Source organism: Dermacentor silvarum, chromosome 7, assembly GCF_013339745.2.
Source record: "Dermacentor silvarum isolate Dsil-2018 chromosome 7, BIME_Dsil_1.4, whole genome shotgun sequence".
Taxonomy (NCBI): domain Eukaryota; kingdom Metazoa; phylum Arthropoda; class Arachnida; order Ixodida; family Ixodidae; genus Dermacentor; species Dermacentor silvarum.
Genome location: NC_051160.1, coordinates 33,818,327 through 33,946,586, shown reverse-complemented (window position 1 = coordinate 33,946,586; position 128,260 = coordinate 33,818,327). Strand labels below are relative to the sequence as shown.

Below are 128,260 nucleotides of genomic sequence, written 5' to 3'. Positions count from 1 at the left end.
GAAAGAGGTTTGAAACGTACCGATACGGGGAATTGGTGGTAAAGTGGCTGAGAAAGACGTTGGCCTTAATTATTAAGCATAAATGACATTGTATAATAGCAGGATTCAAACAGAGAATCCCTAGCACAACAGCTCGTTTTTACTTAGCTTACGTTTACTTCAATACATGTCGTACATGTATTGCTTGGTCATTAACGTGATGAGCGTTCTTTGTATCTGTACATATTTGTATATGTAGTGCCCAGCTGCAATGGTCTCACTACAGACTGGCAGTATTGTAAATAAATAAATAAATAATCGTGTAATCGATTTTGCCTGACAAATACACGATTTTTCCGTTGCACGATTTATCCGTGACAAATCGTGTAATATACTAACATGTTGCTATCGCATGCATTGCTTTGGCCTTATGGCGAAACTGTGATAATGTTTATTGCGATAGCAATTATATGGATACTCTAGGCGAATTTCTGCCATCGTCGCCGTCGCCGTGAGGTTCCGTAAAAATTCCACGGGTGATAAAATCGTCGCCGCGCACCGTACGCTATATGTACGAGTGAAAGCATGCAACGGTGAGCCGGCAATCGCGGCTCGCTGTCGTGTTTTTTTTTTTTTTTTTTTGGGGGGGGGGGGTGGCTGATCCGCGTTTTTCGTGCATATATTGTTATTTTATTGCCCATCACGCGCGATTGTCGTTAAATATACGCGATACCAACAGGAGTCACAAAGTACGAAACTGTCCCTATCCATTCATCAATGTTTTGACGCCTTGCCAGTAGTCGTGGTCGTCGTAGTGTGTTGCCAGTGTTCTTTGTGCAAAATGGCTTCGAAGTAGTCGGATTATGGCAAAAGATATTGTAAAGATTGGAGAAAGGAAACGCGGCTTACGCACTGGTTACGCCCAGTCACCGGATACGATAAAAAAACAGCATTCAAGTATTTCAAGTGTGATATTCATGTACTGGCAAACGCGCAATGAACAGGGAGCAGACTACCCTGGAAACTATTTTAAAAAGTATATGAGTGCTCTCGTTCATTCTTGCGCATATTTTCGTTGTACAAAATAATTAACGTTATTTGTTTACTAAAGTCGCGCCGCTTTTTGGGGGGCTTCTATTGGGATGATTATTAGCTTGTTTGCTCGGCGGCATCTGGCAACTCTGATGCAGGTCGAGTAATCTCTGGTATTGAGCGTTCGAACCTAACGGAGAGGGCTATAAGAAACACGTAACTGGACCGCTGTGGGTTAATTTTGACCACCTGGGGTTCCTTAAGGTCCCAAGTCGCAGTGTAAGTGGGGCCAAATGTCGGGCCAATGTTGTTTCGATACAGGAAAATTCTTGTACGTTCTTTTTAAGGTACCTCCAAAAAAAATGCACGGTATTAAAGCGTTATTTCACGCCCACCCCCAACTCCTACTTGTTAATGCTGGCGAGGCCTCGACTGGGAATCAAAACCGCGACCTCGCGTTCAACAGCAGGGGGCCACCGGCACCCCGCCATTTCTGCAGGTAATAGGATGCCGGCATACGGAAGACAAAAACGGAGAAGTACAAAAAAAAAAAGAAAGAAAACGGGATAAGAAGATCAGCTGGCGACGACAGGCGCAGCCTCTACGCCACTGCACAAATTTACCGGCCGCGCGATGTTGCGCCGGAGAGCGTGGAAAAGGGGGGGTGAAGCCGTGGTCAAGGAGCCGTATAATCGGGGGGGGGGGGGGGGGGGGGGGGCAAGAAAAAAGGAAGCAGCGAGGACGTGTAACCCAGAGAAAGAAAGAAAGAAATGATATGAAAGAAGAGAAAGACGGCGAGAAATGGGTATGAAGGTGGGGAGGGGGGGATGGACTCACGCGGCGGTCTGCTAAAAGGCCCCTGGCCGGCCGCCCGTTACCGCCGGGAGATCACGTTGGCAGCCCCACCTTGACACTGGCGGCGAGTGGCCGCCAGAGCGCCGCACGTTTTTTTGCCGGCCGGGGCCATCTCTCGATCGTGCCGCACGTCACCGCGCGCGCGCGCGCGCGCTCTTTGACGTCGGCATTTGAGCGTTGGCGGTGCCTTGCTGTGCGCGGCGTTGAGGGGGCCCCCGCACGTTTTGCGCGCTGGTGCGGCTGGTGCGGCCCCGGCATCTGACGACAAGCCGAGGAAGCGATGGGACGGCGTGGAACGCGCGTTGCGCGCCTTCTGTTCTGCGAAGCCAACTGTAAAGTTCTTAGACGCATGCTAGCCGACAAGCGGACTCCAAATACGGGGCTCAAAAAATGTGTCCACGAAATGCAGGCCGCTTTTCTATAGTTAACATCATTTATATATATATATATATATATATATATATATATATATATATATATATGTATATATATATATATATATATATATATATATATATACTTCGGAAACCGGTTAGCTGGCGGGGACTGCAGCGCTTTTCGCTGAGGACGTTTACGGATTAATTATCTCTGAAAACTCGCAAATCCGTGAAAATTGGAGCTCTTTATCTTTTTCCGGATCGGTCGGTTGGTCTGCAATACTGCTTACTGGCTTACCCGGTCTCAGGTGGCAGCTCGACAGACAATGGAGTGAGCTGAAGCGAGCGCCGACACGTCACGATTAGTCACGATGTTCGGCTCCCACGTCACCACCTCCTGCGTCATGACGTCACGGCACATACCCACCTCCAGGTAAACGAAACCGAAACTATTCGTGGGAAAGCTTTTGTATTGAATTATTCAAGGCGCTTGTGAGGCATGCGAGCATTTCTTCCGTGGTTTCGAAGTACAGGACATTCATTCAAATTCACTGGATAGTCGAAAATGTCACGGCAGGATGAACAGACACAAAAAAGAAAAAAACAAGAAACATACATCTACCTTTTCAGTACTTGTACCTGTAGCAAGCACTTATCTCGTGATTTGGTTTCTTGTTGTGCATGTAAATCTGTCACGCTATTTTCTCGCGCTCGTGATCTCCTTTTCGTTATTTTAAACCATTTACAATGCTGACCTCTTTATAATTTCCTGTTCCCTGACCGGAGCTAGCCTATATACCAATGGGTCCGATCAGTAGTTTGCAAGTTGTGTACTAACAAAGATAACAATACACGACAATGAATGAGTCAATCAGTATCCATTCGCACGCCGTCACAGCTCCATTGTTATCGGCGAGATCTGCTGCTGATCGCGACGGGTCATAATAATACAAGGGTAAGAACAATAACGGTACAGAACAGCGGGCCATACGCATCTACATTTTGTGCTCTACCGAGTACTTTACATAATCGTTCGGGGTTGATGATAGACAACGAGTGTTATAGAGGGCACCGATTGTGCAGCAATTCATCAGATCTAGACGTTTAGTTATGAAGCCTCGTTCAGATAAGGCGACAAAAAAAAAGATGTAGGCATCAAATGAGGCAGGTTAACATAGCAGGACGCTACGGCTCGTAACCTGGACCCTTTGTTCCTAGGTTAACGAGGGTATACTATTATACGAACGAGCGTATCGTGCGCACCACACCCACCTGGGCGCCGAAACGTCTCACTTTACTGATCGGTTGATCATTCGGCCAGTGGCCTGGTCATCTCTGTTGCGAAACCACGTTCCGGCATCGCAAGGGTATATGGGTGGTGCTGCACGATATGTGCTAAGATAGGGGGCGTTCTCACGATATGCACGGTAGGGAGCCTACATGCAAGTGCTGTTTTAAAACAGCGCTTGCATGTAGGCTCCCTAATGCATGGTGTACGTTTAAACCAGGCCAACGTCTTCATCAACAAGCTGCGGAGCGGGACGTGACGAAGATGCAGTGGCAATTCCGTCACGTTCTGTACTGGCAAAAAACAACAAAAAAGTAATAGGATTGAGAATTCTTTAAAAATTTTTGGGCGGACAAGATTATTAGACGTGGCCAGGTGTTCTGCTCTCACGTGACACAACTCTTGCAAGAAATCGTTCTTTGAGCATTCTCGGGTGTCTTCGTGCTCCTAAATGATATCTTGCAATCTTGGTGCCTAATTACCTCCGACTTCAGTTTCGGCCTCTGCTATTGTATAGTCATGAGGTAATAGTTCAGCGGAAACCCGCTAGGTGGAGAGAAGTAATGAAATGGAAAACGAGACATCCACCCAATCGTAGCAACTGCTACAAAGGAAACCCATACGGGCTCCTCGAAAGAAAAGCCTCGTAGTTGAATAAAAATTCGTGCTGGTCCGCGGACTTGAACCCGGGCCACTGCCTTTCCGATAGTAGAGCGGTAGAGATGGTATAGAGCGGCTATCCCAGAAAGGCGATGGCCCCTGGTTCGGGTCCCGGACCAGGACGAATTTTTCCTTAACTGCGAGGCTTTTCTTTCGAGGAACCCGTATGGGTTTCCCGTGTAGCAGTTGCTACGATTGGGTGGATGTCTCATTTTCCAATTTAATTGTTTCGTCATATCCATTGGTCTGTCTGACTGAACCTCGATGCATGCAGGTACCATAGACACAATGGCACCGGAGTTCCCTTTGGATTTCTTTTAATTTTTTTTTCTTCCGTGGAAGCTATTCACGAGGAAGCGTCGGCGCTCCGCGCCGTCTCAAATCTCTCCTCTCGTCTTCATAAACCTCTCCCCCGTGCCGCGCACTTTAAAAGGCGGAAATGAGCGGCGTGCGTCGTGCACGACGACCTTCTTCAGGTGCACGCCCGTCAAGTACGCCGCTGTCGAAGTCATCGACGCCACTGCCACGCCGGGCGAAGAGACAGAAGATGATGGCGCCAAGATACGCCGCGGCACACGGAGGGAGCCGCGATCGGTGCGCCCCCTACATAGCTTCACTTGCCGCTCGACTCTTCCGGCATGCGGCGTCGAGCTGAGCTAGCGAGCGACGAGCCGGAGAAGGTTTCGTTCATTCCGAACGAACGCCTCTCCCCCCTTTCCCCCTCTCGGACGACGACGCGTCTTTCTTGCTCACAGTCGGCGGATGTTGTTGTCTTTGTTGTCGTCTTGCTTAGGAGTCTTGCGGGATTGCGCGCGTGCGCGCGCGCGTGAGTGGCAGGAAGGCTTAAAGGGCGTTCGCCCGTTGATTAGACCGAGCGGTCGTGTACGAGGCGACCGCGGATGGCTTATATGCTTGGCGCGCTTGCGGCGCCGGGCAGGCAGGAAGGTCTGGCTGTCTTGCGTGGAGCGCGCGGGCGTCTCTTCGTTTTACTGGCATATGTATAGCTGTTACGGGTTCTCGACAGCGCGCGTTCGTCTGGAGTCGTCGACGTCGTTGCCACCGTCTGTTTCAACGTGAATGTTCAGGCGTACCGTACGTAAAATTCGAACGGAATTGTAGGGTTTAACGTCGTGAAAGTGCGCAGCGGTTTGTGACTCTTGAGGGATGCCGTATATAGCAGGGGCTTCGGATAATTTTGATTTAGCTGGGGGGTTCTTTAAGGTGCACGTAAAGCACGGTTCACGAGCGAGTTTCTTTTATTATTGTATTCCTGCCGCCCCCGTCGCAATGCGACCGCCGCAGACGGGATCTAAACCGCGACCACATGTTAATCAGCGCGACGCCGTAGCCTTAGCCAGGGGTTGCCAGACCAGGCGCTTGACCCCCCCCCCCTCCCCCACCTTGAAACTTCTCTGTTAGTATAGGGCCTGCCTATTTCTCTCTCCCTCTCCCCTGACCCTCCCCGACCCCTGTCAAATGCGTCCCCCCCCCCCCCTTTCCGTAAAAAGAATTCTGGCTAGCCCCTGTGCCAGCACGAGCATTCTGTATCGGGGAAACACAGGTAAATACAGGATGTTTAACGTAACCTGAACATCGTGGTAATTATCTTTTAATGTGGTACATCGTATAGAGGAATGACATCTACAGGACATAGTTGGTGGTCGCATCAAGTGGCTTAGAATAATTTTCGCAGCGCGCTCAATTCCCTGGTTGGTTAAATTGACAATAAAAAGCGATAATAAAGTGACATGCATTAGTAAATTACACCTCCGCGGTAGCAAAACGGGTGAACTTAAGCTGAGAAGAGTATCGGTAAACCAGAAAAGGACGCAAGAAGAAAATGCGGTAGCTACGCCACCCTCAAATTTCAGCACCACTCGTCGTGACGTCATAGACTCGCGTAACACGCTTACCGCTAACGAAAGGCGAGGGCCGCTGCAGAAACACGAACACGACACGGGCGGTATTTCGTGTTTCTTTCACTGGTTTCATCTTTCTTTAGCTGGAAAAACATTATGCATTAAATACCAACTGGGCCAAGTCCAAGCTCTTCTAAAGTTATGGACTCTAACGGCATCAACTTGAGTCTAGTTAAACACTTACCCGTAAAGGAAAATCACGTACATTGCGACGGAATCAAAGACTGGGCCTAGCAGGTTTGCATCACTTTTCCAGTGCTCCCAAACGGCCCAAATAGTAGCATGTATTTTGAAGTTCATGACGTCACAATGACGTTCCCGTGATTCCCGTGAATCCCGTGAATGGTGTTCCAGATCAATTGCTGGTTATGTCGCACATGGAAACCAAAGTATTCCGACATTTCCGAATGGAAGCGCCACGCTATATGTGAGACGTGAAATACCGCATTACGTTCTCCCAGTTCAAGACCTTTGCAGCAGTGCTTTGGAGGTCACTGCTGTACAAGTGCGGCTGGGAAACCGAAGCCTCAGCGTGGCCTCCGTATATGTGAGCTCTCGCCAGAAGGTCTCGATGGGATAAATCATAAGAGACCTCTGCAGCCGCTGCCCGGCTCCAAGGATTATATGTGGAGACTTTAACGCACACCATACTCTTTGGGGCGACAAGGTGACTGATGCACGTGGGAAGCAAATTGTTAGTGCTTTAGACACTGAGGGACTCTGCGTGGCGAATGACAAACAACCAACGTTTTTTCGACCACCGGCCTCTTACAGTGTCATTGACTTGTCATTATACTCAGCAGACATCCTCGCATCGTCAACGACGAGTAAAGACAGAATGGGTAGTGACCATTTTCCTATCTTCGTCAACATTGCTGGATATAGAACCAACGGCCGAAAATCCTGTCCTGTGACGCATTGGGATACATACAGGGACGGCCTAAGTGAATCATCTGGAGACTTGTTCGCGGACATGCTACGTAGCAAGAGATTAGCTACCGCTGAGCTGAAGCTACCCGACCACTTTCCCGCTCCGGATCTAAAGATAAAAAATCTATGCGCTGCTCGTAGAAGAGCAGAACGGAGGCTGATGAGGACGAAGGGCGACCCACCAATGAAGACAGTATACAACAGAATTAACGCGGTGATTCGACGTTACACGAAGAAGCTAAGAATAGATCAATGGGCAGCATTTTGTGCAAGCCTATCGGTCTTCACGCCAGTTCCAAGGATATGGTGGGTCGTTAATAACCTTGCTGGAAACTTTCGACCAAACAAGCCATTTGAATCCCTAGCATTGAAGTTAGGCAAGACGCTCGATTGTCTTGCGAATGCCTTTGCCCAAGTATACTCTTCTGGAAGGTCAGCCAGGCACAACCAACCCGCCTCCGCCGCTATCGTCGTCTCCGTAGGATGCTCCTTTTACACTGAGAGAGATGGAACTAGCTATGAGCAGCCTCCGACGTCGCTGTGCGGTGGGACCTGACCGCATCAGTAATCAGATGCTGACGAACCTACCGATTGAGCAACGACGTGACTTGCTGGCATTTTTTTAACAAAGTGTGGGCTAGAGGGGATATCCCACATTCATGGAAGGTAGCATAGATGGTAGCGAATCTGAAGCCTGGACAGAATCCTGCAGCTCTGGACTCATACAGACCGGTATCGCTGACCTCCTGTGCAGCGAAGCTAATGGAGAAGATGGCGTGCACAAGACTCACTTGGTTTGTCGAGTAGGGTCGAAAACTACCGCCGTGCATGACTGGATTTAGCGAGCGTCTAAGTGCTCAAGACAATTTGCTGGACCTGCTAAGCCACACAGAACATTACAGTGCGGATGGCCTGTCGACACTTGCTGTTTTTATGGATATTTCCAAGGCTCACGACTACGTGTCTCCAATAGCCATCATCAGCCAGTTACAAGTTATAGGCGTCACGGGTCATCTCTTGCACTTCATACATACGTTTCTCAATTATCGCCGCATCAGAGTCCGTCTTGGTAACACTTTGAGCGATGAAATATGTATATTTCGTGGCGTGCCACAGGGGAGTGTTTTATCTCCCTTATTGTTTAACATCGCCATGGCTAGCCTCCCAAGAGTACTAAACCATCGAACACCAGTGAAGATATCTATATATGCCGATGATATCTGCATATGGGTCTCCGGCTACCAGCATCGGCACCTCGCACGAATAGCCCAGGGAGCAGTAAATGCCATTCAGGGCCACTTGGAAACGCTTGGACTATCACTATCAGCAGAGAAATCATCATTCGTACTATTTCCTAGAGTTAAAAGAAAATCTACACGCTTGAAGCTGAATATGGATGGATACCACATTCGACATGTCACCAACGTCCGAATTCTTGGCGTTACCTTGGACCACAGGCTACTCTGGCGCCACGCTGTTGACCACGTTGTGGCGTCATCGTCACAGAGGCTACATGTGCTCAACCGAGTCACTGGCATATACGCTGGGGCAACCACCCGACGTCGATGCTACGGCTACATACAGCGTTGGTTACCAGTCGGATCCTATACCATCTACCCCTGATGTCACCCTCAGATAGCCAATTCGAGCGCTTAGAAGCCATCCACAGAAAAGGTATTCGACTTTGCCTTGGAGTCCCTCAGCCAGCGTCGAACAAGAAAGTGCTCTACGAATCTGAGTCACGCCCTCTGCGACTTCAGGCTTCCGAGAGTCTCATTATCCAGTTACTACGATTGAGTGAGTCTACGCCCGGCAAAGCCCTGTTAAGACGTATAAGTAACAGGCCGCGGTCACATTTTTATGCAGCACTGAACACACTTCGCGTCTTAGGATTGCGCTGCTCGAGACAGAGGGAAAAGATAGAACCACCCTGGACATTCGAGGACATCACATGCGACTTAAGTATACCACAATTGCAGTCAAAGAGCTGCATTCCATCTGCAGAAGCCAAGGCATTAGTCCTGGAACATTTGCACACAACTTACCCGAACCACCTACAAGTATACACAGATGGCTCTGTCAGAGTAGACGAAGACCGCTGTGCAGCTGCATTCTGGTCTGGCCGTCTGGACTGTGTGGCCTCGTCGACAGTTGTGGAAGGCGTAGCAATAGCTTCTGCCCTGCGCAAACTAAAGACTCTGCTTCGCAGAAGGTGGTTGTCCTTACGGACTCAAAGGCCGCGTTACAACAACTATACCGCGGTCTGCCATCCACCAAGTTCCCACGCAAATCACTAGCCCTTGTGAAAGAACTCAAGAACAAAGGCTTCACGGTAAAGTCTCAGTGGATTCCCTCCCACATTGGTATTACTGGCAACGAAAAAGCTGATGCGCTTGCATACGCAGCGCTCTCTCATCCTCCCAAAATCAAGGCTCCAAAGAGTAATCAAGTGAAAATATCGGACATTCGAAATCACATTGGGTCGCTTTGGGTTCCACCACATATGCCCTGCGCAACCGAGAGATTTCACCGAGAGGAAGCGTCATTTTTATATCGAATAAGGACAGGATCTGCTGGTACACCGGCCTGGTTATTTAAGACGGGACGAATCAATTCTCCGAACTGTACGGCATGTGACGAGACAGGAGATATTGAACTCTTTCTGTGGTCGTGCCAGCAATTCCAAGTTGAAAGGGACGCTCTCCTGGAGAATCTACAAAAGAAGGACCCTCCGCATGCGTGCCTGCAACACCTTGTATTTCCCGAGGGATCAGTTATAGCCGCACAGAAACTTCACGTCTCCTTATGGAATTCTTAAGAGAGACTGGTTTGATGGACATATGGTGACACCATTCAGCGATATTGTAAGAGACGCTCAGGCGGAGCAATTGCCGGCCTTGATCGCCAGGCTAAACCCGCCTGTTGCTACAATTCACCACCACCACCACCACCACCACGTTCCCGTGCTGAGGCTGTGGCTAGAAATCAAAAACGAAGAAAGTTTGAGCGTTACTTTCACGTACGAGAAGAACCACACGATCACACACACAAGATGATACAATTCTTGAGCGTCATCTTGTGTGTGTATGATCGTGTTTTACTATTTTGTGTTCCGTTAGAACTATGCAGCGCAACTCGGCATGTATGTTCAAGAAGCAGCCAGCCAACTGCACGACCGTTTATAGGCAAGCACCCCCGCCCCTCTCTCTCCAAAAAAATTGAACGAGACAGAATAATTTTGCCAACCCAAACCTGTTTCGCGTTTCTCTTTGTGTGTATCTAGCCAATTGTTTACCGGCGGTCCTAAACAAATGTCTTGGCCACCCTACGCCTGTTGCCGCCGCGTAACAGCTAGCCAATGGCGGCCTGGTGATAGGCTGGAATGTCAGCATGAACCATCAACGTTTGGGAACTACCACGCATCAAAAAAGAAGAAAAAAAACTAACACTTGTTTCCACCTCATACAGTTAGCGAAACGTGAGACATAATGTCCATTTTCAGTGATGTTTTGTAGGGAGCAATGGGCTAAGATAAATGTCGCAGACTTTCGATAGTCGTCTGACAGAGCAAATCCGAAAAATTTGTAGGACGTGTTCAATAACACCTAATATGTTTGTTGCATGAAGTTATGTCTGTTTGATACACGCTTTATCGAAGGACTTGGAAGGTATACCTGCCAAAAGCTAAGAAAAAAAAGTGCTGTTAAAAAGTAACCGGTAGGTAGTGTCGTTAAGAGCATACTGACATTCACAAAGTAATTTAGTTATTGCTGTTTTTATTTACTTAGTTATTTATAAGGGTTGGAAATGTCAGCAACAAGCTCAATATGTCGCCGGCGTTATGGCTACAATAAATTGTTGAATAATGAAGGATAATTATCGGTGAATTTAAACATTTCACCTGTGTATCAGCTCGCAACCAAAGCAGGTAGTGAATTATTACAATTCATAAAATAAATAAATAAATAAATAAATAAATAAATAAATAAATAAATAAATAAATAAATAAATAAATAAATAAATAAATAAATTCTAATAGGAGCATGAGGAATACATCGCATTCCTCATAGTCTGACTTGAAAACTGTAGGAAACCGTCTTCTAGTGTTCACAAGACACGTCACCGACGCGTAAAGTTATTGCTTTGACGCAATCCGTTAATACTGCGGATCCATCACGAGCGAGAAATCACTCAACGGTGCTTCACCGCCGACGAGGTCAAGCAAGAGGTCACACAGGAGGTGAAACAGGAGGTCGATCGGGCTATGTGACACCGCGCTTGAAGGTCGTGTCAGCATACGTCGGAACCAGTTCTCGAAATATGTAAACTTCGAATTGTGAGTGCAAGCTCGTTTTTTTTCCCCCTCTTTTTTCGTTTATTTACTTCGGAGAGACTTCGTGCTGCAGGGCGTGATCGCGATTGATGACACGGGTCGGTGGGTGCCCGTTCCGCAGGCGGTGTTTCGCATAGGACGCTCAGTTGACACACGGCGCCCTGCGTCAACTGCGTCAATGCACTTACCCCAGGGAAGTCGAAAAACCGGAAATGAATAAAGCGGACTTTCGGGGACTCCTTCCTTCCTTCCATCTTTCCTCGTCACTCTCTCGCCCATTCAACCGCCGTTGTTGCGTAGTGGCTATGGTGTTGTGCTGCTAAGCACGAGGTCGCGGGATCGAATCCCGGCCACGGCGGCCGCATTTCGATGGGGGCAAAATGCGAAAACACCGTGTGTTCTTAGAATTAGGTGCACGTTAAAGAAACCCAGGTGGTCCAGATTATCCCGAAGTCCCCCACTACGGCGTGCCTCATAATCAGATCGTGGTTTTGGCACGTAAAACCCCATAATTTTTTTTTATTGTTTGGGGTTCCGCAAAGCTGACACCAGGTGGACCTACGTGTTTGTGTAAATTGTGTATTTGTGTGTGTGTAGGTCGCGAGCGTTACGTGTCTGTGGCGACAGCGGCACGACGGCGACCACGTTGCCACATGACGTCATCCCTTGGTCATGTGACCTTGCAACTCAAGGTTCTTACTTGGTCTCGTGGCTATGTCACATGACGTGATCACTTGGTCATGTGCTCGAATTGGGCAAAGTAAATTTTGAGGGTGGGCCACCGAAATTTTGGGGATGGGCCAAGTTAATTGTGGGAGTGGGCCAGGTCGGTTTCGAACTTGGGTCAGCTGAATTTCCGAATTCAGCAGCGTCAATTATTTAGGTGTGGGTCACCCAAATTGTAGCGGGGGGGGGGGGGGGGGGGAAGGCAAAATCAATTTCGGGAGTGGGCCAGGTCGGTTTTGAACGTGGGTCAACTCAATTTTTGAATTGGGCAAAGTAGTTTTTTGGGTGTGGGCCAGGTCGGTTTTGCTTGACATTGACAAACGTGACGCCATCACTTGGTCACGTGGGTTTCGGTACCATCGGATGTCAACACCGGACGCTAGATTTTCCACTTCATGGGACATATAATGCTTTCGCATTAAAAAAAAAGGCCACAAACGCACAATAAAAGCAGTAGCTGGGACCTATTCCGAGTTCCCTATGGAAATATGTGTAAAACGCAGAAGTACTGTTATGCAACAACCGGCTGTACCAAGTTGGACAAAATTTGTTGTATTTAAGAGTTACTGGTTAGAACTGAGGTGTTATCGTGTTCAGGAAACACAATTTCAATTTATGACTTCACATGTGTTGGAGAAAAAAAAAATGCCGAAAACGGCGAAGTTAGAAAATTTAACACGCACAAAGTTTACAAACCTATAATTCTACGCCAATAACAGATAGCGCAGTTCTGTAAATTGTATCTGTTAGAGCTTGAAAGTGGGCACATTTGATATATGAAATCATTGTATACGTGAAACTGTTACAATGTTTACAAGCGTTGTGCGAAAGTCATGGTAAAAAAAATAGTGGTATAATTCAAAAAGGTGTATCATACATCACATTTGTCCACCTTAGATGTATTATTAGGTGTGGTTTAGAGATTTGGCACATTTGTTTTTTTTTCTGATTGCCAAATTACAGAGTTGTAAACTTGGCACTTCACTTCTTTTGTATTTAGATATTCTCAAGAAATATTACAAAAATACAAGCGGCATAAATGAGAAATGTAGTTACAATGTTTACTGGTGAGACTTATACAGTGCTGACAGACGGCCACGTCCTCTGCTAAAGAGGTCTTGCAGATAAGAGAGAATATGGGGTAGGATTGTGGTGCTCACAAACAAATATTATGCTTGAAAAGATTGCGGCCTTTATACGCTATGCTTCACGACTTAAGTGTACCAGAGAGTTGGAAGACCGCCAACATTAAATTAATCCGTAAGAAGGGAGACATTAAATAATTGAAGAATTAGAGGCCGATTAGTTTGCTTACAGAATTGTATAAAATAGTCACCAAGATGATGACTTCAATCAACCAAAAGAACAGGCTGGCTTCAGGAAGAGGATTTTCTACAATGGATCTCGTCCATGCCGTCAGTCAGGTAATTGAGAAATCCGCATATTAGAATCAGCCACTCTATATAACTTTCATAGATCATGAAAAGGCATTTCATTCAGTAGAGATGCTAGCAGCCGTGGAGGCATCGCGTAATCAAGGACTACAAATATCTACAAAGATTCCACAGCTATGATGGTTCTCCACAATAAAAGTTGAAAATTACCTATCGAGAAAGGGGTCAGACAAGGAGATACAATATCTTCAATGCTACTCACTGCATGCTTTGAAGAAGTATTAAAGCTATTTAACTAGTAATGCTTAGCAGTGAGTATCAACGGTGATTATCACAATAAGCTTCGGTTTGCAGGTGACATGGTCCTGTTCAGCAACCCTGGGGATGAATTGCAACCAATGATTGAGGACCTTAACCGAGAAATTGTAAGAGTGTGGTTGAAGATTAACATGCAGAAGACAAAGGTAATGTTCAATCGCCTTGCAAGGCAACAAGAATTCAGGATCGCCAGTCAGCCTCTAGAGTCTGTGCAGGAGTACGTTCATTGAGGTCAATAATTCCCAGAAGACGCTGATCATGAGAAGGAAATTTGCAGAAGAATTAAAACGGCCTGGAATGCATACGGCAGGCATTTAGAAATGCTTACGGGAGTTTGCTACCGTCGTTGAAAAGAAAACTGCACAATCACTGCATTCTACCGATGTTAATATATGGGACAGAAACTTGCAAAAAGAAGCTCGAGAACTAAGTTAAGGCTCGCGCAAAGAGCGATGGAACGAAAATCTTTAGGTAGAGACAGTTAAGAGACAGGTAGAGAGCGGTGTGGATCAGAGCGCAAACGGCGGTAGCCGATATTCTGTTGACATTAAGAGAGAGAAAAAAAAGGAACTGCATGGGCAGGCCCCTTAACGCGTAGGGCAGATAACCGGTGGACCATTAGAGTTACAGAATGGGTGCCAATGGAAGCGAAGAGCAGTCGGGGATTGCAGAAAATCAGGTGGGGCGATGAAATTGGTAAATTTGAAGCCGCAAGATGAAATCAGCTTGCGCTGGACAGGGGGTAATTGGAGATCGCAGGGAGAGGTCTTCGTCCTGCAGTGGGCATTAAAATAGGCTGACGATGATGTGTCCGAACAGAGGCAGTGTACAACACAGCGTATGTGATATTGATATGCGACCGTTCTTGGCCAATACTTTAGAATGCATTTGCCAAGGTGACACGAGGAGTATGTAACCTTAAGTATATTATACAGCGATAGCGCCCCATCCACAGCAGGCTTCACGTCGAGCGCGGCCTATTGATGGACAGCCGTTGCAACAAAGTTGAAGAAAGGGCACTAGGGATACTATACGGAGTTCCAACAGGGCTGATTTGATTACGAGAAGAGCTACCGTGTCGTGGCAACATTTTTCATTTTTGTTGCAGCGAGACTGCCACTTAGCGTATTTGCAGTGGCAAAACACTGTATGATAATCCCAATAATGTCGCCATTCATCGTGAGAAGTACTGTGTTTGAATTTTTTGACGATGATGCTGGTAATAAGTGGTGGCTTGTTTACGATTGTGTTGATGATGATCAAGATGACGGTGTCGTTGAATACGGTTGGTGGTAGTCGACTTGATTGCGATGGCATTGATGTCGATGGTGGTACTTCATGGCTGCGTTGCTGCCGATTGTCGTGTCGGGTTGGCGACTGTGGTGTTGTAGACTATACGGTGGCGCAGAACCGATGGTGTTCACCGTTGACGGTCGTGGTGGTGGTCATGTGAACGTGAAGGTAGGGGTGGGGTTGACGACGATGTTCTCAGTTATGTTGACGTTTATGATGACGATGGTCTCGGTGACGATAGCTGTGGACGATTATTACCCTAGCCAAAACCCGTTGTCTCGCGAATACCAAAGGGAAAAGAGCTACCCTCTACCGGCCGCCAGAGGGACTCTGTCGAGTACAAGCACAACGGGGAACTTATGAAACACGAATGGCTGCGCGGCGGTTTGTTCCGGCTCACGTTATCCCTGCGAACAACAACAACAATAACAACAAACGCGCGCACACTTATCGCACAAAACGAAGCACGTTTCGAGGATGTTCTCAAGGAGAAGTTGAAGAAGGAAAAAAAAAAAAAACATATAAGAAGACAGCGACGATTCTTGTTATTATTCGTTCTTCGCGCTTATAAAACTGCCGCAGAGACGACCACCTCGGTGGGCCCCTCGGCTATTACAGCACTTGGCGTTTGTGCGAGTGAAACGAGCGCGCACGTTTTCGAGAAGAAGCGAGACTTCGCGCGTGCGCCGACCGACTCGCTCGCCAGGCGTCGCTGCGGTGGCTGTACGGTATAATAACCTCGCACGGAGGTATATGGCGCTGAGATGGAAACAACGTGGTCGCCTTGTAGTAAACTCGCAGGCGTGCTCGGAGACACAAAAGAAACGGACGGGAATACGACGTAGACGGACGACTGAGGCGTGTGTAGCTGCGAGGTGTCGTTATTTATCTGCGCTTTCTTGGCGTTGAAATGAGCGAGTCCGTGGCCGGTAGTTGAGCGCGGAACGCGGAAATTGGGTGCGTAAAAGGAAGGCTGCACGGGCAGCTGAAATTTCGGAGGTTTTGGTAAATTCTTAGTGGAGGTGAGAATTGTAAGTTGTGGTTGTGTTTAGTTTATTGCAGAGCGAGAAATGAATGACAGTGGAGAATTATGGGTCTTTGCTGCTTCTCTCGTGGAATAAGTTTTTGTTACCGCCAGCAAGGTCAGTTTATGGATAATACTCGGTCCCCCTTTCGTCGGCATATTTCTGGAACTGATTGAACCACTAGCATCAAGCACTCGTGCACTACTGAATCATTTAAATACTAGAAGTTACGGTCTTTTGTTGTGCAGTCGCTTTTTGCGTTTTCTATCTTTTGCATATTGTCGTTTTCCTTTTTTGTCGTTGTTGTTGTTTGAAACAGTGTTATTGGGTTGGTGCCACTAGTAACAAGAGCTTCTGCTCCAGCTCTGACCGTGGGGCTGCATTTCATGCTTGTGGAAAATGTGTGAATTTTGTGTCTGTGTTTTATTTTTTTTTTTTTTGGGTGGGGCGTTGCTAAAACGAAAAATATGTACTCCACTGCGCGTTTTTTTTTCTTTATTTTTTTTCCTAATTAGTAAAATGAGGATTACTCCATCCTCGTCTCCACCCCTGTCAGAGTTTGCGTTATATGGAAATAAACCAGAAGGGAGCATCACCTCACGCCGTTGGCCTTGACAAGCCATTTTCTCCGTGAAACCATTACCTTCGCTCTTTCCCTCAAAAAGCAAAAAGTCAGCCCAACATTTGACCTCTGAGGTTCAGCGTTCAAAGTTTGGTTCCCGGTTGTTTTTTAATTTTTTTTTTCTTTTATCCTTCCTCCCTGACGATTAACTATTAGGCTAAGTGGGCAAAGATGTGACATTTTCTTCGCCATGTGGTATTGGAGAGCGCTGGGAGAGGCCTTCGTCCTGCAGTGGAGGCAGGACGGCCTTAAATAAGCCCTCGTGGTCTTGTGGTAGCCGAGGTCTCCTTCGGGGAACTTGTGGAAGTGTCAGTCCTCTGTCGGGTGGTCAAGTTGACGACCTCCTCCACCTCGGGTCCTTTCCTTTGGTTGCGCGCCTTTTGCGTCTGCTCAGGTCGTAGAGGTGTGACGCTTTCTCGGGGACGAAGGGGATTATCTCGTCACGGGTAAGGCGCTCGGGCTTGTTTCCCACATTTGAGAGGTACAGTTTGGAGGAAGATCATAAGCGCCTATTGGGGATGAAGATGATTGCCCCGACACGGGAACGTGCGCGGGTTTGGCTTCCCACAACTGAGATGCAGAGTTCCAAGCCGATCATAACAGCCTCCACTACGGCGTGCCTCATAATCAGATCGTGGATTTGGAACGTAAAAACCCCCGGAGTTGAACTAATTTAAATAAATTTTTCAAGCACTCATAGTTTTCTAAACACAGCGAGGTAATTAGTATCCAGGCGCATGAGCAATCATTGGGAATTATTTGCATACATAACGCAGATATATTTTTTTAATGATCAGTTCGCAAAGTCACACAGCACTTTGAAGCCAGAAGGACGGAGATCATCCAAATCTATGTACTGCTAACCATTCGCGTGTTGGCCTAAGTGCCATGCTTTGCAACTCTCGTAAACGCTATAGCGCCACGGTTCCCTGCATAGTGATTTATTGTTGAAAATGATGCGTCGATCGACAGGGGGGGGGTGGGTCGTATACACGTATCACAGTTTCGATCTTTCTTGTAACTGTAGTAGCGGTGAAATTGCAGAGAGTCACTCAAAAGAAAGCCGCGAAAGCCGAGAGTCACTCAAAAGATAACGCGTACGTTACTTAAACTAGTTCCAACTTGTTAAGGAAACAAAACAGCGTGAGTTCTTCGCTTCACTAGAGTGGAAATTCGGGGCTACTTGGTTATTTGCGGTCGGCCAATTACATTGCGCGAAACAATGGACGTCACGACGGAAACGCGTACAGAAGAGAGACAAATGGCATTCAACTTCATTCCTTTCTTTTCTCATTGACCTCCGCGCAGGAAATCAAAGTGGGAAGAAATTACAGCGGCCTACACTGCCCACGACGAAAGCGCTTTCAAGTGCGACTAATAACGACTTCCCGAATGCCAGACCACTCGCGGTGACGCGACGCTCCGGTGAATTCGAGAACACAACAACAAAGACTTCCTCCTAACATCTTAAACGCTCCTCTAGGAGCCAGTGCTTGTTGGGGGTAAGGCAAGTCGGAGGGGGAGGGGGAGGGCAATGTTGGATAAGGGAAGCTTTCGGTCCCAGAGGGAGCTTAAGAACCTGCTTACGTTTCTTCGTTCGTTCCCATTTGATAATTTTCTTTCTGCCGCCGCGCTCATTTACATGTACCGCTGGGCGCACGGGCGATATTCAGTGCGGACGGCAGCACCGTAAACAAAGCGTGTCCTCGGAAGCAGACCCCCCCTCCGCGCGTCTCTTTCGTGCCGACCACAACGAGCGCCTTCTCTCTCAGCACAGCCAAGAACAACGCCGCCCGGTACGCGCAGCCCAAAACGACACGACGCGAACAGCCACGTGCTCACCCACAGCTTGCTACAAAGGCAGCCGCCAGAGATGCAACTTCGGCTAAAAGACGGCGACACGACGTCGACGCGCGCCCGCACGCCCGCCTTTTTCTATCTTCCTCCTCCTCCTCCTCTAGTTTTTTTTTTTTTTTTTTCAGCGGGCAGCAGGCAGCACGAGATCCCAACCCTCCTTTCCTCCCACCCTGCACCGACGGCCGGCACGCCGGCTAAGCCTACCCTCTCCTTTCCGATTCCGACTCATCCTCACGCGAAAAGCAACAAACAACACCGCAACGGCGTGCGCGCTCACACAACGCAAAGCGGAGGAGGGCTGGCCGCCGCCGGCGGGCGCCCCCTCAAGTCAGTAAGCCAGTCAGTCAGTCGAGCGCTCAGCCTGCGGTTGTAGTGGTGGCGGCGGCGGAGTGTAGACCCTGTAGACGCTGGTGTGTGACGAACACGAACGCGGTGGCGGCGACGACTACGAGGACGTCGACGACGAACGCTTCGGTTCACAGGGCTGCACTCACAGACGCACGCCGGAACGTCGCAAGCCGGGACGACGTAGGGGAGGACCCCATTCTCCTCCCTCTCTCTCGCTACACGCTACGCTAACCGCGTCGGCGACTTCGTTGTGCTCGCGACGTCGTCTGGGAGCCAAGACGCGCTTCGCTCTCGAAGGACTGTCGTGCTGCGGCGGCGGCGGAAAGCTGCCGGCGTCCTCGACAAGGTGTTCCCGGGGCGTCGTTGCCGACAAGCTGTGCTCTGCGACAAGGCAAGGGGTTCTAGAAGGGCCGAGGACCCGAGCCTTGACGTTCGAGACCCCACTCGGAAGTGTTTCGTCACCGACTGGACATTCGCGGTGAAGACCACCTAAGTTTCTTCGAGACCTTCGAGAACGTCCCAAATCAGTGACGCTCGGTGACCTCGAAGGCTGTGCTCTTGCGGGAAAAGCACCAGCCTCAACGATACCTCTAGAGCACTGCGCCGCTAAGCTAACAGGGTGTTTTGGGTGGCAACTGCGCCGGTATCTTCACCAACGCCCGGCTGTGCTAAGTGATGAGACAGTTGAAATACACCAAGGAGAACTGTGTTTGAGGCTCCGGTTCTATCATTCCCGGATCGTCGATCAGTTCGGGACGTTGCGGTGAGTCGTACGGCGATCTACCGGCACCATCCAGCGTTACGCGAGGCACGCCGCCCTACACACCGACGCCGACAGGACCGTCAGAGAAGGACGAAAGCTGACCTTGACCTTCGCACCAACGCGGGTACCCGAGCGAAGTATGAGCGCCCGCAGTGAACGAGCTGAGATCTAGGACTGCGTGTTCGAGGTTGCGTAAAATGAGCGCGAAAGCAATTAGTCGCGCTTCGCCCGCATAGAAGCCAAGCCCAGTAGGAAAGAAAGAAGAAAACGGAGGGCCCTGTCAGTAAACTACACCGGAGGAAAAGAGCTCGCGCAGCTCTCTGCATATCTTGCTTCTGTACGAGGTTGGAGGGCAGCAGGTAGAAGTGAATAGGAGCTTGTCAGTTCCGCCAGGTGAAGAAGAATCAACTGGAGCAGAGAATCGCGTGCGGAGCGTAAGATTTCCCGCCTCGAAGAAAAAGCAAACTTGTACCTCGCTCGCACCTAGTGAATCTTATAGCGCCGAAAAAAAATCAGAGCGGGAAATCGCAGACGTTCTGTAAACTTCTAAACCGAAACATCTAAAGGTGTTACAGCTATACAACGTTTCGTATTACTTTGCGAAGCCGTCCATGCGCCGTCGACGGAGCCTTGCGAAGACTTGAAGAGAACAATCAGACATCTTCCTTGAGAAGATTCGTGCGTCAAGAAGCGAGAAGGCAAGCAGTTCACGAAGCACACTGGCGTGCTTCTTAGGTTGGCGAAATCACTGAAGTTGAACATAGCCCAGCCTGGAGGGTCTTCAGAAAATTGAACTGTGAAGGAAATCCCGACACCAACCTCAAGCGACACCCGAGTCCGGCATCTGATTGTTTTAGAGGTGCAGTGTGTCTGTCCCCCAAGTGGCAACCATTGGTAACTGGATCGCGATCTACCTTGACGACACACGCGACGTTACTGTGACGCAACCGTGCGCCGTCATGGCCTCCGTCAGAGTGTCCGAGGAAAGTGCCACGGTCGTTTCTTGAGCGACAGGGTTCAGCACGACCATCCTGTGCCAACGAAAGTCGTACCCAGCTACTAAACACTGTGAGGTGAGCCATTCTTTTTCATCTACAAACTCAACCCTCCTTTCCAGTGAAAGCGCTCGGTTCACATTTCGTACTCCGGTTTACGCTGCGTCGCCACATTTTTGCCACAGGTCATAAAAAAAAAATAGTAGTAGATGTTTTTCTTGAAAAATCAGCGGAAATCAGTAGATTCTTTATGGCTAGGGAAAGAGGTGATTTAAGCGGTTTTTGCTGTCACGGATTCATGGTGCAGTGTTAATTGTTACCTCTGCAATTTGCCACCTGCGGAGCAGTAATACAAATACGATGACCTCCGAAATTCTTGGTTCGGTGCGTGGTTTGAAAAGCCAAATGGTGCACAGGGAATCTGGAACACCGTAATCATTGAAAAGATGCTTATTTCCAACTTTCAGACTAGTTTTTGAAGGGCCTCACATAACATCTGGTATCTGAAGAGCTCAGTCTGTTGAATACTATGCTTAAGTTCAAGAATGTAAAAAGAAAAAAAGAAGCAAACATACATCGCGCGTTGATCGTGCGCAGTTAAAGTTGATTGCGCTTTAGCAGTTATCTACTGAGAAATTTGTATAACAAAGTTGCAGAACGAGTGTTAAATTAAAAAAAAAGAGGTAGATTTCGCTGTCGTTTTTCTGGAAGACGCTACAAATCAGTAGATTAGAAAGCTTTATCACTGAGGGATCAAAAATCCTACAACATCTGTAGACTTGACTGATAAATCCGTAGCCGTGGCAACATTTCGTCATCCGTGGTTGCTTAGCGGCTATAGTGTTGGGCTGTTAAGCACGAGGTCGCGGGATCAAATTCCGGCCACGGCGGCCACATTTCGATGGGGGCGAAATGCGAAAACACCCGTGTACTTAGATTGAGGTGCACGTTAAAGAACCCCAGGTGGTCCAAATTATTCCGGAGTCCTCCACTAAGGCGTGCCCATAATTCCCACAATTCTTTAACATTACGTCATCATTCTTCCTAACCGTCATTAGAAGTGACTATAACTAGCCCGCGCAAAGAGCTGTCATCAAAAGTCCTGCCGGTTTTGAAAGGAACTTTCCCATCTCTTTCGAGTGATGTCGTCACTCCTTGAAAGGCTACCGCGAGCCGTGATGCGATTTGTTTCTTGAGACTGCTGACAATTAACACTGCGACGAAAATATAAACGGCGTGTTATGACCTGAAAGGGGCGCGTCCGGTGCACTGTAGTCGCAAACGTTGTTTAGAAAAAAAAAAAAGATTGCTTCAGAGCTGATTAAGCGCGCAAAAGAATGGGGTATCAAATGTAAGGCGCAACAAAGATCTTTACGGTGCTACTATCTGCATCACACCACGTGTTGCCACCGTAGTTGCCCAAGTTTGCAGCGGGCATTTCCCTTAATCTTCATTTAAATCTTGCGACAACTGTAACGCACAAACATCACCAATAAAACGTGCCGCTAACTGCGTGTGTCTTTTAAATACCATCTTCAACGCAATCGGTCTTATAAGTGCAAAAAATTACACCATCTTCCCGTAGGGGAACCCTGAGTAGTATGCGAAGCAGCCATGGGGTCGACTCAAGGTAGTTTTATCAGCTGTATAAACTTGGACATGCAGCAGCACCAGCAACGCGCAGAACTGTTGTCGACGCCGTCGGCGTTTTGCCCGCGTTCGCACCGAACGCGCGCGGCGTTGGTGACTGTTGCCGGTGCCTCTGGGGCGCCTACCGTCGCGCCTCTAACCTAAGCTGCTTCGCATTATCGCGCGCGGAGCAGCAGGTGTTGCCATTCGTTGCGCCATCCGGGGAGGAGAGAAGGTGAAGGAGGATGCGCATGCTCAGTAGGGGTGTAGACGCCGTACGGTGGATGGATGGAGGGAGGGAGGGAGTGACATAGCCCCGACCATAAGATGCCTCGCATCTAAAAGAAAAGATTTTGTTCGGAACCCTCAGGAGGCATGCAGTTTTCGGAGAAATTGCTTAACGTCATCATGTTGTTGATTATGTGCAAGTACGGATGATTGAAGGAAGGAAAAACGAGGCCAGAAATTTGGTCCGCTAGCTCTCTAAGTATGCGATAGCACATCTGTTCCAATTTTGGTTAGTGGCCTAGTCTATAAAATCTGCCTATAAAGCAGTAAAGAAATGCGCCGCCAGTGGTGGGGAACTGGGGAACCAATCCTTTTGTCTTTCAGCATAGCAAGGCCATCCTCTAACGATTAGGCCACGATCGCTCGCATGCTGCTATCGTGTCAGAGTCTCTCTGTGAAACGTCTGGCGCGTACGTTTCACAGAGCGTGAGATACGTTTCACAGAGCGTGGAATAATGAGTTTCCCTCATTATTCCCTCGTGAGAGAGCGAGATAAACTTTATTGGTGTACTACGGCCGGTCCTGTACGCGCGCGCTTACTCCCTTCGACACTGGAAAGCGACGCCTCCCACTGTTGGGCGTTCGGGTTCCTCGCAGTCTTCTCTCGTGGCACCTATAGCGCTTCGAGACGCCGTGTTAGGCTGCACTTTCCTTCGGGATGGGCCCCGTTTTTAAGGCGAAAGGCTTATCTGCCCCGTGAAGCGAAAGATCCGGCAAGCGTCCGGCGTTAACATCCGGTGGCAAGAAAACCCACGTGACCAAGTGATGACGTCACGTTCCCGGCGCTGGACCTTCTGCGGCTCGCACTGCGAAATCCCACGGCGAACATCCACGGCATCGGACGGACGCCGTCGCCCACACCCCAAAATGTTGACTTTGCCCAATTCGAAAATTGAGTTGACCCACGTTCAAAACTGACCTGGCCCACTCCCCAAATTGACTTGGCCCACCCTCAGAAATTGAGTTTGCCCAATTCGAGAACATGACCAAGGGAAAAGCACCGCGCTAAAGAGTAACAATGCTTTCGCATTCAATGCACGTAAGGAGACTTAAGTGCCTGTGTGACGTTTTCGTCAGACAGATACCTACAAAGTGTGCGAGGTCCGCGTAGAATGTTATCGCGTTAAAAATATAGGGCTGTTGGATTTCTGAACCATACTAGGTGATCTCTGAGGCTACCTTTAGGGTGTGGCCTCATTCTTACGTTGTGTGGTATATGGTGAGGCGTAATCGCCACGGTGAGGAAATTTATATGAATACGGGGCGGCGTTTAGGAGTCAAGAAATGTGCGTGAAAATGTTCTGACGCATTATAGCGTTTGTGAACGCCAATGATCGTTTCAATATTCTCGAAAAGCGAACTTTCGTGGGCGAACGAAAGCCGAAGGGGTCAGAATTGTTTATCCACCTTTATAACGCTTTATAACGAAGTGTAGGGCCCTCCAAAATTCTTCGTTATACAGGTTACTTCGTTGTAAAGGTCGCGCACTGTACCGATCATAGAGCAGGCTAATCACATTCTGAAAAGAAAACATTTATTTACCGTGAATTCAGTATAGAGGGCGATCATTTCCAAGTTTCGTGGAATTAAAAAAAAAAGTATGTTGGGCGGATAACATAATTCTAGTCCTTCAGCTGGACCATTCAGAGAGGCGGATATAAGCTAGCCCGAGAACTCGAAACACGTATTCAACAAATTAGCAGAAATCTACTAATTACCCTTTGAATTAATTACTTTACGGCACATATTGCAATTTACGAATTGTAGCCGGTGATTTTAAGGCGTATCCACTTGGAATGAAGTTTCAGAATTATTTCGCCGTTTGCATCTTTTCTGAATGAAGTACTTGTAGTTGATTGGTTGTCTTTTGTGCGCAACCACCGCAGTAAATCGAATCATATCCTACGAACTAGTCCCAGTTGAAGGCTTCTTGCATAGAGTTTCATACAATTACTAGAGGGAACTGTGTCGGTATTGTCTTGCGGAGCTGCAAAAGCAGGGCAGTACATACATGCCAGCATGGGAATTATGAGTAGCACATGGATTTGCCCAAATATCGCCCTTCTGGCTTTAAATGGCTTCGTCGCTTTGCAGATTGATCGGATTTAAACAAGTACTGCGCTATGAATAACTAATTAGACTTACTAAAAATTGTCCGACGGCAGGATTCGAACACAGGACCGCTAGCACACAAGCTCGATGCTGAAACCACTACGCCATGGACGCGTGGACAAGTGGAACCACTGCAATTAGCGGCGATTCTGCGTGCTTGCAGAGTTTTATTGTCTTCTGCATTCAGATAAGTATAAATTGCTTAATGAGCCCAATTTAGGCCTAGATAAAGCGTATAATAAACGAAGTCACAGGAGCGTCTGAATCTACAAGCACGAAGATCAGACAAATCCATGTACTTCCCATCATTCCCATGGTGGCTGAACGATTGCAGCGCCAGGGTTCCCTCTAGTAGCTGTTGTAGGAAACTCTATGGCTTCTTGGACCTGGTTGAGTTCCTGTCTTTCATGACTCAGCTATGACGAATAGTCCACGCCGTCCACGACTTGACTTGTGGTTCTTCTCTTTTTTATTCGCATGGGTTGCGACGCAGCATAATGCGGAACTCAGATTACAAGTACGAAATCGATTGGTTCGACGATAATTCGTCTGGTCGGGAGGAGGCATAATGAAAGGATACAGTGAAACGCCGACAAAAAAATGAAAAGGTTTAAAAAACTTCAAGACATTTCGGCTTCCGTACGGAAGGAATCCTTGTTCACACACACAAAAGAAGTGGCTTGACGAGGCGGTCTTATGTCCGTTTTAGTGTATGACCGAGGCACCTAGCGTACGCAGGTGGATGATTGCCATCATTCCTGTTTAGCGTCTTTTTTTTTTTTTTCGTAGTCTGGGGGGATGAGAAGCGATGCCAGATACTGACGGGAACACCAGTTTCTTTCCTTCGCGATGATGCTTGCCTTCGCCCAGTCAACCTCATGATTAGAGGTTGCCGCGTGTTCCGCAAGTGCATTGGAGACAACGTTCTTCTCTCTGACGTCATTCATGGGTTCTTCCAGCCGTCGTTCAAGGAGGAGGAGATAGAAGTTATTAGAAAAGCAGATAGGTCCGCCTGAGCGAGCATACTCTGGCCTGCTACTCTGCACAGGGGGAAAAGGAAAGGGCACAAAAAAGAGAGATAAAAGATGATGATGATGATGATGAGGACAGGAAGAAGGGATGCATATATAATACACTAACACAGTGGTTTCCTTAAAGTCTTGCTTCTAGTCCGGTGATCTTCAGGTAGTCCAGAGCAGCCCTTGTAGCTATTCATGTTACTGTACGGTCACACGTTGCGGACAAATGTTACTTTCGTACAATGTTCGCCTGCCAATGCCTGCTAGGGTCGAAGCCAGCATCTTCCGCTGTGATGCGTAGAGGGGGCAGTCGCAAAACAGATGTTGGAGAGTCTCAGACACTTAGCAGCGTTCACAGTCTTTCAAAATTCGCCCTCTCGCCGATATAAACAAAGTCACAGTCTGCGCCAGCAACGCCCGGAAACTTTTCTTCCTTGAGCCGGTCTTTCACGTGCACCCGATCATGCTTCAGCTTATTGGGCGGGAACATGCCCCACGTGAACGTCGAATGACCGCAGAACCCGTGACAACGCCTCACTGACCCTGGCACATGGAGCTGCACCGTGCGCGACGAGCGCTGTTGCGTGCGCGCTGTTCTACGGAGTGAACAAATCTAACAGGGTACCCACAGTTCGCGGCGCACCTTGAAGAGCGTATCTAATTTTAGTAGAAGCACTTGCCCGTTTTATGTTGATACTGCAACAAATATTTGCGGGACGCGTTTTTCCTGAGCCATCGCTCGTAATGGTCACGTTGGCCAGTTTTTTTTTAATATAGCCCGAGTACATTTTTTCACGCTTTCGTCAACGCTCTGTCACAGTTTGTGACCGCGAAGGAAATAATACCACGGCTCCGACTTCGTATACAGGGAGGCCACGTGACCGAGCGCGCGCTAACCGGTGACGCAATAGATGGTATCCAAGCATCAACCAATCGGCTTACGTGTACCTGACGTGATGCAGATTTCTGGTGCGAAAATGAAGGAAAACAAATATCGGATACTTTGATTGCTTGATAGATGCATAGGCTGGCTTGACTGACTGATAGACACGTCGACTGATAGATTTATTTATTTATTTATTTATTTATTTATTTATTTATTTATTTATTTATTTATTTATTTATTTATTTATTTATTTATTTATTTATTGGGATAACTTCTCTCAGTAACACTAGGCCTATGGGCGACGTCGTAGTGCGTGGGTCCGGCTTAATTTTGACCTTCCTGGATTCTTCAACAGGCAGGTAAACTCAGCAAACAGGTGGTGTTGGAATTCGAGCCCCTACTAAGTGCGGCCGCCGTGGCCAGGAACCTAACCCCCGGCCTCACGCTCGGCAGCAGAAATCAAAGAATTCGGGCCATATATACCCAGTGAGCCACCACGGCTCATATTGGACGCTTCGATCAACCCTCTGGCGCACTCGACCATGTTGATACGCACAGGTGCGGACAAAAGTACTTAGAACACGGGAACTACGGCCCAACTGCTATCCCATTGCCCTTCAGCGGTCCCGGGGGGGGGGGGGGGGGTGGAAGGAAAGACAAGTGTGTAAAGCGCGCGCAGACCGGTGCTGAGATCCAGTTCACACCTCACAATCTGTTTCTTTACCTGTGGATCGGAGCGTCGATCGCACATTCTGCTAGCACAAAGGCGCTCACAGCATAGATACACTCGTATGTGTCACGTGGGCCTCTCGTGTCTATAGTGACGTGTCTATCAGCGCCTTTACGCTAGCGAATGTTTAGCAGGAGAAGGTGCGAGTGACATTCCTATATACACAGATAGAGAAAGAGATTGAGAGGTGTGAACTGGCTCTCAGCCGAACGACTTTTGAAAGTTGTATCGCGTTGCATCGCGTTATTGTGTTCATTTTTTTCTCTCTCTTTATTTTTAATCCTTCGATCACCTTTCATTCCCTTTACCCCCTTCTCCAGCACAGGGTAGCCAGCCGGTACTTACATTGGTTATAACCTCCCTGTCTTTCCCTCTCTTATTTGTCGCTCTTCTCAGCATACGTGACACAATCTTTCCGTTTCCTCCCATGCCCGCTAGAGGGCACTGGGATGTAGTTCGGCCGTGGCTCCCGTGTTCCAGTTACTTTTGTCCGCGCCTGTATATGTCGAGATGCGACGCAGAGGCCTTCTGCTCTCTCAGAGCTTTGTGCACCTTCTTGACGCTTCGTCGAAGCTCTGCAAGTATACGACCGCTTTGCGTGACATCCAAAACGGCGACCCGCTGTTGTACCCAGAAAGCTCGAGGAAACGTGATACCGCATATTTAGCGCGGGAGTTTATATACATTAACAGCGAGAAGAATGGAAGCAGAGGGGTCCGATTTTTGTTAATCCAGACCATGTGGAAAGCATAGGGGTAATTAGCTGTGCTTAAAATTGACAATGTAGAAAATAATGAAGAGAAGGGGAAATGAAAGTGGACGAAACGGTAACTTGTCGCCGGTGGGAGACGAACCCACGCATTAAGCTGAGAGGTCATTTGCACCGACGCTGCATCTGTGTACTTGTCTGCCAAAGAATGAGAATTTCTAGGTAGTAACGGACGTTCGAGATGAGATTCGGAATTATGAGTGTTATAATCAGTCTGCGCTGACGTATTTGTCTAAGTTTTTTGTTGTTGTTGCTGTTATTGCTTGGCACGCGCAGTGAACCCATTTGTCTGGTACAAAGAAGGTCCCCAGGTTCGAAGTAAACTGTCGTGAGTTAGCACGTAAGTGTGTCCTGCTATCTCATCGTTTGTTCGCTATCCGTGCATGACAGTATAGCCTACTGCAGTCGTCACCACTCGTCGTCCTAGAAGTCGAAGGTCTTGTTCATTACCAAGAATGCGTTTAGAAAAAGAGTTCCATCTGCTGTATATGCTTTTTCTCGTCAAAGTAGTTTCAAAACACTTGTAAGAACACCGAGAACACTTTAGCAATTCTACTGTATTCGAAGGCGACAGACTTGAGCGTCGGTCACGGAGTCGGTTGGAGCAAAGCTGCGCTTTGTCAGGTGCGTGTGACTGAGTGGAACTTTTGTCTCTTTCTTTTTCTCCCCCTCAGAATGCGTAGGGTAGCAAACTGGGCAGAGTGTTGTTAACCTCCTTACCTTTCCGTCCTTCTCTCTCTCGCTCTGCACACGGTGGCTGTGAAATCCGCAGGGGGTCGCTGGAAACTCTACAGAAGCCATCGGTGACGCATCTAGTGACGTCATGCGTGGACATCGACAATCAATGTAGTCCGCCGTCTGCCCGAAAGGGCCATGCCGTCTGCTGGAAAAAAGAGCTATGCCGTCTGTCCGAAAGATTCACGCCGTCTGCTTGAAACAGACATACCGTCCGCCTGAACCGGACATACAGTCCGCCGCCTTCTTCGTGGCGCGAAATATTCCTTTCCCACGGGCATGCTAAAGCACGTTTTACTGAAATTAGCCAATGATCATCATTATTTTTTGGCGCTAGTATAAACAGAATGTAGGCGGCGACATTCCGGATATTCCTCGTCTATTCCTCATCACGCATGAGTCACTCATTATGCCGTTATGCCGCGAAAGCGAGTAAACGCGAAGAGGAATCGCGCTCCGGCTTTTCTGCTGAAGGCAAGCGACATGAGAGACGACATTCACAGTTCAACGGTCCAGTGGTGGCGTAACGCAGTTAGCATTTCATTGCCCCACTTCCAGGAGTAGTACAGTAGACAGATGACAGGAGAACAGAGAGGGAGGAAGTAGCCAAGATGAAGCACCCTCCCCAGAGGGCGCCACAATACACTACTCGACGGCACAGCGGGACACACTGCCCTAGTGGGCGCCTGTCGCCGCCATTGTTGCTTCTTGCATTTTTGTGGTTTATGTTTGTTTCCGTCCGCCGGCAATCCCGATTGCCGCTTCTTGCGTTTCTTTTTTTCTTTCTTTCTTTTTCTGTCGTCTGTGCAAAGAGAAATATTCTCCTGCAGCCGTTATTTCCGAGGGAACGCGCCGCGTGCAATGCAAATGCAGCGAGGCGAGGCATAGCGACTCCATTGTGGGCTGCAGCGCACGGACAAGGCGTTTGAAGATGCGTGAGCAGCCCCCGTCTCGCGGGAACGGCAATAAAGAAGGAAATAACAACAAAAAAAGAAGGGTTTTTGTGGGGGAACGCACTGCCTAGATGCCTAAGCACTGGGCGTTGCATGTAGGCTCCCTACTAAGCACAAGATTGCACGACGACGAATCGCGCGACGCGGCCGGAGGTGAAGGCCACCGTACAGTTTCCTAGAAGAATGACTAAACAGAACGCTGGCTCTAGGGTGTATACGGAAGCTGCAGGTATGGCAATTCAGCCAGCAGGCTGTTGTTGCTGCTTAATACGTGCATACAAGTGAGAAAGTAGGCTATATAATAGAGCCGGATACTCCAATACAGAGCTCAGATATTGTAACTGCCCATTGCTCCATCAGTAATACGTAGACACATTTATCATAAACGCGCAAACGTAGTGTCTACGAAAAACGTAACTGTAAACAAGACAAAACTACATTCGGCAGAGACACTTAAAACTGCTTACGTGTGGGAGTGCGAAAGCATTCCCACACTGGTAAGCAGTTCCCACACGTAAATGGTATAATGCGAAGGCATTATACCATTTATGACGTCACGTGTGCAGTGACGCACGCACTAGGCACACCTTTAGTAAGCCAGAACCGTGGAGCCGCCGTGGCGTCAGGATAGCGTGCTCGTCTCGCACCGAGGCCCGGGTTTGATTCCCGCCCAAACCGAAATGTACAAAGTTTTCTTTTCAAAGCCATCAATTTACTTTGTTTACAGGAACCTCCCTGAGAAATGTGACGTGAATGCGAGCATTTTTTGACCTGCTTTTATTAATTGCGCCGTTGGCCATTTTTGGTGCCATCATTTGGTCACGCCGCCGATTACGACAGATTTTCGCGTAATGGGGCGTATAATGCTTTCTCGTTAAAAAGGATTAGTGAGTTTCGTCCGAAGGCGAAGTACTGAAAAAGATAAGGTTTAGCGTTGCGCGGAAGGCGTCTCAGAACGCTGACGTCATGAGAAGCGTTCCAGCGCATTGCCGGTGTTGCACCTCGATGGTTCGCGAGGTGAGATTGAAGGAAAACCGTCGTCGTTTGTCTGCATGCGCCCAAAGAAAGGATTACATAAATTTAGCTTACCTCTTAACCATCGATATCTACCCGTTTTTATTTTTCTATGATTTATTTTTAATTTCATCCCACCTCTGTGACAAACTGGAAGTCGGTCGCCAAACGGAAGTCGCTGGGCAAGAAACAAAGAGTGTCACTCGGTGCTCGTGCCACTGCAGGGGAAGTGATCGCGCGGATATGTGCCTGTATTGAGAAAAAAAGTTCACGTCCACTGTGTAATAAAAGCATTTAAACAATAAAATTACATCGCTTTCAGGTTTAAGCTCTGATATTGTATTTCACTTTGAATATTTAATATTATGAGAAGATTTAAGATAAGAGGCATGCGCTGTCAGTGGTATCTTTGATGACATTTGATTGTGGGCTGCCATTCTCAAAATTCTGAGGAATAATTTTCTCAAGAACGTAAGGCCTGGTTTGAGCAACTTTGGTGGTAGAGCAGTGTGGCAATATAACCCACATATACAGCATGTCATATTGATATAGCTGTGTACTTGAGTGGTTCAGTGGCGATCGGCAAATATCACGTTTTAAAAACATTTATATGCCCCATGAATCGAAAAATCTGGCGTCCAGCGTTGTCATGCAATGGTACCAAAGTGACCCAGTGATGACGTCACGTTCCCGGCGCTGGACCTGCTGCGACTCGCATTGCCAAATCCCATTGGGAAGTAAAGTGCATTAGGGTGGATTAAAGTGGATTAAGGTTGGTACAAATTCGAGCAAGGTGGGTTAAGGTAGAGTTTTAATTTAAGGTGATAACTTGGAGAAGCCATAGTGCTTTCGCATTCAAATCGCGTGGGGATACTTAAGTGACTACCAACTTTTTTTGCGCAGCTCCTAATAAACAGTTGTTTCCTTGAGAACATGCGTTAAAGTGGCGATGAGGAGTTGGAGAACCTACAAGATGGACCACGGAAACTTGGACCGCATACCGGAGGTTCTGCAACGGAGGAAACTGGAACACATGGTGGGAACTCCTGGATATTTTTATTCGAAGCTCACGACATAACTTGCCCCAAGAAGAAGCGCGCTCTACTCCTCACGTCCTACGGTGAGTCAACATTTGACATCATAAGAGCCGTGCTCGCAACACAGCTGCCTTCGGAGGTCGATCTCAACAAGCACTTTGACCCGAAACCCAACGAGCATGCTGAGTTGTTTCCATGAAAGAAACCAGGCACCGACAGAATCGATTGCCGAATATCTTGCTGCACTACTCAGCATCGCACGCGACTGCTACGTCGGAACAAGCCCGACATGGACGCTGCCAGCTTCCACGCATTCAGCAGCTGCAGTCGGCACGGCCGCAGCGCTCGGCATGTCCACGTCAGCGACAGCAGCTACACCTAGTGGGAGGTGCTCTACACTGCATCTGGACATCATGCTCCGAGATCGCTTCATGTGCGGAGTACGAGATAGTCACCTCCAACAATGCCTGCTGGCTGAATGTGACATCACATTCGATCGTGCTTTCACCCTCGCCTTGTCAGCAGAATCAGCGGCACAACAACAGATGCAGCGCCAAAAGCCTGCTAGCGAGAAGGCACAGTACAAAGCACACCAGATTTGTAACTCCGCGCGAGCCAAATGTGAGCAACAAACCGTGATTCCGATGCACCAGTATGCATTCGTCGGATGAATGCAAGGAAAAATCACCTAAGTGCGCGTATTGCTCCGAAAAGGGCCACGTCAACGTATAGCTTCCTTCCGTAGGAAGAAGTATATGAGGTCGACAACTCCGCAACAGCAAACGCACGCATCCACAGCACCTCAGCGACACGGGAGTCACCAACTGATGTCCCAGGCTCTACTCTGCATGTATATTTCCCGACCATACTCCGCACGTATGGTCGGGACATAAAAATGAAGCCGTTAGGACGCTGTTCTGTGGAAGCGTTGTTGAATCACAAAACCACACAACTCTACCTGCACGTCGTAAAGAGCATAGTAACTATATAGCCTCCTCGGATGAGAATGGTCCCAAGCTTTTGACAGTGGAATCGCCGGAATCAACGCCTTGACCACATCAAAACTGCTCGAACTTCTTGATCGATACAGCGACGTGTTCAACGAACAGCTGGACGGGCATATGGGTGAGCCATTACACAATGACTTGCAACCGGAGGCTACGCGAAAGTTTCCAAAATGGCGTTAAGTGCCGCTAGCTCTTCGGAGCTCAACCGACTAAAGGCGTAGGGAATCCTCAAACTCTTGAAATCATCAGTAGGTGCTACGCACCTGGTCACTGTTCGAAAGGAAAACTGCATACGCTATGCCTTTTTCTCATCTATTAATCAACCTCTTACGGAGAAATCAGCAAAATGATTGTTTTGAAGCAATGTTTGATAAGATTAAACTTAATTTAGTATTTCTCTTTAATGTTCATTTAATGCTACTATGCGACACTAGTATAAAGCCATTGTTATTTATTAATTATTTATTTTAATAATGCCCTACGGGACAAAGGCATTGTGGAGGCGAGTGGTTGCGTCACTTTAATAACATATACGCAATGTTAGTTAATACAATACTAAAAAAAAGATGAGGATCTATCTATACGAACAATACGTTGGATTACTTCATCATACAATGATAGTTGGTGCGCAACGAAAGTGCTGATGATCGGTGATGACCAGCTGCAGATCCGGCAAGATGGTTCCAGTCAAGCTATGTTCTTGAGATGAAGAGATTCACCGGGTGTTTTGGTTAGACATGACGTAACACCAACTTTATTTGAATGATCAATCCTTGCCGATACGTATGAAAGAGGAGGAATAACCGCGCGTCACGAAGAGTAGGAAAGCCATAATAGATTTTACTAAATAAGCACAGGTCGGAAAAAAAACTTAAGACGAGAAGCAAGAGGTGGCAGCTCGAACGAGTCTTTCATGGCGTTTATGCTAGCTTGGCGGCTGTATAGTTACGAAGAACGAATCCAACAGAATTATTTTGGATTAGCTCGGGAGGGTATGAATTAGATTCTCAGAGCTGGGATCCCACGCCGCTGCGGCGTGTTCTAGATTGCTGCGAATTCGGGGGATGCGCAGTGGAGAGACTTTGAAAAGGCCGAGGCGTAAATTACAGCACCTTGTTAACACGTGAAACAAGTGCGCTCAAAGCGTGCGCACTTTGTATCTCTCGCGCTCCCTATATGACCACACCGCGCGTCGGGCTCAGAAAAAAACCGTTACCTCCTAACCCGCCAGCAAGGTGCGTACATCGAGAAAAAGGAGCGAAGCAAAGGTCATCACGACATGACCGGTTGCAACACAGCCACGAAAAAGAAAAAAAAAAAAAGAGCTGAAAATAAGTCTCTTCTCTGACTACTCACCGCAACCACTCCGCGCGTTCAAAAAAAGAAAGAAAAAGAAAGAAAAGGAGGTACTGATGAGCAGCCGACGATAATTCTCCGAGTGAAGAGGGTCAAAAGACACGCAGAAAGATTAGAGAACGGGAAAGGCCAGAACCAGAACAAGGGGTCAACGATGTCCGGCGGTATATTCTTTATGTTTCCCTAACATCACGCTACCTCTCAACAACTCCCCCCCCCCTCCCCCCTCCCCCTTGTCGTATTCTTTTTTTTCCTTCCTCGTAGTACGCCAGTGTGCACTGTAATAAACATAAGCGGGGGAAAAAAGTAATAAAGACAAAAGGAATAACCAAAAGGGGTTTCCGGCTAGTGACACCTGTTGCGCCTGCCGACAGGAGGCGCCCCCGATGCTGCGTGAGAAACGGCGCGGAGCGGCGCAATGAACGAACGAACGAAGTGAAGGAGAAGAAGAAAAGAAAACAATGAAAAGCGGGCGCGCGCGCGCGCGCGCGCGCCTATTGCGTCATCCAAGTCACGTAACATCACCGGGCCGCGCGCAATTTCTTAAGAGGTGGTGGCAGCTATCCGCACGGCGGTGCGTTCATTTCAAGTTCACGTCTTCCGTCTGTAACGCATAAAAACGAGACAAGGCAGACACCGCGAAGAAAAAAAAAGGGGGGAATAAAGAAAAACCGCGTGGAGGCACGCTGTGTGACGCAGTAGATGTAGCGACGCGCGATGCGTAGCTGGTCTGGCTTTTTACGCTGGCGTTATCTGCATTAACGATCGCGCAGCAACCAGTCGCCTTATAGAGTCGTCGCTATCGTCTTGCTTGTACGGCAATTTCTATAGCGACTGCGTTCGCAACTCCACTGTATATAACCTCGGCGCTCAAAAAAAAAAAAAAAAAAAAGAGGACGCTTAAGCTTCGCCGTTAAGAGTGCAGCGCGATAACTTTTTATCTGGCCCCGTTCACATCGCATGTTTCTTTTTGTAGCGTTAGCTACACTGGCCTAGCCAAGCCCGTTTCGCGCGGCACATCAAGAGCCGTGCTGCGCATGCGCAAGGGTCAGTGATGTCACACGGCTTGCGCACCGGAGCCACCGGAGCCGGCACCTCTCGCGCACTCCGCCGCCGCCGGTCTGCGCATTCCAGAGGAGTGACGTCTAGCCGTGGTAGATGCACTGGCGCCGGCGCGCGCTCGCTGTGCAGTCGCCGTCTGACACTGCGCTGGAGCCGCTGCGCTTCTGACTGGCGTTTGCCAGTGTGGTATAGCCATGGAGAAGGAGAGCGCAAATGCTGCTCAACAGCGCAGAAGAATGGAGAAGCTTGACTCATCGGATCCCGAAGTAGTTGCCTGGCAATTAGCGGTTGAGCGTAGGAGGAATGAATACATGTACCACATAATACGTATACCGCGTGTGTGTCATTGGAGCAGCAGTAAGCATGACAATCAAGCTAATCCTTGACAATCTTGACAACCAGGAAAGCTAAGAATAATCAGCTGAACCTTTGCTAACGCTACATATATCCTGGCATAGCCGAGCTAAGCCACGGCAACTTTTTTTTGAGCAGACTTCACTGCAAGACAGAATATGGGAAAGCCAGCTTGCAAAGACCAAGCTTACACCGATCCCTTAAAGTCGGCTTCACCTTTAAACGCAGATGTATTGCTGGGAAGACATTTTTCCAGGGGCAATATAAGCCGTCGTATATCAAAAACACGAAGGCCCTAGGACCTTTTGTTTATTATTTTATTAATTGTTTGCTGTGGCCCTGAGGCGCGCGCATGTCCAAAACGCATTAGGCAGGCTAAATCCCAGTTTGACCTTGGCTGAGCTTGAAGGTCAGATTTACGGAACCAGGCGCTTTCTGGGTTTGTATCTGGAGTAGTAGAGCTATCGGCTCTAAACAAAATTCGTTGCAACTGTAAATTGGACAGGCCGCGGTATATCCCAGTGGCTATAGGGTATCCATCTCAAGGTCGCGGGTTTAACTTCAGCGGCTACGTCAGCACTCCTATAGGGTCAAAACGCAAAAAAATTGAAAAAAAAACCGCTTGTGTACTTAAATTTAGGTGAGCGTTAAAGTACCCCAGGTGCTCCAAATTATCCCGGAGTCCCTCACTACGGCGCGCCTCCCAATCAGATCGTGGTTTTGGCACGTGAAACAGCCGAATTTGATTTTTGTTTATGCTTGTGAAACTTGAGTTGTTTATTGCAACGCGTACATTTATCGACTTCGTTGCAAGTTGGGCGAGTGCCCGGATTCCTTGCTGCAGTACCTGTATCAAAGAGGTTTGCGTTCGACGCCTCTTGCTAAACGTTTTGGCACGTATGCCGTGCGGCAAGTTCACCGAATGATGATAGTGATGATGATGATAATCAATCAATCAATCAATCATGTTTATTTAACGAGCCCAGGAACAACCCTAAGGTCTGAGTGCTGGCGCACGCATAATAATAATAATAATAATATAATAATAATAATAATAATAATAATAATAATAATAATAATAATAATAATAATAATAATAATAATAATAATAATAATAATAATAATAATAATAATAATAATAATAATCATGTTTATTTAACGTGCCCAGGAACAACCCTAAGGTCTGAGTGCTGGCGCACGCATACATTACAAACCAAAAACAAAACACTCGGGGAAAAATCATTAAAAAATAAATGAATAAAAATAAAAATTGTGAAAACAAGAGAGTACCGACAAGAAAGCGTAAAGTAAATACAAAAGAAAAAAAATTGAAAATTAAATTATGGGGTTTTACGTGCCAAAACCAGTTCTGATTATGAGGCACGCCGTAGTGGGGGACTCCGGAAATTTGGACCACCTGGGGTTCTTTAACGTGCACCTAAATCTAAACACGGGTGTTTTCGCATTTCGCCCCCATCGAAATGCGGCCGCCGTGGCCGGGATTCGATCCCGCGACCTCGTGCTCAGTAGCTCAACACCATAGCCACTGAGCAACCACGGCGGGTTCACAAAAGAAAAAGGAGAAGGGCACTTGAACAATGCATGAAATTATAACACAAGGCAAAGCTCGGAAAAGAACGATGACAAGGAGTTATGAAAGATATCAAGTTCGCGAAAGTAAGCGTTATAAAGATTCTGTACTCTGTGGACAGTTGAGTTTTCGTGATGACAGGCAGGAACATGGAAAGGTCTATGTTCTCTGGTGATCTTTCGGGGGATACGGAGCATGACACAGCCGAGAAGTTCGGGACACGTGAGGTTACCGTGAAGGAGTTTAAAGAGAAACAGGAGGTCAGCGCGATTACGTCGGTCGCGAAGGGAGGGCAATGACAACAACCCAACAGTGCTAGTACAGGGTGCAATGTCCAGGTTTGCAAAGCGGTGATTATATATGCTTAGAAACTTTTTCTGGACATAATAATAATAATAATAATAATAATAATAATAATAATAATAATAATAATAATAATAATAATAATAATAATAATAATAATTCTGAGTGCGGCAGCCCCACGCACAAAAATAAATACAGGGTGTTCATTTCTAAGTTCCACAGAATGTTTAGAAAACGGCGGCGGCAGGTAGCATAATTCTTGTCATTTAGCTGGGTGTTTCGATGAGGCGTACATCAGTAGCACGAGAAATTGAAACACGTATTCAACTAATTAACCAGAATTCACCAATTAACTTCTTAGTTAATCACTTTACGACACATATTGCAATTTAAGAATTGTAGCCGGTGATCTTGTCAGGCGTATCCACTTGGAATGAGTTTCCAGAATGACACCAGTTTGGAGACATGCGCCATCAAACTCGCCGTAAAAATGCACTGTTGTTCCACTTAATTTTTTTCACCAAAATGCTGTTTTATACATTAAAGCACAAAAAGTAACTGAAACGCCCATGTATTTTGTCCCGCACTTTGGGAAATAATATCTCGAAACTGGTGTCATCCTGGAAATTCATTTCAAGTGGATGCGTCTTGCAAACTCACCGGATACAATTCGTAAATCGCAATATATGTCTTTATTTATATATAACGCAATTGCTATTTTTTTTAAATTTTGGTGCATGATAGTTGGGACACCCTGCATATATGAATGAGGAGAAAGGAAATTGAGGGGTTGGACTTTTGTTAATCACGACCATATTATAAAGCCACAGGCAGTGAAGCCAAGGAAAGATAAGCGTAGTTAGCTGTGGTTTAAATTGAAATGCAGAAAATAATGAAGGGGAAATAAAAGCGGGCGAATAGATAACTTGTCGGCGGTGGGGACCAAACCCACAATCTTCGCATTACGCGTTCGATCACCATATACCAAGGTAGCTTCAGCAAATCTTTGTGGCTTCTCTCGAACCTATCGCCGTCAGGTTTACATGATGATTTCTACGCCGAAGAAAACGCCGCAAGAAAGACTTTTTGCAGAAAAAAAAAAGAACGCATTGCTTAGCGCTCGTATTTTTATAAGCTCGTATGAATTCTATACGGTAACGAAAAGGTTAGTCTAAAGCGGACAAAAACCGTTTTTAAACCGCTAATAACAAACATATCGAAACCTGCATGGTAGCACCCGCCTCATTCTCTCCTCTCAGACGCCACCTGCATCCCAGTCCGAGAACAAAAAACACCGTGGCGTCCTAACTGCCCGCTCGCATTAAGAGCGGCTTATCGGTTCTACAACGTACAGAAGAAAGGCCAACACACGGACGAGAGCAAACACTGCTAAGCCGCTGGCAAACGCTCTGACGACGGCGGCACGCCTTGTCTTCACACTGAAGAACCTACATCGACGACAGAGAACAAACACATCATAACGTGCTTTTTTTGTTTCCCACACCCAGGGTGGGGCGGGGTGGGGGGGGCCTGCCTAACCTAGACGCCCTCATTCTAGCAGTCTCCTCTGTGCTGCTTCCCAACGACGTGTTTGACTTCTCTACTGAACGCCAGGAAGCCGCCGCGGATTTCCATTGTACTTCTGTTTTTCCCCATGTACCGTATTTCCTCGTGTATAAGCCGCATTCCTTTTTTTTTAAATCTGGGCAGGGAACTGCTCTTACACGAGTCAGTACGTTAGATGAGTCAGTAGAAGAGTACACTGCTCAGTTTTACACGAGTCAGTACTACCCGATAAAGCAAGGGATGACATCGCGAATGATGGCCATAATTTTTAATTTTTATTTTTTTTTTGGGGGGGGGGGGGTGGAGCCGATGAGACAGCGCTTCAAACGGGACAATTAGGAAGAGACGACAGAAACGTGCGCTAGTGTCTGTCTCGTGATCATCTTAATTGACTCGTCCAAAAGCGTGCGGCTTCTTCGCCAAGCAATGTTGAACAAAACGGCGCCCAAGTTGCATCACTGTTGATGTACAGAAAAGTACGATCGCTGGCTGGCTACACACTAAGCACACACTTAGTTCAAAATTCAGGGTCCGTATTCACGAAGCTTTTCATTAGTGCGCATGCTTTCTCATAATGGCCGGTCGCCTTCACTACTAGTAGGTACAGCGCCATAATTGGCTGGCATTTTCTCTTGCGAAGAGTTTTTTGCGTAAAAACTTTTTTTTTTTGTGAATACGGGGTCAGAACCGCTGGATCATGTCACGGCCTCCGAGGCCATGCTCATGTTCACTTTCTCTCGCAAGTTCGCTTTCGTCAATGTTCCTGCCGTCGTCACCGGAGCGTGCTTCACCTCATCGCCACACTCCCAAAGATCATCGCTGCCGTCCGTGCTGTTAAATATCCAGCAACACTAAGAACTTCAAACATTACTTTCAACACTTTAAAAACATTTAGCGACGGTATAACTGATAACGAACGCCATGCATTCAAAATAGTCCTTGGTGTAACCTCCTTTTTTTTTTTTTCGTCATATTTCCGACCTTGAAAGCGCCCCGCGTACTGATAACACACGAGGGCGGGTCTTACAAAAGCAAATGCGGTAAATGCGAGCCGCCGAAACGAGGCTTCGCACGCGTAATGTGTTTGCGCGTGTACGCGTGTACGAAGGGAGAGGTCGTCGGGGTAGGGCTTGGGGAGAGACGGAAAGGAACGCAAGCGCTATCTGGCGGCGATTCTGCGGCCGCTTTCCCACCGAGTGCAGTAGACGTGCGGCCAACTGTACGTGCTCCTAGCCGCTTACTCGTGTCACGCCTGTACATATGCGGGCTTGTGATTATTGCAGTATACTGCCCGTACACACGCCCTGGTGCACGCGTGTGAAACGCAATAAAAAGAACTAAAAGCACTGAGCAACACCAAACAGCGCCATCGACGGGACGAAAGTCAAGAGTAGACAAACACGGCGCCGTGTTTGATGTTTGTCTACTATCGACTTCGGCCCGCGTTGGCTGCGTTCGTCTGCTCGTGACTTCGTCCCCTTGTTAGTGCTATATTGTCTGGCGTTCAAGTTATGTACTTACCTTGCGACCGGTTCAGTCAGTAGGCGTCTTCGACGAACACGTGCGTGCGCATGTCTGCAGCGTGTTTGTGCGCACGTGTGTGTCTGTGTGTGTGTGTCTGTGTGTGTTTGAGTTTGTGTGTGCTTGTTCGTGCGAGAGCGCACATGTATGCTGGCATGCACGGCTTACATAAACATGCAGTGTGCAGAGACACGGACGAAGACCGGGGCGTTTTTTCTGAGAGAGAAAAATGCAACTTAATTTTCACGGTATTGATTCGGGACAGTCGGAATACTAGCGAATCCTCCTGATAGGCAATCGGCGCAGAAACGGCCGTAATCAAAATGACACTGATTGGAAAGAAAGACAAATTAATTCAGCGCTGGCTTCTTCCAACTATAGTCTTTGTTTGAATCACGCGCGCATTTACATACGCTGAACGGACGAAAGGTAAAAAAAAACAGTCAAGGTTCTAAAGACATAAACAAAAGAAAGAAAGAAAGAAAGAAAGAAAGAAAGAAAGAAAGAAAGAAAGAAAGAAAGAAAGAAAGAAAGAAAGAAAGAAAGAAAGAAAGAAAGAAAGAAAGAAAAAGACAACACAAGATATAGGACACAAGTACGGGTTAGCGATGTACGTTGGTGGACAAGTTAGGCAACGTTTGTGGTTGGTGATGTCCTCGGACTGATTGCCTGCCTCGGAGTATAGTTTCGCATAAACGTCGTATTCACTGCATCACGCAGCCGACGCATATGGTGACCTCCATCTTGGGAAAACGGAAGCTTCCCAGTAGAAGTGAGCATCTTTTCGCCAACACGAAAGCAGCTTGGCCCATTTTCGTGAGAAGCATAAGGTGAATCACCTGTAGACTGTGTGTGACGACGGCTCTGTGACGACGATCGCGTGACGAAGACGTCATGGCGAGAGTCTGACAACTAAGTGATATTGAACGACAACGAAGGTATCACTACGACGGTATGACAACAAATGCACGACGACGAATGTCATCATCATCAGACTATTTTTATGTCCACTGCAGGACGAAGGCCTCTCCCTGCGATCTCCAATTACCCCTGTCTTGCGCTAGCTGATTCCAACTTGCGCCTGCAAATATCCTAACGTCATCACCCCACCTAGTTCTCTGCCGTCCTCGACTGCGCTTCCCTTCTCTCGGCACCCATTCTGTAACTCTAATGGTCCACCGGTTATCCATCCTACGCATTACATGGCCTGCTCAGCTCCATTTCCTTTCTCTTAATGTCAGCTAGAATATCGGCTATCCCCGTTTGCTCTCCGGAAGGGGGTGGGCATTCGGATTACCCAAGCTCGAATGGGCACATGCGCAGTGGCACATGCGCAGTGGCACATACCCAAGCCGTTGTATATCATGCGCCAGGCGAAGTCAGTTGGCCTTAGCGATTCCTCCAGCTCTGAACACGTTCGATCGCTGCCGATGGCAGCAAGTTTCGCCCGGCAAACTCAATTGCTTGCTCTCGAACTTTGCGATACGCACATCGTTGTCTTCTTCCGCTATATGTGCTGCCTGATGTGGCCTCCGAAATACATGCTCGGGTAACGCCACTCTCTGAACTGGGGGAGGCGCTAGTTGATTGACCTCGCCGTGCGTGGAATTCGCCGGCTTCAAGGGATTTGTGCATGCAGACGACGTCATCCGCCGTTTTCGGTCATGCTTCATCACTACGCCAAACGCTATTAGGTTATTATGGGCTACCTTTTACTGTGACCCAAGCTCTTCCGATGCATTTAAATGGCTCTATAATGCGAAAGTATAATGCGAACGTTAAGAGACATGAAGAGAGCGGTGTGGATCAGTGAGCAAACGGGGATAGCCGGTATTCTAATAGACATTAAGAAAAAAAAAACAGATGGAGCTGGGCAGGCCATGTAATGCGTAGGATGGATAACCGCTGGACAATTAGAGTTATAGAATGGGTGCCAGGGTAATGAATGGAAGCGCAGTCGAGGATGCAGAAAACTAGGTGGGGTGAGGAAGTTAGGAAACTTGCAGGCGCAAGTTGGAATCAGCTAGCCCAAGACATGGGTAATTGGAGATCGCAGGGAGAGGCACTTGCCTTGCATTGGACATAAATATAGAATGATGATGCAAAAGTCCGCCGGGCCAGATTGAAATAAGTAATATCCACAGGCGCCCATATAAATTAGTCTCGGTGATATTCAGAGTGTCGGAATAAACTGTACTTCGGCTATATTGTTACGGGGGAAAGAGAGGTTTAAATTATATTTACAGAATATTTACAATGCGTCCACTGGCATACAAGGCATACAAGGTGCAAAACCAGTCCGCGCGACATCACTCTTCGTATTGTCGTCAGCGTTGTCTCGAGCATTGCTTGGTAACAAGCAGACATCGTGCCATGGACCTATGTATTTCTAGCGCAGAATAAGCACCCTTCAACAAAAGCAACAGGTATGTCCACGGGACGCCGAGCGACGTCCCGGTGACTCACTCGTTGCGTTGTCACCCTTCTAGGAATCGAAAACTTGCCCCGTACTGCACTTCGCACTCTGCGCCGCCAACGATTGCCTTAAGATTAGACCACACGTACCATGGCCTCCGAAATTTAGCCGGCGCGCGCCAATCTCGGATTCCATGCACGTACGCTTGCCGAAGCGCGCAAGGTCGGCCTTTTCGATGGGGGCGAAATGCGAAAACACCCGTGTATTTAGATTTAGGTGCACGTTAAAGAACCCCAGGTGGTCCAAATTTCCGGAGTCCCCCACTACGGCGTGCCTCATAATCAGATCGTGGTTTTGGCACGTAAAACCCCATTATTTAATTTAATTAAGGTCGCGCCTGTGCGCCTTGCGTGTGCCGCACTTCGCGAGGAATGGCAGTTAGCATCTGCAAGAGACGCACGCGAGCGTTGGCTCACTCATAGACGTTTTGACAGACATTGTTTCACATATTGTTATCGACAGTGCTTCAAAATTCTGCATTATTGATTACCGCAATCGTCCTTATATTTAGAATCGTTAGTTCAATGCAAAAAGTAACGAAACAAAAAAAAAGCTAATTCTCGCATGACATAAATCTGCCTCGCAGAGTGTTGATTGTCGCACGCCGTAGCTGCGTAGCCAGGCGCGTGGAAAACGCGAGGCAGCGAGAGAGGTCGATATCTATCTGGAACAGATATTCGTGCTCGTGCCACGCTCGGACGCGTGCGCGATCTGTCTCGCACCGTCTGCGCATGCGTATATAGAAGCGCCGGCAAGCGTACGTGTGGTTTGGCCTTTATAGGCCTAAGCCGCGAAACTGTAGCGCAGCATAGATAGGTGAGACCTTCGGTTAGCGGTCTTCCGGTCTTCGAGAAGCTCACTCGTATAGGCGTAGGAAGGTGACCGAGGCGAAAGTGTAAGCCACATAGCGAGCGCGCGACCAAGCGTTGCGGCCGGCCGCCCGCCGAGCTCACAGCGTGACCGAATGGTCAGCAACGCCCGAATAGTTAGGCGTATAGCCGAGCGCCGGTCCGGCCCTGATTGCAGTACACCGTACCTCACTGTATTGTGTGTATATAGATAGGTTGGCGGGCTCCAAGAACTCGCACGCATGCATGCAGCGAGGCGCATCGCGCGGCCGTAAGTGCGAACTGGCGTGCTCTCGTCTTATTCCCTCCGTTTCCGAACGTACAGCTATTCATCGAAGGCTAGTAGTATAATCTGCAGAGATCTTTCCTCGTCCCCGGCTCTCGCCATCTCGGCCCCCTATCGTTCGTTCGTTCGTTCCGTTTCGTTTCGTTCTTTCCGTTTCGTTTCGTTCGTTCGTTCCTTCGTTTGCATGCTTGTGTGCGTGCTTGCTTGCGTGCTTGCTTTTTCTTGCTTATTTGTTCCTTCGTTTGTTCGTGGTGCACCTAGTCTGAAGTTATAGGCATAAATTAAGGGTTACCATCACAGTAGTACACCGCAAAATCGAACGAACGAAGAAGCAAGCAAGTAAGCAAACAAACAAAGAATGTTCGCGACTTATTTATTATACTATTCTTGACACTACCTCATTACATAGCTAGCACCTCCACCTCCTCAAACCAAACCCGGAAGTATAAGCAAGGAAAACTTTGAATTAAAAAAATATGAACTGCGGAGGCCATTGGTAGATACTCCCAATAAAGATATGCAACTAACCGATATCTTTGAAAGAAAAGAAATAAAAAAACTACATAGCCCCTGCTTTCCGTAAGCGTTAACCTGTATGTAATGCCGGAATTCAATGGATGAAGACAAAAATTTTAAAGGATGCCAGGAACCGAGCAAGGACCGGTTATTTGCAACTGTAATGATAGGCACATTGGAAATGACAGGCTTATAACGTTCGAAGATAGAAAGACGGCTCTGTAGATTAAAGAGTGAACGCAGGTAGAAACGAAGTCGGCTTCAGATTAGGGCAAAGAAGGATGGCCAGGCGGTTTAATGTAATGCTCATAGAACAGATACGCATTCGTGATTTTCTATCACCGAAAGCAGTTCTTAACCAATACAGCAACAACAAAAACCACATAATACCAAGCCTGTTTCTTTTCTGCCTCGCTTTATTCTTTGCTCGCTCCGCCATTAATATTCGGGGAAGAGGGCCGAGTGGAGAGGCGTTGTGACTCGGCATTAGCCCGTCTGGAAACTCGGTAATACAACCTCATAACTGTGATCACACTAATCAAGTTACGCAATTATCACCTCGGAACGCAAAGAACGTCTTCAAGCCGCTTATTATGATTAACGATCTAACGACGGGGTCCTACCGAGATTGCAGCAAAGAAAAAAAAAGTGGAAGAATAAGGACGAAGCGACGATTTTGTTTGGTGAAGGAGCTACGTTGTCGCGTAAATGTACGTAAATATACGTAAATACTTAATGCACAAATGAAACGAATGCGTACAGGTCGGCACGGGGAACACAAGACCACGGACACATATGAATTGCAACACCCAAGGACGAAATAATGACTCGTAATTTGGCGTTGTAAAGAGGATAAATCATAAGTGCGCGAATATATGCACTGGTACCCGAAACGGACGGACAATTTCAGGCGCTAGAACAAAGGAACCGGCACCAATTACATCGCGCTAAAAATATAGAAAAGGGTGCTTTAGAGACACATAAATACGTGTCAAAACGAGGGTCCATTGCAGACGCGGGAACATGAGCGCTCCTCGAATGGCCAAGCGTAGGACCGGAATATATCCAGTGGTAAGCGTAGCTAGGTCACAAACAGAAATCATAAAGTGGCACTGTAAGCGACCACAGTGCCGGGCCGGCGTTGTTCCGATGTAAAAAAGCCACCGTTTGTTCTAGACTTTGGGCCTACGTTGGCCCTTGCTTCCCTAGGCTGCTAAGGTTTAGTCACACATGTCTCGACTTTGTTGGCGTCCAGGTCCGTTCGCACGGATCCCAGTTAGTCGCTCATGCGTATACAACAGGACGAGAAAGACAATGAAGACAGTAAAGAAAGAAAACACAAAAAAGGACACGAAGAAGGAGACGGGGAGGAAGAAACAAGAAGAGAAAAGAATATGTATAATAAAAAAAAGGGGGGGGGGGGGGGGCGTTGCAAGGAACGTTGACAGCTGTCCCCTGCGGTAGTTCTCGAGTCCAGCGGCGCTTGTCATTTGAGCCGGCGACGACCGCAGGACGATTAGGACGGGTCCCACCTCGACGAAACTGACACCCGCGGGCGGACGCGCTTGGACACGGCTGAGAAGGTTACGCAATGACTTCTGGAGTGGCAGTCTCCGCAGGCGCCTACACAGGCCATAGGAAGACATTGAGAGGCATATTTATTGAAAGGAAAAAAATAATGTAGAAATTTTAGCGGTAAAGCCAGACGAAGACGAAGGGAGAATTAATCGGGCTGTTTTGATCGCTCAATTGCACATTACTTGCAGTTTCTTGAAATATTATGTAAAAGTTCACGTGCCCACTTCTTGGCCCATCCCCCAGGGTTGGTATGAGGCCTCTTATAAGGTCGTCATCATCATCATTACTCCCTTCATCTAGTCTGGTTCTAGCACTAAAATTTCGACATGAATCTATACCAACTTGCTCAGTTCACTCTTCTTATTATGAAAGAAAGAAAGAAAGAAAGAAAGAAAGATTCAAATACTGCGCCAGCAGCACAATCATGTGCAGAGTTCAAATGGTTTGTTTGTTTTATTGCGATAGCAATTATATGGACACTTCCACCGGATTTCTGCCGTCGCCGTCGCCGTGAGGTTCCGTATAGATAAAATCTTCGCCGCGCGCCGTATGCCCGAGCGGAAGCGTGCGGGTACGCACGCTGTCACAGAGAGCGAACGCACTCAATCTCCCACGCGCAAGCAAGGAAGCGGGAAGCAAGCGCCGGAGGGAGCGGGGGGCGGGGGGGGGGGCGCATTTCTACTCTGCCAACAACCGCGCTCGTCGCTCGCTCGCACCGTCTCTTATCTCCCCACGGCTCTGACCTTTATGCGCTGTGCATTCGCCGCTCAGTTTCCGTTGAAGCGATGGACCGCACGTACCTTCGCCCGCTGCGGCGTATCTGCGCTTGCTGCCGGCGTTTTGACAGTCGTTGTCTGCAGTCATTCAGTGTGATCTATTCATGTTTGTTTGTGCGCGCTCACACCACAGTTAGTAATAGTCGGGCCACATTTTCCAACGCACGCTAGACATGCAATGATGCCCGGATCGGCAGTGCAGCGCTACAGGTGTGTCTCTTCGAATGCGCTGCCCACGGGCAGCGCTTCTCATCAACACCACCGTTTCACACGCGCCTTCTCGTGGTCATCGAGTCTCTCTTCATGTCGGTCTACTTACGCCGCAGCACACCTGCTTACTTAATCAGCTCATGTTTACTACAATTCATATTGCTACCAAAGCCGCTCACCTTACTTCGTATGACATTGCTGTGTTGCTATCGCATTCATTGCTTCGCCCTTAGGGCGAAACTGTGACATTTTTTCGTTTCGCTTTTGAGAACTATATTCGAAATTAATAGAAACTTTATTGAAATGGAAAATATATTAAGGAGGGGTGGCATTCGAAATTAAACTTTTTGAGAAAATGAAACAAAGTCTACAACGTCACTCAAAAGAAAGCCGCAAGTTCTACCCAAAACAGCCGTTGCTGACTGCGCTACAAAAAACGACGATGGTTCCACGACGACTGAGGTAACGACGTAAACGACGATGATGTGGTGGTGGCGATGGCAAGACGACAGTTTCGTAACCGGTACAGTAGCTCGTACATTCTTGAGCGTCATCTCGCATTGGGAGAAAATCGATTTTTGTTTTCTGGCAAACTTACTTCCGTGGAAATCTTACAATTAATGACATAGATGATCATGATAATGGTTCATTCCCGAGATGGATGCCGGGAAAATGGCAGGAGCAACGCTTACTTCTTCTTCTTTCTGGGGTTTTACATGCCAAAACCAGTTCTGATTATGAGGTACGCCGTACTGGAGGGCTCCGGATGAATTACGACCACCCGGGGTTCTTTAACGTGCACTACAACGCAAGCACACGGGCGTTTTTGCATTTCTCCTCCATCGAAATGCGGCCGCCGCGGCCGGGATTCGATCCCGCGATCTCGTGCTCAGCAGCGCAACGCCTTAGCTGACTGAGCCACCGCGGAGGGTTAAGTAACACTTTATTGTTGTCGCTGTTACAATCGCTGGCTGTACCACACACATAGATGTGAGTGACTATAAACGCAGCCTTACGATCGGAGAGATTCGGCTTTTCTAGGTGGTGATCAGGAGGAACTGTCAGCGGGGAAACATGTCACTCAAATACTTCTGCCGGACAACGTTCCTACGGCCTTCTTTGCAAATCATCAAGGGGGCTTGCGGCCAACGCCAGCTGAGGCTAGCTACCCGACCTGCCACAACAACGGCCCGATTAAAGTGGCATTGCCGGAGAAGAGCGTCATTTGGACAGTCTGCTAAGGCCTTCGAAACGAGGAAGGACATCTGCGACTGCGCCAGTTGCGGAGGTCATCGTAGATCGCGTGCTATCTTGCGCACTTCTTTTTGTGACCGAATGCACTGGTCCTGCGTACCTTTCACCAGCGTTAGCTTCTGCGGTCATCTAGATTTATTCAGAAGTCAAATAGCCTTCTTAGTGGACCCTCCCTGAATTTGCTGAACGAGACTGATGTTGCTGTCTCGCCGGATAGCTCCCACACAGAAACATTACTCTTATAACGAGTCGACTTGCCCGCATAGCCATCTGTATTACCCCTACAGATGTCCCAGTACCCGCCGTGGTAGTTTTAGCGGCTGGGGTGTCGCGCTGCTAAGCACGAGGTTGCGGTACCGAATCCCGGCCGCGGCGGTCGCATTTCGATGGGGGCGAACTGCAAAAACGCCCGTGTCCTGTGCATTGGGGGCACGTTAAAGATGCCCTGGTAGTCAGAATTAATCCGGAGTGCCCCACTACGGAGTGCCTCATAATCAAGTCGTGGGTTTGCCACATAAAACCCCAGAATTCAATTGAGATGTCCCAGTGGCCGGCTCTGTTCACTACACAATGAAAACGCTATATATATCTGTATATATCCACGGCGACCAATAATGGCTTTCAAGCGTATTGCGTTCACTGCACTATTAATCTTTGTGGGAATTTCAACGGGACTCTCACTTACTTCGCTATATTCATTATTTCGTTATGTCCCGTTTCGTTATAACGAGGTTTGACTGTATACAATTAGTAGGAAGCAACAACGGCGACGACGATGACAACAACGACGACGGCAAACTGCTTCGATGCCTTTCCTTACATAGCGTCTGGGCCTCCACGCTTAAGGCGTTACCACCACTCCATGAGTTCTCGTATGCAATCTGCCCGGACACGACCACCCAACCGTTTGTTTGTGCGTTCCCGAAAGGTCGTCTGCACACAATGGTAGCGGCCGGGGGGCCCTCTTTGCTTTTCCGTGAAGGGTAGCGATTATAGAACGGCCATCCTTTTGTCTCCCGTGCGTTGTATTTAAGAACAAGTTCGCAGGAGGTACCGGAAAGGCGGAGGATCATTTGCCGCCTTCGCTATTTTCCCGGCGCGGTATAGACCGTGACCGGAATAGCTGTCATCCGTCATCTTGTTTGCAAACGCTAACAAACAGCGCGGCCGGCCGTCACTCAAGTCGAACCTCCATAAGCCGCTTTGTAAAGCACCCGAAAAGGCTGGCTTCTAGGAGTGGGCCTCTCTCAGATGACACTGCGCGTTGATTAGGATTGTTTATTTACAGCAGTAAAATAGAATCGTGTATACAAGCATACCAAAACACACAAACACAAAGAGTAAGAACGAACACGTGTACAAAAATAAAGAATAAAAAAAAGGAATCATGCCGGGGAAATACAGTCGAAGGTCGGCAGCCGGAGGTCAGCAATATCGGGGTTCCTCGACGTGTCACACTGTCCGCGATCACATTTGCACAAATGCCACAGTGGGTCATTTATACGCAGTGCCAGGCAGATAAAAGTGAATAATGGAAAGCGCGAAGTGTTTGCGCAAGAGGTCTGGGTGCGTGATAAGGTGGTGCACGGCGTTCAGTGCTAGCGGATTCATCTGGATTGCCGTTTGACAGATTGTGCAACGGGGCAGGAGCTTTGCCAAAACACACGCTTGTTTCTTTTACACGTGTCGGCAATGGAGGGTCCAGCACCTCGCGGCTACACCTACTGGTCTGCATTGTAGCGTACCGCCTCGCAGCTGCACGCAGTTGCGAGACAGTGCGGTGTAGAGCCTTCTCTAAGATGACAGTTTGACTGTCGAAGTGGTACGACCGAACTCGCGCAGTATATAGGGTGTTCTTTTTATTGCTGTACGAAATTTTTAAAAATTGCTTCTGGCAGATAGCGCAATTCTAACACTTCACCTAAATTGCTCGATGAGGAGGCCATTACTGCTACGAGAAATCTAAATGCCTCATTAATTAGTTAGCATAATCGCGCTAATGATATGTTATTGAAGTACCTTGCGGCACATATTATTGCAGGTTATAAATTGTAGCTTATATATATATATATATATATATATATATATATATATATATATATATATATATATTTGGAAAGAAGTGCAGGCGCACATAGCAAAGCAAAAACAAACATCCAATTTCAACGTTCCGGCCGGGGTCCGGCCTTCATCAAGAATATACTCGTATGTATATATATAGTTCAAAGAATAGAAGGACGTACGAAAAATGACAGGGCCTTACTGACGTTCCGGTGGCGGAACCGGCTCAGTTATTTATTTATTTATTTATTTATTTATTTATTTATTTATTTATTTATTTATTTATTTATTTATTTATTTATTTATTTATTTATTTATCATTTTCGGCGCTTGTGCGCCTCTAACTGCGCACGTGTGTTTGTTTCCACAGTAGTTTCTAAGCCGCACTGCTCAAGTAACTTGGTTTCGCACAGCTTGATGTTTTACACCGTCTCAGGGCAGTGTCGGTGGTCGCTGATGGTAGTCTTCCGGATGTAGATAAAGTTCTAAAGTGCCTCCGTCAAAAGATTAAACAGTAGTTAGTCTGCAATGATAAACAGCGACTGATCAAGGAAGGAACGCTGCTGCAGCGACATTCCCCGTTCAATTACTGTTAATCGCTTCAAGCTTCCATCTTCCTGCGAGTCCTTCCTCGCTAATGCACCGTGCCGCTGATATGCTTGCGTTCAACATCTGTGAGGATCAGCAAAACAGACTGGTGGGCTAGTTGGGATAGCATGTTAATAGTTTTTAGCGCAAGAAACGCACGACACGAGCCCATCTATCGCGTTGTCAGAAAAGGGAGATACTGTTCTTGTCACGGTAGGGGTGGCCTCTTATGCTGTTAAGCGATCTGTGACGCTGTGGTGACGCTCCACTCCCTTTGCGTCTTTTAATTGTACGGCGCTGTATATATACTGGGACCAAGTGCAATAAATCATCAGTTGTTAGTATACCGCTGTGTCCTGCGTGCCTTCTCTCCTGTCGTGCGTTTCTTTGCGTCTAAAAACTATTGACTGCTATGAGCTGCCAGTGTAGCCGGAAAACGCGCTATAGCTTTAAACGAGATACGCGTTCTTCAACACTGCACTCAATTAGTTAGACAACGATGAAGAATACCCGTAAGCGAACTCTCCGCGGGAGATCGAAAAAAAATGAGCGAAGCATCAAAGGGAACGGCAACGGCGAGCTGGAAACAGGAAAATGGCAGTGAAACAAGAACGTGAACTGGATGTGGTCGCAAGACCGGGCGCCCCCTGGAAGGGGTTGTTGGCGGGGGACGAAGCGAGAGCCTCTCCTCTCAAGCGTATCGGCCGCGACTGACTCCCCGCTGCTGCCAATGTGTGGTGGCCGACAAAACGCTGGCCGCCGACGAGGGAAGCCCCCTCTTCCGTTTGGAGGTGCAGCCGAGCGCGCGCGCTCAGAGGCGCCGGCGGTGGTGGTCTGCTCGACCGTCGATAAAGCGTATACGCATTCGGCTATATACGGCAGCTGTGCGAAGGATTGGGACGGTGCGGTGGTCTATACAAAACGGGGGGGAATCAAAATCAAATCACGTCCGATCAGAATCAAACGGCTGATCAAAATCAAATCGCGCGCTAGAACGCCCCAACGCTATACAGATGGTCTACGAGAAACGCCGTATATAAGAGAGGGCCTCCGAACAAATTTCCAACACGGGCACCTAATAAAGTACGCGAGCGCTTTTGCATTCCCCTGGCGTCGGCATGCGGCATCTCCAGTCGCTACAATCAAACCAGAGACCTCGCGGTCAACAGCACAACTAGATACAGCTACCACGTCCGATGTTACGTCTGACGTATGGACATAATATGGTAGGCTACGTGGTACAGGCACGTGACTTATGTGCTTGTAGATAGAGAAGATAGAGCGGCACTCATTGTTGCTGTGGCCAGGCACAATCAAGACGTGGTTTGTTTTCAAAGCGACGAAGAGATGGGGTTAGGGGAGGTCCTGCCATGCCATCCAAAAAAAAAAAAAAAAAAGCGTTGCATAGATGACCTTGGGTGTTATCGCGCCAACCTGCCTAGCGCGTTTGTAAACGTCGTATAGAGGGCGCGCCCACAAAGGCTGCCGCTGTGATAAGCTCCAGCTGAAGTAGTTAAGTCTACAGCGGAGCCCCGCATCTGGAATTGGGGCTGCGGAACAACCCGCGCCTTCGTTTGAGATTGGATAGCGAACCTTATGTTACTCCAGTGGATTGCCTTCGATTCGTCAATGTCAGAGATTGGTCTTACGCCTTGCTTTCTTGTGGCATAAAAAAAATGAGTCATGCGTTTTACGTGCCGAAACCGCCATATGATTATGAGGCCCACCGTAGTGGGGGACTCCGGATTAATTTTGACCATCTGGGGGTTGTTTAACGCGCACCCAATTCACGGCACTATAGGGCTTTTTTTTACGATACGAACCTCGAAAAGCGCATGAAAAGTAGTGAGAGAACAAGGCTTCAGTAATTATTCGCAACGCTTCCAATTAGGCCAGGAACATTATGGTTTCGCCGCTCATTAAACTTATCATACCGCCCCATTCTCATTGAGCTTTAATTTGGTGTCTATTTGTACAATTATGTTAGTATTCTGGGAAAACATTGCGGATAACTGCAGTGTGGCCTCTGGAGTGCATGGATAGGTAATTTTCTTTACGCAGATTTAACATCTATCGTTCATCACTTTTAACATGCTTCCCACTTGAACGAAATATAAACAATGTGCCTAGCATGGTTCACCGAGGATACCAATTACACGCCTTGTATTATGTATAACATTAGGCGAAAGCGAGTATTGAATAATTATTTTAAACGCGCATATTTAAGTGACACACTTAAAACTTGCGGTACATGTCGTCCACGTGTAGAATGGCCTCTAGTTTTCTTTAATTATCAAATTGCTGTCCGTTCTTGGTCCTTCCAGGGGAGCGAGCGAGCTTTGTAAACGTTTCATATAAAGCCTCTAAACAGGCCGAAAATGAGGGTATATCAATTTTCATGCAATGCCTGATTAAAAGAAAAAAAAACACTTCAAAAATTGCCTGCATGTCACCCTTAAGATTTTTCTCCTTTCGTCAAAATATAAAAGTCGTGCATGTTATATTTTTTTTTTTTTTCAGGAAACCGCGTAGAACAGCCATACTAACGTTTTGGAGCCCGCTTTTTTAGTCGCACTAAGTGCTTCTCTGTCAAATAAATCACACAATCAAAACATACGCAACACTGAATTATCAGCCACAAGCGTAAGAATCAGTCTTTCTATAAACCCCAACGAAAGATGCCGCGATCCGTGATAGATAAGGTGACACCAAGAACTTTATTTCATTGTATTTTCATTCCATTTTATTTATTTATTTATTTTTGAAAAATAGAGGGAAATGGAGCAGTCGTCGATGTTGTTTCTACCACAATCTCGCTACAGCAACGTATTTTGAGCTTTTCTACCACAACCGGAATCTATACGCGTTTTGCGATTGTCCGTGTCCCACGTTAGAAAACAAATAATTTCAGATAGAACGGAACAGTCCTTTTCCGTTAATTTCGTAATGACAGTCCCGCTTGAAATCAGAAAAGTTTGTACCTCCTACGACGATGATGCAGTAAAATAAAAAAAAATTAAAAAAAAAAAATCGGCGAGGATCATAGAAAGCATTCAGCGAACACGGAACACCGCGCAGACACACGACAACACAACCCGCACGGCGAGCCCGGGCCATAACCCTGCCAGTGCGTCCGGTGCCCGCTTTGCAGTTGCGGCTTTTTTTCCTTTTTCTTTTTCTTATCATGCTTGCGCTAAGAACAACAAACACAGCCGCCGCCGACAACGAACAATTTCACGGCCACGTAAATTCGGGTCTCGGACCCCTCTTTGCCCTCCCCTTCGTCAGCGTACTACGTGAGCCGATCGCGGTGCCGTGTTTTCCCGAATATAAGTCGTCCCCCACCCGACGCAATCTCTATAAAGGTACGCTAAAACAAATTGCAGTTATAACAGATGACCAGTTAGTTACTGAGTTAGTTACTTAGCATATGTAATTTGCTGATGAGAAATTCATTATTGCTCGACACACACACACACGCACACATAGATAGATAGATAGATGGATAGATAGATAGATAGATAGATAGATAGATAGATAGATAGATAGATAGATAGATAGATAGATAGATAGATAGATAGATAGATAGATAGATAGATAGATAGATAGATAGATAGATAGATAGATAGATAGATAGATAGATAGATAGATAGATAGATAGATAGATAGATAGATAGATAGATAGATAGATAGATAGATAGATAGATAGATAGACAGACACCTCCATGTAGCGTAGTTTTTGAGACCGGATAATTATTTTCTTAAATAGATAACTTCGGTAAAGCGAAAACACGAAATATTCATAAAAATAGCAACATATTTATTAAAGAGCAAGAAATATGTAACTTTTGCCTGGGCATGCACTGATTGTAGACAGCGAGCTCGTTGAGCGAGCCTTGTGTTCCCTTCACGGATGCCTCAAATCTTCTTAAGAGGCAAACGGCGTCTGACACTTGAACTGAGTCCCGACGCGTGCCCATATTTTACCCAGAATTTTCCCCTCAACGCTTCCCTAAATCCTGCGAGACGCCCACTTTTATTCGTTGCTTCGAGGTTTCCGACAGGTTAGGCTCTATGAATATGTCTCAGAGAATAGAAGTCACGTCGTTTAATCCAGAATTACGTAACAATTGGTTTCGTTAAATCAAGCTGTGACCTTATTGGTTTAAACTGCATTAGCAACTTACATTTGCGAAGTGACAAAATCGGCACTGCAGCCCTGAGAGCCAGAAAGTACGCATGAGCGAAAGGCTGCAGTCCAACGATAGAGACAGACTACAACTTTTTTAAGTGAATCTTTTAATCCGAAAGCATTATATGTCCAATGAGGTAGAAAAGCCGACGTTGTAGGCGACGAGTGGTACCAAAGATCATCATCAGTGACGTCATCAGCGTCTTCTGTGACGTCAGTAGTATACAGAACTAAAGTTTAAATAAGTTAGAGTAAGGTGACTTAAGGTGGAGTAATGTGAATTCAGGGGAAGTGATTGAAGGTCGATTAAAGTGGATTAAGGTTGGTACAAATTAGATCGAGTTGGATTAAGGTTGGTACAAATTACAGCAAGGTGAATTAAGGTGGAGTTGTGAAGGACACGTGACAATGTACGACGTAACGTATTGTGGACGTAACCAATTAATTAGATAAGTCATAATGCTTTCGCATTCAAATCACGTAAGCATACTTAAGTTACTGTCAACTTTCTTTGTCTACCATCCCGTGCTTTCGCCTGGGTCGGTCGGTTGCTGGTCAGGTTCTCGCCGAGTACATACCTCCTCACTCTTAAAAAATAAAAACAAAAAACGCCTCTGGCGGTGGAATTTAAACCTCGATAGAGTGCCGTGTGCGGTGACCCCGCCCCATTCTCAGTACCAACTCGCTCAAGCAGACTTTGTCTTTGTCGAATCGGACTTCAACAACAAGACGTTGAATCGCTTTCCAACTTTTTTTTCTTGCATGCTATTTATTACAATGAATGAATTAAATGGTGTATGTAGATCAACTATATTTAAAATATTGTGAGCACCAGAGGGTCGTAACAAATGACAGAACAACGAGCAGTGCATACAAAGAAAGCGTCATACAAATCGACACCTTCCATCACGCTAAAAATCTAGAAAGGAAAAGTAAACCACCTTATCAAATGTGCATGCCAATCAGGCTTACATTCATTTTGATCGTAAATGTCCTTCAGGTGCATAATCATTTGACTGAAAGGTACTCTAGAGAACACTGTTTTATTGACGAAAGTTGCCATTTTATTCTGGGATGTTCTCCATACAAGTTTCCAGAAAGTGTTTGATCTAAACTGTCGCAGTATCCGATATCTCTTCGTGCTGTGTGATGTTATACCATTCGATATGCTTTTACTGACAGACCTACATAGCCTATGGAAAACTCGTATATAAGGCTAAAATGCAGAAAGGATAATTTCTTCTTCTTCTTTCTGGGGTTTTAGGTGCCGAAACCAGTTCTGATTATGAGGCACGCCGTAGTGGAGGACTTCGGATTAATTTTGACCAACTGGGGTTCTTTTAACATGCCCTACAACGCAAGCACACGGGCGTTTTTGCATTTCGCCTCCATCGAAATGCGGCCGCCGCGGCCGGGATTAAAGGAGCAATCATCTCAAAGAGCCACTTAGAGGTGGCACGATTGAACTATACGTATGACTGTGGCCTCGTGAAACCCATGTTGGGGGGGGGGGGGATCGTCCAAGAAGCAACCTGGTGCATATAAAATAAATAAAAACAATTTGGCAGAAACCCTTAAGACTGCTTACGTGTGGGCATGCGAAAGCATTATACCGTTTGTAGACCTCGCAACGTCATATGACCGCGCTCACGCCAGCCTTTTGACAGCGGTTGTCTGCGGTCATCGCGTGTGATCTATTCATGTTTGCTTGTGCGCGCTGACACCATGCTTGTTAATTCAGTTAGTAAGCGAACGTGTCCAAGTTGATACTAGCGATAAAACTAATATTCTTATTCCGCATAGCTCTCTACGAATTTGCTATCGCAATTGATGCTTCACCTTTCGGGCGAAACTGCGACTCTTTAATTCTTATATCGTTGTTAAACTAAGCACGACGTAACTACATTCACCAGTAGCTAGGTTTCCACCAAATCTCAGCAAAGTATTTGTCCCTGTTCTTTCATTACGGGACTGGCCGGAAGACATGTGCAGCTAAAAATAATAAAAAAAGGACACTGAACAGCTACGTATCATCGAGTAGGACGTTGTTGCACCTTCCTCCCGGACAGCTAATCCAGTGTCTGGTCGCAGCCCCAACAGGGGCCCGCAGTCCTACCGGCCGGTGACGTTAGAACCTAGCGAGAGCTGTCCAGCATGCTCATGTGAACATGCTGCACACGGCACCCCAGGTTGGGGCGACGGCGTCGCAATCTCCGCTAGGTTTCAACCCACCTCCTCCCGTTATTCATGGTGATGCATGTTTTGTGTCCATGACCATGAAACCGGTGCTTACTTGTAGGTTATGGGTGGGTCAAATATTTACAATACGTTACAGATATTCCACTCGCTGTGGAAATCCGTTTAAGAGAAGTTCTTTTTGGTGTTCGCGAAATACCCTGTTCTTGGTTAACGACCATTTGTAACTATAGAGCGCACGGCCAAGTTGGCCACATTTTCACCGGAGCACGCCCATAGCTTAACATAAAGTTGTGGCGCTCGAACATGCGGATCCCACACATGGCTAAGGAATGACGGCGACGGCATATGACACTGGAATGGCGACGATAGAAGGACAGCGGCGGTACGACGGCTATACGACAAATACTGTATGACGTCACCGGAATGACTACGACAGAATGACGACGATTGAACAACCATGACGGCCTGACGACAATGGGATGCCGACGACTGCATGACGACAATCTGACGACTATTCACGTCATGGCAACAAACGCGTGACGACAATGGGATGCCGACGACTGCATGACGACGGTGGCTTGACGACGACTGCATGACGACAATCTGACGACTTTTGACGTCATGGCAAGCGACGGCATGACGAGAGTAAGATGGCAGTCTTGCAATGATGACGTGGCATGATGACGATTGCGTGAACACCCTCGACGATAATGGTATGGCGACTATTGTATGACGATGACGGCACTACGATAATCGCATGGCCAAGGTGGAATTACGACAATGCAACGACCACGTCGGCATTACGACGATGGTAAGGCCTACAACGCATGACAATGAATGTACGACGGCATGTTCACGATGGAATGGATCACGGTGATTACGGCGGCATGATGACGACAATTGAATGACCATGAAAGGACGATGACGGAATGACGGCGAATTAATTATGACGAAATTACAACGTAAGATGAGAGAAGGAAGACGGTGGAACGATGACCACTGCATGACAGCGAAGGAATCACGGCGGAATGAAGGCGGTGAAATGACGATAGAAGCCCAATGACGGCATGACGACGACCGCGTGCTTGTTTCGGGGCTCACGTCCACTATTACGTACAGTGCTCAGAGATTGAAACGTGACAATCAGAGCACAACGAGGCTGTCGGTTTTTGCGACAGCGGACAGCGTTCGGTGATCGCTGGGGACCAGATTCCGTCAAAATGTGTCGCAAAGGCTCTCGCTTTCGTCGTAAACCACTATGCATCAGCTCGGTGCCCCCAGCGCCGGCAGCCACGCGCTCGGGGTATCGTGTTTCAATCGCTGAGCACTGTACACCACCTGCCAGCCCGGGCCGCATCGGTTCGCACTAGATCGGGTGACGGCTTGCAGCACCATGCCCGGTACCGGATAATCGTGCAAGTCAGCACCTTCGACTGTCTGTCGGATATTTCCTTCAAAACATTATTTGAAAAGCTCCGGTCGCCGCGATTAACGGAGATCGCTGAACTAACGTCCTTGTGATTGTATTTTTTTCGGCTCTAACGGAGTTTCCCCAATCTCGGCAGTGAGCGAACGATATGCGACGAATGACAGCGAGCCACACTCCGTATTCTCAAACTACCTGAGACTCGAAGCTCTTCTTCTCTCCACTGAGTTGAGCACAGCGCCGTCTCACGGCGGGGAATGTCGCTTCCCTTCGCAGGACTGGCTGAGAAGCGTCACTGAATAGCAGGGACCACTTCGGCCGATGGGCGGCTCTGCCATCCATTTTCTTATTTCGAGCGGCAATATTGAATGCTGAAGCGTTCACGAACGCACGGAAGGGTCTTGGACCGATCACTTTCAATGTGCGCTCGAGACAGCACACCGAGCCATCAGCTGTAGTGTTTTCAAGTCGTGTTGTCTATATAGTTATTCTCCATTGCCGTGACAGGATGACTGTCACTCACTGACAAGGTGCCTTAATTAGCGCCACTGACTTGCATGCCTTGGAACAGTTCGTCCGCTGTGGCCTCCCACCCAATGCAACAAAATGTTGGTCTTGTAGTGAGAAATACGGGCACCGGCAGAAGACGATGAATAAGACGTTTGTTGTTGCCTGCTTCTGCGCATTCATATATAAACGCTGAGCGCATCTCCAATAAACGTGTGCTATCTAGTGGTGGAGGTGCTGGGCCTCTGCCGTCGCATCAACCCTGCTATGTCCGAAGCTGATAAAATCAGACACATCATGAAGGGGATTGAGGACGACGCTTTCCAAATGCTGATTGCCAAAAATCCCCAAACTGTCGCAGACATGGTTTAGTACTGTCAGAGCTATGATGAGTTGCGGAAAGAGCGCATTTCTACACGACTCTCGAGCTCTGACCCGGTCGACATGTCATCATTCACTGTAGGCGCCGTTTCTACTGACACCACAATGTTATGGCAGCAGATACAGTTCGTCCGAGAGGAAGTGGCACGGCAACTGTCCCTTGTTCCCTGCGTCCCGGCCTCAGCGCAGGGGCTTGCTCCGACGCTACTACAGGCCATAGAGGAGCAAATTTCTGAGACGCTACCACCCACCTTCCAGCATCCGCCTGTTTCCGCTCCTCTGACCTACGCTGAAGTCGCACGCAGACAGTCATCAGCAATGCCGCTCAGCCCGGATCCTAGTCGACCAGCAAATGCCTTCTTCGCTGCGCGTGCGCATGTCCACCCGAACCCGCCACCTTTTCGCCGTCCCGCGCCTCCGTCCACTAATCCTTGGCGCACCCCGGAAAACAGGCCTATTTGCTACTTCTGTTGTCTGCCTGGCCATATCGCACGTTTCTGCCGTCGTCGTGACTTCCGTCCTAGTGCGGGCGAAGACAATCGGGACTACTTTCGTTCTGAACCACCGCGCCCGATGTCCTCCCACTCAACGGTGGACATCTGCTCACCGAATCGCCGTGGCTACGAAACACGTCGGTCGCCCTCACTACGTCGCCGTTCCCTTTCCCCAATCATTCGTCGCTCCCCACCAGCCAAAGCGGAAAACTAGCCCTCGCAGTTCCGGAGGAAAGAACTGCGCTCGTGCCGACAACTTCAAGGCCTCGATTTCTACCTGCGAACGAAATAACCGTGACTATCGAAGGTGTTTCTGTGCAAGCACTCGTCGATACTGGTGCTTCTGTGTCTGTTCTTATCGGAGAAATGTGCCGCAAGTTAAAAAAAGATAACGCTACCGCTTTCCGATGTCTCTCTGCGTAACGTGACCGCGCACCACATTCAAACTTCAGTGGCATGCACACCTCGTCTTGTCATACAGGACATTTTGTACGCCGTCGAATTTGTCGTTTTTTCGCCATGTTCTCACGACGTTATTTTGGGTTGGGACTTTCTCGCTACTAACCATACCGTTGTTGACTGTGCGCGTGCCGAACTTGAGTTATCGCCGATGTGTGCCGCCGCTTCTGACAAGCCACCTTCTCGAGTGGTCGTCGCCGCGGACACTGACATCCCTCCTTTGTCTTCTGTTTTTGTGCCACTTTCTTGCGACTCTGATTCCGATTCCACCGCCCTGTTTGCGCCCTCCGAAGCCTTCACCTCTCGCAAAAACGTCCTCCTCCCTTTTGCAGTTCTCACGGTCGAAAACTCTTGCAGCGCCATTTACGTCACGAATCGGTTGTCTTCCACAGCCACGTTATACCGTGGTGAATGTATAGGCCGGCTTGAGGATATTGATTCCGCATACTGTACTCAACTGCCTGACGACACGATAGGCCTTCTCGTCGACAGCATTACTCCTGCTACCTCCGCCGATTCATCCTCCTTAGAGGCATTCCTCCCGTCAATTGATTCCACACTCCTGCCTGCACAGTGTACCCAACTCTTGGAGCTGCTCGCCCGCTTTCGGACGTCGTTCGATCATAAGCAGTCTTCCTTGGGCCGCACATCCGCCATCGTTCACCGCATTGACACTGGCACCCATGCACCCCTGCGCCAGCGTCCATATCGAGTTTCTCATGCTGAGCGCCGTGTCATTGATGAACAAGTCAACGACATGCTTCATCGTGGCGTAATACAGCCCTCACATAGTCCTTGGTCTTCCCCAGTTGTGCTGGTAAAGAAAAAGGACGGTAGCATTAGATTTTGCGTTGATTATAGGCGCCTTAACAAGATCACACGAAAAGATGTTTATCCGCTGCCCAGAATCGACGACGCCCTCGATTGCTTGCAAGGAGCAGAGTTCTTGTCCTCTTTGGACCTTCGATCTGGGTACTGGCAGGTCCCTATGAATGAACCTGACCGTCCCAAGTCTGCGTTTGTAACCTCAGACGGTTTATATGAGTTTAACGTGATGCCATTCGGCCTTTGTAATGCGCCTGCCTCCTTCGAACGTCTCATGGACAACATTCTTAGAGGCATCAAATGGCACACGTGTCTGTGCTACCTGGACGACGTCGTAGTCTTTTCGAATGACTTTGCCTCCCATTTGAACCGCCTCGCAAGCGTCCTGACTTGCCTTTCAGACGCTGGATTGCAACTTAATTTGAAGAAGTGCCACTTTGCCGCCCGCCGACTTACAATCTGAGGCCATGTTGTCAGCAAGGACGCTGTCCTTCCCGACCCTGCAAAGCTTCGCGCCTTCGCCGAGTTCCCCAGGCCGTCTACGCTGAAAGAACCCCGTAGCTTTATCGGCCTGTGTTCGTACTTTCGACGATTCGTGCGTAATTTCGCGTCCATAATCGCCCCCTTAACGCAGCTGCTTGCCGACAGCCAAGGCATCTCGGCATGGTCTACAACTTGCGAAGACGCATTCGCCACATTACGCCATCTTTTGATATCACCACCTATTTTACGCCACTTTGACCCGGACACTCCAACAGAAATCCACAGGGACGCTAGTGGAGTAGGCCTCGGCGCTATTCTTGCCCAGCGTAAGTCTGGCTTCGAAGAGTACGTCGTCTCTTACGCCAGCCGCACTTTCACCAAAGCGGAAACGAACTATTCGGTCACGGAAAAAGAATGCCTTGCTATCGTTTGGGCGATCACCAAATTTCGACCTTACGTATATGGCCGTCCATTTGACGTCGTGACTGATCACCACGCCCTATGCTGGTTGTCGTCGTTAAAGGACCCCTCTGGTCGCCTAGCTCATTGGGCGCTTCGTCTACAGGACTATGACATCCGTGTTTTCTACCGTTCCGCCCGTAAGCATTCGGATGCCGACGCTCTTTCGCGCTCGCCACTGCCCGATGAGTATGGTGCTGCGTCTGTCTCCAGCTACGATTCTTCGTCTCTTACATACACCGACATGCCAGCTGAGCAACGCCGGGATCCTTGGATAGCCTCTCTTCTGGAGTATTTATCTCAGCCGTCACCACACACCACCGACCGCTCGCTTCGGGGCACTGCTCGTCACTTTGCCATCCGCGATGGGCTTCTGTACCGCCGCTACTACCTCTCTGACGGCCGTAAATGGTTGCTGGTGATTCCTCGCCATTCACGTTCCGAGATCTGTGCCTCTTTTCATGCGGATCCGCAATGCGCCCATGCCGGTGTACTAAAGACGTATGCACGCCTCCGGCTTCGATACTGCTGGCGCGGAATGTACCGCTTCGTTCGGCAGTATGTCCACTCGTGCATCAAGTGTCAACGCCGCAAGAGCCCACCTAACAAGATTAGAGGGCCGCTCCAACCATTGCCTTGTCCCTACCGGCCTTTCGACCGTATCGGCATTGATTTGTACTGCCCTCTACCGTACACCCCAGATGGCAACCGCTGTGTTATCGTCGCCGTGGACCATCTCAGGCGCTAGGCCGAAGCTTCAGCGCTTCCGGCGGCCACAGCACGTGAAGTCGGCTTGTTCATCCTTCGCAACCTTGTTCTTCGACATGGTCTGCCTCGCGAGCTACTGAGTGACCGTGGTCGTTCATTCCTCTCCGAAGCTGTAGAAGCCCTCCTCCAGGAATGCAACATTGTCCATAGCACTACAAGCGCATATCATCCGCAAACCAATGGTATGACTGAACGCTTTAATCGTACTCTCGGCGAGATGCTCGCCATGTACGTTTCCGCTAACCACACTAACTGGGACCGCATCCTTCCCTTTGTTACGTATGCTTACAATAGCGCCACTCAGTCTACCACAGGATTCTATCCCTTCTTTCTTCTTTATGGTCGTGAACCTTCCTCGTTTATGGACACGATTCTTTTGTATCGCCCCGACGCCTCAGAATCTACTCCTCTATCCGAAGCCGCCACTTATGCCGAAGAATGTCGTCAGATTGCCCGCTCACTTACCGTGCAAGATCAGGCCAGCCAGAAACATCGTCGCGACGTAGGCTTGTGTTTTCCATCATAATCACCTGGAACGCTGGTATGGCTCCGCGTTCCCTCCTCTACTCCCGGCCTTCCCACAAAGTTCAGCTCAAAGTACGCCGGTCCTTACCGGGTTCTCCGACAGACATCCCCGGTCAACTACGTCATTCAGCCTATTCAGCCATCTACGGACCAACGGCGTCGTGGACGCGAAACTGTTCATGTCGACCGACTGAAGCCGCACTACGACCCACCAGTGCTACCTGTTCCATAGGTCGCCAGGATGGCTCCTTTTTCGCCGGGGAGTGATTGTAGTGAGAAATACGGGTGCTAGCAGAAGACGAAGAATAAGACGTTTGTTGTCGGTGCTCCCGCTCGCTCCGTCTGGACGTTTCCTGCTTCTGCGCATTCATATAGACGCCGAGCGCATTTCCATTAAACGCGTACTATCAGTCTATATAAAACCAAAATACAGCAGCGCGACTTGGGACAAGGAGAAAACACAACAGCAGACGAAGGCAGTTGTTGTCTTTCTTTAGTTTTTTTTTTTTTGTTCGTTTACTCTTGTTAAGCTAAGCACCTCACGCACCGTTGGTTATGTTTCAACCAACTCTCAGCAAAGTATTTGTCCTTGTTCCTTCATTACGGGACTGGCGGGAAGGCATGTGCAGCTGAAAAGAATAAAAAACAAAAAATACATTGAACAGCTATGTATCGAGTAGGACGTTGTTGCACCTTCCTCCCGGACAGCTAATCCAGTGTCTGGTCGCAGCCCGAACAGGGGCCCGCAGTCCTACCGGCCGGTGACGTCGGAACCTAGCGAGAGCTGTCCAGCATGCTCATGCGAACATGCTGCACACGGCACCCCAGGTTGGGGCGATGGCGTCGCAATCTCCGCTAGGTTTCAACCCACCTCCTCCCGTTATTCATGGCGCCGGATGTTTTGTATCCATGACCATGAAACCGGTGCTTACTTGTAGGTTATGGGTGGGTCATAAATTTACAAAACGTTACAGATATTCCACTCGCTGTGGAAATCCGTTTGAGAGAAGTTCTTTTTGGTGTTCGCGAAATACCCTGTTCTTGGTTAACGACCATTTGTAACTATAGAGCGCACGGCCAAGTTGGCCACATTTTCACCGGAGGACGCCCATAGCTTCACATAAAGTTGTGGCGCTCGAACATACGGATCCCACACATGGCGAAGGAATGACGGCGACGGCATATGACACTGGAATGGCGACGATAGAAGGACAGCGGCGGTACGACGGCTATACGACAAATACTGTATGACGTCACCGGAATGACTACGGCAGAATGACGACGATTGAACAACCATGACGGCCTGACGACAATGGGATGCCGACGACTGCATGACGACAATCTGACGACTATTGACGTAATGGCAACGACGGCCTAACGACAATGGGATGCCGACGACTGCATGACGACGGTGGCTTGACGACGACTGCATGACGACAATCTGACGACTATTGACGTCATGGCAGCGACGGCATGACGAGAGTAAGATGGCAGTCTTGCAATGATGACGCGGCATGATGACGATTGCGTGAACACCCTCGACGATAATGGGATGGCGACTATTGTATGACGATGACGGCACTACGATAATCGCATGGCCAAGGTGGAATTACGACAATGCAACGACCACGTCGGCATTACGACGATGGTAAGGCCTCCAACGCATGACAATGAATGTACGACGGCATGTTCACGATGGAATGGATCACGGTGATTACGGCGGCATGATGTTGACAATTGAATGACCATGAAAGGACAATGACGGAATGACGGCGAATTAATTATGACGAAATGACAACGTAAGATGAGAGAAGGAAGACGATGGAACGATGACCACTGCATGACAGCGAAGGAATCACGGCGGAATGAAGGCGGTGAAATGACGATAGAAGCACAATGACGGTATGACGACGACCGCGTGTTTGTTTCGGGGCTCACGTCCACTATTACGTACAGTGTTCAGAGATTGAAACGTGACAAGCAGAGCACAACGCGGCTGCCGGTTTTTGCGACAGCGGACAGCTTTCGGTGATCGCTGGGGGACCAGATTCCGTCATAATGTGTCACAAAGGCTCTCGCTTTCGTCGTAAACCACTATGCATCAGCTCGGTGCCCCCAGCGCCGGCAGCCACGCGCTCGGGGTATCGTGTTTCAATCGCTGAGCACTGTACACCACCTGCCAGCCCGGGCCGCATCGGTTCGCACTAGATCGGGTGCCGGCTTGCAGCACCATGCCCGGTACCGGATAATCGTGCAAGTCAGCACCTTCGACTGTCTGTCGGATATTTCCTGCAAAACATTATTTGAAAAGCTCCGGTCGCTTCGATTAACGATGATCGCTGAACTAACGGCCTTGTGATTGTATTTTTTTCGGCTCTAACGGAGTTTCCTCAATCTCGGCAGTGAGCGAACGATATGCGACGAATGACAGCGAGCCACACTCCGTATTCTCAAACTACCTGAGACTCGAAGCTCTTCTTCTCTCCACTGAGTTGAGCACAGCGCCGTCTCACGGCGGAGAATGTCACTTCCCTTCGCAGGACTGGCTGAGAAGCGTCACTGAATAGCAGGGACCACTTCGGCCGAGGGGCGGCTCTTCCATCCATTTTCTTATTTCGAGGGGCAATATTGAATTTAGAAAGTTCAAGAACACGCGGAAGAGTCTTGGACCGATCACTTCCAATGTGCGCTCGAGACAGCACACCGAGCCATCAGCTGTAGTGTTTTCAAGTCGCGCTGTCTATATAGTTATTCTCGATTGCCGTGACAGGATGACTGTTACTCACTGACAAAGTGCCTTAATTAGAGCCACTGACTTGCATGCCTTGTAACAGCTCGTCCGCTGTGGCCTCCCACACAATGCAACAAAATGTTGGTCTTTATAAAACCAAAATGCAGCAGCGCGACTTGGGACAAGGAGAAAACAGAACAGCAGACGAAGGCAGTTGTTGTCTTTCTTTCCTCTTTTTTTTTTTTTTGTTCTTTTACTCTTGTTAAGCTAAGCACGAGATAACCTCATGGCACCGTTCGTTATGTTTCAACCAAGTCTCAGCAACGTATTTGTCCTTGTTCTTTCATTGCGGGACTGGCGGGAAAGCATGTGCAGCTAAAAAGAATAAAAATCAAAAAATACATTGAGCAGCTATGTATCGAGTAGGACGTTGTTGCACCTTCCTCCCGGACAGCTAATCCAGTGTCTGGTCGCAGCCCCAACAGGGGCCCGCAGTCCTACCGGCCGGTGACGTCACAACCTAGCGAGAGCTGTCCAGCATGCTCGTGCGAACATGCTGCACACGGCACCCCAGGTTGGGGCGACGGCGTCGCAATCTCCGCTAGGTTTCAACCCACCTCCTCCCGTTATTCATGGCTTCGGATGTTTTGTATCCATGACCATGAAACCGGTGCTTACTTGTAGGTTATGGGTGGGTCATAAATTTACAAAACGTTACAGATATTCCACTCGCTGTGGAAATCCGTTTAAGAGAAGTCTCTTTTGGTGTTCGCGAAATACGCTGTTCATGGTTAAAGAGCCCCTCACCAGATCTGGCCATTTTGACCTGACAAGCGCAGTGCATACAATGTACGCTAACGATGCCTGCAAAGTATTACACCGCTACGCGCCGCGAAATGAGTAGGAATTTAAAACCAAACGGCCAGTGCACCCTTTTCCACGCTGGCACCGTGCTCCCAGCCGGAGAGTCCACGTATATCGCACGCGCCGGCATACGTGGTAGTGCTGTGACGGCAGTCACAGTGACACGTGACTTCGAGAATTATTCAAGGCAACATCAGTTATTTGTTTAACTGGCTGCTTCAATAGACGAATTAATAATAATAAAACCTAGAAACCGAATGGCTGTGTGTTTTTGTTATATACTTCGTACCGTATAGCAAGATATATGTACTTCCATTTCGTCTGCTTGTTCAACCCACGTCATGCAATCGCGCGCGCAGAGAACGAAACTGTCATTTTCTGGCGCGATCCTGCTCGCAATCATGCTCTGTGATCAGCTTGCCTCTGCCTCGGTGTTCGAGTAGCACTGACTTGTACCGCTAGTCAGGTGTCCTCGTGCACAGCGCGCAAAATTTGTTTTATTGCGACTGCAATTATATGGACACTCCAGGCGCATTTCTGCCGTCGCTGTAATGTTCCGTATAAAGACCGAGGGCGATAACATCGTCGCCGCGTGCCGTATGCTGTATGTGCTAGTGAAATCGCAGTGATGAGCCCCTCGCGCGATTTATCCCCTGGCGCGCGCAGGGGAGAAAAGCGGGGAGGCAGCATGCCGGCTTCCATCGCGTGCAAGGCACAGGGAGGAGAGAGGGGAGGGGGGGGGGTGGCGTTCTACTCCGGCGGCGGCTGCGCATGGCACGGCCGCGCGGGCCCTATCTTTAAAGCGATCTGCAATGAGGACAGAGTGCGCCGGATGCTGATAGCATCGTGTGCGCTGTGTTCTCGCCGCTTAGAGCGCGTTGAAAGATAGGCAGCGCGAATACAAGTTCGCTAGCTGCGGAGCCGCGCTTACTCACTCCAGCGTTTTGGCAGCGAGTGTGCATGGTCATCGAGTGAGATGTGTTCATGTTTGCTTGTGCGCGCGTGACATCATGCTTGTTAATTTAGTTAGTAAACTGAATGTTTACAAGTCTATATGGCCGATAAGTCTACTGTTCTTAACCATACTCGTATGCGTATAGCTGCCTACTAATTTGAAATCACAATCGATGTTGCGCCTGTCGGGCAAACTGTGACGTTTTTACACACTCATGACGTGGCGCCACCTCCTATCCATTGTCTGCGCCGTCACGTGCCCAATGGAACACGCACTAGGCCACAGCTTTAGTAAGCCCGAACCGTGTAGCCGCCGCGGCGTCGGGGAAGCCTGCTGGTCCGGGTTCGATTCCCACCGAGACCGAATTGTACCAAATTTTGTTTTCACTGCCATTAATTTACTTGGTTTACAGGAATCTCCCTGAGAAATCTGAGGTCAACCCGAGCATTTCTTCAACGTGTCTTTACTCTTTGCGGCGGCGGCCATTTTTGGTGCCCTCTTTCGGTCACGCCGAGGGATTTTCGCGCAATGGGCCCCATAATACTTTCGCAATAATAAATCAAAGCATACTAGCCAATGTAAGAGTTGTGGCATTGCGTGTAGCATGAATAAGTAGAGCGCATGCGCGCTTGCGCCAGTTTCTTACGCCTGTGGCCGCAGGAATGCAATGGGCAAATTTATACAGAATTTCACTAATCGCTTGACGAAAGCTTCGCTTCACATTGATTCCAAAAATGTGCGTTGCATCCGCATAACTTTATTTATTTCTTTTCTTGTTTCGCCACGTCTTTCTATAGTAACTTTGTGGCGGAATCAATGCAGCCTGTAAGTGTATTATTACAACCGAATTCAATTTCCAGCACGCGTTTCATTGGTGTAGCGAGAGGGAAAGTTATGATGCTGGTTTTGTTGTGAGTATCTGTCGATCGTTGACAGTTGGAAGCGAGAGACTACGACGCAACAAAAGCGATATAGCCGTTCAAAAAAATTAAATCATGGGGTTTTACTTTTTAATGGCTATGTCGCTTTCAGCCGTTGAGTGATCGAGCGAAAATGATGCATGCATAAAGATGTCGTCCGCATCTGTCGTAACACGTTCTACGTGTCGGTTCGTACCCGTACATTTTTTTTTTTTTTTTTTTTTGTGGCCTCCGCTATAAAGCTACTATACAGCTGTAAAGCAATGTGTGCGTTTACGTAGGGCTTACAAAATGAAAGAAAAAGTTACATACCCGCCATGGTTACTCAGTGGCTATGATGTTGGGCTGCTGAGCACGAGGTCGCGGGATCGAATCCCGGCCACGGCGGCCGCATTTCAATGGAAATGCACCTAAATCTAAGTACACGGGTGTTTTCGCATTTCGATGGGGTCGAAATGTGAAAACGCCCGTGTACTTAGATTTAGGTGCCCGTTAAAGAACCCCAGGTGGTCCAAATTTCTGAAGCCTCGCCCGCTACGGCATGCCTCATAATCAGATCGTGGTTTTCGCACGTAAAACCCCATAACTTATTTTTTAAAGTTATATCGTTGTGTGAATTATGCGTAAGCGCGTTCCGACACTTATTCATATTTTGCTATTATTATTGCTTCTTTGTTGAACCGGCCTATGTTTGCTGTATGTTGTTTGTCCAAGCCGCCGTCATCGCACATGATGCCAATCTCTCTTGTGCGCGTGCCTAATTCAAATCTTGAGGATTCTAACATTTCAAAAGAACATGGGAACTAGGCGAGACGCTGCAGTGAAGGGATATACACGGATTTGTTTTGACCACCTGCGCGGTTCTTTGACGCGCTCGTAAATCAAAGTTACACGATCGTTTGTTTTGCATTCTGCCCCCCTTCGCAAATGCTGCTGGGAATCGAACCTAAAACCTCGGGCAGTACGTCATAGTCAGCGATGCATTCGAGCAAAGTTTTCGTTGTAAAAAAGAAACACACCGCGAAACAAACACAAAGGAGGCTGCTGAGGTTCCCAGGAAGATGAAGGCATGAATTGATTAACTGTCGTCAAACACGGGAAGCTGCAGGTAATCCTCAAGGTCGCATAAGCGGCCAGATAGAAACATAGAAACCGCAATATGGAGGAAGGGAGAGGGGGAGGAACCTAAGACAGCCATCGGGTAAAAAAAAAAAAAAGGAAGTGACGTGGATTCAGCGATAAGGCGCTCGTATATCCTGTCGTATGCTACACATTCGGGTCCGTGGCGTCTCGATCGAGCAGTAAGACGTGCCTTGTTCGGGTTTGAGAGCGAGGGTTTGTTTGGGTTCTGTCTTGAGAGTTTGTACTCTCAAGACAGAACATTACAGAGGGCACTGGGCTTACGATCCAACGAAATTTAATGTTCACAACAGTTGGGTACAGAAAATAAATATAAAACGTACAAGTATACGTGAAAAGTCCGTATTTAGAAAACATTCAAAAGAACAAGGCAAGCTGAAAATCAAGCTAGTTCATTAGCCTACTGAATTACGAATGAGAGAACGGAGCAATTAAACACGCTTCATTTAGATCCCATGTGGTTAGATCCGATAAAATGCGGTAGTAGGCTCTTCACGGCCGCTGGGTGAGTAAGCGAGCCTCAGCGACCAGTCGACTCAGAGAGAGAGAGAAGAGACGGTGGACGTTCGCATACCGGACGTGACCGCCGCGTGGCGTGACCACCGAGGCGCTCGATAGGGGCGCTCGCGCGTGACCGAATGAAGCGCCGCCACCGCTGCCATTTGGGCGCTTGACCGACGCATATGCACCGGTCAGCACCACCGGACTGAACAAAACAAACATTGCTGACAGAGGCACCCCGAACAAAGGCGACGACGACGACGACAACAACAACAACAACAACAACTACTACTACTACTACTACTACTACTACTACTATCACTACAGCAACAACAACAAAGTGTATTGCTCGGTTCTCGCGATGTCGTCCAGCCCCTTTCTTACTCCGCTCTCATTCTTGTTATGGAACCCACACGGGTCCTGCTGAAACTGGACGACGTCATCATGGTTCTATTTTTTTCCCCCACGTAGAGGTGCTTCGTCCCTCCAACTGCCAACGATATCTGGGAAGAAACAACTTATGATAATTCAAAAGGAAGCTCTTTATTTTTCGAAGCGAGATCAGGATGACTTAGAACGCGTAAAGCGAGGTACGCATGAAGCGCAGAACACACGAAGCAAGTTACACCAAGGAATAAGCATGTGCTTGCTGCGGTAAAACTAGGGAAACGATGGAACGTGTTTTATTAGAATGTGAAGATATCAACCCGGCTGCACGTTGAGGCTCCTCTGGCCTCCTTGAAGCCCTTGGGTGCAGCTATAGCAGGGGGAAAGTAAACATGTCCGCAACAGAGATTAGTAAAAGGCGATTAGAGCTTTGGTGGCAGAAAAGTAAGGAAATTTCTGAACCCTATAATAGTTCAGCAAGTTTGATGCTGGGAATTTTTTGTCTGCTCAAAAATAAATAAGATTGGTAAGCCATTCGGCAGAATAAAAAAAAGAGCTTGGTGGCGCAACCCACTGCCCCCTTTCAAGGGGGACGCTCATTCATGCATGCATCCGTCCGTCCGTCCGTCCGTCCATCCATCCATCCATCCATCCATCCATCTGCGCATCCCCGTTACAAGCTAGCAGCTTCATGCTAATTGCTTACCAATTGTGCCTCGTCTTTACTATGGCTAATCATGGCCGCCTAGATCGAGCTGTCTGCGCGCATCGCCTTATCTCGGAGATCATGCTTCAAGACACACGAAGGTGGTTGTATAGCTATTATGATATGACGTAGCGAAAGTGAAGCCAGACCGCCCCTTCTTGCCAAAGGAATTGAAAAACGTTAGCACATAATGGATAATAGCAAGTGTTTTCTTCTTACTTACTGCGCTTTTACAAGTTCATTTGAATCGACGTGCATGATTGTGTAATAGGATTTGGGGTGAAACTTGAACGTCTTGGAAAATTATACGAGGAGATCGTATCACTACCGAGCCAAAGGTTACACTTTAGCCCGAAACAACGAGCTTTTATTTTTCCAATTAGGCTAACATTTAAGCTAACACAACAAAAACAATTGAGCGGTGGGCGGAGTCCAGCTGGCACGCGTGCTCTACCTTTCAGAGGTGAAGTGGGCGCCAACGCCGGCTTCACACTCGGCTGGTAAGAACCTGCGGCGGCTAACAAATTGCGCAGCACACGTCACGCGTCAACAATGTGCATTTTGGCAACGCCTGCTACTACCTCACTGCCAGTTACCAAAAAATTACATCGCGTTTGAAAGTTAACGAAACCCAGACCTGACCGAAACGTGTTCTGCATAAAAGCGGCCCCGCTATATATATATGCAAAAATGAACCGAAATCTGTGACGTCATACTGAAGTAATCGACAGCCGCACTTTGGTCGCACAATTCAGTAAACTACGGGATGGAGTTTGTGGACAAATTTTTCTGCTCATAGCAAGCCTTTTGATAGTTTGACGATTTGATTGATTGATTGATTGATTGATCAAAGTAAACCTTTTGATTCTTTGACTGACGAATTGACTGATTGAGTGATTCTTCGTTTAACTGACGAATTGATTGATTGATTGATTGATTGATTGATGTCTGGCGTTTATAATGACCCAAGGAAACACTGGGGCTATGAGAGACGCCATAGCGGAGAACTCCGGATTAATTTTGACCGTAGTCATTTTTAACGCGTACATGAATCAAAGTTCACGAGCTTTTTTTCTTTTTCTTCCATTTCGTCTCGTCTAAATGCGGCCGGCGGAGCCGGGCATCGAACCCGGGACCTCGTTCTCAGCAGCAGAACGCCCACCGCGGCGGGTGATCACTCTTCGCCCGCCGTGCAATTACAAATGCATTTTTTTTTGAAGAAAAATTGACGAGAGCAGTTTTGAGCTTGTTAGCGGGTAACGAGCGAGTAACAATACTTCGGAATGGAATACTTCACCTGTCTGAATCGACTCCGTGCTTCTCCGTATAACGTTACATTAAGCTCAATCTTGCGTCTCGCGCGGGCCACGTTGTGAATCGCAAAAGAGGCGGCGCGGAGCAGGCAATGTGACCTTGTAGCCCGAACCACCCATGCGTGCAGCGTACACTCTTTACATACGGGGCCCACCACGTGTTTCACCCGCGCGACTTTGCGGAACAGAGTGTCTCAATGGTCTGGGGGGCTGCACGGAATTCTCACACGCAGTGGCCCCGTGCGTGCGTAATCGGTAGCATTTCAACAATAGCCACGAATACGTGTGCGGTAGGCCACAGGGCGTAACGCACTGCACACTCGGAGCGATTTGATTTCTAGCGAGCGGTTTCTCGATAGTCACAGGTGTTCTAAAAATTGGAGGACCCTTAAGCTTAGAGGTAATATATAGCGATTCTAAGGCGGCCATTAAGGCCTACCAAACCAGGATGGTCTCCCCTCAGGCTCTTCGCATTCTCCAAAGCTTGAAAAGTATCTCTCCGCATTCTCTCATTTGGTTTCCCGCTCACTTGGGGTCGACTGAGGGCTCTCCCTCTAACCCTAACGAGAGCGCGCACGAGCCCGCGCGAGGACTCACTGACCGCGCCGCCTCCGCAGTCCCCCTACCCCGCGCGGAACCATTGATGACGTATAATGAGATCACCAAGCATTATTATCTGTCAAGACGGGTATTCCCCCTCCCGCACCCTGCCTTATGCCGGGCGCGGGCGGTGACCCTTCGACTTTAACAAGCTCGTGTGTATCCTAACCTTGCGGTTCTTCACGCTATATACCCTGAAAGGTATCCCAGTGCGGACTGCCCTGCCTGTGGACTAACGGCAACATTTAACCATGTGTTGTGGGAGTGTGAAGCCATGGGCTCCGCCTTCAGCGAGGATAGGTGGGCTGCGCTTTTGGGCAGCCCCGAACTCAACGACCAAACCCTGGCCGTCCGGAGTGCCCGCGATCGGGCCGTAAAGCTCGGCTTGCCGGTCCCTACGTGGGACTAGCCGCGTGGCGCGGGGTGTCCCCTGCGTCTTCTCTGGACCTCAATAAAGTTATTTCACTCACTCACTCACTCACCCTTAGGCTTCGCCTCTTAAGAGTGGAAAGCGATGGCATTCAAAAATTGCCTGCCTGCTTCTCACGCTTCCCGGCAACTGCAGCTCATGTAACAGTAATGTTTACCGGGAAACGCTGGCGGCGAACGCTATGCACGAAGGCGAGCTTTCTGGTATAAACGCGGCCGCTTGCGTGGGCCAATCCCGGAGGTAGTGAAAAGCCGCGCCAAAAGAAATTGTACATCATTCTCAGGTTTCGGTTATTGTTTAGCACTTTTAGCATTTCAGTCTGAGAAGATTTAACATAAAAGGCGTGCGCTGTCCATGTTTAGTTTCGTGAGATTTGTTTGTGGGCATGTCATTCTCAAAATTCCGAGGAATAACTTTGTCAAGAATGTGAGACAAGGTATGAGTAACTTTAATGATAAAATGGTGTGGCAATACTATAGCCCGCATGTACCGCACGTCACATAGCAAGGCGTGGCATATACATATACCTCAATAGATACGGAAATTTTCGTTCACGGGACGCCGACACCAGATTTTCTGCGACACGGGGCCCTTAAGGCTATCGCGTGAATAAACAAGGCACACAACCATCATCTGTCTCCCGCATTTGGCAATTGGCGCGCAAGGCTGCAACGAAATCGATATCTGTGCCTTGCGGGACACATTGAAAAACGATGGTTGTGACCAGTGGAAGCCGACCGGACTCGCTGGTGACACAGCATTCAGCTGGGCGCCTTGAACCTAAAACATCTGCTGTGTTATTACTGCTGGTTTTGCAGCACAGCGCTCGAGAAGTGCGGAAGCTTGCACAAAATTTACATTTCTTGCGTTACCTCGATCTCATGGCTTAGAACGTTGGAAAATTATATACATGGAAAAGCAAGAAATCATGTCCGACTTAAAAACGCTATTTCCTACTTCATGTTTTGACAAAAGAACGGAACACGTACACCCCTCAGAACTGTTCATAGAACAGTTAATATAAAATTATTATTAGGTTGTTATTAACAGGTAATATACCATGTTAATATGAGAGGTACAGTGTTCTCGTTAACATTTTTCGAGTATTGCGTGTAGCTTTGTGTTACTCGGTGCCATTGGGTCACATTCCAGAGATAACCGCAATGTCCTCTTACAGAGGCAGAATATTTCAGAAAGCAGCTTACCAAACAGTTTATACGGACTCACTCGCGTGTTCTTGTTTACGATTCGCGTAAATACGGCCTTATACCGAACGGAACGTGACCAGTTGGTCGGCTGAACGCAAGATTTATTATTAGCATTGAATGCCGGTATAGGCACAGCACAAATTTAGATAAATTAGTTTCCTTACGCTTATCGCTCTCTGACAATCGACGAGAAGAATTACACAAAGCGGCATTCTTTCTCCAACGAAAGTGTGTCTCTACGTTCAGTATATCTTTCAAAACAGCTTGTGCCGATCGATTTCGGGTTTTCTTATTAAACTCCTTGTACACCTGTGCGCTTGCCGTTCTTAGGATGACTGGGAAGAGAGAGTCATAAACAGATAGCTTTAAGGATAACTAGCGAAGTTGACGCAGCCAAATGTCTGGCATGCTGTGCCACATGATTATGATTAGAGATGAAATAAACTCTAGCCAATGCAGCCAAAGTGTGTTGCCGTAAAACGTTACCAAACACGTTACGTGGCAACAATATTAGCGTACTCACGTATCATATTTTAACACGAAAGTGTTTTATGCCGGGGTCCACCAAGACTTCACTGACGTATTTCCGTCACGGAAATACGTCATAGAACATAATACAAAGAAAGAAACCAGAAGAAAAAGTTCCACAAACATGCAAAATTTGGAAATCGAACTCACGACCTCTCGGTCCGCGACGATAGAACGCCGAGCGTTTAACCCATTGCGCCACAAACGCATTTGCAGAGAGCTACACAGACGCGCCTTATATATCTAACACTCCTCCGTGTACCCGCGCTCTTGCTCGGGGCGGTGCCGCCGCCTACGAGCAGAAAAGAGAAGTACTGCATTATGACACTAACGCACACCGACAGTGAACGCTTCGGTGGTCTCAGCACTACGACGCCTCGATGCCAGCATTCGAAGGGACGCTGGCATCAAGAAGCACTACCAACGCCACCTAGGTGGTGGCGTTCACCGTACTCAGCACAGCGGAGCGTGGCCTCCGCAATTAGCTCTGAAAATGTTTCTGAAGTTGATCGCGGAGGCTGCAATTACGACGCGCTGTACGCGCTGATTTGACTCGGTGACGATTCAGTTACGTGCTTTGTCTTGCGCGTTGTATTAGTGTGTCAGTTACGTGCTTCGTCTTTCGCGTTGTGCTAGCGTGTGCAGCGTAGTGCAGCTTCCATATGCACGACGGTTGCTCATGGTCATCGACGTTGGTAGTCGTGATGGAGGAGACGTGCCACCAGGCGTCAGCGTGGGTGCATCAACGCCTAAGGGCGCTTTAGCCACAAAACACCAATAGACATTATATATCAATGTGCAATAAACATTACACTACTTCTGTGAAGACACGTTTCACTTTCGTGTTCTATACCGATTCCTATATAAGAGGGATCAACCACATTTTTTTTTTCGCAATTTCTTCTATAATCATGTAGTGGTCAAGGCACTGGAGTTATGGCTCGCAGGACGCGTTTTAGGCCGAAACTATACCACAACTGCCACGCGCACACAAACACACGCACGCACGCAGGTAAGCACGCACTCAAACCGTAGCAGTACTAGTAGTAGCAGCAGCAATAGTAGTAGTAGTAGCAGCAGTAATTGTAGTCTCCGGCGCTCTCTTCAATTTAATTTAGTAGTAGTAGCACCTGTTGTTGTTGTTGTTGTTGTTGTTGTTGTTGTTGTTGTTGTTGTTGTTGTTGTTGTTGTTGTTGTTGTTGTTGTTGTTGTTGTTGTTGTTGTTGTTGTTGTTGTTGTTGTTGTTGTTGTTGTTGTTGTTGTTGTTGTTGTTGTTGTTGTTGTTGTTGTTGTTGTTGTTGTTGTTGCGTATTCGTCGTCTTCGTCCTGTCACCCCTTGGCTCATAGTCAATATGACGGATTCGCCAAGATCGGGTAAAGAAATCGAAATAATAGTAAGATATCAAACTTTCTTCGCAAAAGGTTATTGCATTGCTGAAAATGTAAAACGCCGTGTGGAAGGCCGCATCGCAGTTTACAGGCGTACAAAAAGAACTAAAGAAGAAGAAAACCAACAGCGACAGGAAACTGAATCCTCCGCCTCTTTGCTCCTCCTCCTCCTCACCCTCATGCAAATACTTTCTAGGGCCACTCTCCAAACCGCGACCGCGCGCTAAGCGGAAGTGAATTCCCGCCTTAATACTCCGAGCGGTTATTCGAATACCGCTCGGTTCAGCGGTCGTGCGGATAAGCGCGCTTTGGCGCGCTCCACTGAACATATATGAGCGCACGACGCTTCGCAAACTCACGACCGAATGCCCCCCGCCCCCGTTGAGGCAGTTGGTGGCATGGCCTGACCCTTTGCGGTACGATGGGCCCATGCCGCAAATACAGGAAAACAGACAGCGGCTATAGACCACTCCCGATGGCTCAATGCACGGTTCCGGCGTTACTTTTTCTGAACCACGAGGACGCAGGTTCGATTCCCGACAGCGACCCCACTTTGCATCCGCCTCTAGACCTGCAGACTGCAGCACCATCGTGATCGTCAGCTTATATGATTGGTCAGTGTCGCAGACAGGAATTTTTTTCGTGGGGCAGAGAGAGTGGACGGCACTGACTGTACACTCAGTTCAATTCAATTTTTATTCGACAAAACGCGTAGAGTGAAATTCCATGGGATGTTTGGGACCCGTAGCCAAAGGCTAGTAATGGGTCCAATACTCAAGTGCAATAAGGCACGCAGGTGTAGATTTCATACTCGTATTGACAGCATGACAACAATAGACAAAGCTCACAAGTTTCATCTTGCACGAAGAAAGGGCATGGGCCCACTACTGGGCCCATGCCCTGTGGGCATACCCCCTGGCTACGCCCCTGTAATCAGGCTGTTTTATGTCCTCTGCAGGATATTTCAATTGCGAATTTCGAGCCGAGCTGTGGTGATTTCACATGAATCGTAAGGCTAGCAGCAGCGCTTGCGAAGATATTGAGCCTCGATGTGTGCTACGAAATGCATCGGCGTTGCAGTTAACAGCTTCCCATAAGCGCGCGTCAAGCAGTTCGCAAACATCTCTAGCTGGAACACCAATGCATTTTTTTAGCAGATCTCGCGGACTGATATCGCGAAAGTGGAACAAGTATTAGAATTCCTGCTAAGCACACATGACTTCACAACTTCCTCAATTTCGCATTTGGAACGTGTGTCCGAACGTGAATGAATAAAAACTTAGTTACTGAAGCTTTTTTTTTTTAATTAGCTACCTTGACATTCCGATTTGTCGTGTTGCAACTATATGTTGCACGAGACTTTGAAAAAAAAAGAAATTGTTCAAAGTAAAAAGAAATTATAGAAACCTGGTATACAACCGATATCGCGTCTGTCTGTAATGTAAAATACTATCTAAAGCAACTTCTGTATACTTATAATGCTCATGCCGCTTAACGTTATGTAATATCCATCCGAGCGAGTGTTTGGTGTGGGTTTTTAAGGGGTAATAAGTGATGCCGATGCTGATGAAAGTGGCAATAACCATTGACCTTCCGAGGTCAAATTCAGCTTACATTTAGCTTACAAAGGCGCACTTTTAGTCTGCCAGAACCGCGAAGCCACCGTGGTGGCATCGGGGAAACGTGACCCCAAAGGCCCGGGTTCAAATCCCACCCCGGCCGAAATGTATCAAAATTTGTTTACAGGAACTTCCCCGAGAAATTTCACGTTAATCCGAGCGTTTTCTTTTTTTTTTTTTTACGTGTTTTCACTCTTTGCGCCTGTGGTCGTTTTTGACACCAATATTCAGTCGCGCCGACTACGACAGGTTTTCGCGTAATGGGGCAATAATGCTTTCGCATTAAAAATGCACTTGTACCTTTTACTATAGTATTTATCATCATTGTGAGCAACCTCCAAAAACTCTTGGAAGGGCAACAAACATACGTTTCCGAATGGTAGTCCTGTCTCGCTACACAACAGCTCCTTTAGACTTATTGGAGCGCGATGAAGCGTCATCAGTTTGGACACCAGTGAGCTTCTCGATTCGAAATTTCAAGAGTGCACTTGTCTTTTTAATACTGTTTTAATAATGTAAGTGATGCATTGTCTGCACGCTTGGCTGTTATTTCTACGGTAATGCATAAAGCGTCGAAAGTTGTCCTTGGACAGTCTGCCATTCTATCTTTCTGCCTTGTGCAAAGGGTGCAGCATCCGTCAAACCTCGTATTGGCTTTTAAACTGTATCTCGGGCCACCATGATGTAAAACGAAGCTAATGAATGAATGAAAGCATCTGCGGTGTTTGCATTTTAACGTTGGTTGTCTGTATGTTCGAACCGACTTCGACCGAAGTATTTTAACGACAGGCTCGATGGAACTCGGGACAAATTGTTCCGGAGCGTCGACGTTGAGAGAAGCGGCGGCGCAAAGGATTTCGTGGCGGCACGACACCATGAACGAACGACTGAAAAGAAATGTGGCGACGGCGAGCAACAATTTACGCAGCCGGCAATCATTTTTCAAACGCTTCGAAATGAAATTGCACTGTGCGAGCGTCTCTTTGGGAAAGTAATAACTCTTGCTCCGACTTTCAGGACTCGCTTTCATTGCTTCAAATTTATGCCTCTTCTCAAACTTTAGCCATCATGAATGCAGAATGCGAAATGCCCCAAAAAAAAGAACACATATACAGAGAGAAGAAATGCTCGGTGAAACCGAGCTGCGTCCCCGTATCGAAATATATTTATGCATTCCAGAGATTGTCCATAGAGAACTTAGAATCAGCTTTACGTTTAAGGAATATATATTATAGGTGACTCAGTAGTCGTGGAGATGATACTTCTTTTTCTCGATAATACATTGGTGGGCATTTATTATTGGTGAACATTGAACATTAGCCCCAATGGACAGAGAAAATTGTAAATAAATTCTTTAATGCACAATTCAATGTTATGAAAAAAGTTATTTCGCACGTTTATACAGTTATGCATTTAGAATGTACTGTAAAACAAGGAGCAGTGGGGCTCTGGCTAAAAGAGGGAGAACGACGACGAGGGAGATAAACCTTGCGACATCTGTCTTTTTTGTCTTTTACTTGGCGTTTCTTGTTTTAAAATATGAATTTTCTTTAGCATTCCCACTGCCGCCCGATTCTTGGCCTATCCCTCTTAGTGGGTGCGAGCCATAACAGAGGTGCATCATCATCATCATCATCATCATCATCATCATCATCATCATCATCATCATCATCAAACCTTGTTTCAGTGCTCGATCGGCTGTGTTACCTCTCGCTGCTCTATCGTGCTAGTCGCGAACGCTTACTTCCAAAGTGCTTCGCGACATTTGGTGGAAAGTGCTGGGCCTTTTGCAAAACTGGAACTCCGAAGCCGGACGATCCCTGTGACATCTCCCATGCCTGAGGGGACTAGTCCTCCCGATCCACCCCAGGCACCGCCTCCGGTCGTCTGTCCTGGCGCGCCACGCCAACGGGATCCTCCCATATTCAATGGCACTGACGATCATGACGTAGAGGACTGGCTGTCATTGTACAACCGAGTGATCGGCCACAACAAATGGACTGAAGCTGACAAGCTTGGTTATGTATCATTCTATGTAACATTTCACACTTTTGATGCGTTTTAGCGACTACATTGCTTAGCCACTCCCACCTGGAATGTCATTTCACCTGGACGGCGTCATAAATAAATAACTAAATAAATAATAAATCTTTAGAGCGTGTGTTGCAATTGCGTAACAGAACTCCATCATTGATCAGTTAATTAGGTAGCTTACATGAGCCGGATAAAAATGAGTCGAGTCGACTTGTCGGTCTGAGATTTGGCCTGTCGCGTTCCCGTAAACGCTACTCGGTCGCGTTGAGCGCGCGTCGATTCGGGCTGCGCCAGCTCGACTGCACGGCGTAGGTCGACTCAACCCGACCCGCGTGCAACGCGCTTTGAAACGCGGATGGATCGGGTCGGCGTTTCCCTGGCAGCAGCGATATGAACGGGACGGACTGTGATCTCTCGCCTGGCCGCAGGCTGCTGCAGCAACCTCTGCCCGTTAGGGACTGCTTACGCTCGAGCCGCCGGCGCATTGCCGCAAGCCGCACAGCACGCGTGTGGTCGTGCGAAAAATTGCACATATCGGACAACTGCTGCGCAAATTTCGGTGTACACAGTGTAGACACAGTGTAAACCGAAATTTGTGCACCGAAATCTGTGTGGCCCCTTAGGTATACGACTCACGTAAACGCAGTCGCGTAGGGCTGTCCGAGTCCGACTTCCGATTCGACCCGCTCTGGTCGAGTTCATGTACATATGACCGCTGTTTCCTGTGTTTTTCTTTTTTTTTTCTGTCTGTGAATCTGTGAAGCCCACGCAGACAGCTAGCTGACTGACCATCATTTTGTTTACCCCTCCCTTTCCGCCCATTCCCATACATAAATTCTCCTAGCCACTCAACATAGGTCAAAGTGTGAGCCTTTCCAATAAAGACGTCATTCATTCATTCATTCATTCATTCATTCATTCATTCATTCATTCATTCATTCATTCATTCATTCATTCATTCATTCATTCATTCATTCATTCATCCACTCACTCATTCAGCTCTTTTTCACGTGTCTATAGGCATGGCTGCCCACGGATACCGGCACTTGGAGGTCTATAGACTGCTACTCCTATTGGCCCTGCTCCCGGGACCCGCGCTGACGCTGCCTGCGTCGACACCGTTGCGGCAAGGAGGATCGGCCCCGACCCCCGAGATCCGAAGTGCCGGACCGGCCGAGTTCCGCGAAGCTCGGGGTCCTTGGAGCACGCTCTACTTTTACGCGCGGAAGCGGAAGGAGGTCGCCCGAGCACCGGCGCTGCAGGAGGTGGTCAAGGTGCCCAAAGAGGTGAGATGCAGAGACCCTTGCTGTATACCAGGTTTAGTTGAAACAATGAATGGGGCCAGTTGGTGGACGTTCGGGATTACGTTGCGCTACAAGAACGAACAAAAAGTCGACGTACGTCCGCATTTATGTTCGTTTTTTAGTCGTTCCGTCAGTGTATATACAAAGCGAAACACAATCATGAAGTATACCAGGTGTTATGCTTGTTTGTTTCTTCACATTAAAACGATTTTTTTCTTATTTGGCAGATACCACAGTTCTTGTGCTCGGGGTGGATTTACTCGAATAGGCGGACATTACTCTCGCGAGAAATTGAAATGCATAGTCGTATAATTAACAAAAGTTTACTAATTAAGCTTTTAACCAATTTACGGCACATGTTGCAATTTACGAATTGTACTCGGTGAGTTCGCAAAATGTATCCACTTGGAACGAAGCCTCAGGTGGACAAGAGGTTCGAGATATGCGGCGTCAGACTATCGAGAAGAATGCACTGTTGTCCACTTTCTTTTTACAGCCAAGCTGTTTACCTCTAACGGCCAAGGAAATTGTCGTGTCGGCGTAAGCGAAAAACGCCAGGCTAAAAATTGAATACAAACAGCATATCTCATTTGAAATCAGGCATACAGCATACAACTCAGCACTTGTTTTCAAATAAAAAGCCACAAAACAAGCGTCAAAACCACATGATGGATGATAAGGCGCGTGTGAACAGTGGGAACACCCTCCGGCGCGTTCCGGTAAAAATTAGGTTTGCAGTTGCTTCGAAAGAGGTTGACGTCATTCAAAACCCTCGTCAAACCAGTGTCTCTGGTTTCACTCTTTGTAGAGCCACGTATGTGTATTCCAGTGACGTCACAATGGGTAATCGTTGTGGGTATCGTTTACAGCGTTTCTTCTCCCGCGTGTTTCCCTGTAAAGAATACGGTTCCATAAGCTACTCCGAGTGGGAAAGTACCCAACAGCATAGAAATCACGGAGTGACGTCACCACGGTCTAGCAACTCATTCAGTTCATTCCAGGCTACCATGGGTAGACCACGGAAAGTAAAGACGCCAGAAGAACAGCGTGATTATAATGTCGTTGTGAAGTAATAAAGGGTGTGGTTAAGTACATTTCACTTGTATCTGGTTTCACTCTTTGTAGAACCACGTGTGTGAATTCAAGTGACGTCACAATGGGCAGTCGTTGTCGGGTGTTGTTTAGAGCTTCGCTGTCCAACCACCTTCACAGCGTGAATTGGAGCCACAGTTTTTTAACAAAGCCCAGTTTTACGCATTGAAGCGAAACAATATTGCAAACACCAAAGTACTTCATCGCATATTTTGGGAATTAATACCTCGAAACTGTGCCATCCTCGGAATTCGTTCTAAGTAATCTAGGTAATCTAAGTGTTTAAAGTTCGGAATAAGTTCTAAGCCTTTCGAACTCACCTGCTATAATTCGTAAATTGCCATATGTTGCGTAAAGTAATTATTTAAAAACCTAAGTGAAATTTCGTTGGTTAATTATTCGGCTGTGCATTTCGATTTCTTGTGCAAGCAATGTCCGCCTTTTCGATTCATCATCATCATCATCAGCCTATTTATGTCCACTGCAGGACGAAGGCCTCTCTCTGCGATCTCCAATTACCCCTGTGTTGCGCTAGCGTATTCCAACTTGCGCCTGAAATTTCCTAACTTCATCATCCCATCTGGTTTTCTGCCGACCTCGACTGCGCTTCCCTTCTCTTGGTATCCATTCTGTAACCCTAATGGTCCACCGGTTATCCATCCTACGCATTACATGGCCTGCCCAGCTCCATTTCTTCCGCTTAATGTCAACTAGAATATCGGCTATCCCCGTTTGTTTTCTGATGCACACCGCTCTCTTCCTGTCTCTGAACGTTAGTCCTAAGCTTTTCGATTAATCCAACTCAAAGAATCGAATTGTGCTATCTGCAGCAGAGGTGCCTTTTCCTTCTTTTTTGTCTGTATTGTCTATAAAACGACACCCTATATAGAGATTGCGTGATACTCTACCGTGATACGTGGGGCGTTAGACCCGCGGTGGAGGCGCGTCTTATTACCGCTGTCAACCACGGCAAGTTAACGTGATTGCGTAACAACATCGCGGCGCCCAGACTCGCCCAGTCGCCAGCTTCGATCGGAATTCGACCTTGCTAGTGGGTCTCCATCGTAACACCAAATAAACGATAAAATCAACCTTCGCGTAGTCTCATCTCACAGCGAGTACAAGGTACGAGCGATGTTTTTAGCTATTAAAACGAAAACTCTACTACGCCATGTCTCGCAAGGTCAGTCATCGCGTCGCAATGACCTTGAACCGCCGGAGCGCAAGTGTGGCAGGTGTGGCGTCACGCCACGTGATCGGCTGCGGAGAGGCGTCGCAGCTGCGCTCGCCCGGAGCCTCGCCGCTGCGGTACCACGTGACTAGGCGAGGGTTTAACGGCTGCATCGCCGGCGCTTGGTCGCTCAGTCTCGCCATGGATGGCGCGCCGGCAGGGTTGTCTGTGCGTGCGCTTCAGCGCAAGCGATAGGTTGAATCCAATCGTCCAGTAGATATAGCTAGACGGCAGGCTGCGAAATCTGAAGCAAAGGCAAAGTTGGCTGCTGAAACACCGGAGCAAAGGGAGGCCAGGTTAACACGTTATAGAGAAGCTTACCAATCGCGGAAGCGTGCGTTAATGAAACACTGTGTGCGTATAGTCTGCAAAACCAAGCCAAACAGACCTTTCGCTCGTGATAACTAGGTTTACAAGAGTTAAACCTCAGCCAATTTTATTGAGATCAGCTGTTTGTTTTGGTGCTGCTATAGGCCTACAGAGGATGGCAGCGAGCTGGGAAAGTGTTGTGATTTTTACTTTGTAGATGGCGCCGTAGCATTAGCGTTCGCAATGCGGAACGCTCTAAAGGCCCAGTTCTCCACTGCAACGTTAAGTTTGATTCTACGCTGTAGCACAAAGCGACGACTGGGTGCCTTGCTCTCCGCATGTCTACTGCGTTTCCGCAATGATGTGGCGCATGCGCAAAGTCATTCACGTGTTACGCCAAGCAGGGTGACTCTCAAGTATTAACTCTCCCGTTTAAGCACATAACATTCAAGCAGCGAAATTTACCAGGTAACGAAGATATCAGCAGGTTGTAATAGCCTGCAAACATGTGGGACCCCCAAACTGGCACCAATTTTGTCGAGCAGTTTGAACGAATTAATTATGTATGAATTTCAGTCTTGAAATGCACGAGAAGCTTATACACGTGTGATCGGCGTTTGAAGCGTGTTTCCTATATTTGAACACTAAAAAAAGATGTACCTATGGTCAATTACGGGACAAAAAATCATTTGTTTCCTTGGCAAACTTGGATGCCGAAAACATGCGTCCGGAAGTTCTTTAAGGTCGTACACGCACACTTGCAACAGCGCGAAGCAGCCTAAAACATTCAGCATTCAGTGTTCCACGTGCAACGTTTCCCAGGACTTACAGCATGTTTTATGCCATTGCGATGATACTCATCCGATAGATTGCCTCTAAAGGCGGCGCTAAATTTGTACCGCTACTCAAGCTTGAAAGTGCGGGACATTCTCGGTGTAACACATGGCACAGTTAATTGGCCCAGGTGTTTATAAAAAAATGCAAGTTTGCCTTCGTTTACAGGGATGCAAACTCATGTCGCCGCCTGCCGGCAGCTGCAGAAAGCAGTTCGAGAGGCAGGGTTGCCGCGTGTTGCCCGCACTTCGTTACTTGACATTTGAATTCGTTAGGTTACTCCTGCCTAGCTAATTCTCCGTGTAAGTTTTGTTATCTTCCTGCCGCCAAGGGCACCAGAGTAATATCTTTATGAATTGACAAGAAGACCGACTGTTTAGTGTATTTTGGAATATTTCGACAAAAATTGTTGCTTGCCCTGCTCATACCTCTCTAAAAATTTAACATCGTTAGCTATCTGGAAACGTGTTTGTCTGCTGAAAGTAGAACAAAAGTTTGACGACTCCCAGATACACTCAACTGCTCTATAGGGTAGACTTTAAGAAGACACCTGTAAGCTTTACTTCGACTGGTTTTATTTTGTTCACCATTTCAATGTTTAACCGCACCTTTTTGGAAGACAAAACCTATAACAAACACTGTCAGGAGCGCGATGCATGTGCTATCACCCAACGATCACTCGCTAGGTGATATCCTGTCTGTGTCTTGATGAACATCCCTGTTTGTGTCTTGATACTAATTTTTGTTTTCCAAAAGCAGCGTGGTTAAACATCTACAACGATCTCGCAGTGTTATTTTGCGACATTCCCAGTGACACGACAGTCGCTCTCTTTTTGTCTCGCAATAACGCAGGCCAAGAAGAAGGTCGACGCCAGCAGCACGGACCGCACCTCGACAGCCCAGCAGCCGAGACACTGGACCATGGAAGAGCCGACGCCGTCACCGGTTACAACTACGACGACAACAGCGCCGCCGACGACGAGGGACTACTCGGGTCTCTACATCTCGCCTCCCATCATGGTCCTGGATGGGAACGGAGAACGGGACAACACTCGCGTCGTCCACGACGTCCTCGTGGTCAAGAACCGCCCGTCCCGACGTCCTTCAACGCTGAGACCTCCTGGGGGATCCAGCCTGGTCCAGTCCTCCATCATCAGGAGACCGCCGCCCTTCTGGGCAGGCACCGCCGTGCCGTCGGGCTACGGAGTATCTCACGCCGTGCTCATGAACAACCACCGTCCCCCATCCGCGTCGTCGGCCTTCAAGAGACCCTACCCGGGTGTAACCTCCATCCACATCTACCCGCTGACCACCGCGCCATCGACGACCACGTCGGTGTACCCGCCGCAGGGAACCATCGCGTCGGTGCCGCTCTCCGTGTACGACACGGTGGCTAACACGACCATCGTGCACCAGAACATCATCACTCTGTCCAAGCCGACGTACTCTTCTTCGTCCTCTTCGTCTTCGCCGTCTGAAACGGCCACGTCTTCTCCGCCTTACATGGAAGAAGAAGACTACGGCACCACGACGGAGGCGATGACGGAGTCCACCGAGGCTTCCTCACCGTCTTCGCCGTCGAGACCCTCGACGACCGAGCCGCTGCCGGACTGGGCCCTCCAGCACCAGCACCATCACCGACCCGTGGTCACGACGTCGCCCCCGTCGTCCAGTCTCGTGGCGCCCATAGGTTCCATGCCCGGAATCCTGGGTCCCATCGGCAACCTGATGCAGAAGTTTCCTACCGGATCGCTATCTATGTTTCAGAACATCGGACGGGTCATGGCCGTGCTCCCGACGATGCTGGCCGCGTTCCTTCTCACGGCGCTCCTCTTCGTGTGAGTTCAACGTCCTCTCGCCTGGCGCGACGGATGTTTAAGCAAGGCCATCGTAATGTGCTAGGAGGGTCAATGGACCTGGTCTCCGCAAGGTAACGCTGTAGTCGCTGACTACCTTTGGTAGCATCGATAAGCATGCAGGCCGCTCAATGGCAGACAATTAAGTGACTACTCTTCTCACCCCTTTGGTGTGTTCCACTCGTCAAGGACCTCCGCCGATCCTGCTCTGAAGAAACATCCGACGTCCTGTGTGAAACAATCGCGTGCATCTTCGTGCTGTTGGAGTATCTAACCTCGTGAACTCATGACATGTGCGTGCAGCTGAATTCCGCGGGTCCGGAAAGGATTACCTCACACTACGACGGGGTCAGCCAAACCAGTGCCCTAAAGCATACGAGGAGGAGACCTGACAGATCCCAGCGAACACACATGACACCCGGCTGAACTTGGATGACCGAGAGTGTCGCGGTTGCTATGCGTTCAGGCGCAGCCTAGTGTGTGTAAACGATTGCGTTTACTTGGCTACGCGATATGTCACTTGGCTACGCGATATTGCTACAACGGTATATGGCAGGGCAGATCATAATCGACATTGAAACGCGGATTAAGGTTATCTTGGGCGCAGCGTCACTCAGAATACTATGTTGAAGAGAATTAGTGAACGATACATATTTTTGCGCCTGCCACGCCACAACAGGTGACTATAGGATAATAAAGCAGACTTATATGGCGCTGGGCCACGAGTTCTAACTCGCACCGAGTTATTAGCTTAGAGTTCTGCCCTTGCGAGTTACTTCTTGCTTATTAAAAACCACCCTGCCTGGAAGGTACGCTTTCGGTTAAAATGACGACCGTTATTAACGCGAGAGCGTTAAAGGCCCAGTGTCGCAGAAAATCCGGTGTCGGCATGCGGCTCCGACCGTCTCGTCAGCGAAAATTTATTCCGAACGATGCATACCGAACCACGCAGGCCCTCCGCGTGGCGCAGAGGCGTTGTGAACTAATTGAATTTATCAAAGTAAAATTCGTCAGAAAAATCGTAAAATACGACTTAACCGCAACCTACAGACATGATAGCGTCGGGTTGTAGTTTGAATATACGAGAAAACATAATTCTGTTACCCGGAAACTCAAACACAAAGCCCTTTTCCAGAGTTTCTACCATTCTTAGAGCGGCGCACCCCGCTCGGTTCCTTGCAACAACACCATCCAGATGGCGCTCGCCTCCGTGCATCCGCGGCAGCGGTGCGCGGAGGCGGAGAAAAAAAAAGAAAGCTGCAGTTGCCGGGAAGCATGACTAGCAGTCAGGGATCCATGAATGCTATCGCGTTCCACTCTTAAAGGCGAAGCTTAAGCGTCCTCCAACATTTTTGTAGCTATAAATAAATTTACACGCACCAGAGCAGCACATGGAGCTGGGCCAATACAAGCCTAAAGTGGTTACACATTGGCAGTAACTACTATCACATTGGCCCAGCATCGTACCACTACGGCTCACATTCAGCTACGTAAACCTGACATGGAAATACATTGATCAAAGATGAGACCGCTTTAGCCCTATATTGAGCCACATAAGCCTTACATTGAATTACACTAGCCCAACGTCAGACCACTTTGGCTCTACACTGAGGCACATAGATCTGACATGAAATTATTGGCCTAGCATTGAATTACATTCGCCCAGGATAGAGTTACGTTGAGACAATACAAAATTATATTGGCTCGACATGAGGACACATTGGCTCGGCCTTTAAACCGCGTTGTCAAAGCGAGGGCTAGCCCTGAGTGGATTTACATTGGCCCAACGTAAAATCGAATTGTCGCCGTTTCCAGTACTACTTGAGATCTCTCTCGTATTCGCCGCACTCCCCGCCACGTATTTCGTGAAGCTGTTTATTTTGCGATGATCTGACTACAGCCCATTTAGGCCATAAGATTGCATTGGTAGTGGTAAGGCCTCTGATCAGTCGCAATCAATTGCTTAGAAGTTGAGCTTGTGCTACTACATTTCGATATTCTTTACTCAAGGCACAACTTGGCGCTTTCTTCGGACCCAGTGGTGACATTAAAGCAAAGTTAGTGAGCGCCATGCAGCAGTGTACAGTGAAGAATGGTTCCTACAAAATCTTATGTCCTTACAGCTTTGCTGAGCCCCGAATAGTACATTTTTACAGCTTAAGAAAGGCAGCACACAAAGAATCGGTTTCGCGTCACGTACCTGCGAAAGATTGGGATGGACAATTGCTAAGGATGGCGTTCTTTTTCGTGACATATACCTAGTTCATCACCGTACATAACACGCATGTTAAGGACGTGGGCGCATGCGTAGTCTGTGTCTGCGACACATCTGTGACGTCCTCAATTATTTATTACCTCATTCACGCTAATACTCCAAGGCCTGCAGCTCTACGTCTATTGCAGATCGCCACATTTACCGAAAGCGAGTATATCTTTATGTCATCTTCATTAGGACACTCCTTCGTTTATTAAACACCGATACTCGCGATGTTGCATATCTCTTTTTTCAAGAGCCAGATCACGTTGTACTTATCACATAAGCTAAGGTACTCAAGAAGAAAACTAGTTATCTTCAGTTCCAAACAGTAAAATGTGAGTGAAACAAACTGTACGAGAGCTGAACACTCAAGAAAACGTTCGAAGGTAGAAAATCCCTCCAGTCAAACAGCATGTGCGCACGACGCCATTAACTAAACTCTTCGCTGAAGTGACATCCAATGAAATGGTACTTTCATTACGCCACCTATTTCGCGAATGTATTATGTTTGTATAGGCGTGACTATCTGGGGACATACTATAGGACCAATTGGACCAACGCATCAACTGGAAAAACCTAATCTGTGAGATGTGCCACGTAGACGTAGCACTAACTCCTGAATGTTCCAGTTGTTTCAGGCTGAGCCATCCGTCGTTCGTGCCCGAACACTCTTCAAACCCATCAACGGACCTGCGAAAGTGTAGTGCTGCGACCCTGGGCGTCGTTGCCAGCACGAGCACTTGCTAAGCCTTCATTCTATTTAAAAGCCAATAAAGACATTCTCTTTTGCGAGCTGTGTCTTCTGCATACCGGCCAAGCAGCCAGGAAAAGCAGCTGAACAACACTCACTAACTACGGAGATTCCGTGAGTACGCAATGTTACCTGGTTACCAGATAAGCTTCTCGCTGTGCAAAGGCCATTCTTGACGCTACTCATGAACAATCTGTAGTGTTCTTTCGTCGAGGAAAAGTCTTACTTGGCGCACAATTCGTACGGCCCGTAAAGAAGGTGGCAGGAAGGAGTGATTCTTTCCTTCTCCAGCATATCATTAAAGCTTATTTGTATCTCTCTCTCTCTTTCCTTCTTTCCTTCCGTAAGAAACGTGCGCTAAGTAAGGCTTTTACACGACGAAGGAACGTTTCACCAACCAGCCCAAGCAGCTACTCTGTTACAATTCGAAACTGTATTGGTGGAGCAAGTGGACGCCATGTCATGATACGACGTTATGCAAATATATAAAAAGCTTTACAGCTGTATACAAAGCCATGAAGCTATATTGTTTCATTAGCAAATCTTCGTAGATGACGTGGACGGTGAGAAAACTGCCTTCGTCACACCTGACGGCCTCTACCAATTCAAGGTTTATGCCGTTCGGCCTTTGTAATTCCCCGGCAACCTTAGAAAGAATTCTGACTGGCGCCACTCTCGGTTAAGCCGCGTAACAGTATAAATTAAAAAAAATGGTTCCTGCCTCTGTAAGGTGACTTTTTCATAACGCGAGAGTGAAACGCGTATTCTAAGAAGTCGTGGCAGCTTGCTTGCGCATTCACAAATACAAATCCGTAATGTGAGCAGTCTTTTATTGATTACCGTTTCGCCACGAAATCGATAGCAAGCTTGTGTGAGGCCAGTGCCGCTGCGCTTAATGCCAAGCGTCGTAGGTATATCTATGACGCGACGGTGAGTCCGTATGTATATATATATATATATATGCGAAAACGCGACGCGCACCAAACGCCTGCGCCACAGCGGCCGCAAGAGCTCCCGCAGGAAGGAAATGAAAACGTGTGGCGCAGACTTGCCATGTACCTTCACGCCTGATCGCGCTTTGTATTGTTTTAATGCGCAAGCATTCTAGGGCTACTTTGCTCGGAAATATGTCCCTCCGTCAGTCTGTATAACGCGTGACCCGATGCGCTCCATATAGTGTATATAGCGCTCCATATATAGTGTATACATGGGGTCTTATGGGTGGTATATATATATCACAATGCCTTATGACTACGTTTGACTACTGCGATTTATGAATATGACTATATATAGTGGGTACTGAAGGGGAATTGAGGAGTAATTAAGGATAATAAAATAATATTGTTAATTAAGATGAAATAATTAAGCCTAATGCCATTTTTTTCTGAGGTATTACGTGCCAAAAGCAGTTCTGATTATGAGGCACGTCGTAGTGGAGGGCTCCGGATTCATTTCGACCGCCTGGGGTTCGTTAACGTGCACTACAACGCAAGGACACTGGCGTTTTTCCATTTCGCGCCTCCATCGAAATGCGGCCGCCGTGGCCGGGATTCGATCCCGCGACCTCGTGCTCAGCAGCGGAACGCCTTAGCCACTGAGCCGCCGCGGCGGGTAATTAAGCCTAAATCAGACTCATTAAGACTATTTATAATGAAATCTAAGGAGGCCTAATGGAGATTAATTGTGACGAAATTACATAAGCACAATGACGATTGATGGTAATTGCTAATTAAATTAACTTAGGTTAAACTAATGAGTATAATTAAGATTGATTAAGGGTACTTAGGATTTATTAAGCCTAGTTTCATTTGATTAGCATAAACTTAATCTAAATATTAAGAATGAGATTCAGGGGTTTTACGTGCCAAAATCACAATCTGATTATGAGGCACGCCGTAGCGGAGGACGCCGGGCTAATTTTGACCACCTGGGCTTCTTTAACGTTGCACCCAATGCACGATACAAGGGTCATTTTGCATTTCGCCACCGTCGAAATGCCGCCGCCGGGATTCGAACCCGCGACCTCGTGCTTCGCAGCGCGACGTCCTAGCCGCTAAGCCACCACGGCGGATTAAATGAAGACTAAGCAGGATTATTTAGGGTAATTAGGATGCACTAAACCTAACTAAGATTTATGACGATTACGTTGCTGAAACTCAAGGGTAATAATATTAATAAGGGGAAATAAACTGACTTACACCTAATTAAGAATATTGGCGATTACATTACTTAAGCCCAATCAAGATTAATAACGGTAATAATAAGAGACGTATGGGTGCGAGATGAGCGACTAAAAAGAATGCTTAGGCACTCACTATCTTACAAGTTCAATTTGGGAGTTTCTGCTCTAATATTTATGGTCGGACCAGAAAGCGCGCGCCGACCAGCGTCCCGACTTGCCCGCCGAGATGATTCGCGGACGGCAACACCATCTGATGGCGTTCTCCGACCGTCCCACTTTCAGCTTGCAAAACGGCAAAGTAATGCGGATGTAACGAAACTGTCGTGATGACTGCATGACGTACGTACACGGGACAAGTCTTCTGTGCAGCCCGGCATAACAAACTGTCGTGTTAGAAGGGTGACACGTCGAGCTAGATCTGAACAGTAAAACTCGTAAGGGTTGCGAATAAAGCGTTTCATTTTCGCCAGTACAAGTTAACGTTCTTTTTATCGTGACCATCGTAAGATGGCCGCGCGTCCACTTCACTTTCGGGACATCATCCCCACTTCAAAGTTTGTTTTATGACCTCCTTGGTCAGAACATGGCTGCGTCCGCAGCACTTTCGAAATGGTCGACAAGCCAGTGCTACACAGCGTCAATCTCTCTTCCCCTCTTAATTAGGCAGGAGAGATTAAATGGCTATAACAAATGACCGAGAGTTTAATTAAGAATGCGCAAATTCGTTTCCAAACACACAAGGTCGCGAAAACGCAAGTGCTTGTAACAGGCCAAAAAGTAAAGCGGAATAGGAGTCCACATACAAAGAACAATTCGTCTAAAACACCCATCAAAGAATGTCTCTTCTCTTTACGCCAAGAGTCACGCCGAACATAGTCCGTCACTGCAGTTAACAGTTTCACGTGCTCTGGTTCCACTCGACGCCGCAAGGCGGCGCCACCATTGCCGATGCTCACGCCTACGTCATAGGTATTCCGGAAAGGGTTACACTACAAGCATAGCCTGAAACTTTCTGAAAGTTCGACCCCAAGCTGCGGTCGCTGTAGGACCCATGTTGTAGAGCATTAGGGTGCCTCGATGTCCTCCTCGCCCACCTCTACCGTATGGAGAGGCGGCCGAGGATGACATCGAGGCACCCTATAGAGCATCGGACCCGAGCGCCGCCTCGCGTCCTCCGCGGTCACAGCTTGGTCTGCGATGTGTAACCGGCTCGCTTGCGCAACAGTATCTGCAGCAGCGAGTCTACGCGGACGGGTTCCTCCTGCTCGGCTTCTTGAATGGTGTCCGGAACCCTCATGACGTTCGTCTCCGGCAGCAGCAGAGCCAGCAGGCCGAAAGTGAACGTGCCCAGCGACACGGCGAGCAGGGCGAACACGTCCTTGGTGAGAGGGTCGAGGCGGATCAGGTACCTGACGACCACGGCCGTCAGGAGTCCCAGGCGACCGCAGATGGTGGCGCCCCCGTAGCCAGCTCCTCGCACTACCGTCGGGAACACCTCGGCCGTGTACACGAACAGCGTGGCGAACACGCACGTCAGCACGAGCATGGCGACCGTCATGACGAGCTTGAAGAGGAACCAGTTCTGCTGCACGATCACCACGGCCAGCGCCGTGGTCAGAACCGAGACGAGGGTCATGCTGAGCGCCAGCGTCCGCCGACGGCCCCACGCCTGAAGAAAGATAAAAGCTTATAAGTGCACAGGCACCGCCATTTCGTAAACGGACTTGGGTAGTCTATATACACTTCTCGTAATTTCTCCCGTCTTCGTAAGCAAATGTAGTACGACCTATTCTAAACTACATGAAATATGTACACAAAGACTAGGACCAACAAAAAAAAAAAACGCTTAACCTTGCACTCGGCCGCGCAACGCTTGAAACAGCGAAGCTGGGCTATGACATTTACGGAAAAAAAATTTTTCGTAAATATTTTCGGTGTACCTGCCTTTACTCACTCGCTTGTACTGGGGGAAGAGAAAAAAAAAAAGAAAAAAAAAGCCTTTGTCACTTTCACGAGGTTGCAAGAAAACTCGGAACGGCTGCCTTGTTTTGCCACCAGTTAAAAAAAAAAACAAAAAAACAAAGAAGAAGCTTCAGCATTCTCGCACCACACAACAGATAACACTGCCAACCTTCTAAAAAATCAAGGGTGTGGCTTATACACGGGTGCGGCCATTGCACGAATATATACGGTTCTATGAACCGTAAATTGACAAAACCCAGCATGTATATTTCATTCAATCAATTTGTGGTCCATGGATTCCCCCCAAAAATTGTTTATAAACGGTCTGCAGATAACTGTAGACAAAAAGCGAGCGGGCATGTCTGCATCTCGCTCTCTTCCGAGAATTGAAATTCGTACGCATGATTGCTTTCAAAACGCAAAGGAGACGCCGACACAAGAGAAAACCACAGGAGAAGCACTAACGTTTGTTGCAGAAAATTAACAGAAAGAATGTGCTACTTGATTTCTGTAAAATTCTAAAGAACTTGTGCCATGGTGATGAAGCACAAGAAACATTAGTGTGTTTTACGTGGCTTCCGATGCGACGAGCCACGAGTCTGCCAGATGACTGCTCCAATTGCTGAAACCATATGGTACATATTTAACAATTGTTACACCAGTTTTGCTAGTACGACAGGTCGCACTTGGTACGACACGTCGAAATCAATACCAATGTGTCTTCTGCCTAGAGGGAGGCATGTGAGGGGAAGACATGCACTGCAACATAATTTACACCCTTAAATGTTAAAGAACGTGTAAACACAACTGTAACTCGTATCCTTGTACCCAAAAATGGCGTAAAGGTGTGAGCTATAAGCAGATTTACACCCATTTCTCACCTTTAAGGGTATAAATTGTTTAACAGCGTGCCTCGTACCTTCATGAGCATGTAGTGGAGAACGAGGAGGGGCGCCATGACGTACGCCATCACCACCTCGGCCACGGCGAGCCCGCTCATTCGGCCGCGGGGCCTCAAACACACGGCGGCCTGCAGAGCGAAGAACCAGCAGCCGAACGCGATGAACGAGCGCGACCGGATACTGCTGCTCCGGAGCAGGTCCCAGAAGGACGGCGGGCCCGGCAGGTTCGCCGGAAAACCGTGTCGGTTCTTGACGTTCTCCACGACCTCGCTGAACAGGGGTCGCAGCTCGTCGACGTTGAGGCCGTTCACGCGCGCCGCCCACAAGACGACGCGCTCGGCCTCGGCGAAGCGCCACGTGACGACCAGCCAGCGCGGTGACTCCTCCATCCAGAAGGTGGCCGGCACCAGCAGGGCCGCTGGCAGCGCGAGGCTGGCCTGGACGGCGCGCCAGTCGTAGGTGAAGCGGGCCGCCATCGACAGCCAGAAGGGGCCCAGCACCGACAGGCCGCAGAAGGCCAGCGTAGTGAACCCCGTGCGGCCACTGCGAGGTGTCACCTTCGAACGGACGGAACGAGGGGGAATTGGAAGGTTGTTAGAGGAACGCGCACAAGTCTTAATGTCTCCGAAATACGAAGAAACTGGAAGTATTGAAACGAATGTTCACAGTGCGTAAGAAATTGAAACAAAACTGCGCAAGAAGAACGAAAGAGACGGACGGGAGAGGTAGAACGCTGGGGTTCTACAATGGTGACCCAGATACTGCTAGAAGTGTCTCTCTGTGTCGCTGGTTTTAGCACAAAACATGAACACGTTGGCAAATAGTATGGGAGATCATGAGATCACCAATCTACCAGGAATAGTATCTTAGCCAGGAACAACGAGTTTTCATTATTCAATCAGCCTGGAATTTAATTTCCCGTGAGAAAGGCAGTTGAACTGTGACCAGCTGCCAGCTAGCGTGGCACTCTTTCAAGGGTCACGTAGAGGCAGCCATCGAGTTTCTCACTATATTACCGACAGGGAAATCTGGAGTCACCGTCTATGGGAGTTTTCTAACGAGCGCTGTGCCGTCATGGGAATGACGCTACATAACGCTATATATGGACGTGCGAGGCTTGTGTTGGCTGGTGTTGTGCGAGGCTTCGTCTAAAACGTGGATATGGCTACACAGATAATGCGCTCTTCTAAAATCTTCATGAAAGGTATTCATTCACCCATATTACATCTTTTAATGAAGCTTACTCAACTACAATGCATAATCAAGCGAAGAAAATCAAGAACAGACGACAAGCTGTTCCAAAGCGAGCGCGAATCTTGTCGTCTGCCCTCCAACTCTAGCGGCCCGCTGATACTTTTTACGTTTCATATAATTGTACACCCAGTCACAGGTGCTCATAATTAAACAAAACAAGTGTTTGTGTGATAAAAAAAGCTAGAACAGTTTACATGCTGTTTTAGTAGGAAATGAATAGTGTGACAGACGGAACGGTGCTAGCCAGGCGCATCTTCAAGTTGTCCCGGCTCTCCGAGGACAATGCCACTCCGAAGTCACCATATACCGGCATTCCGATGCACACAGCAGCGCCGCAATGCCAGATGTCCCTCTGGGTATAATATAGTGAGAAACTCTGTGGAGGCAGCCGCTTAACGGCGTGGCTATACGGTGGGTGTACCATTGGCGTACCACAATGTAATAAAACTTGTTTTATCTAGGGACCTTACCACAATGGCGAACGTGGCGCTAGCTTTAACGGCGAGAAGCGGTACAATCGAGATATCCTAGCAACGTCTCCTAGAAGATAAGAATCCCTCGCCCGCTAGGTCATGTGATCTGGCGCTGCTTTAGGTACAGAAACACTGCGCGCCCGGTGCCCGTAGCGCCTTACAAGTGCCCACCTCGAACAGGATGAGCGTGGACGTGACCTCGGCGACGCTAGCGGCGGCGCCGGTGACGACGCGCAGCGCGACGAACGCGTACAGGGACCGCACGAGGCAGGTCGCGACGCTGGACAGCGCGAGCACCATCACGGCCCCGAACAGCATGGGACGGCGGCCGACTCGGTCGGCGCAGTGGCCCGCCGTCGGCATGACGACTACGCCACCCAGGAGGTACGACGCGGCCAGCGCCACCAGCACGGGCCGGCGCCGGCCGCACACCAGGTCCCACTGGCCACGGCCGCCTGGATCGGCGCGCGCGGCGGGGTTGCTACGGCCGTCCCATTCGACGCGCGCCCCATTGAAAACATGTAATCACGGCCGCCTGGATCGACGCGCGCCGCAGGGTTGCTCCGGCCGTCCCATTCGGACGGAGAGGGTGTAATTGCGGAAAGGGGCGTGGCCGCTGCTTTCGCCGCACCGCGGCGCGCGCCTCCCACCCCTCAACTCCCTTGCAACGGCTGCGCGCGAGACGATTTGCGCTATAATTCGCGCTATAATGAAAATATCGCTTCATAAGAAACCGCGAGAAGTTGTGCCGAACAAAAAGGCACACAAAAGCACCGATGTCCCTTGACGCATTTTTTTTTTTTGCACTCCAGCCTCTGTCAGGATGATGCTGCCCGAAACGCGTACACTCGTAAGCCAAAGTTTTGCAGGAAAATTACTTCCGCGCGCGCAAGCACAGCATGCCAATGGAAAGCCTGCACGCGAGAGAAGACATTCGAGCTCTATCTGCTAGAAGGAATGCCAGCTGACTGACGAGGCAACCAAGATTTTTTTTTTTTTTTTTTTTGCGCGAATCCGCAGCCCGCAAACTTTTGTTTATGACTTGTATTTTCCCCAGCTTGACCAATTGACTGTCAAAATACGCCTTGGAAAGCGAGAGATATGACTCGGTGCTTTTAAATGGAGAGCTGAAGTCGAGGCAGTCTTGCATCTGTACATGCGAATGCGCTGTTTATTGTGTTAAATAATCGTGTTAAATAAGCGAACTCATCGCGCGTCTTCCTGCACGAAGTATCAAGCTGCTTACCTGAGTCGACAGCCACGGACAGACATTTTTCAGCAACTTTCTGATCCATCAGTAAATAATTGAATGCCATGTTTGTATTCATGGCAAAATTACCAGCATAATACATTCACAATACCTACAATTTATTTACGATAGCAAGCACACAGCGCTTGTGCACTCGCAGTACTCCTTCAAACGCGGAGAACTTTTCGGCTCAGTGGCTTACTCATTAGTTTTTTGCGGTAAGCCGCTGTGTCCGTAACGACTGCGCCAATATTTGAGTGTAGGGGCTTTATAAATTTGCTTGCAATTCATGAAGAAATCGCTGATGCATGCTTTTCGTTTGCCTAGCTGGCAAGCAAAAAGAGGGCAGCTCTCTAAGTGAGGACAAATTAAAGCTCCACTGCTCCAGTTTCCTCCACTGGAAATGCGTGAAAACTTAGACCAAGCTTTTTCTTGGTGCTCGACTTGCAGCATGGCACGCAGCAGTACGGCATGTTTTTGAAAAATACACTAAATTACACGCAGAATTTCAGGCGAGATTATAAAAACAAATCACTTGCCTCAATTCAATGTGGTACAACAATGTGAAATGCATATGAAAGCATATATGCTAGTTACACAGGGCCTTCAGCAGCAACACTTCCAAGTAACATATAGTAGTTCGAGGCTTGATGGAAAAGCCGCTTCAGCACCACTGATGTATCGTGGGAACTTCACATTGTAAAGGCGACGCGCATGCAAGGGCCCCGAATAATTAATTCGGCCGGTACATCCGGCTGGAGAAAATGTACTGCAAAATTATTATTACCACCGTGATTTCTGTATATGAAGACTTCTGTGAACACAGCGCTCGACCCGAGAACGTAGCCATACAGTGACCACGATTATGAAATACTTTTCTTTTTGAAGGGAACAGCGAGCGCAAGAAAAGAATGACGAGCGTGATCAGGGGAAGCGCTTCGGCACAGCGGCAACTCACTCGCCAGAATACGTCTCAAGGCGCATGCAATGCGCCACGCAAAGTCGCGTAAACACCCTGCCTATGCGTTAGCTGCATCTCTATCGTATTATGCTACAAAGAAACACCCTCGCTGTGTAAAGCCGGCTTAAGAATCTATCACCACGTGCCTTGATTCTCGTGCAGTTTCTTGCAACTGTCAGTCCACTTTGGGCCAACAATCAACCTATCTTCACCACGTGCACGATGTCAAATACGCATCTCTCCAAGCATCTTCACAGCCGCAACGCCGTCAGCAGAGGGGTGGGAGCAGAGCGCCGCCTCACGGCGCGCGGGGCAACTTCCTCAATTACATGTTTTCAATGGGGCGCGCGTCGAATGGGACGGCCGTAGCAACCCCGCCGCGCGCGCCGATCCAGGCGGCCGTGATGTAATTGAGGAAGTTGCCCCGCGCGCCGTGAGGCGGCGCTGTGCTCCCACCCCTCTGCTGACGGCGTCGCGGCCGTGGAGATGCTTGGAGAGATGCGCATTTGACATCGTGCACGTGGTGACCGATGTCAAATGGTTCATTGTTGATTGTTGGTTGATTGTTGGCCCAAAGTGGACTGACAGTTGCAAGAAACTGCACGAGAATCAAGGCACGTGGTGATAGATTCTTAGGCCGGCTTTACACAGCGAGGGTGTTTCTTTGTAGCATAATACGATAGAGATGCAGCTAACGCATAGGCAGGGTGTTTACGCGACTTTGCGTGGCGCATTGCATGCGCCTTGAGGCGTATTCTGGCGAGTGAGTTGCCGCTGTGCCGAAGCGCTTCCCCTGATCACGCTCGTCATTCTTTTCTTGCGCTCACTGTTCCCTTCAAAAAGAAGCGTATTTCATCATCGTGGTCACTGTATGGCTACGTTCTCGGGTCGAGCGCTGTGTTCACAGAAGTCTTCATATACAGAAATCACAGTGGTAATAATAATTTGCAGTACATTTTCTCCAGCCTGATGTACCGGCCGAATTAATTATTCGGGGCCCTTGCATGCGCGTCGCCTTTACAATGTGAAGTTCCCACGATACATCAGTGGTGCTGAAGCGGCTTTTCCATCAAGCCTCGAACTACTATATGTTACTTGGAAGTGTTGCTGCTGAAGGCCCTGTGTAACTAGCATATATGCTTTCATATGCATTTCACATTGTTGTACCACATTGAATTGAGGCAAGTGATTTGTTTTTATAATCTCGCCTGAAATTCTGCGTGTAATTTAGTGTATTTTTCAAAAACATGCCGTACTGCTGCGTGCCATGCTGCAAGTCGAGCACCAAGAAAAAGCTTGATCTAAGTTTTCACGCATTTCCAGTGGAGGAAACTGGAGCAGTGGAGCTTTAATTTGTCCTCACTTAGAGAGCTGCCCTCTTTTTGCTTGCCAGCTAGGCAAACGAAAAGCATGCATCAGCGATTTCTTCATGAATTGCAAGCAAATTTATAAAGCCCCTACACTCAAATATTGGCGCAGTCGTTACGGACACAGCGGCTTACCGCAAAAAACTAATGAGTAAGCCACTGAGCCGAAAAGTTCTCCGCGTTTGAAGGAGTACTGCGAGTGCACAAGCGCTGTGTGTTTGCTTTCGTAAATAAATTGTAGGTATTGTGAATGTATTATGCTGGTAATTTTGCCATGAATACAAACATGGCATTCAATTATTTACTGATGGATCAGAAAGTTGCTGAAAAATGTCTGTCCGTGGCTGTCGACTCAGGTAAGCAGCTTGATACTTCGTGCAGGAAGACGCGCGATCAGTTCGCTTATTTAACACGATTATTTAACACAATAAACAGCGCATTCGCATGTACAGATGCAAGACTGCCTCGACTTCAGCTCTCCATTTAAAAGCACCGAGTCATATCTCTCGCTTTCCAAGGCGTATTTTGACAGTCAATTGGTCAAGTTGGGGAAAATACAAGTCATAAACAAAAGTTTGCGGGCTGCGGATTCGCGCAAAAAAAAAAAAAAATCTTGGTTGCCTCGTCAGTCAGCTGGCATTCCTTCTAGCAGGTAGAGCTCGAATGCCTTCTCTCGCGTGCAGGCTTTCCATTGGCATGCTGCGCTTGCGCGCGCGGAAGTAATTTTCCTGCAAAACTTTGGCTTACGAGTGTACGCGTTTCGGGCAGCATCATCCTGACAGAGGCTGGAGTGCAAAAAAAAAAAAAATGCGTCAAGGGACATCGGTGCTTTTGTGTGCCTTTTTGTTCGGCACAACTTCTCGCGGTTTCTTATGAAGCGATATTTTCATTATAGCGCGAATTATAGCGCAAATCGTCTCGCGCGCAGCCGTAGCAAGGGAGTTGAGGGGTGGGAGGCGCGCGCCGCGGTGCGGCGAAAGCAGCGGCCACGCCCCTTCCCGCAATTACACCCTCTCCGTCCGAATGGGACGGCCGGAGCAACCCTGCGGCGCGCGTCGATCCAGGCGGCCGTGCACTGGCTCTCTAAAGTCGGGCCTCCGGCGGTCAGGTCGTACTCCCACGCGTCGCAGGGCACCTCGGTCCTGTTGACCACCACCGACAACCACGTCAATTCCCGCGGCGGCGGGAGCAGCGCGGGTTCGTAGCGCGTGCACTCGCTCACCGAGCCGTCGGGGCGCCGGGGCAGGCTCGCGTTCTTCCACTCGTCGAGCGGCACGTTCAGGTACTCGTCGGGTCGCCGGCACCAGTGGACCACGGGTCGCGCCAGCACCATGAGCACCCTGTTGTGCAGGGCGACCACGAGCAGGCACAGCATGGTGACGGCGAGCACACGTCTCTGGAAGGGCCCCGTGCCGAAGATGAGCACCGACTTGGGCGCGGTCTGCTCGATCAGGTTCTTCAGCCGCTCGCCGTCGATGCGGAACATGGCCACCGGGGAGCTGGACATGCTGTCCATGGCTCGGGGAGGCTCTGTTGGCCACTGGTCGCCCTTCCTGAATGGCTTTCGGTACGCTCCGGGCACAGATGACGATGACGATGCGTCATCCATAACCACTGTGGGCGATCGACAGCGAATCGGGCGCCGCGAGCAGACAGGACCAGTGGGGGTTTTCAGTTTTGAATTAGGTGTTTGAAACCTTGAAGTAAGGATGTAAAAAACGGAATAGGGATGAGTCAGACGGTTGCGTGAGGTGTTGTTGTTGTTGTCGACCTGAGGGGTTATGTTGTCGTCGGTTCCGTTGTTGTCGTCGTCGCCGCGCATTCGTCGACCATGGCTTGACAACCATGCGCGATTGGTCAAGAATCGGGCGGATGATGCAAAATGATAATGCCAATTAAATTACGGAAACAGCAGTTTAGCATTGGTGTAAAGCAAGCACTACGAGAAAGGCTAGATTGTATGTTACAGCAAAACGACTACAAAAAAAGAGAATTCAGAGCCCTTCCACTACTGTGAAGATGGAAGCCAGTGATTCTTATTTCATCCTTCATTCTAATCATCTGGAGTAGCAAGTCAGAAATTTCGCTAGCACATTACCTCTCATCGAAGTTTTTCTCACCATCCCAAAAATGAGGGGTTTAATTATTACTCGTATTATTATTATTATTATTATTATTATTATTATTATTATTATTATTATTATTATTATTATTATTATTTACACAATGGTACATAATTTACAGAAAAAGAAAAGTACATGCTTGCTGTTTTGCGCGTGAAAGTCATGGTGTTTTGAGGCAACAACAACAACAACAACAGCAACCTTGGTTTTAGCAGCCATCAAGGTGAGGTTATTATCTTTGGAAGTATATCCACAAGCGCTCTAGTAAAAGTGCAGAGTGTTTTCGGCTGCTCGACTCTAGAGGAGAAGTCCAAGCAGTCGCGGATTGTTTTGCTGCCCATTTCTCATCCTTATTAAAGCTTCAGGTTTCAACGCTGGTGTCAGTCAGCAGCACACGACGGTTCGTACATGTAGTGCTGTGGTGTTTGATGAAAAGCTCATCAGCGAATGCCTTAAGCGCTTGAAGCCTTCCTCATACTGCGACTCTGATGGCATCCCCTCCGCAATTCTAAAAGCTTACGGCAGTATATTTGCCCCAGTAATGGCATCTATATTTAATAACTCTCTGAATACTTCCACTTTCCCTCACATGTGGGAAACTGCTCGTGATTTTCCTGTATTTAAGTCTGGCTGTAAGACCGATGTCTCGAATTATCGCCCAATTTCTCTTCTCTGGGCCATGTCTTAGATTTTTGAGCGTGTTCTTCATACCATATTGTCCTTTAGTGTGAAGAACTAATTGATTCTGCACCAGCACGGATTTCTCACCGGCCGCTCCACAATAACAAATCTTGCAAGTTTCATGACACAGATCTCCGCCCCAGTACTTCGAAGGGTGCAAGATTGACCCCATTTATTGTGACCTCAGCAAAGCTTTTGATGTGATCAGCCAATCACTGCTTCTGATCAAGCTTACGCACTTCGGTGTTGACTCGTCAACTCTAAATCGCTTGCAGCAGTTATCTTCTTGATAAACCATGCTATGTTAAAGTCAACGGCCAAACGTCTTCTTTTTGCGTGGCGACAAGCGCTGTCTCTCAATGATCAGTATTAAAACCACTCCTTTTTTTCATTTCATTGATGACGTTCTTTCCACTATTCGGAACTCTTCTTTCCTTCTATATGCCGATGACATAAAGATTTTAAAGAAAATTCGCACAGTTGATGACTGTCGCACCCTGCATTCTGACCTGTTCTTTTTCTCTCTAAATGGTGAATGCAGCTAAGAGCAAAGTCATCACTTTCACACACAAAACAGCCAGCATTCCTTTTTCTTTTTCTCGTAGATTCTGTACCGTTGTGTAATGCTGTGAAATAAATGATCTCGGTGTACTTTTTGATGCAACCTGACACTTTTCTGCTGACATGAACGCGTTGCAATGCGGGGTATGCGCCCACTTGGCTCCGTTTGCAGACTATCGAGGGAATTCAAGTCTTCTACACGGCTCCGCAAGTTGTACGCAACTACACGTCTTCTTCAACTCGACTATGCATCGGTCGTCTGGAACGGCATTTCTAGATCCAGCAATGACATTATAGACCGGTTCCTGAAAACATTTCTAAGCACATCTCATCCCAGCTTTGCAAACACGGATACTGGATCTTCTTCGAGCATTGTTGGATCATTGTCATTGCCGTTAGTTCGCTGACGACGTAATCGCGCTGACCTTCTATTTCTTTTCGAACTCCTCCCCGGTATCCTCACCGGCCCAGAACTCCTCAGTTGTATCACGTGTCGTATTCAGCGCAGGATCACCGGAGAACATAGACATTTTTATGTTCCTGCTTGTCATCATCAATGTTCAACCGTCCCTAGGATACAGTTTTATAACACTTATTTTCATGATCTTGATATTTTTCATAACTCGCTGTGATTGTTCTTTTCCGAGCTTTGTGCTGTTGTGTCATAGTTTCACATATTGCTCAACTGCCCGTCTCCTCCTATGTCATTTCTCTTCACCTTACGCCTTTCTGTATGTACACTCTTTCTTTCAAGATTGTCTTAAGTCATTGTTTCTTTTTTAATTATATTCCCCTGCTCTTTCTTTTTTCTTTTTCTAATGTATTCGTGAGCCAGCACGCACACCCCTTGGTTGTCCCAGGACACGGTAAATGAGTGATTGACTTATTTATTGATTTATTATTATTATCATTGTTCGACTTTAAAATATGTAATAAGTATTCCGCCTGTATTGATATGTTTCAGAGTTGTTTGCCAGGTTTCTGTGCATGTGTATAGATAATCATGTTGTATGATTAAGTGCGACAGCTCCGTAGCTGGTACTGGGCACTATAATAAACATTTGATTGATTGATTGATTGATTTATTGATTGATTGATACATTATTCATACCCTGAGCTCTCGTTTCTTATTGTTGGCAGTCAATGCCATGTGCCCACTACGAAGAGTAGGCCATAAAGCCGGCCGTAGAAGAAACGTACAAAAATAACGAAATAAAAGTCAAAGTATAAAAATTGTTAGTGAGAACGCCTCATGCGTTTTCATTACTACTTTATTTTTTACTTTCATTTTTACTAAGTTATTCTAAGCAGGAGGAAATTAACCATGTTAAATTAGGAGCTCCGACTTTCGATAAAGAAAAAAAAAAAAGCTTGCAAGCATCAAACCGATTTCTGCTATTGTGGAAGCTAGTAAGCGTAAATTTTTACACGCGTTGTAGTTAACATGACATTGTACCTGCGCAACGGAGTAAGTCAATCGGTCCCGAAAGAAATATTTGAAGTTTCCAGCTTGAGTTCCACAAAACATGGTTACGACAACAAAATATGCAGAAGAAGGTTCCAAGGACAGCATACCGTATTGGAGGCCTCTTATACATAACAGAAGCAAATTACTAACAAACAGAAAAAAATAAAACACCAAAAGCCAAAGTTACAGTGCTAATGCGCAAGCAAAGTGAATTGCCTTATCGACAGAACCTGACATTTGCGCAAGAAATAGAAACGCTGATTAACCGTGGAAATATTATGCAAAATGAAGTTACCGAAACGACGATTACTCATCATCGTCACATAAAGCTGTCACACACAACACTGTTAGAAGAAAAACGAGCAAAAAGCACCAAAGACAAGCGCATACCTGATAACGCTAGTTAGTTAAAATATTGTGAGCGCATTTTGGGCATATCGTCGTCGTCATTTGTACATACGACTCATCATCATCTTTTGTCTGGTGCGGTGCTTTGTCTCTACCTCGGGCGGCTGCTCGGAAATAAAGGCATCGCATCGGTCGACGTCTCACAATATATTTTTAGTGACTTTTCGAACATATAAACGGACGGTGATACCGGACAGGGTACGGTAGATAATTTCACATGTTAATAGCTCGAAGTGAAGCTGTCGTTTTTTCCGTAATTGGTAGAAGCGTTGGAAAGTAAGAAATGAGCCGTCTATAGGGAAACCGAGCAGTCCTTAATATTCAGCAAGGAATTCAAGTTCATAATGATGCGCGCGAGCTCATTGTTAGGTAATCTGAGGAGCATCGTAATTATTCTGAGTGCAAATAAACTATTAATTGTGAGCATGCTATTTTCCATGCGCATGCATAGCAAAGGCTACTCGACTCGTATACGAAATTCTGAATGTTTTCGCACCCCTGATTATAGGGTGTAGCAGCACAGGGTAACAGATTTCTCTAGAAGCGTACATTCGTCCTGCTGGAAACCTAATAGGCGGATGATTGAGATGATAAATCAACCATACAATGATGATGTTGATGATTCAATCAAACGCACCAACGAGCGCATTTGCGGTCTTTCTTTGGAGACCAGAAATATCTATAGCCTCCAAATCGTTATATCCGCCGTATATTTATTCGAGTACACGCTCACAGAGCATACACTTTCAGGAATACGATACACGTAACATAAAACATTGAAGGAAGTCGGGATGCCAAGTTGTCAGCTAATCTTTCTCATGAAGTCGCATAGTGCATCTTTGAGAATGGCTATCTTTCTGGCCCCCACATAGGGGTACATTTATGTGTGGTTGTGTTTAAATGCACGGGCTGCTTTGTGGCAACGGATGTAAAGAAAAAAAAAACGTTTGATGGCCTTCTAATGCAAGGGATGAAGCTTTTTAGCATCACCTTGCTTGTTCGCTATTCTACCACTGGCTCCTGGCAGGCGCCAGCTGGCTGGCGCGAACTAACTGGTACCTTGTCGGCACCAGCCTGACGCCAGGTACTTGCCAGCTGGATAGCATGACGTGTCTAGCTTGGACGTTTAGGTACCTGGTTTCGGCTGGCTATCAGCCGCGGAGGGGATTGAGCAGCCATTGCAATGGCCTACAGAGAACGATGTCACTGACGAAGACAGAATGCCGAAAAACCCTTGCACTGTACGACGATTTACCCGCACATTGCCTAAGCACTCCGAACCCCCTTCCTCCCCAGGTAGTCGAAATTAATTCTCGATCCCTCCGTTAAGTAATCTCTCGTATAGTCCCGGGGGAGGGGGTCTTTCAAGACGATCAATCAATCGTAGGTGCGCTTTTAACTAGGCGCATTAACGAATATCTCACGACGCACTACTTCTTTCGAACTTGCAATCAGTCGGCACTACTGTAAGTAGCCCTTGATAGCTAAACCACTGCCGGTATTAGAATTGAAGGAAGTTCAGGAAGGGAAAAAAGCGCGGGTACACGGAGGAGTGTTAGATATATAAGGCGCGTCTGTGTAGCTCTCTGCGAATGCGTTTGTGGCGCAATGGGTTAAACGCTCGGCGATCTATCGTCGCGGACCGAGAGGTCGTGGGTTCGATTCCCAAATTTTGCATGTTTGTGGAACTTTTTCTTCTGGTTTCTTTCTTTGTATTATGTTCTATGACGTATTTCCGTGACGGAAATACGTCAGTGAAGTCTTGGTGGACCCCGGAATAAAACACTTTCGTGTTAAAAAAAAGAGCAAACAAACAACAGAACCCGTTCCATAAGACAGTCTGTTCGACACGGCCCCCTAAAGTCCAAGCCGACTCAGAGACAGAAAGCGCACATCACAGCCAGGAATGCAGGAAGAAGACGACGCACAGAACAACCAGGAAGCACCGGTGAAGTGTTTCGATGTAAATGAAACACACACACACGACACAAGGAAAAAGCCCCTCCCTGCCTGCACAATACTTGCGTGGCCAAACAGGCTTACTCTAATCACGCATCAAGCAAATGAACTGGAAAGACGAGACAAGAGTTCGTTCGTGCCGGCTTGTCGGCGCCCGTGTGTTCCCCCCCGTATACGAAACACGAAACGTGCAACCGCTCTTCGCTTAATTCTGTTATCCGTTCCCTCGGCCGTCGACGTCGCGACGTGCGACAAGGCCGAGGACACGCGATTCGTGACGTATCCAGCTGCGCGCAAGGGTATTGGATGATGCCTGCTCAGGGAAAAGAGTCGCGTCCCTCTCCCTCCTTCGTTAAACGCGTTCTGGCCACGCACAGCAAAATCATTAAGAGCGCCGCTCGCTAAGCGAGGTTTGGCATGTTGTCAGTCTCTATACGAGGTGCGGCAGTCTGGGAAATGGCTGAGGCGGACGTATGTGTACACGTGGCTGTCAGCGGCCGCGCGACCATCGTTGCGGGCGAACAGCACTAAGAGGAGGCTCACGATCAAAGCTTGAGGATAGCAAGGGTTGTTGTTGTTGTTGTTGTTGTTGTTGTTGTTGTTGTTGTCGTCGTCGTTGTCGCAATTGTACGGACATTCTACGCTCGTTCGCACAGTTGCCGGCATGTTTCCCGGGTATCGAGTGCGCATGCGCGACCCGGGCGTGGAGCGTTAGACGAAGCCTAGTGACGAAGCCGAGTGAACGCACCGAACAATTAATTACCGCTTCAATTACCTTCTGCGGGGCTACTATAACGAAACTGTGGCTGGTTCCCAACTGACACGCACCGAAGGACAAGAGGTTTGATGTCGATCAAGTGAAGCCTGGATTAATGGTCGGAACTACGAAGAACATGGAGGCGGGAAAGAAAAACCAAATTGGCAGTGCACGCGCAAAGTGTCTCGAGCGGCCAGTCGCGCGGCAATTTTGCGTGTATTCGCGGGCTTCTTTCAAGCTCTGAAAAACACATTAATGTAGCACGTATTCAGCAAGGAGGATTAAAAAGAAATGCATTTTTTAATCCTCCTTGGTATTCAGCAACAGAAAGCTTTATATGGCTAGGCGAAATCGACTCTCCACAGAACACTATCATCATCAGCACTGGCTCGAGCGTCATCATCTTCTTCCGCAGCTGGCTCGTTGACTCGTGCTCGTGCACCGCACGCGCTCGTGCCACTGCTCCCACGTTCATCGTCGTCGTCTTCTTCCACAGCCTGGCTGCGTTGCCGCTCATCATGCCAGCGCAGAATTTCACTTCTCTTCTGTCGTCGTAATGGCGAGGCCGCGTTTACGGGGGGTATGAGCCATTGTTTAAGGGGGTATGAGCCATTCATTGTCTTACGCGACGGGCTGGTTTAATTTTGAAGTAATTTCGAGGAATCGCAAGCGACAATGGCGGACTGCGGGCATACCGTCAGTGACGTCGTTCTCTCCGACGCAGCTGAACATGTGTGTAACCTCATAATTGAGAAATACTTTAATGAAGCCTCGGGATTAACCCAGTGATGAACACTGGCGCCGTACTTTCAGCTTCGCTGGTTAATCATCATCACGGAGTGGAAGGGCCGGACGAATTGTTTTTCCTGTTGCTCTACAATTCTCTCAGACACTTTTAATGTACTTGTGAGAAATTGATTGATTAATTAATGAAGACTAATTATGTAATTAGTCGGAATGCAAAAAAAATCTGTGTATCTCCAAGCGGCGGCAAACAACATTACCTTGGTTCTGTCCAGTTACATGGCATTTACATATTTTTAGATCTTGGTGCATGATAGTTCTTCTTTCTGGAGTTCTGCGTGCCAAAACCAGTTCTGCTTATGAGGCACGCCGTAGTGGAGGGCTCCAGATTAATTTTTACCACCTAAGCTTCATTAGCACCCTGTATATCACGTGAGGTTAAGCGTCCTCGCAACGACATCAACACGCATTACTTGTGCAGTAAATAGTGGTTTGCATATTTTGTTTTTTACGCTACGAACAGGTTAGACTAAAAGCCATACGTGTACAACGTGATTCTTTTTATTTTCGAAGGGTCACTTTGAATTTTTGGCAAATTTAAGTAGAGTACTAAGCGAGAAATGAAATCTACCTAGAGAAACAACGGCTGTTTTGGAGGATACAGCTGGCGTGCACGCGGTGTTGGAATAATCCTTGAACCATGATTTTGCTAGATAGTTTGACATTATAAAATCTCATTTTCCAGCGAAGCTATTTATTTGGAGTGGATGCAATATGAATTTCAGTAGCGAGAAATGAAATCGCATACTTGTAAACGTTGCCCCTCTCTGGCGGTGCCGTTTAAAACCTAACCCGGATATAGGGCTTTCCAGTACTTCCTAAGGAACATTTACAAATCCAACTATCCATCCCCACAAAATTTCCTTTGCCAAATAATCGGTCACTGTGTCTCTCTCCCATTTTTGCTAAATTTGATCTTGGTTGCACTTACAGTTGCCCAACGGCAGCATCATCGATTCTATCAAGCTCCGGATAGCTTGCATATATATTGCATTGCAAAGGCCGTAAATTATCCGCACAATTTGAAACTTTGCCTTCACGTTGCCCTTAACGTGTCCCTTACTTAAGCCAAATGTAAAGGAAGGTTCCTTGTTTAGTTCACCGAAGACACCGGATATATCTACAAACTTCGTATGACGCATGAAAACAGCCAAATACCAACAAGCGTTCAGCATTTATTTGCAACGCTTCTAATTAGGCCAGGAAACCAATTTTCTCATGCGCACGCAGAACCCCCAGACTGTTTTCATTTTCTTACAACTTACACTTACCATGATCTCATTTGCTTTGAAACAAACATGGCGTAGCGTACAAGTGTGCTGGGACATTGAGAAGCGTAGCTGATGTGGTCGTACGGCACTTTGTTCCCTTTGATTTCTTTTTTTTTAGAAAAAGCCGTATTTTATCAACGGGCAATCAACTTCGCACAGAAATTTGCCGTAGCGTTCCACCAATTTTCGGTAAGTTGGATCTCGGTGGAACTTGTAGTTCTTCCAGGGCAACGGGCTAAATCCTGCGTCGCTCCTAAGACACCCCCACAGCGCTCCAGAGGGCTTGCATACGTAATTTATTACCAAGACCCCAACTTACACCCCCCCCTCCCCCCCGCCCACTTGCAACTTTGCCTACACATCGCCCATTGCCTGTCCCTTATACTGTCATCAAGCGTAAGTAAGCTGCCTGGCCTATTTTACTGAGAACACCTGGCGAACGTCGTATCAAGCATGAAATAGCGAAACAAACGAGGCTTCAATAATTATCTCTGATGCTCCTAATTCGGCCGTTAACGTCAAAAGTTCGGGACGCATTCCAGTCAACATTCGTGTTCAAAATATTAACTTTCAAATTAAATAAATAATGGGGTTTTACGTGCCAAAACCACCATCTGATTATGAGGCACGCCGTAGTGGGGGACTCCGGACTAATTTGGACCACCTGGGATTCTTTAACGTGCAAATATAAACTTCGCGTAATGCACAGTTATTTCTGAACATTGGGGAAACATAGCTGCAAACGGCAGTGTGACCGACAGTGTCAAGCACTTGATACAGCGACTGTTTCACAAACACTGTATTCGATCCACATGCGTTTGATGCACCACACAAATGTGCACTAGCGCTCCCTTTCTGCCAATTAATTTCTGAAATTAATTTCTGCCAATTAGATAATTTAAATGTCCACATTTAGTAGGCGGTATATAACAGTATCATTGCTGTACCAGATAATTTTATTTAGCGAGAGGAGACTTATGTCCATCAATATAGGTGTAATATGAGCCTTGTAAGGAGCCAATGAAATGATACGAACAGTGTTATTTTAGAGGATCTGCAATGGAGCTATATGACAGCGGTATGTATGTACACGGCTGTCTTGTATAGCGCAAACAAATTCTGGGAACCACGAGCATGCACTTATTATTTTCAATGCGCATACCTGTACCCTACAAACTTCAAACTTTCGGTGCACGTCATCCATGGAGTCGGCCCCGGCTCCTGCATATATGGCATATCTGCCGTTCTTGGTCCTATCAGGCAAGCTGATAAACCTTTGAAGCGTTTCATTAACACCCTCAGACGGGCTGAAATGCAAGCTTTATCAATCTTGATTCAAAGCCTAGTTGAAAAACACACTTTAAAGCTTGCCTGCAACTTGCCCCTATCTTTCGCCTAATTTCCTCAAAATATGAACGTCATGAAGTGCAAAAGGACAGACTGATGGGCTCGGTGGTATGGCATTATTTACACTACAGGCATGTTGTTGTTTTTTTTTTCAGGATGTTGTCAAAGCTGGTATATAACCAGTCAACGTGGCGATTTGGGCGAGTTAGTTATGCACTGCGAAATGGTTTTTGCGCTAGCAGACGCGGACAATGAAAGAGTGGGGGTGGGATTTACAGGGCACGCGAAGCGCGGTATATGTAACGCTTGTGCGGGATTCCAGTCGCATTAACAGCTTGGATGTAAAATTACAGCTGAACTATGCCTGTTGACTTGTAGCGCAAACAGTGATCAGCCTGGACTTGCTGTCTCAATGATACCGGTCATTGCGGTCGGTACCTAACCTTAACGACGCTTCAAGCATCCAACTGACACGCGCCAGACTACAATAGGTTTAAGTTAACCGGAAGTCACAGGTGCGAAATACAAAGAATTTATGGAAAAATTGCCGAGAGTAGGTAAATTTCATGAAACAACTTTTACGTTAAGAGGCCTACGCTTGCACTCAGTAAACATTAAGTAACGTCTTATACCGTCGTACTATTTTTCACTTGAAGTGTTCTTGGCTGCCTTGTTTTTATTTTCCCCTTTCTTAGGGAGCCTACATGCAACGCCGTGTTGCATGTAGGCCCTCCCTACCCTTTCTATACTTCACTTTCTGTTTTTAAAACGAAAGTGTTCTTTGTCAACAATCAAGAAATGTATGTCCCATGTAGTACGTACCTCCCGCGATCATCATCATGCGAATTTCCCGGCCTTACAGCTGCAGATGCGACGACCGGCAAATAATTTACTTTTGCCTTTTGTGCGTTTCTACACTGGCATTTTTAAGCAATATAATAAAAGGCATACGTCGCAAACGAGGAGATTCATCGTTGTTGATCATATATAGTGAACAGGTGGAATGTACAGCGAACATTTTAAAGCAAACTAAAACGATTGCTAGCACAACTGTGAGCGTTTCGTTTGGTAGTGTGAATAAAGAAGTTTCTATTGGCTTTGGCTCCATGGCAGCAATGCAGCTGTGGAAAACTTTGAAACATATCGCCCTAGTGCGCCGTTGAAAAATGTCGCAGTTTCACCCGAAAAGCGAAGTATCAATTGTGAGACATATACGGAGTAAGGATAGTAGTTTTATCAGCTGTGTAGCGAAGCCAAGGTAAATACATCTGGTAGCGAAGCTTCCATAGAAGCCCATACGTTCGAAACATGGTTGCTTACCGGCGGTTCATGGGGCTTAGCGCCATCTGTGTCTGGAGGGAACACTTCGGGCGGAAGAAAAATAATTGGACGTCATATCCGTCCAAACCAGAAGTGACGTCATTTTGTTCTCATAGGCACGAAATTTGTTTTCGGAGGCCTGCCATTGAGCTGTATATTCAAATGCCCCGCCATTCAACTTCATGGGCGTTACGAGTATTCAGCGCGAAAATCGATGCCAGAAAATATCAGCCGTACGGGTGTCGAAATCGCATCACTACACAGAACATACTTTCTTTGGAGGCCGACGAACGCTTTGGGCGTAGATTGCGTAGAGTGCTCGTCCTTTCGTCGGACGCCAAGCCCGTCGGCCAGCGCTGTTGCACGAAAACAACTAAAGTAAACAAGTATCTGACGGTTGCAACTCGCTACTTTTGACTGCACAGGTTAAGAAACAATAAAACTACCCGCGTCACCTAATTCAGGCAAACGTCGACATGGAACACAACACATGTGAAAGGGGCGTATTGTAACAGGTGAACTTTACGAGTGCGCCTTTCCGCGCACTCCATGAGCTGCATTGCATTGCAACTGATAGCGGCGTCAACGCCCGCCGCTGTCGATGGGCGCTCTCACGGTGGGCGCTGAAACAAGGTATTTATTGATAATGATCAAGTAAAACAGAGTGGTATCTTCTTTTCTCGCCATGCGTATATAAAATGGATTAGGAATATTATTTTAGTAGAATGAATCTAACTGTGTCTCGTTTTAATTTAAAAACGGTTTTTTTTTTTCTTTCCCAGTGTTTATTCCCTCCAAACATAGTCGCGCTTCAATCGCTGCTCCCATAACCACCCTTGCTGATCTCGGTGACAATTGGTTCTGAACCGCTTTTCGCCCGAAGCTTCGCGACCTATGTGGATCGACCTTGGCGAATCGTTGGAACCCTGAAGCGGGTCGTCCGCTCCAGCGCCTTGAAGTGGGTTTCCTTCTCCAGTACCTTCTAGTGGGTCGTTTTCTTCGGCTCTCGAGCGCCGCTCGTGCTGAGAGTCCGTGCTGCGCTTTTTGGACTGTCGCCCTTGCGCTGCTTTAAGTGCCGTCCAATAAACATCCTTATAGCTGTATAAATTTGGACATGCAGCAGCACCAGCAACGCGCAGAACTGTTGTCGACGCCGTCGGCGTTTTGCCCACGTTCGTGACTGTGGCCGGTGCCTCTGGGGGCGGCTCGGAGGTTTTCGATGAGATCAGAACGGGACACTCGTCGAGCAGCGTCCGAAGTCTTTACCACCTTCTCGCCTCGCAACGTTTTTATATAAATACGCATTTGGTGCCGCAGCTAAACGTCGCCTCCCCTCCCTCCCTCCCGTCCCCCACGGCCTTTCGCGCGACGGAAGAAGTCGCATTTGCTCTATATATGGTGATTGTAAAGGAGGAAATAGGCGCTTAATTCGGCAGCCCTTCAGGGAGCACGGCGCAGAACGCGCGTATGTTCCCCGCCGTGCGTTCGCTCCACGTGATAGCGCGCGTCCCTCGCGCGCTTTCAGTCGCACATAAAGCATACGGCGCGCGGTGAGGACTTCATCGCCGTTTGAAGTCATACGGAACCTCACGGCGACGGTGACGGCGACGCCGACGGCAGAAATCCGGCTTTGAGTCTCCATGTAATTGCTATCGCAATAATAAACTGTTTCTAAACACATGTATTTGTGAATAAGCAACGAAGCTGTACACGTTTCATTTTGGAGCTATAACCAATTTTAAAGTAAGTGAGAACGTCACGTAGTAGAACTCCTACCTATCGGTAATCGAAAGAAGAAAGGAAACCGAAGAGCTCGATTTCGTTAATCATTATCGCAGAAAGCCAACGGACAATGAAGCCAAAGAAAGCATCGGGGAAATTAAGTTTGGTTGAAATTGGAATGTAGAAAATAATGAAGAAAAGGGAAATGAAAGTGGACGAAAAGGTAACTTGTCACCGGCGGGAGCCGGACCCGCAACCTCCGCATTACGCGTGCGTTGCACTACCAATTGTGCTACGGTGACGGCCATGAATTCTTCCACTAACATGGGTATTTATGTTTACTATAGATGTAGCCCTAGGGGTGTTAGCCAGCGCCACTTAGAACCATGGTGGGCGGTTCTTAGTGGCGCTGGCTAACATACCTAGCGCTAGATGTAGTAAACATAAATACCCAAGTTAGTGGGCGAATTGATGGCTGTCGCCGTAGCACAATTCGTAGCGCAAAGCACGCGTAATGCGGAGGTTGCGGGTTCGGCTACGGGAAAAGACTTCAGATATAGCAACGTTCGATACCTAGAGCTTGAATGCTTTTGCAAGCACGGCTTGGGGGTCTTTAAAAGAATTGAATCAAACAATGATGGGCCGATTTTTTTTCCTTCGCAGAATTTACCCAGCCTGTGTGCACGTTCAATAGATAACGAAGATAATTTAAGCTTCGCAGTGCATTGGCTTATGATGTGTTCCTCAGACTGGGCTGCCGTCTTATTGGCATTAGAATCCGCCAAGCCATAAAAAAAGCAAATTATTGCGCCTTTCACGATTTTCCAAGTCGTCCAATTTTTTAATCATGCCTGTCAAAGCATCATGATCTTGTCGCTGCTGATCTTCAACGTTAACTAAGGTTACTTCAATTGCGTCGATCTTTTCTAGCTTAGTTTCTAACGAAAGAAGCCGATCTTTAACGTCAGTAACGTCTGCGGTGAGCTGCGATAACTTGAAAAGTATTGCACTTTGACCATGTAAAAGTGCTTGGATTTGTTAAGCAGTTGGTGGACCTGGATTACACTAGGGGGGTGAATCTTCCTATACCTCCCATTGGTTCTCCTATAGCAGACTCTCAGTCGACGCTAGCGCCAAGGCACACTTCAGTTAGGCCCTAGCGGATGGATGACGGTAAAGAAATAAAAAAATAAGAAAAGCTACGCGATTTTTATTACCCTTCCCCTTTCGCTATAGCACTTTTTTTTTTCTTCTTTTTTTATGATAACGTTGTTATGCTCGTTTCCCCTTGCCCTCTTGATTTTTCTATCCCTCTCCCATGCCTCGCCTCACCCTCCCCTCATGCCTCGCGCAATGGTCTTTTTTTTTATTATTTCTTTAGCTGTCCGCGCCGCTCTCTCTCTCTTTATTTGTTTTTGTCGCGGGCGTTATCAGACGCACCGCCCGACCGAAGCGCGCGCTCCTCTCCTGTCCAGCCTAAAGTCCCTACATAAGAAAAGTACCTCATCTACTCTTTCCTCCGCCGCCTCCTCTCCTAAAGCGCTTGCTTTTTAGGGGCGAAGCTCCTTATAGCGGCACCCGTTCCGTCCCCGTCGTCGTAGTAGTAGTGTGTAACCAGTAGTGTGTAACCAGTCTGAGAAAAATGAGAAAAAAAAATTCCGAAGTTGTGTCCGTAGCGCCGAATCGAACCAGGGACCCCTCGCTTCCGAGCACGCGGCGTTAGCCCACTACGCCACGAAGCGGACATGGACACACGCACCACGATGGCAATAAATACCCAACATTAAAGAAAGGCCGCGTTACTAGCGCGTTTCTAACGCGTTTGTGCTAGCGCGTTACGGCCCGTGTAAGAAGCTGGTGTAAGACGCTGTGGCCTCTCCGCCTTACCTTCAACGCGTTTCGAACGCGCTGCCCAAAGCGGTGGCAAGTCAAGTTCAAGTCGAGGAGCGTTTATGAATACGGGGGGTATAGACCTACACCATGTTTGTAAACAGCGGTAGGCACCGTCGATATATTTTAGGCCCTATAGCGACGTCGCGTAGGCTCCGCCCAACGTTTGGCTCCGCCCACGTACGCCGCCACCGCTTGCACACGCGGATGGCGCATCTTTTTTAATGGGGTGGGGGAGCTAAAACCGTAAGCGTAATTTTAGAGGAGCTGCAATAGAGCTATATGACAGCGGTATGTATGTACACGGCTGTCTTGTATAGCGCAAACAAATTCTGGGAACCACGAGCATGCACTAATTATTGTCAATGCACATATCTGTAACCTACAAACTTCAAACTTTCGGTGCACGTCATCCATGGGGTCGGCCCCTGTTCCTGCAGATATGATATATCTGCCGTTCTTGGTCCTCTCACGCAAGATGAGAAACTTTTGAAGCGTTTCATTAACACCCTCAGACGGGCTGAAATGCAAGCTTTAGCAATCTTGATTGAATTCCTAGTTGAAACACACACTTTAAAGCTTGCCTTCAACTTGCCCCCTTACTTTCGCCCCATTATTTCCCCGAAATATGAACTTCGTGAAGTGCAAAAGGACAGACTGATGTGCTCGGTGGTATTTCCATAAAATTATCAAAACTGGTATACAACTAGTCAAAGTGGATTTGAGCGAGCTGGTTATGCAATGCGAAAAGTTGTCGCAGTTTCACCTGAAAGGCGAAGCATCAATTGCGATAGCAAATTTGTATAGAGCTATACGGAGTAATGATAGTAGCTTTATCAGCTGTATAAACTTGGACATGCAGCAGCACCGGCAGCACGCAGAACTCTTGTCGACGCCGCCGGCGTTTTGCCTGCGTTCGCACAAAATGCGTGCGGCGTTGGTGAGTGTTGCCGGAGCCTCTGATATAAATAGGCACTTGGTGCCGCAGCTAAACGTCGCCTCCCTTTCCTCCCCCTCCCCCCCCCCCCACGGCCTTTCGTGCGTCAGAAGAAGGCGCGTTTGCTCTACATATATGGTGATTGTAAAGGAGGAAAGAGACGCCTACTTCTGCAGCCCTTAAGGGAGCATGGCACAGAACGCGCGTTTGTTCTCCGCCGTGCGTTCATTCCCCGTGAAAGCGCGCGTCCCTCGCGCCCTTTCACTCGCACATACAGCGTTCGGCGGCGCGCGGCGACGATTTCATCTCCATTGACGTCATACGGAACCTCACGGCGACGGCGACGGCGACGCCGACGGCAGAAATCTGCTTTGGAGTGTCCATATAATTGCTATCGCAATAAAATGGTTTTTGCGCTGGCACACGCGGACACTAAAAGAGTATGTGTAACTGTGTTGTGTGTGTGTGTGTGCGTGTGTAGAAGGGGGGGGGGGGGGTATACAGGACACGCGAACACGGTACGTATAACGCTTTTGAGGGATTCTAGTCGCATTAACAACTTGGATGTAAAATTACAGCTGAACTATGCCTGTTGACTTGTAGCGCAAGCAGTGATCAGCCTGGACTTGCTGTCTCAATGATACCCTTCATTGCGATCGGTACATTACCTTAACGACGCTTCAAGCATCCAACTGACACGCGCCAGACAACAACAAAAATGTGGTTGATCCCTCTTATATAGGAATCGGTATAGAACACGAAAGTGAAACGTGTCTTCACAGAAGTAGTGTAATGTTTATTGCACATTGATATATAATGTCTATTGGTGTTTTGTGGCTAAAGCGCCCTTAGGCGTTGATGCACCCACGCTGACGCCTGGTGGCACGTCTCCTCCATCACGACTACCAACATCGATGACCATGAGCAACCGTCGTGCATATGGAAGCTGCACTACGCTGCACACGCTAGCACAACGCGAAAGACGAAGCACGTAACTGACACACTAATACAACGCGCAAGACAAAGCACGTAACTGAATCGTCACCGAGTCAAATCAGCGCGTACAGCGCGTCGTAATTGCAGCCTCCGCGATCAACTTCAGAAACATTTTCAGAGCTAATTGCGGAGGCCACGCTCCGCTGTGCTGAGTACGGTGAACGCCACCTAGTAGTAGAGTACGGTGAACGCCACCGAGAACGCGTTGGTAGTGCTTCTTGATGCCAGCGTCCCTTCGAATGCTGGCATCGAGGCGTCGTAGTGCTGAGACCACCGAAGCGTTCACTGTCGGTGCGCGTTAGTGTCATAATGCAGTACTTCTCTTTTCTGCTCGTAGGCGGCGGCACCGCCCCGAGCAAGAGCGCGGGTACACGGAGGAGTGTTAGATATATAAGGCGCGTCTGTGTAGCTCTCTGCAAATACGTTTGTGGCGCAATGGGTTAAACGCTCGGCGATCTATCGTCGCGGACCGAGAGGTCGTGGGTTCGATTTCCAAATTTTGCATGTTTGTGGAACTTTTTCTTCTGGTTTCTTTCTTTGTATTATGTTCGTGTATGTTCGTGTGACGTATTTCCGTGACGGAAATACGTCAGTGAAGTCTTGGTGGACCCCGGCATAAAACACTTTCGTGTTAAAAAATGGAGGACGCTTAAGCTTCGCCTTTAAGGGTGGAACGCGATAGCGTTATCGGGCCGCGTTCGCATCGCGATTTTCTTTGAGTAGGCTTTACTGTAAAACAGAACGCGGGAAAGCCAGCTTACAAAGACCCAGCTTACACCGATCTCCTTAAAGCCTGGCTTCCATATTTAAACAGAAATGCATTGCTGGGAAGACGTTTTTTCCACGGGCAATATAAGACGTTTTATATTAAAATGTAAAGGCCCTATGACCTTTCTTTATTATTTTAATTAAGTGTTTGCTATTGCCCCGACGCGCTGGCGTGTGCAGAACGCATTAGGCTGGCCAAGTCCCAATTTGACCTGCCGAGGATGCGAGCGCCATCTGGATAAGATTTTTGCAAGTAGCCTACCCGAGCGCGCCGCTGCGGAAATGCAGACAAAAGAAGTTTGTGTTTGAGTTTCCTCGTAACAGAATTGTGTTTTCTCGTACATTCAAATAACATTTCGACGCCAACATGTCTGTAGGTTGTGGTTAAGTCGCACTTTACAATTTTTCTCACGGATTTCACTGTAATAAATTCAGTTTTTGTCACTAACACCTTCCACCACGCGGATAGGCAGCGCGGTCGGGGTGGTTCGGGATAATTTTCTCCGCCACGGACGCTGACATCCATGCCGACACTGACACCGACGCCGGATTTTCTGAGACACGGGCCCTTAACGCTGTCGCGTTAAAATTGGAGGACGCTTAAGCTTCGCCATTAAGAGTGGAACGCGATAACACTCAAATATCTCCGACTGCTTGTCACGCTTCCCGGCAACTGTAGCTTTCATTTTTCTCCGCCTTCGCCTCCGCGCGCCGCTGCCGGTAGGGAGCCTACATGCAAGCGCATGTAGGCTCCCTAGCTGCCGTAGAAGGCGAGCGCCATCTGGATGGTGTTTCTGCAAGGAACATACCAAGGCGCGCCACTGCATAAATGGTAGAAAGGCCGGAAAAGGTGTTTGTGATTGAGTTTCCACGTAACAGAATTATGTTTTCCCGTATATTCAAATTACAAGCCGACGCTACCATGTCTGTTGGGTATGGTTAAGTCGTACTTTGCAATTTTTCTGACGAATTTTACTTTGAGAAATTCAATTTTTGTTCACTAACGCCTTGCGCCACGCGGAGGGCCTGTGTGGTCGGGGTGGTTGGGGGATGACGTGGTTCAGCATGATTATTTCCGCCAGAAGACGATGCTTAGTGCCTACGCCGACATTGCGACGCCGGAATTCCTGCGACACGGGGCCCTTAACGCTATCGCTTAAAAGCGCTGCCGAGCTGCGCCGGAACTACTTGGAGCAGTAAAATGTGAGAAGGAATTCCATCCTCGTAGCTTTAGCCTCATTGCCACAGAAAGAAATCACCAGCCCCTCCCCTGTCGAGAAAATGGGGGTAAGCGAAGCTTGTCGTGTGTATATCTGACCTTCGTCAGGGTAACGTTCGGAAGCCGTCGCTGACGGCGGGCCTCGGCTTCGGAAGCCCTCACCTCGGGATCGTCGCCTCTTCGCTGACGGCGAGCGTCGGCTAGGGAAGCCCTCAGGCTAGAACCGGAACGTCGATGACGAGGCCTTTCCTGAGTGAGTTCACTCCGGCGTTCATCAAACGCAGTTTGCTCCTTTGCAGAACGCACCACGCGTGGGCTTCCCATCTGTTTGCCGAAGCTGATCTGAGGCGAGGGAAGCCCGGAGGAGCGCGCGCCAAGCCGCTTTTCTTCCTTGTTCCTCCTCGCGACACACCAAGCGAACCTGATTGGTCGTGCGCGTGTCACGTGACCCACGTGTCACGTGATCCGTGATCACGCGTGTAGCATATCCCATGCGGGTGTGCGCCGCACGTGATTTCTTTCTTTCTCTATTATTGCGATAGCAATTATATGGACACTCCAAAGCAGATTCCTGCCGTCGGCGTCGCCGTCGTCGTCGCCGTGAGGTTCCGTATGACGTCAATAGAGATGAAATCGTCGCCGCGGCCGCCGAACGCTGTATATGCGAGTGAAAGGGCGCGAGGGACGCGCGCTTTCACGGGGAGTGAACGCACGGCGGAGAACAAACGCGCGTTCTGCGCCGTGCTCCCTTATGGGCTGCAGAAGTAGGCATCTCTTTCCTCCTTTACAATCACCTGTATGTAGAGCAAACGCGCCTTCTTCCGACGCGTGAAAGGCCGGGGGGGGGGGGGGGGGGGGGGGGGATTGAGGCGACGTTTAGCTGCGGCACCAAGTGCCTATTTATATCAGAGGCTCCGGCAACAGTCACCAACGCCGCACGCATTTTGTGCGAACGCGTGCAAAACGCCGACGGCGTCGACAACAGATCTGCGTGTTGCCGGTGCTGCTGCATGTCCAAGTTTATACAGCTGATAAAGCTACTATCATTACTCCGTATAGCTCTCTACAAATTTGCTATCGCAATTGATGCTTCGCCTTTCAGGTGAAACTGCGACAACTTTTTTCTTTGAGTCTTTCTTTTTTTATTGCGATAGCAATTATATGGACACTCCAAAGGGGATTTCTGCCGTCGGCGTCGTCGTCGTCGTCGCCGTCGCCGTTGCCGTCGCCGTGAGGTTCCGTATGACGTCAATGTAGATGAAATCGGCGCCGCCGAACGCTGTATGTGCGAGTGAAAGGGCGCGAGGGACGCGCGCTTTCACAGGGAGCGAACACACGTCGGAGAACAAACGCGCGTTCTGCGCCGTGCTTCTGAAGGGCTGCGTCTCTTTCCTCCGTTACAATCACCATATATAGAGAGCAAACGCGACTTCTTCCGTGGTGCGAAATGCAGTGGGGGGACGGGAGGGAGGGGAGGCGACGTTTAGCTGCGGCACCAAATGCGTATTTATATAAAAACGCCGCGCGCGTTCGGTGCGAAAGCGGGCAAAACACCGACGGTGTCGACAACAGTTCTGCGCGTTGCTGGTGCTGCTGCATGTCCAAGTTTATACAGCTGATAAAACTACTATGCTCACCCTGTATAGCTCTCTACTCATTTGCTATCACAATTGATGCTTCGCCTTTCGGGTGAAACTGCGAAATTTTTTTCTTGTCCCTGGTATGAGCCATTCAGCTTGGAACCTTTCTGCACTATCATCAGGATCGGCCCACACAACCGGGGTATATGCCATTCAGCTTGGACCCTTTCTTCACTATCGCCAGGATCGGCACACTTTTCAGCGTGACACCACCACCACCACTTGTGAGCCTATAAAGGTTCGCCTAAAAAATTCATGACGCATTGCACTCTGTGAAGGTGCATGACAAGCGAAGCTCTCTAGCGCGCCACACAGATGTGACACAGAATTTTGAACAAAGCTACGAACATTTGACCTGATCGGTGGTCATCGTGACGATAGGTACGCACACACAATCGCGTATCACCTCTGTTATTAAATATATCCGTCATCTAAGTTAATGAATGGTTCCTACCCCCTTAAGCAATGGCTCATACCTCCGTAAACGCGGCCTCCCCATTACGACGAAAGAAGAGAAGTGAAATTCTACGCTGGAATGATGAGCGGCAACGGATCCAGCTGTGGAATAAGACGAACGCGTGATCTGTGGCAGGAGCGCGTTTGCGCGGTTGTGCTGAGGGGCGCCAACGAACCAGCTGTGGAAGAAGACGACGCTCGAGCTATTGCTGCTGATGATAGTTTTATTGCGATAGCAATTATATGGACACTCCAAAGTAGATTTCTGCCGTCGGCGTCGCCGTCGTCGTGAGGTTCCGTATGTCGTCACCGGCGATGAAATCGTCGCCGCGCTCCGGACGCTGTATGTGCGAGTGAAAGGGTGCGAGGGACGCGCGCTTTCACGGGGAACGAACGCACGTCGGAGAGCAAACGCGCGTTCTGCGCCGTGCTCCCTGAAGGGCTGCAGAACTAAGCGTCTCTTTCCCGCTTTCCATATATAGAGAGCAAACCCAACTTCTTCCGTCGCGCGAAAGGCTGTGGGGGGACGGGAGGGAGGGAGGGGAGGTGGCGTTTAGCTGCGGCACCAAATACGTATTTATATAAAAACGCCGCGCGCGTTTGGTGCGAACGCGGGCAAAACGCCGTCGGCGTCGGCAACAGTTCTGCGCGTTGCTGGTGCTGCTGCATGTCCATGTTTATACAGCTGATAAAATTACTATCCTTACTCCGTATAGCTATCTACTAATTTGCTATCGCAATTGGTGCTTCACCTTTCGGGTGAAACTGCGACAAATTTTTTTGCACAGCGGAGCCAGTTGAGGAAGGCTACTACGACGACGAACTCTTCAGCAGCGGCCGAGGGGCGCCGGCGACCACGATAAACGCAGGAGCGCCTAGGGGCGCCAACAAGCCAGCTTTGGAAGAAGTCGACGACGCCCGAGCCATTCCTGATGATGATAGCTTTTCCGCGCGGACGCCACAAAACCACATCTCATGACCATAGACAGCTTCACTGTAAAGATATCCGCAGTGTTATCAGAAAGGCGAAGCATCGACTGCGATAGTAAATTAGTAGACAGATATAAGAAGTAAGGATAATAGTTTATCAGCCGTATAAACTTGGAAATATTCGCTTGCTAACTAAATTAACAACCATGGTGTCAGCATGCACAGGCAAGCATGAACACCTCCCACTCGATGACCGCGGACACTCGCTGTCAAAACGCTGGCGTCAGGAAGCTCGTCAGCAGCAGCAAGCGAAGTGACCTTCGTGCTGAGTACCACATCAACGCAAACTGAGCGACGAGAACACCGCACGCATAAGGGTATGATCCGCCTTCAAATTGGCCGGGCGCGACCATGCCCGGCCATCAAAGTACGCAGTTGGAGCTGGAGTCAAATGGCGCCCCTCTCCCTCCCTCCTCGCGCTGTCTCACTCCTTGCACGAGCGAGACCGAGCCGTGATCGCCGGCTCACGTTCGCACGCTTTCACTCACACATACAGCATACGGCACGCAGCGACGATTTTATCACCCTCGGACTTTATTCGGAACCTCACGGCGACGGCGACGGTAGAACTCAGCCTGGAGTGTCCATATAACTGCTATCACAATAAAACGTTTGTAGAAAGTTATATAATGTTGAAGCAATAGAACTTAACACAGCACCGCTTAACACAAAAACTTAGAATAATGAGTAACCAGCGAGTATAGGCAAAAAATACTTCGCAGAATGAATACGGTTTAAAAAGTTGCAATATGACTTTTCAGGGAACGCTGGCACTATGAAAATGTTGATGAACAATTTACATGCGTCCGTAAATTATTCCAAATTTTCACGGCAGCAACGCCAACAGTTTCATGGCCGTAGTTATTGCGCGATTTTGGGAGTCACATAAAATACACTGAAGAAAACCTATAGAAGTGTTGAGGTTAATGAAATAAATTTCTACCAATGAGATAATTTAAATGTCGATTTTATAGTAGGCGGCATACGACGATGGCACGGCTGTACCAGATAACTTTAATTGGCGAGAGTAGATTTATATCAATGAATATGCGGGTAATACGAACCTTATAAAGAGTCAATTAAATGATACGAACCGCGTTATTTGAGAAGAGCTGCAATGGGCCTATATGACAGCGGTATGAATGTATATGGCCGTCTTGTATAGCGTGAACAAATTAGGGAAAGCACGAGAATTGACTAATTATTTTCAATGCACATATCTATACCCTACAAATTTCAAACTTTCGGTACACGTCATCCATGGAGTCGCCCCCTGTTCCTGCAAGTATGACATATCTCTCAGGCAAGCTGAAAAACTTTTGAAGCGTTTCGTATGACACCCTTAGACGGGCCGAAATCAAAGTTTTAGCAACCTTGATTTAATCCCTAGTTGAAAAAGACACCTCAAAACTTGCCTGCGTCTTGCACCCTCATTCGCCACATTTCCCCAAGATATGAACTTCGTGAAGTGCACAAGGAAAGACTGATGGGCTCGTTGGTATGGCATTATTAAAGACGATAGTCTTTCTTGGGGAACTTAAACGCTGAAAATTTGGTCGTCTGTCTGTCTGTTTGTCTGTCTGTCTGTCACCCGATTCAGCCACCCGGCCAAAGTTGGACCACTTGCTTACCGCCCACACTACTTAAACTGGTACGGCGTTTCATACTTGTGAACGTTATCGATCACAAAGTAAATATTACGCATATCTGAGGCGCAACATCACTAGGTAAGTATTAGGAGGTGTGTTCCTTTAATAGAAAATACATAGATACGTAACTCTAAAGACCCTAGTTTCTTAAGCTGCGCTGAAAATGCCATGCTATGCGCGCCGACGAACGACGTTCCCCGACTGCGCGCCGACGAGCGCCCTCTGCCATGGAGGAAGGAAACCCTCTGCACAAGCTCATGTTTCCCGATGTATTGCCAGATGGCGTCCATGTCTCACGCAGCGCCTCCTCAATTTTATCAATGCCAGCCAGATGCGGCCGATTCAACATAAAGGAAGCGCTGTCCTGAGGCAGGGCAAAACATAAATGGCCGCTTGATGAAATAATGCGGTAAAATGAAATCTGTTCAAACAAACCTTCATGCCAGGACGGAAATGGTACGAGAACAGCATCACGGGTGGCCGCGGATCAGACCAGCACTCATGTAGTACGGCCGGCAGAAGACTATCGTCTTTCGACGACATTTGCAGTGAAGCACGCAGATACGCGGCAAATTTTTTACACTACAGGTATGCAGTCTCTTTCTTTTTGTCAGAGAATTGTCAACACTGGTATATAACCAGTCAAAGTGGTGCTTTGGGCGAGTTGGTTATGCAATGCAACATGGTTTTTGCGCTAGCAGACGCGGACAAAGGAAAGAGTGGGGGTGGGATATACAGGACACGTGAAGCGCGATGTAACGCTTTTGAAGGATTCCAGTCGAATTAACAACTTCAGGTGTTGAATTACAGCTTAACTACGCCTGTTGACAGTGAACAGTGATCAGCCTGGACTTGCAGTCTCAATGATACCGGTCACCGCGGTCGGTACCTTACCTTAACGACGCTTCAAGCATCCAACTGACACGCGCCAGACTGCAATAGGTTTAAGTTAACCGGAGATCACTGGTGCGAAATACAAAGAACTTACAGGAAAATTGCCGTCAGTAGGTAATATTCATGAAAGAACATTTACCTTGACAGGTCTACTCTTGCACTCCATATATACAGTTGTACTATTTTTCACTTGAAGTTTTCTTGGCTTCCTTGTTTTCTTTTCCTCTTTATATTCTTCACTTCCTGTTTTTAACACGAGAGTCTTCTCTGCCAACTATCAGGAAAAGTATGTCCTATCTAGTACGTACCTCCCGCGATCATCATCATGCGAATTTCCTGGCCTTCCAGCTGCATATGTGACGACCGGCAAATAATTTACTTTTGTCTTTTGTGCGTTGATACACTGGCATTTGTTTTAATGTAAAAAAAGGCGTACGCCGCAAACGAAGAGATTAATCGTTGTTGATCATATATAGTGAACAGGCGGAAAGTACATCGAATATTCAAAGCAAACTAAAACGAATGCCAGCACAACGGTGAGGGTTTTGTTTGGTCGTGTGAATAAAGAATTTTCTAATAATTTTGGCCTCATGGCAGCGGTGCGAAGCTACACATCTTCTTGTAAATCGCATTAAGGTATTATTGCCTAAAATAGTCAGTGTGCATCAAACATGTTTAGTGCCTGGTCGGAGTATATTTTCATCTCTCAACTAAACACGTGACGTCATACAATACACACCAACGCGTGAGCCTTCAGGAGTATGGCTAAGTTTAGACCATGGAAGCCAAAGCGTTCGACCGCTTAGAACGCCAGTACTTATTTGAGGTGTTACGATGCTATAAGTTCCCCCAAGAGTTTGTAGATATCCTGCGGATGTTGTATTCGGGAACAACAGCTGAGATACTAGCTTAACAGCACTTTAACTCCTAGCTTTGATGTTAAAAGGGGAGTGCGGCAGGGCAGTCCTTTGTCACCTCTATTGTTTGTGCTTGCGATTGACCCATTGTTAAGGAGTTTTAGCGAGAGCTCGCTTGTAAGGGGTCTTCCTATGCCGGGAAATGGGTGCATAAAAGTGCCAGCGTATGTTGATGACATTACTCTGTTCTTACGAGATGGGGACAGTTTTGTGGGGG

At 48.0% G+C, this 128,260-nt stretch overlaps 2 protein-coding genes across 2 annotated transcripts; one reads left to right on the top strand and one right to left on the bottom strand.

Annotated features, from left to right (window-relative positions):
• Positions 1–19,004: 19,004 nt before the first annotated feature.
• On the top strand, positions 19,005–90,951 carry LOC125946674 (mucin-2-like). The gene is made up of 3 exons (XM_049670515.1): positions 19,005–20,792; positions 82,303–82,568; positions 86,905–90,951. The coding sequence occupies exons 2-3, from the start codon at positions 82,305–82,307 to the stop codon at positions 87,892–87,894; spliced, it is 1,254 nt and encodes a 417-aa protein (XP_049526472.1). The 5' UTR covers positions 19,005–20,792; positions 82,303–82,304; the 3' UTR covers positions 87,895–90,951.
• A 2,718-nt stretch (positions 90,952–93,669) lies between these two features.
• On the bottom strand, positions 93,670–102,875 carry LOC119458787 (solute carrier family 22 member 7). Its single transcript, XM_049671429.1, has 4 exons — positions 102,341–102,875; positions 97,861–98,144; positions 95,980–96,519; positions 93,670–94,767 (listed from the first exon to the last, which is right to left on the bottom strand). The coding sequence occupies exons 1-4, from the start codon at positions 102,873–102,875 to the stop codon at positions 94,279–94,281; spliced, it is 1,848 nt and encodes a 615-aa protein (XP_049527386.1). The 3' UTR covers positions 93,670–94,278.
• Positions 102,876–128,260: the final 25,385 nt, after the last annotated feature.

Bases quoted from the DNA above. Each gene is read 5' to 3' on its own strand.
- LOC119458787 (XM_049671429.1), bottom strand. From the start codon at position 102,875: ATGGATGACGCATCGTCATCGTCATCTGTGCCCGGAGCGTACCGAAAG. The intron at 98,145-102,340 runs GCACGGCCGCCT...GCGCCGATCCAG, and splicing joins CCCGACTTTAGAGAGCCAGT to GCGGCCGTGGCCAGTGGGAC. The intron at 96,520-97,860 runs GTGGGCACTTGT...GTCCGTTCGAAG, and splicing joins CCACGCTCATCCTGTTCGAG to GTGACACCTCGCAGTGGCCG.
- LOC125946674 (XM_049670515.1), top strand. From the start codon at position 82,305: ATGGCTGCCCACGGATACCGGCACTTGGAGGTCTATAGACTGCTACTC. The intron at 82,569-86,904 runs GTGAGATGCAGA...GCAATAACGCAG, and splicing joins TGGTCAAGGTGCCCAAAGAG to GCCAAGAAGAAGGTCGACGC.